This window comes from Scyliorhinus torazame, chromosome 6 (assembly GCF_047496885.1).
Source record: "Scyliorhinus torazame isolate Kashiwa2021f chromosome 6, sScyTor2.1, whole genome shotgun sequence".
In the NCBI taxonomy this organism is placed as follows: domain Eukaryota; kingdom Metazoa; phylum Chordata; class Chondrichthyes; order Carcharhiniformes; family Scyliorhinidae; genus Scyliorhinus; species Scyliorhinus torazame.
The window spans coordinates 10,732,923-10,877,101 of NC_092712.1; the positions used below are offsets into that span (position 1 = coordinate 10,732,923).

Sequence of the window (144,179 nt, forward strand, 5' to 3'; positions counted from 1 at the left end):
GTCCCCCAGACACCGTCCCCCAGACACCGTCCCCCAGGCACCGTCCCCCCGACACCGTCCCCCCGACCCGTCCCCCCGACACCGTCCCCCCGACACCGTCCCCCAGACACCGTCCCCCCGACACCGTCCCCCCAGACACCGTCCCCCCAGACACCGTCCCCCCGACACCGTCCCCCCAGACACCGTCCCCCCGACCCGTCCCCCCGACACCGTCCCCCCGACACCGTCCCCCCGACACCGTCCCCCAGACACCGTCCCCCCAGACACCGTCCCCCCGACACCGTCCCCCCGACACCGTCCCCCAGACACCGTCCCCCAGACACCGTCCCCCAGACACCGTCCCCCCCGACACCGTCCCCCCGACACCGTCCCCCCGACACCGTCCCCCCCGACACCGTCCCCCCGACACCGTCCCCCCGACACCGTCCCCCCGACACCGTCCCCCCGACACCGTCCACCCGACACCGTCCCCCCGACACCGTCCCCCCGACACCGTCCCCCCCGACACCGTCCCCCAGACACCGTCCCCCCGACACCGTCCACCCGACACCGTCCCCCCGACACCGTCCCCCAGACACCGTCCCCCCGACACCGTCCCCCAGACACCGTCCCCCCGACACCGTCCCCCCGACACCGTCCCCCCGACACCGTCCCCCAGACACCGTCCCCCAGACACCGTCCCCCCGGACACCGTCCCCCCGGACACCGTCCCCCCGACACCGTCCCCCCGACACCGCCCCCCAGACACCGTCCCCCCGACACCGTCCCCCCGACACCGCCCCCCCGACACCGTCCCCCCGACACCGTCCCCCCAGACACCGTCCCCCCAGACACCGTCCCCCCGACACCGTCCCCCCGGACACCGTCCCCCCAGACACCGTCCCCCAGACACCGTCCCCCAGACACCGTCCCCCAGACACCGTCCCCCCAGACACCGTCCCCCAGACACCGTCCCCCCAGACACCGTCCCCCCAGACACCGTCCCCCCGACAACGTCCCCCCGACACCATCCCCCCCAGACACCGTCCCCCGGACACCGTCCCCCCGACACCGTCCCCCCGACACCGTCCCCCCGACACCATCCCCCTGACACCGTCCCCCCGACACCGTCCCCCAGACACCGTCCCCCCGACACCGTCTCCCCGACACCGTCCCCCCCAGACACCGTCCCCCCGACACCGTCCCCCAGACACCATCCCCCCGACACCGTCCCCCCCGACACCGTCCCCCCCGACACCGTCCCCCCGACACCGTCCCCCCGACACCGTCCCCCAGACACCGTCCACCCGACACCGTCCCCCCCGACACCGTCCCCCCCGACACCGTCCCCCCGACACCGTCCCCCCGACACCGTCCCCCCGACACCGTCCCCCAGACACCATCCCCCCGACACCGTCCCCCCGACACCGTCCCCCAGACACCGTCCCCCCGACACCGTCTCCCCGACACCGTCCCCCCCAGACACCGTCCCCCCGACACCGTCCCCCAGACACCATCCCCCCGACACCGTCCCCCCGACACCGTCCCCCCGACACCGTCCCCCCGACACCGTCCCCCCGACACCGCCCCCCCGACACCGTCCCCCCGACACCGTCCCCCCGACACCGTCCCCCCGACACCGTCCCCCCAGACACCCTCTCCCCAGACACCGTCCCCCCGACACCGTCCCCTCGACACCGTCCCCCAGAGACCGTCCCCCCAGACACCGTCCCCCCGACACCGTCCCCCCGACACCGTCCCCCAGACACCGTCCCCCAGACACCGTCCCCCCCCGACACCGTCCCCCAGACACCGTCCCCCATCCGACATCGTCCCCCCGACACCGTCCCCCCGACATTATCCCCCCGACACCGTCCCCCCGACACCATCCCCCCGACACCGTCCCCCCCGACACCGTCCCCCCGACACCGTCCCCCCGACACCGTCCCCCCAGACACCGTCCCCCCGACACCGTCCCCCAGACACCGTCCCCCCGACACCGTCCCCCCAGACACCGTCCCCCCGACACCGTCCCCCAGACACCGTCCCCCAGACACCTTCCCCCCGACACCGTCCCCCCCAGACACCGGCCCCCCGACACCGTCCCCCCGACACCGTCCCCCCGACACCGTCCCCCAGACACCGACCCCAGACACCGTCCCCCAGACACCGTCCCCCAGACACCTTCCCCCCGACACCGTCCCCCCCAGACACCGTCCCCCCGGCACCGTCCCCCCAGACACCGTCCCCCCCAGACACCGTCCCCCCCAGACACCGTCCCCCCGACACCGTCCCCCCGACACCGTCCCCCCCAGACACCGTCCCCCCGACACCGTCCCCCCAGACACCGTCCCCCCGACACCGTCCCCCCCAGACACCGTCCCCCCCAGACACCGTCCCCCCGACACCGTCCCCCAGACACCGTCCCCCGACACCGTCCCCCCAGACACCATCCCCCCGACACCGTCCCCCCGACACCGTCCCCCCGACACCGTCCCCCCGACACCGTCCCCCCGACACCGTCCCCCCGACACCGTCCCCCAGACACCGTCTCCCAGACACCGTCCCCCAGACACCGTCCCCCCGACACCGTCCCCCAGGCACCGTCCCCCCGACACCGTCCCCCCGACACCGTCCCCCCGACACCGTCCTCCGACACGTCCCCGAGACACCGTCCCCCAGACACCGTCCCCCAGGCACCGTCCCCCCAGACACCGTCCCCCCGACACCGTCCCCCCGACACCGTCCCCCCGACACCGTCCCCCCGACACCGTCCCCCCGACACCGTCCCCCAGACACCGTCCCCCCGACACCGTCCCCCCGACACCGTCCCCCAGACACCGTCCCCCCGACACCGTCCTCCAGACACCGTCCCCCCGACACCGTCCCCCCGACACCGTCCCCCCGACACCGTCCCCCCGACACCGTCATCCGACACCGTCCCCCAGACACCGTCCCCCAGACACCGTCCCCCCGACACCGTCCCCCAGACACCGTCCCCCCCAGACACCGTCCCCCCGACACCGTCCCCCCGACACCGTCCCCCCGACACCGTCCCCCCGACACCGTCCCCCCAGACACCGTCCCCCAGACACCGTCCTCCGACACCGTCCCCCAGACACCGTCCCCCAGACACCGTCCCCCCGACACCGTCCCCCCGACACCGTCCCCCCCGACACCGTCCCCCCCGACACCTTCCCCCCCGACACCGTCCCCCCGACACCGTCCCCCAGACACCCTCTCCCCAGGCACCGTCCCCCCAGACACCGTCCCCCAGACACCGTCCTCCGACACCGTCCCCCAGACACCGTCCCCCAGACACCGTCCCCCCGACACCGTCCCCCCGACACCGTCCCCCAGACACCGTCCTCCGACACCGTCCCCCCGACACCGTCCCCCAGGCACCATCCCCCCAGACACCGTCCCCCCGACACCGTCCCCCAGACACCGTCCCCCAGACACCGTCTCCCCGACACCGTCCCCCAGACACCGTCCCCCAGACACCGTCCCCCAGACACCGTCCCCCCGACACCGTCCCCCCGACACCGTCCCCAGACACCGTCCCCCAGACACCGTCCCCCCGACACCGTCCCCAGACACCGTCCCCCAGACACCGTCCCCCAGACATCGTCCCCCCGACACCGTCCCCCCGACACCGTCCCCCCGACACCGTCCCCCCCGACACCGTCCCCCCCGACACCGTCCCCCCGACACCGTCCTCCGACACCGTCCCCCCGACACCGTCCCCCAGGCACCATCCCCCCAGACACCGTCCCCCCGACACCGTCCCCCAGACACCGTCCCCCAGACACCGTCCCCCAGACAACGTCCCCCCGACACCGTCCCCCAGACACCGTCCCCCCCCGACACCGTCCCCCCGACACCGTCCCCCCGACACAGTCCCCCAGACACCGTCCCCCAGACACCGTCCCCCAGACACCGTCCCCCCGACACAGTCCCCCAGACACCGTCCCCCAGACACCGTCCCCCAGACACCGTCCCCCCGACACCGTCCCCCCGACACCGTCCCCCAGACACCGTCCCCCAGACACCGTCCCCCCGACACAGTCCCCCCCGACACCGTCCCCCAGACACCGTCCCCCCGACACCGTCCCCCCGACACCGTCCCCCCGACACCGTCCCCCCGACACCGTCCCCCAGACACCGTCCCCCAGACACCGTCCCCCCGACACCGTCCCCCCGACACCATCCCCCCAGACACCGTCCCCCCGACACCGTCCCCCCGACACCGTCCCCCAGACACCGTCTCCCCGACACCGTCCCCCAGACACCGTCCCCCAGACACCATCCCCCAGACAACGTCCCCCCGACACCGTCCCCAGACACCGTCCCCCAGACACCGTCCCCCCGACACCGTCCCCCCGACACCGTCCCCCCGACACCGTCCCCCCGACACCGTCCCCCCGACACCGTCCCCCCGACACCGTCCCCCAGACACCGTCCCCCCGACACAGTCCCCCCCGACACCGTCCACCAGACACCGTCCCCCCGACACCGTCCCCCCGACACCGTCCCCCCGACACCGTCCCCCCGACACCGCCCCCCCGACACCGTCCCCCCGACACCGTCCCCCAGACACCGTCCCCCAGACACCGTCCCCCCGACACCGTCCCCCCGACACCGTCCCCCAGACACCGTCCCCCCGACACCGTCCCCCAGACACCGTCCCCCCGACACAGTCCCCCCCGACACCGTCCCCCCGACACCGTCCCCCAGACACCGTCCCCCCGACACCGTCCCCCCGACACCGTCCCCCAGACACCGTCCCCCCGACACCGTCCCCCCCAGACACCGTCCCCCCGACGCCGTCCCCCCAGACGCCGTCCCCCCGACATCGTCCCCCCGACACCGTCTCCCAGACAACGTCCCCCAGACACCGTCCCCCCGACACCGTCCCCCAGACACCGTCCCCCAGACACCGTCCCCCCGACACCGTCCCCCAGACACCGTCCCCCAGACACCCTCTCCCCAGACACCCTCTCCCCAGACACCGTCCCCCCGACACCGTCCCCCAGACACCGTCCCCCCCGACACCGTCCCCCCGACACCGTCCCCCAGACACCGTCCCCCCGACACCGTCCCCCCGACACCGTCCCCCCAGACACCGTCCCCCCGACACCGTCCCCCAGACACCGTCCCCCAGCCCCCGACACCGTCCCCCAGACACCGTCCCCCAGACACCGTCCCCCAGACACCGTCCCCCCGACACCGTCCCCACAGACACCGTCCCCCAGACACCGTCCCCCCCTCTCCCCCCGACACCGTCCCCCCCGACACCGTCCCCCCGACACCGTCCCCCCGACACCGTCCCCCAGGCACCGTCCCCCAGGCACCGTCCCCCCCTCTCCCCCCGACACCGTCCCCCCCGACACCGTCCCCCCGACACCGTCCCCCAGACACCGTCCCCCAGACACCGACCCCCCGACACCGTCCCCCAGGCACCGTCCCCCCAGACACCGTCCCCCCGACACCGTCCCCCAGACACCGTCCCCCCGACACCGTCCCCCAGGCACCGTCCCCCAGGCACCATCCCCCCAGACACCGTCCCCCCGACACCGTCCCCCCGACACCGTCCCCCCGACACCGTCCCCCCGACACCGTCCCCCAGACACCGTCCCCCCGACACCTTCCCCCCGACACCGTCCCCCCCGACACCGTCCCCCCAGACACCGTCCCCCCGACACCGTCCCCCCGACACCGTCCCCCCGACACCGTCCCCCCGACACCGTCCCCCCGACACCGTCCCCCCAGACACCGTCCCCCCGACACCGTCCCCCCGACACCGTCCCCCCGACACCGTCCCCCCGACACCGTCCCCCAGACACCGTCCCCCCAGACACCGTCCCCCAGACACCGTCCCCCAGACACCGTCCCCCAGACACCGTCCCCCCGACACCGTCCCCCCGACCCGTCCCCCCGACACTGTCCCCCCGACACCGTCCCCCTGGACCCCCCCCCCGACACCGTCCCCCAGACACTGCCCCCCCCGACACCGCCCCCCTGACACCGTCCCCCGACACCGTCCCCCCAACACCGTCCCCCCGACACCGTCCCCCCGGACACCGTCCCCCCGATACCGCCCCCCCGACACCGTCCCCCGACACCGTCCCCCCCGACACCGTCCCCCCCGACACCGTCCCCCCAGGCACCGTCCCCCAGACACCGTCCCCCCGACACCGTCCCCCAGACACCGTCCCCCCGACACCGTCCCCCAGACACCGTCCCCCAGACACCGTCCCCCCGACACCGTCCCCCAGACACCGTCCCCCCGACGCCGTCCCCCCGACGCCGTCCCCCCGACACCGTCCCCCCGACACCGTCCCCCCGACACCGTCCCCCCGACACCGTCCCCCCGACACCGTCCCCCCGACACCGCCCCCCCGACACCGTCCCCCCGACACCGTCCCCCCGACACCGTCCCCCCGACACCGTCCCCCAGACACCGTCCCCCCGACACCGTCCCCCCGACACCGTCCCCCCGACACCGTCCCCCCGACACCGTCCCCCCGACACCGTCCCCCAGGCACCGCCCCCCCGACACCGTCCCCCCGACACCGTCCCCCAGACACCGTCCCCCCGACACCGTCCCCCAGACACCGTCCCCCCAGACACCGTCCCCCAGACACCGTCCCCCCGACACCGTCCCCCCGACACCGTCCCCCCGACACCGTCCCCCAGACACCGTCCCCCCGACACCGCCCCCCCGACACCGTCCCCCCGACACCGTCCCCCCCGACACCGTCCCCCCCGACACCGTCCCCCCAGACACCGTCACCCCCGACACCGTCTCCCCGACACCGTCCCCCCGACACCGTCCCCCCGACACCGCCCCCCCGACACCGTCCCCCCGACACCGTCCCCCCGACACCGTCCCCCAGGCACCGTCCCCCAGACACCGTCCCCCCGACACCGTCCCCCAGACACCGTCCCCCCCAGACACCGTCCCCCAGACACCGTCCCCCAGACACCGTCCCCCCGACACCGTCCCCCCCAGACACCGTCCCCCAGACACCGTCCCCCAGACACCGTCCCCCCCAGACACCGTCCCCCAGACACCGTCCCCCCAGACACCGTCTCCCCGACACCGTCTCCCCAGACACCGTCCCCCAGACAATGTCCCCCCGACACCGTCCCCCCGACATCGTCCCCCCGACACCGTCCCCCAGACACCGTCCCCCAGACACCCTCTCCCCAGACACCGTCCCCACAGACACCGTCCCCCAGACACCGTCCCCCAGACACCCTCTCCCCAGACACCGTCCCCCCGACACCGTCCCCCCGACACCGTCCCCCCTCTCCCCCCAGACACCGTCCCCCCGACACCGTCTCACCAGACACCGTCCCCCCAGACACCGTCCCCCCGACACCGTCCCCCAGACACCGTCCCCCCGACACCGTCCCCCCGACACCGTCCCCCCGACACCGTCTCCCCCGACACCGTCTCCCCGACACCGTCTCCCCAGGCACCGTCCGCCAGACACCGTCCCCCAGACACCGTCCCCCAGACAACGTCCCCCCGACACCGTCCCCCCGACACCGTCCCCCCGACACCGTCCCCCCAGACACCGTCCCCCCAGACACCGTCCCCCCAGACACCGTCCCCCAGACACCGTCCCCCCGACACCGTCCCCCCGACACCGTCCCCCCGACACCGTCCCCCCGACACCGTCACCCCCGACACCGTCCCCCAGGCACCGTCCCCCCGACACCGTCCCCCCGACACCGTCCCCCCGACACCGTCCCCCCGACACCGTCCCCCCGACACCGTCCCCCCAGACACCGCCCCCCCGACACCGTCCCCCAGACACCGTCCCCCCGGCACCGTCCCCCAGGCACCGTCCCCCTGACACTGTCCCCCCGACACCGTCCCCCCGACCCGTCCCCCCGACACTGTCCCCCCGACACCGTCCCCCTGGACCCCCCCCCCCCGACACCGTCCCCCAGACACTGCCCCCCCCGACACCGTCCCCCCCGACACCGTCCCCCCCGACACCGTCCCCCCAGACACCGTCACCCCCGACACCGTCTCCCCGACACCGTCCCCCCGACACCGTCACCCCCGACACCGTCCCCCCGACACCGTCCCCCCGACACCGTCCCCCCGACACCGTCCCCCCGACACCGTCCCCCCAGACACCGTCCCCCCGACACCGTCCCCCCGACACCGTCCCCCCGACACCGTCCCCCAGACACCGTCCCCCAGACACCGTCCCCCAGACACCGTCCCCCAGACACCGTCCCCCAGACACCGTCCCCCCCAGACACCGTCCCCCAGACACCGTCCCCCAGACACCGTCCCCCCGACACCGTCCCCCCCAGACACCGTCCCCCCGACACCGTCCCCCCGACACCGTCCCCCCGACACCGTCCCCCCGACACCGCCCCCCAGACACCGTCCCCCCGACACCGTCCCCCAGACACCGTCCCCCCGACACCGTCCCCCAGACACCGTCCCCCAGACACCGTCCCCCAGACACCGTCCCCCAGACACCGTCCCCCCGACACCGTCCCCCCGACACCGTCCCCCCAGACACCGTCCCCCCGACACCGTCCCCCCCGACACCGTCCCACAGACACCGTCCCCCAGACACCGTCCCCCAGACACCGTCCCCCAGACACCGTCCCCCAGACACCGTCCCCCCCAGACACCGTCCCACCGACACCGTCCCCCCGACACCGTCCCCCAGACACCGTCCCCCAGACACCGTCCCCCAGACACCGTCCCCCAGACACCGTCCCCCCGACACCGTCCCCCCAGACACCGTCCCCCCGACACCGTCCCCCCCGACACCGTCCCACAGACACCGTCCCCCAGACACCGTCCCCCCCGACACCGTCCCCCAGACACCGTCCCCCAGACACCGTCCCCCAGACACCGTCCCCCCGACACCGTCCCCCCAGACACCGTCCCCCCCAGACACCGTCCCCCCGACACCGTCTCCCCGACACCGTCCCCCCCGACACCGTCCCCCAGACACCGTCCCCCAGACACCGTCCCCCCGACACCGTCCCCCAGGCACCGTCACTCCGACACCGTCCCCCCGACACCGTCCCCCCGACACCGTCCCCCCGACACCGTCCCCCCGACACCGTCCCCCAGACACCCTCTCCCCAGGCACCGTCCCCCCCGACTCCGTCCCCCCGACACCGTCCCCCCCGACACCGTCCCCCAGACACCGTCCCCCAGACACCGTCCCCCCGACACCGTCCCCCAGGCACCGTCACTCCGACACCGTCCCCCCGACACCGTCCCCCCGACACCGTCCCCCCAGACACCGTCCCCCCGACACCGTCCCCCCGACACCGTCCCCCAGACACCGTCCCCCCAGACACCGTCCCCCAGACACCGTCCCCCCGACACCGTCCCCCAGGCACCGTCACTCCGACACCGTCCCCCCGACACCGTCCCCCCGACACCATCCCCCCGACACCGTCCCCCCGACACCGTCCCCCAGACACCCTCTCCCCAGGCACCGTCCCCCCCGACACCGTCCCCCAGACACCGTCCCCCAGACACCGTCCCCCCGACACCGTCCCCCAGGCACCGTCACTCCGACACCGTCCCCCCGACACCGTCCCCCCGACACCGTCCCCCCCCAGACACCGTCCCCCCGACACCGTCCCCCCGACACCGTCCCCCCGACACCGTCCCCCCGACACCGTCCCCCCGACACCGTCCCCCAGACACCGTCCCCCAGACACCGTCCCCCCGACACCGTCACCCAGACACCGTCCCCCCAGACACCGTCCCCCCGACACCGTCCCCCCAGACACCGTCCCCCAGACACCGTCCCCCAGACACCGTCCCCCCGACACCGTCCCCCAGACACCGTCCCCCCGACACCGTCCCCCCGACACCGTCCCCCCGACCCCCAGACACCGTCCCCCAGACACTGTCCCCCAGACACCGTCCCCCAGACACCGTCCCCCAGACACCGTCCCCCAGACACCGTCCCCCCCAGACACCGTCCCCCCAACACCGTCCCCCAGACACCGTCCCCCAGACACCGTCCCCCCCTGACACCGTCCCCCCGACCCCCAGACACCGTCCCCCCGACACCGTCCCCCCGACACCGTCCCCCCGACACCGACCCCCAGACACCGTCCCCCCGACACCGTCCCCCCGACACCGTCCCCCCAGACACCGTACCCCCGACACCGTCCCCCCGACACCGTCCCCCCGACACCGTCCCCCCGACACCGTCCCCCCGACACCGTCCCCCCGACACCGTTCCCCCGACACCGTCCCCCCGACACCGTCCCCCAGACACCGTCCCCCCGACACCGTCCCCCCGACACCGTCCCCCCGACACCGTCCCCCCGACACCGTCCCCCCGACACCGACCCCCAGACACCGTCCCCCCGACACCGTCCCCCCGACACCGTCCCCCCGACACCGTCCCCCCGACACCGTCCCCCCGACACCGACCCCCAGACACCGTCCCCCCGACACCGTCCCCCCGACACCGTCCCCCCGACACCGTCCCCCCGACACCGTCCCCCCAGACACCGTCCCCCAGACACCGTCCCCCAGACACCGTCCCCCAGACACCGTCCCCCCGACACCGTCCCCCCGACACCCTCTCCCCCAGACACCGTCCCCCCGACACCGTCCCCCCGACACCGTCCCCCCGACACCGTCCCCCCGACACCGTCCCCCCGACACCGTCTCCCAGACACCGTCCCCCCGACACCGTCCCCCCGACACCGTCCCCCCGACACCGTCCCCCAGACACCGTCCCCCCAGACACCGTCCCCCCGACACCGTCCCCCCGACACCGTCCCCCCGACACCGTCCCCCCGACACCGTCTCCCCGTCCCCCCGACACCGTCCCCCAGACACCGTCCCCCCAGACACCGTCCCCCAGACACCGTCCCCCCGACACCGTCCCCCCAGACACCGTCCCCCCGACACCGTCCCCCCGACACCGTCCCCCAGACACCGTCCCCCCAGACACCGTCCCCCCGACACCGTCCCCCCGACACCGTCCCCCCGACACCGTCCCCCCAGACACCGTCCCCCCGACACCGTCCCCCCGACACCGTCCCCCAGACACCGTCCCCCCGACACCGTCCCCCCGACACCGTCCCCCCGACACCGTCCCCCCAGACACCGTCCCCCAGACACCGTCCCCCCGACACCGTCCCCCCGACACCGTCCCCCCAGACACCGTCCCCCCCGACACCGTCCCCCCGACACCGTCCCCCAGACACCGTCCCCCAGACACCGTCCCACCCTCTCCCCCCCGACACCGTCCCCCCGACACCGTCCCCCAGACACCGTCCCCCCGACACCGTCCCCCAGACACCGTCCCCCCGACACCGTCCCCCCGACACCGTCCCCCAGTCACCGTCCCCCAGACACCGTCCCACCCTCTCCCCCCCGACACCGTCCCCCAGACACCGTCCCCCCGACACCGTCTCCCCGTCCCCCCGACACCGTCCCCCAGACACCGTCCCCCCAGACACCGTCCCCCAGACACCGTCCCCCCGACACCGTCCCCCCAGACACCGTCCCCCCGACACCGTCCCCCCGACACCGTCCCCCAGACACCGTCCCCCCAGACACCGTCCCCCCGACACCGTCCCCCCGACACCGTCCCCCCGACACCGTCCCCCCAGACACCGTCCCCCCGACACCGTCCCCCCGACACCGTCCCCCAGACACCGTCCCCCCGACACCGTCCCCCCGACACCGTCCCCCCGACACCGTCCCCCCAGACACCGTCCCCCAGACACCGTCCCCCCGACACCGTCCCCCCGACACCGTCCCCCCAGACACCGTCCCCCCCGACACCGTCCCCCCGACACCGTCCCCCAGACACCGTCCCCCAGACACCGTCCCACCCTCTCCCCCCCGACACCGTCCCCCCGACACCGTCCCCCAGACACCGTCCCCCCGACACCGTCCCCCAGACACCGTCCCCCCGACACCGTCCCCCCGACACCGTCCCCCAGTCACCGTCCCCCAGACACCGTCCCACCCTCTCCCCCCCGACACCGTCCCCCAGACACCGTCCCCCGACACCGTCCCCCAGACACCGTCCCCCCAGACACCGTCCCCCAGACACCGTCCCCCCCGACACCGTCCCCCCCGACACCGTCCCCCCAGACACCGTCCCCCCCAGACACTGTCCCCCCCCAGACACTGTCCCCCCCAGACACTGTCCCCCAGACACCGTCCCCCAGACACCGTCCCCCCGACACCGTCCCCCCGACACCGTCCCCCCCTCTCCCCCCAGACACCATCCCCCTGACACCGTCCCCCCCTGACACCGTCCCCCCCAGACACCGTCCCCCCCGACACCATCCCCCAGACACCGTCCCCCCCAGACACCGTCCCCCCCGACACCGTCCCCCCGACACCGTCCCCCAGACACCGTCCCCCCAGACACCGTCCCCCCGACACCGTCCCCCCCGACACCGTCCCCCAGACACCGTCCCCCCGACACCGTCCCCCGAGACACCGTCCCCCAGACACCGTCCCCCCGACACCGTCCCCCCGACACCGTCCCCCCAGACACCGTCCCCCCGACACCGACCCCCCGACACCGTCCCCCCAGACACCGTCCCCCCAGACACCGTCCCCCCGACACCGTCCCCCCGACACCGTCCCCCCAGACACCGTCCCCCCCGACACCGACCCCCCGACACCGTCCCCCCAGACACCGTCCCCCCAGACACCGTCCCCCCGAAACCGCCCCCCCGACACCGTCCCCCCCGACACCGTCTCTCCCAGACACCCTCTCCCGCTCTCCCCCAGACACCGTCCCCCCGACACCGTCCCCCCGACACCGTCCCCCAGACACCGTCCCCCCCCGACACCGTCCCCCCGACACCGTCCCCCCGAGACCGTCCCCCCAGACACCGTCCCCCCGACACCGTCCCCCCGACACCGTCCCCCAGACACCGTCCCCCCAGACACCGTCCCCCCGACACCGCCCCCCCGACACCGTCCCCCAGACACCGTCCCCCCCAGACACCGTCCCCCAGACACCGTCCCCCCCCGACACCGTCCCCCCGACACCGCCCCCCCGACACCGCCCCCCCGACACCGCCCCCCAGACACCGTCCCCCAGACACCGTCCCCCAGACACCGTCCCCCCGACACCGTCCCCCCAGACACCGTCCCCCCAGACACCGTCCCCCCGACACCGTCCCCCCGACACCGTCCCCCCCCGACACCGTCCCCCCCGACACCGTCCCCCCGACACCGTCCCCCCGACACCGTCCCCCCGACACCGTCCCCCAGACACCGTCCCCCCGACACCGTCCCCCCCAGACACCGTCCCCCAGACACCGTCCCCCCGACACCGTCCCCCCAGACACCGTCCCCCAGACACCGTCCCCCAGACACCGTCCCCCCGACACCGTCCCCCCGACACCGTCCCCCCGACACCCTCTCCCCCAGACACCGTCCCCCCGACACCGTCCCCCCGACACCGTCCCCCCGACACCGTCCCCCAGACACCGTCCCCCCGACACCGTCCCCCCGACACCGTCCCCCCGACACCGTCCCCCCAGACACCGTCCCCCAGACACCGTCCCCCCGACACCGTCCCCCCGACACCGTCCCCCCGACACCGTCCCCCCAGACACCGTCCCCCCCGACACCGTCCCCCCGACACCGTCCCCCAGACACCGTCCCCCAGACACCGTCCCCCAGACACCGTCCCCCAGACACCGTCCCCCCGACACCGACCCCCCGACACCGTCCCCCAGACACCGTCCCCCAGACACCGTCCCACCCTCTCCCCCCCGACACCGTCCCCCAGACACCGTCCCCCGACACCGTCCCCCAGACACCGTCCCCCAGACACCGTCCCCCCGACACCGTCCCCCCAGACACCGTCCCCCCCAGACACCGTCCCCCCCAGACACCGTCCCCCCCAGACACCGTCCCCCCCAGACACCGTCCCCCCCAGACACCGTCCCCCCCAGACACCGTCCCCCCCAGACACCGTCCCCCCCAGACACCGTCCCCCCCAGACACCGTCCCCCCCAGACACCGTCCCCCAGACACCGTCCCCCCGACACCGTCCCCCAGACACCGTCCCCCCCTCTCCCCCCAGACACCATCCCCCTGACACCGTCCCCCCCTGACACCGTCCCCCCCAGACACCGTCCCCCCCGACACCATCCCCCAGACACCGTCCCCCCCAGACACCGTCCCCCCCGACACCGTCCCCCCCGACACCGTCCCCCCGACACCATCCCCCAGACACCGTCCCCCAGACACCGTCCCCCCGACACCGTCCCCCCGACACCGTCCCCCCGACACCGTCCCCCCAGACACCGTCCCCCCGACACCGACCCCCCGACACCGTCCCCCCGACACCGTCCCCCAGACACCGTCCCCCAGACACCGTCCCCCCGACACCGTCCCCCCGACACCGTCCCCCCGACACCGTCCCCCCAGACACCGTCCCCCCGACACCGACCCCCCGACACCGCCCCCCCAGACACCGTCCCCCCAGACACCGTCCCCCCCGACACCGTCTCTCCCAGACACCCTCTCCCGCTCTCCCCCAGACACCGTCCCCCCGACACCGTCCCCCCGACACCGCCCCCCCGACACCGTCCCCCAGACACCGTCCCCCCCAGACACCGTCCCCCAGACACCGTCCCCCCCCGACACCGTCCCCCCGACACCGCCCCCCCGACACCGTCCCCCCGACACCGCCCCCCCGACACCGTCCCCCAGACACCATCCCCCCAGACACCGTCCCCCCGACACCGTCCCCCAGACACCGTCCCCCCCGACACCGTCCCCCCGACACCGTCCCCCCGACACCGTCCCCCCCAGACACCGTCCCCCAGACACCATCTGCCTACGTCACTGTGTGTGTGAGTTTTCAATGCACTAATTGACCAATTTTAAGATCAGCCAACATGTGAGAAAGCTGCTGATTGGCTGGGAAGGGATTTGTGATGAAGCTGCTGATTGGCTGGGAAGGGATTTGTGATGAAGCTGCTGATTGGCTGGGAAGGGATTTGTGATGTCCGGAGAGGTGGGTTAGGAATGGGATGATGCCTCTGAATGCAGGAACGTTATCCTGGGGACCCCACAGACGGATGGAGGTCTGGGAGGGAGTCGCCCCTCCTCTCACTCGGAGATCCTGCCACGCTGAGTATTGACTCCTGGGTTACCTGTGAACTGCTGCCGGAGCTCCTGAAGGTGTTCCTCGGAGCTCTCCGAGGCTTCTCTCACTGCTTCATCCTTGCTGGCCTCCAGCTGGCTGATCTTCAGCAGCAGTTCCTCCCGCAGTTTCCCAATCTCGGTCTCGTACAGCAGGATCTGGAATAGGACCCAATCTCAGTGCAACCAGGACACCATCCCTCGTCTGACCTCACAGCTCACCTACCCTCACTCACCGGATCAGGGGCCTCTGCAATCGACAGCTTCCTCACACCCAGAGAGACACACAAGCCCTGGGTCCCCATCACCTTCCGCAACAGAGGGTCAGTACTGAGGGAGTGCCGCACTGTCAGAGGGTCAGTACTGAGGGAGTGCTGCACTGTCAGAGGGTCAGTACTGAGGGAGTGCTGCACTGTCAGAGGGTCAGTACTGAGGGAGTGCTGCACTGTCAGAGGGTCAGTACTGAGGGAGTGCCGCACTGTCAGAGGGACAGTACTGAGGGAGTGCTGCACTGTCAGAGGGTTAGTACTGAGGGAGTGCCGCACTCTCAGAGGGTCAGTACTGAGGGAGTGCTGCACTGTCAGAGAGTCAGTACTGAGGGAGTGCTGCACTGTCAGAGGGTTAGTACTGAGGGAGTGCCGCACTGTCAGAGGGTCAGTACTGAGGGAGTGCTGCACTGTCAGAGAGTCAGTACTGAGGGAGTGCTGCACTGTCAGAGGGTTAGTACTGAGGGAGTGCCGCACTGTCAGAGGGTCAGTACTGAGGGAGTGCTGCACTGTCAGAGGGTCAGTACTGAGGGAGTGCTGCACTGTCAGAGGGTCAGTACTGAGGGAGTGCTGCACTGTCAGAGGGTCAGTACTGAGGGAGTGCTGCACTGTCAGAGGGTCAGTACTGAGTGAGTGCCGCACTGTCAGAAGGTCAGTGAGGGAGTGCCGCACTGTCAGAGGGTCAGTACTGAGGGAGTGCCGCACTGTCAGAGGGTCAGTACTGAGGGAGTGCTGCACTGTCAGAGGGTCAGTACTGAGGGAGTGCTGCACTGTCAGAGGGTCAGTACTGAGGGAGTGCTGCTCTGTCAGAGGGTCAGTACTGAGGGAGTGCTGCACTGTCAGAGGGTCAGTACTGAGGGAGTGCTGCTCTGTCAGAGGGTCAGTACTGAGGGAGCGCTGCACTCTCAGAGGGTCAGTACTGAGGGAGGGCTGCACTGTCAGAGGGTCAGTACTGAGGGAGCGCTGCACTGTCAGAGGGTCAGTACTGAGGGAGTGCTGCACTGTCAGAGGGTCAGTACTGAGGGAGTGCCGCACTGTCAGAGGGTCAGTACTGAGGGAGGGCTGCACTGTCAGAGGGTCAGTACTGAGGGAGTGCTCACTGTCAGAGGGTCAGTACTGAGGGAGTGCCGCACTGTCAGAGGGTCAGTACTGAGGGAGCGCTGCACTGTCAGAGGGTCAGTACTGAGGGAGTGCTCACTGTCAGAGGGTCAGTACTGAGGGAGTGCCGCACTGTCAGAGGGTCAGTACTGAGGGAGGGCCGCACTGTCAGAGGGTCAGTACTGAGGGAGTGCCGCACTGTCAGAGGGTCAGTACTGAGGGAGTGCCGCACTGTCAGAGGGTCAGTACTGAGGGAGTGCTGCACTGTCAGAGAGTCAGTACTGAGGGAGTGCTGCACTGTCAGAGGGTCAGTGCTGAGGGAGTGCTGCACTGTCAGAGGGTCAGTACTGAGGGAGTGCCGCACTGTCAGAGGGTCAGTACTGAGGGAGTGCTGCACTGTCAGAGGGTCAGTACTGAGGGAGCGCCGCACTGTCAGAGGGTCAGTACTGAGGGAGTGCCGCACTGTCAGAGGGTCAGTACTGAGGGAGCGCCGCACTGTCAGAGGGTCAGTACTGAGGGAGTGCTGCACTGTCAGAGGGTCAGTACTGAATGCTGCACTGTTGCCAAATCATTTTCAATCTGTGCCCCCTCATTCTCAATCCTTTTCCCAGCGGGAACATTTTCTCCCCGTCTACTCTGTCCAGCCCCCTCATGATTTCGAACATCTCTATCAAATCTCCTGTCAGCCTCCTTCTCTACAAGGGACACAGTCCCGACCTCCCCAATCTATCCTCATCAGGGAAGTTTCTCATCGCTGAATCCATTCTTGTAAACCTCCCCAATACATTCCCATCCTTCCTATAGCGTGGCGTCCAGAACTGTAGCCAGTATTCCAGCTGTGGGAACTCGGGCACAATCTATGGTGGGTGACGGTGGGGTAGTGGGATTATCTCTGGATTAGGTATCCAGAGGCCCAGGCTAACGGCAGCTGGTCACATCGAATAAACCTGGAATGTGGAGCGAGTCTCGGAAACGGTGACGCTGAAACTACCACCGATTGTTGCAAAAACCCAGCTGGGTCACGAGTGCCCTCGAGGGAAGGCGAAATCTGCCGACCTTACCCGGTCTGGCCTACATCTGACTCCAGACCCACCGCAATCTGTTTGCCTGTTAAATGGCCTCTCAATTCAAGGGCAATTTAGGATGGACAATAAATATGGGGCCTGCCAGTGATACCTACATCCCAAGAACGTGTCAAAAAAACGTGTCAACTACTTCCTGGGTCACTCTCCGGGTGAGTAAATCGGAATTGTCCAAAGTCTCTGAATCTAACTCAGAGTGGGAGACATTTGACAAATGCCCCGTGTGTGATGATATGCATAAAGCAGTTATGTACAACCTCCGACCACAAGGTGGCAGTGTCAACCCACCACGCGACCCTGTGGCTGGGGAGTTGGGAGTAGGTCATGCTAGGGGAGAGATGTATTGTGCAGTCGTTCTACCATAGTTAATTAGTGTTAGTAGTTTATTTATCTTAGTTATCTTTATCATGCAGTTGTTTAATAATAAATTATTCCGGACTTCCGGTTGCGGCGATGCGGAGCTAAGCCGCACATTTCGGCGGCTCCCGCTAGAACGGACTTTTGGGCTCTCCAGAGGAGCCCCAACGGAACTTTTTTGACCGATTTCCGTGTGGGAAGGTGAGAGCAAGTTCCCCCTCTCGTCGTATATGGGTACCAGGGGCGAGATTCTCCGACCCCCCGCCGGGTTGGAGAATCGCCGGGGGCTGGCGTGAATCCCGCCCCCGCCGGTTGCCGAAGTCTCCGGCACCTGAGATTCGGCGGGGGCGGGAATCGCGCCGCGCCGGTTGGCGGGCCCCCCCCCCGCTCGATTCTCCAGCCCGGATGGGCCGAAGTCCCGCCGATAAATTGCCTGTCCCGCCGGCGTAGATTAAGCCACCTACCTTACCGGCGGGACAAGGCAGCGCGGGCGGGCTCCGGGGTCCTGGGTGGTGTGCGGGGCAATCTAGCCCCGCGGGGTGCCCCCACGGTGGCCTGGCCCGCGATTGGGGCCCACCGATCCGCGGGCGGGCCTGTGCCGTGGGGGCACTCTTTTCCTTCCGCCTCCGCCACGGCCTCCACCATGGCGGAGGCGGAAGAGACTCCCTCCAATGCGCATGCGCGGGAAACTGTCAGCGGCCGCTGACGCTCCCGCGCATGCGCCGCCCGGAGATGTCATTTCCGCGCCAGCTGGCGGGGCACCAAAGGCTTTTTCCGCCAGCTGGCGGGGCGGAAATTCGTCCGGCGCCAACCTAGCCCCTCAAGGTTGGGGCTCGGCCCCCAAAGATGCGGAGCATTCCGCACCTTTGGGGCGGCGCAATGCCCGTCTGATTTGCTCCGTTTTGGGCGCCAGTCGGCGGACATCGCGCTGTTTCCGGAGAATTTCGCCCCAGAAGTGGAGTGGGGGAAAAAGTGGCTTTGGAGCAGCGGCAGAAACGAGAGGGAAAAAACAAGATGGCGGAGGGCGAAGATCGAGCAGCGTGGGGGCCGGATCAGCAGGAGTTTCTCAGGCGCTGTGTGGAGGTGCTTAAAAAGGAGGTGCTGGCGCCAATGCTGATGGCGATCGAGGGGCTGAAGGAGACCCAGAAGGCCCAGGCGGTGGAGCTCCGAGAGGTGAGGGACAAAACCACCGCGAACGAGGACGGGATCTTGGGCCTGGCGGTGAAGGTGGAGGCGCACGAGGCGATGCACAAGAGGTGGGCCGAAAGATTCGAGGGCCTGGAGAACAGGTCGAGGAGGAAGAATCTCCGGATTCTGGGTCTCCCTGAAGGGGCGGAGGGGGCCGTTGCCGGGGCGTATGTAAGCACGATGCTCCATTCGCTGATGGGTGCGGGGGCCTCTCCGAGCCCCCTGGAGCTACAAGGGGCTCACCGGGTCCTGGCGAGGAGACCCAAGGCCGCCGAGCCGCCGAGGGCGATAGTGGCGAGGTTCCATCGTTTCGTGGACAGAGAGAGTGCCCTGAGATGGGAAAAGAAGGTGCGGAGCAGTAGATGGGAGAATACGGTGATCCAAATCTATCAGGACTGGAGTGTAGAGGTGGCAAAGAGGAGAGCTGGTTTTAATCGGGCCAAGCTGGTGCTCCATCGGAAGGGGGTGAGGTTCGGAATGCTGCAGCCAGCGCGATTGTGGGTCACATTTCAGGATCGACACCACTACTTCGAAACGCCAGAAGAGGCTTGGACCTTTATCCAAACTGAAAAGTTGGACTCAAACTGAGGGTCTGTGGTTGTGGGGGAGATGTCGAATGTATTGAGAGGTTGAGTAGACTGGGACTGTACTCGTTGGAATTTAGAAGGATGAGGGAGGATCTTATAGAAACATATAAGATTATGAAGGGAATAGATAGGATAGATGCGGGCAGGTTGTTTCCACTGGCGGGTGAAAGCAGAACTAGGGGGCATAGCCTCAAAATAAGGGGAAGTAGATTTAGGACTGAGTTTAGGAGGAACTTCTTCACCCAAAGGGTTGTGAATCTATGGAATTCCTTGCCCAGTGGAGCAGTAGAGGCTCCTTCATTAAATGTTTTTAAGATAAAGATAGATAGTTTTTTGAAGAATAAAGCGATTAAGGGTTATGGTGTTCGGGCCGGAAAGTGGAGCTGAGTCCGCAAAAGATCAGCCATGATCTCATTGAATCGTGGAGCAGGCTCGAGGGGCCAGATGGCCTACTCCTGCTCCTAGTTCTTATGTTCTTATGTATACAGGGTGGTAAATATGGGTAAAGAGTGTTTCACGGGTGGGACGATGGATGGGGATGGGGGAAGAGATTTGATGGGGAGACTGTGGGGAATGTGGGCGCCGGTGCTGGAGGGAGGGGAGGCCCCGGGATGGGGGAATTGGGATAAGGCCGCAACAGGAGCTGCGCCAGAGGGGGCGGGGCTGGCTCAGGAAAGCGCGGGCTTTTTCCCACGTTAGGGAAGGGCGGAGGGGGGTGGCGGGGGGGGGGTGGGGGGTGGGGGGAATGGAGGAGCGCAAGGAGGAGGGGGGATTTCCACACTGGGGGGGGTCAATGGGAAGGCGGGGGGAGCCGGGGTCAGCAGGAGTCAGCTGACTTACGGAAGTATTATGGGGGGAGCAAAAGAGCTAGATCTGGAGGGGGGGGGGGGGGGAAAGGGTTGCTGCTGCATTGGCCGAGGGGGAACTGAAAACGGAAGAGGTTGTCGGGGCGGGGGTTCCCTGTCTGGGGGACTGGAGGATGCGGGAGGCGCGGGCACGGGACTGGCCTAAAATAGGAGATGGCTAGTCGGCAGGGTGGGAGGTGGGAAGCCCCCCGATCCGGCTGATAACGTGGAATGGGCCGGTTAAGAGGGCCCGAGTGTTCGCGCACTTAAAGGGACTGAAGGCAGACGTGGTCATGCTTCAGGAGACACATTTGAAGGTGGCGGATCAGGTCAGGTTAAGAAAGGGATGGGTAGGACAGGTATTCCATTCGGGCCTGGATGCGAAGAATAGAGGGGTGGCAATACTGGTGGGGAAGCGGGTGTCGTTTGAGGCCAAGAACATAGTAGCGGACAGTGGAGGTCGATACGTGATGGTGAGCGGTAAGTTGCCGGGGACTTGGGTGGTATTGGTAAACGTATACGCCCCGAACTGGGACGATGCTGGATTCATGAAGCGTATGTTGGGGTGCATTCTGGACCTGGAGGTAGGGAGCTTGATAATGGCTGGGGATTTCAACACGGTGTTAGACCCAGCACTGGATCGCTCCAGATCTAGGACTGGAAAGAGGCCGACGGCGGCCAAGGTGCTTAGGGGGTTTATGGATCAGATGGGGGGAGTAGATCCGTGGAGGTTTGCCAGGCCGCAGGCCAGAGAATTTTCTTTTTGCTCCCACGTGCACAAAGCCTACTCCCAGATAGATTTTTTTGTTCTGGGCAGGGCGCTGATCCCGAAAGTGGAGGGAACGGAGTATTCAGCCATAGCCATTTCAGACCACGCCCCACACTGGGTGGAACTGGAGTTGGGAGAGGAGAGGGACCAACGCCCGCTGTGGCGTTTGGATGTGGGACTGCTGGCAGACGAGGAAGTGTGCGGGAGGGTGCGGGGGTGCATTGAAAGGTATTTGGAGGCCAATGACACGGGAAGGTGCAGGTGGGGGTAGTATGGGAGGCGCTGAAGAGAGGGGGAGAGTTAATCTCCATCAGGGCTCATAGGGTGAAGAGAGAGGGCAGGGAAGGGGAGAGGTTAGTGGGGGAGATTTTAAGGGTGGACAGGAGCTATGCAGAGGCCCCTGATGAGGGACTACTCAGGGAGCGGCGAAGTCTCCAGACGGAGTTCGACCTGTTGACCACAGGGAAGGCAGAGGCACAGTGGAGGAAAGCGCAGGGGGCGATGTACGAGTATGGGGAGAAGGCGAGCCGGATGCTGGCACATCAGCTCCGTAAGAGGATAGCAGCGAGGGAGATAGGTGGAGTCAAGGATGGAAGGGGAACTACGGTGCGGAGTGCGGTGAAAGTGAATGAGGCATTTAAGGCCTTCTATGAGGAGCTGTACAGATCCCAGCCCCCAGCGGGAGAAGAGGGGATGCGACGATTCTTGGATCAACTGAGGTTCCCGAGGGTGGAGCAGCAGGAGGTGGCTGGTTTGGGGGCACCAATTGGGTTGGAGGAGCTGATTAAAGGACTGGGGAGCATGCAGGCGGGGAAGGCCCCGGGACCGGATGGGTTCCCGGTGGAGTTCTATAGGAAGTACGTAGACCTGTTAGCCCCGTTGCTGGTGAGGACTTTCGATGAGGCTAGGGAGGGGGGGACCCTGCCCCCGACAATGCCGGAGGCAATAATTTCTTTGATCCTAAAGCGGGATAAGGACCCAATGTGGGTCGTACGGGCCGATCTCGCTCCTCAACGTGGATGCTAAGTTGCTGGCAAAAGTGCTGGCCACGAGGATCGAGGACTGTGTCCCGGGGGTGATTCACGAGGACCAGACGGGATTTGTAAAGGGTAGGCAGCTAAACACCAATGTGCGGCGGCTCCTAAACGTGATAATGATGCCTTCGGGAGAGGGAGAAGTGGAGATAGTGGCGGCTATAAATGCGGAGAAGGCCTTTGACCGAGTAGAGTGGGAGTATCTCTGGGAAGTGTTGCGGAGGTTTGGGTTTGGGGATGGGTTTATCAGTTGGGTTAAGCTCCTACATAGTACCCCGATGGCGAGTGTGGTTACGAATCGGCGGAGGTCGGAGTATTTTCGGCTGTATCGAGGGACGAGGCAGGGGTGCCCCTGTCCCCCCTGTTGTTTGCATTAGCAATTGAGCCTTTGGCTATGTCATTAAGGGAGTCCAGGAAATGGAGGGGGGTGGTCCGAGGGGGAGAGGAGCATCGAGTGTCACTGTATGCAGATGACCTGTTGCTGTATGTGGCGGATCCAGTGGAGGGGATGGTGGAGGTCATGCAGATTCGAAGGGAGTTTGGGGACTTTTCGGGCTATAAGCTCAATGTAGGGAAAAGCGAGCTCTTCGTGGTGCATCCAGGGGACCAGGGAAGAGGGATAGATGACCTACCGTTGAGGAGGGCGGAAAGGAGCTTTCAGTACTTGGGGATCCAAATAGCTAGGAGTTGGGGGGCCCTGCATAAACTTAATTTGACGAGGAGCAGATGGAGGAGGACTTTAAACGATGGGACATGCTGCCGCTTGTAGCGCACAAAGACTCCGAGAGACGAATAGAGTGAAGTCGATGAGGCTTTATTAAGCGTGACTGTTTCCCCCGCAGTTCAGTAGTAGACTGCCTGCGGGGGAGGACTCCTGGTACTTATACTCCGCCTTCAGGGCGGAGCTAGAGGTCAACGGCCAACCAGGACCCGGGATCTGTCAGCCAATGACATCACGGCTTCACAGTCCCACATGACCCCTAATGCATACTACCACATTCACCCCTTGTTAAAAATGAACCCTGCGGGGTGATGCTTCGCATGGTGGTAAGGGTTTACAAGGCTGGTCCTGGGAGGAAAACTTTTGCATGTTATTACAGTACGTACAAGGTTTTTTTTTTTTGGAACTATTTACAGTAATCGTCAGGAGAAAAAGACAAAATGTTCTCGTTAAAAGTCCACATATTGTAGTGTTAGATCGACGCCACGAGTAGGTCGGGCGGTCTGGTCGTCCGTGTCGATCGCCTCGGCCCCGGTGGTGGTGCTTGTTCCGGTGTTGTCGTCTCCGGGAGCCTTACGGTTTCAGCTTGGGCTTCACTCCTGGTCGGGCCTGGGAGGAGGACCGATCCTCCTGGGAAGGGGGCGGTCGCGGGGTGCGGCGGTGGCAGGAAGGGGGTGATTGGTGTCGGGGGGGTGTGTGTGTTGCCGGCGGGCGCCAGATCGCGCAGGGAGACCGTGTCCTGTCGGCCGTCGGGGTACTCCACGTAGGCGTACTGCGGGTTCGCGTGAAGGAGGTGAACCCTTTCGACCAACGGGTCCGACTTGTGCGCCCGCACATGTTTTCGGAGCAAGATGGGTCCTGGGGCCGCCAGCCAGGTCGGCAGCGACGTTCCAGAGGAGGACTTCCTGGGGAAGACAAGGAGGCGCTCATGAGGCGTTTGGTTAGTGCTAGTACACAGCAGCGACCGGATGGAGTGGAGAGCGTCCGGGAGGACCTCCTGCCACCGTGAAACTGGGAGGTCCCTGGACCGTAGGGCCAGTAGGACGGTCTTCCAGACCGTTCCGTTCTCCCTCTCTACTTGCCCGTTCCCTCGGGGGTTGTAGCTGGTCGTCCTGCTCGAGGCTATACCGTTGCTGAGCAGGAACTGGCGCATCTCGTCACTCATAAAGGAGGACCCCCTGTCGCTGTGGACGTATGCGGGGCAACCGAACAGTGTGAATATGGTGTTCAGGGCTTTAATGACTGTGGCCGCGGTCATGTCAGGGCAGGGGATGGCGAATGGGAAGCGGGAGTACTCGTCCACCACATTAAGGAAGTATGTGTTGCGGTCGGTGGAGGGGAGGGGCCCTTTGAAATCCAGACTAAGGCGTTCAAAGGGGCGGGAAGCCTTAATCAGGTGCGCACCATCCGGCCTGAAAAAATGCGGTTTGCACTCTGCGCAGATGTGGCAGTTCCTTGTGACTGTACGGACCTCCTCCACGGAGTAGGGGAGGTTGCGGGACTTAATAAAGTGGTAGAACCGAGTGACCCCCGGGTGGCAGAGGTCCTCGTGGAGGGTTTGGAGGCGGTTAATTTGTGCGTTGGCACATGTGCCGCGGGATAGGGCATCGGACGGCTCGTTCAGCTTTCCGGGACGATACAAGATCTCGTAGTTGAAGGTGGAGAGCTCGATCCTCCACCTTAAGATCTTGTCGTTTTTGATTTTGCCCCGCTGTGCATTATCGAACATGAAGGCTACCGACCGTTGGTCCGTGAGGAGAGTGAATCTCCTGCCGGCCAGGTAATGCCTCCAATGTCGCACAGCCTCCACTATGGCTTGGGCTTCCTTTTCCACTGAGGAGTGGCGGATTTCTGAGGCGTGGAGGGTTCGGGAGAAAAAGGCCACGGGTCTGCCCGTTTGGTTAAGGGTGGCCGCTAGAGCTACGTCGGAGGCGTCGCTCTCGACCTGGAAGGGGAGGGACTCGTCGATGGCGCGCATCGTGGCCTTTGCGATATCCGCTTTGATGCGGCTGAAATCCTGGCAAGCCTCTGTCGACAGAGGGAAGGTCGTGGTCTGTATTAGGGGGCGGGCCTTGTCTGCGTACTGGGGGACCCACTGGGCGTAATATGAAAAGAACCCCAGGCAGCGTTTTAGGGCTTTTGGGCAGTGCGGGAGGGGAAATTCCATGAGGGCGCGCATACGTTCGGGGTCGGGGCCTATTATCCCATTGCGCACTACGTAGCCCAGGATGGCTAGCCGGTTTGTGCTAAAAACGCACTTGTCCTCGTTGTACGTGAGGTTCAAGGCTTTAGCGGTCTGGAGGAATTTTTGGAGGTTGGCGTCGTGGTCCTGCTGATCGTGGCCGCAGATGGTTACATTGTCGAGATACGGGAACGTGGCCCGTAACCCGTGTTGATCAACCATTCGGTCCATCTCTCGTTGGAAGACCGAGACCCCGTTTGTGACGCCAAATGGGACCCTTAGGAAATGGTATAATCGCCCGTCTGCCTCGAAGGCTGTGTACTTGCGGTCACTTGGGTGGATGGGGAGCTGGTGGTAGGCGGACTTGAGGTCCACGGTGGAGAAGACCTTATATTGGGCAATCCGATTGACCATGTCGGATATGCGGGGGAGAGGGTACGCGTCTAGTTGTGTGTACCTGTTGATGGTCTGGCTATAGTCAATGACCATCCTTTGCTTCTCCCCTGTCTTTACTACTACCACCTGCGCTCTCCAGGGACTATTGCTGGCCTGGATTATGCCTTCCTTTAGTAGCCGCTGGACTTCGGACCGAATGAAGGTCCGGTCTTGGGCGCTGTACCGTCTGCTCCTAGTGGCGACGGGTTTGCAATCCGGGGTGAGGTTCGCAAACAAGGACGGGGGTTGCACCTTGAGGGTAGCGAGGCCGCAGATAGTGGGTGGGGGTATGGGGCCGCCGAATTTGCAGGTTAGGCTCTGTAGATTGCACTGGAAGTCTAATCCCAGTAATGTGGGGGCGCAGAGTTGAGGGAGGACGTAGAGCCTGTAGTTTTTGAACTCCCTCCCTTGCACCGTTAGGGTCACTGTGCAGAAGCCTTTGATCTGTACGGAGTGGGATCCTGCAGCTAGGGAAATCTTTTGTGCGCTGGGACGGATGGTCAAAGAACAGCGTCGTACCGTGTCGGGGTGGATAAAGCTCTCCGTGCTCCCGGAGTCGACCAGGCATGGTGCCTCGTGCCCGTTTATCTGCACCGTTGTCGTTGTCGTCTGGAGCGTCCGGGGCCGTGCTTGGTCCAGCGTCATTGAAGCCAGACGTGGTTGTAATGGTTGAGCGTCTTCTTCGAACCCCGTGGAGCCGTCGACACTGGGGTCCGTTGTTGCCGTCCAAGATGGCGTCGGGGGTGAACAAGATGGCTGCCCCCATGCATCGCACATGGCTGGGGGGTCACAAGATGGCGGCGGGGATGGACAAAATGGCCGCCCCCATGCGCCGCACAGGTCTGGGGTGGTCCAAGATGGCGGCGCCCTTCCTCCCCTCGTGGTGGCCGGGACCCAAAATGGCGGCGCCTGCGGGTCGCACATGGGGCGCTGGGGGGGTTGAGGAGCGTTAGGAACGCGCGAGGCTCCCTCTTCTCCGGGGACAGCGGTGGTCGGGACCCAAAGTGGTAGCGCCGGCGGGTCATACATGGGGCGCGGGGGGGGGGGGTTGGGGAGCGTAAACGGCGTGCAGGGCTCCCTGTTCTCCGGGGAGAGCGGTGGTCGGGACCCAGAGTGGTTGCGCCTGCGGGTCGTACATGGAGCGCTGGGGGGGGGGGGGTTGGGGAGCGTAAACGGCGTGCAGGGCTCCCTGTTCTCCTGGGACAGCGGCGACCTCCCGGGACCGGCACACAGCCGCGAAATGGCCCTTTTTCCCGCAGCTCTTACAGATCGCTGCGCGGGCCGGGCAGCGCTGCCGTGGGTGTTTCGCCTGGCCGCAGAAATAGCAGCGGGCTCCCCCGGTGCGACTTGGCGTTTGAACCGCGCAAGCCTGTGGGGTGTCCGGGGGGGGTGGGTTTGTCGCGACGGGTGCGTACGGAGCCCAACGGGCTGCCGCGCGGTCGGGGCCGTAGGCATGGGTGTTTCGCGCGGCCACGTCTAGGGAGGCTGCTAGGGCCCGTGCCTCTGAGAGTCCTAGCGACTCTTTTTCTAGAAGTCTTTGGCGGATTTGGGAGGAGTTCATACCTGCCACAAAAGCATCTCGCATTAACATGTCCGTGTGTTCGTTTGCGTTCACCGGCGGGCAGCCGCAGGCTCGTCCCAAAATTAGTAGCGCGGCGTAGAATTCATCTATCGATTCTCCGGGAGCTTGCCGTCTCGTTGCGAGTTGATAGCGAGCGTAGATCTGGTTTACTGGGCGAACATAGAGACTTTTTAGTGCTGCGAACGCCGTCTGGAAATCCTCTGCGTCTTCGATGAGGGAGAGAATCTCCGTGCTTACCCTCGAGTGCAGGACCTGTAGTTTTTGGTCTTCTATGACCCGGCCGGGGGCCGTTCTGAGGTAGGCCTCGAAACTCTGCCAGTGCTTGAAAGTTGCTGCTGCGTTCACTGCATGGGGGCTGATCCTCAGGCATTCCGGGATGATCCTGAGCTCCATAGTCCTTTAGTCGCGCTTAATAAATTGTAGCGCACAAAGACTCCGTGAGACGAATAGAGTGAAGTCGATGAGGCTTTATTAAGCGTGACTGTTCCCCCGCAGTTCAGTAGTAGACTGCCTGCGGGGGAGGACTCCTGGTACTTATACACCGCCTTCAGGGCGGAGCTAGAGGTCAACGGCCAACCAGGACCCAGGATCTGTCAGCCAATTACATCACGGCTTCACAGTCCCACATGACCCCTAATGCATACTACCACACCGCTCTCGCTAGCGGGCAGGGTACAGTCGATGAAAATGGTGGTCCTCCCGAGGTTTCTTTTTGTGTTCCAGTGCCTTCCAATTGTGATCACCAAGGCCTTTTTTAAGAGGGTAGGCAGGAGCATTATGGGTTTTGTGTGGGCGAATAAGACCCCGAGGGTAAGGAGGGGGTTTCTGGAGCGCAGTAGAGATAGAGGAGGGCTGGCATTGCCGAATCTGGGTGGCTACTACTGGGCAGCCAATGTGGCGATGATCCGTAAGTGGGTGATGGAGGGAGAGGGGGCGGCATGGAAGAGGTTGCAGATGGCGTCCTGCAAAGGATCGAGCCTGGGGGCGCTGGTGACGGCACCGCTGCCGCTCTCGCCGACAAGGTGCACCACGAGTCCGGTGGTGGCGGCAACGCTAAAGATCTGGGGGCAGTGGAGACGGCACAGGGGTGCGACGGGAGCCTCGGTGTGGTCCCCGATCAGAGACAACCATCGGTTTGTCCCGGGGAGGATGGACGGGGGATTTCAGAGCTGGCATCGGGCAGGGATTAGAAGAATGGGGGACTTGTTCATTGATGGGACGTTTGCGAGCCTAGGGGAGGAGAAGTTTGGGCTACCCCGGGAAACGCTTTCAGGTACATGCAAGTGAGGGCGTTTGTGAGGCGGCAGGTGAGGGAATTCCCGTTGCTCCCGGCACAGGGGATTCAAGACAGGGTGATTTCGGGCGTATGGGTCGGAGAGGGCAAGGTGTCGGTGATATACCAGGAGATGAAAGAAGAGCGGAGGCTTTGATAGAGGAGCTGAAGGGCAAGTGGGAGGAGGAGTTGGGAGAGGAGATTGAGGAGGGGCTGTGGGCGGATGCCCTGAGTAGGGTTAATTCCTCTTCCTTGTGTGCCAGGCTTAGCCTGATACAGTTTAAGGTTATTCACAGAGCGCATACGACAGGGGCGAGGCTGAGTAGGTTCTTTGGGGTGGAGGACAGATGTGGGAGGTGCTCAGGAAGCCCGGCGAACCATGCCCATATGTTCTGGTCGTGCCCGGCACTGGAAGGGTTCTGGAGGGGAGTTGCGAGAACAGTATCTAAGGTGGTGAAAGTCCAGGTCAAGCCAAGCTAGCACTATTTGGAGTAGCGGACGAGCCGGGAGTGCAGGAGGTGAAAGAGGCCGGCATTCTGGCCTTTGCGTCCCTAGTAGCCCGGCGAAGGATCTTGCTAATGTGGAAGGGGGCGAAACCCCCCAGCGTGGAGGCCTGGATAAACGACATGTCAGGGTTTATCAAGCTGGAGAGGATTAAGTTCGCCTTGAGAGGGTCTGCGCAGGGGTTCTACAGGCAGTGGCAACCGTTCCTGGGCTATCTCGCGGAGCGTTAGAGGAAGGTCGGTCAGCAGCAGCAGCAACCCAGGGGGGGGAAAGGGGGGGGGGATATCTCTTTCGGGGGGGGGGGAAGAAGGGTGGACGGGGAAGGGGTTTTTCCTAGGGGCACTTGAGCAAGAAAATACATAAACGCTTGGGAAAGTCGATATATGCGGGAGGAATCCAATGTACAAAGTTCTGTACTATGTTGAATTGATGTTACTGTCTTGCTATGCGACTTTTCTTTTCTTTTTGTTACGGGGGGGGGGTTGGGGGGGGTTGGTATGGTTGAAAATTTTGTTGAAAAGTTCTTAATAAACATATTTTAAAAAAAATAATGATAATAAAAAATTATTTCAACTGGGTGTTCTGTAGTTCATCATTCACTTTGGTCAGACTACAGAACGTGAAACTGGGGAGCAGGGAGTTTGCCGGTGGAAGTTCAAACCTCCGGACCATTCGGATGGAGTTCTGACGTTGGGATTTCCAAACGTACATCTCTGGTCGAAGGTCTGGCTGATGGCTGGTCGACATTCCCAAATCTCCTCAAGCCCGGGATTTCTCTCCCCTCAATCTGACTCTGATTGGTCAACAGCTCAACTATCATCGGATGATGGGAACTTGGAGTTTGGGTCTCTGTTTCTCTGAGAGCATGGTGGTGGGAGAGGGTGACTGGTCCCTGAACGAGAGAGTGGTAGAATAGAATGTTTTTCATAGAATTTCTACAGCGCAGTAGGAAGCCATTCAGCATTGAGTCTGCACCAACCCTCTGAAACAGCACCTCACCCAGGCCCACTCCCCCGCCCTGTCCTCGTAACCCCACCTAACATGCCTCTGTGAGGCAGACGTGCAGTCACTGTGACACCATGGAGGTGAATGATTGCTAGTTTGAGATTGCCTGGGTTTACCTTGTATTTGAGTTCTGAACTGGTTTCCTGAGAGCCACTCAGTTGTTGCTCCAGTTTGCTGAAATGCTCCCCTTGCCTCGAGAGCTGATCCAGGAGCTGCCGGTTTGTCTGCTCACTATCCTGGAGTGACTTCAATGTCCCGGCAGAATCTACTTCCACCTGCTGTGTGACATACTGGGGAGGGAATGGACAAAACACTGGAGCAGTTAGTCGGACTACCGGAGACTGGGCTCTCAAACACAGGCCTCACACTGGGAGAGGCATCTCTCACACTCTCTCACACACTCTCACACTCTCTGACACACTCTCACACAGTCCGACACACTCTCACACTCTCTCACACACTCTCACACTCTCTGACACACTCTCACACAGTCCGACACACTCTCACACTCTCTCACACACTCTCACACCGTCCCTTACACAGTCCCTCACACTCTCTGACACACTCTCACACTCTCTCACACACTCTCACACTCTCTCACACACTCTCACACACTCTCACACTCTCTCACACAGTCCCTCACACAGTCCCTCACACTCTCTGACACACTCTCACACTCTCTGACACACTCTCACACTCTCTGACACACTCTCACACAGTCCCTCACACAGTCCCTCACACTCTCTGACACACTCTCACACTCTCTGACACACTCTCACACTCTCTGACACACTCTCACACAGTCCCTCACACAGTCCGACACACTCTCACACTCTCTCACACAGTCCCTCACACTCTCTGACACACTCTCACACTCTCTCACACACTCTCACACTCTCTGACACACTCTCACACAGTCCCTCACACAGTCCAACACACTGACACACTCTGACACTCTCTGACACACTCTCATACAGTCCCTCACACAGTCCGACACACTCTCACACTCTCTCACACAGTCCCTCACACTCTCTGACACACTCTCACACACTCTCACACTCTCTGACACACTCTCACACAGTCCCTCACACAGTCCAACACGCTCTCACACTCTCTGACACACTCTCACACAGTCCCTCACACAGTCCCTCACACTCTCACACTCTCTGACACACTCTCACACACTCACACTCTCCCACACACTCTCTGACACTCTCTGACACACTCTCACACTCTCTCACATTGTCTGACACACTCTCACACACTTCCACACACTCTCACACTCTCTGTCACACTCTCACACTCTCTCACACTCACTCTCACACTCTCTCACACTCTCTGACACACTCTCACACTCTCTGACACACTCTCTCACACTCTCTGGCACACTCTCTCACACATGCTCACTCTCTGACACACTCACACTCTCTGGCACATTCTCACACAGTCTCTCACACTCTCTTACAATTTCACACTCTCTCACACTCTCACACAGTCTCTCACAGTCTCACACACTCTCACAGACTCACACTCTCACACTCTCACACTCTCTTACACTCTCACACTCTCTCACACTCTCACACACTTTCACAGTCTCACACACTCCCACACACACACTCTCACACACTCACAAACTCTCGCACTCTCTCACACTCTCACTCTCACACACTCTCTCACACTCACACTCTCTCACAGTCTCACACTCTCTCACAGTCTCACACAGTCACCCACACTCCCACAGACTCTCACAAAGTCTCGCACTCTCTCACAGTCTCTCACACACTCTCACAGTCCCTCACCCTCACTCACACACTCTCTCACTCACACTCTCTCACACTCACACTCTCTCACCCTCTCACGCACACTCACACAGTCTCACACTCTCTCACACTGTCACCCACACTCCCACATACTCTCACAAAGTCTCACACACTCTCTCACAGTCTCACACACTCTCACAGTCTCTCACACGCTCTCAGTCTCTCACACTCTCTCACACACTGACACTCTCTCACACACTCTCTTACACTCTCTCACACAGTCTCTCACTCTCACATACACACACTCTCACACTCTCTCTCACTCGCTCACACTCTCACACTCTCACACACTCTGATGTACTCTCACACTCTCTCACACTATCACACACTCTCTCACACACTCACACACTTTCGCACTCTCTCACACTCCCACACACTATCACATATTCTCTCACACTGTCTCACACACTCTCAGTCTCTCACACACTCACAGTCTCTCACACGCTCACACACTCTCACACACACACACTCTCTCACACACTCTGACACTCTCACACACTCTCTCACACACTCTCTTACACTCTTACACTCTCTCTTACACTCTCTCACACAGTCTCTCACTCTCACACACACACTCTCACACTCTCTCACACACTCTCTCACTTGCTCACACTGTCTCACTCTCTCACACACTCGTACACGCACTCACCCTCTCTCACACTCTCACACACACTCTCACACACTCTCTCACACTCTCTCACACGCTCTCACGCGCTCTCATACACACTCTCACACTCTCTCACACACTCTCTCACACACTCTCACACTCACACTCTCTCACACTATCACACTCTCTCACACTCTCTCACACAGACTCTCTCACACACTCTCACACAGTCTCTCACACTCCCGTTCACTCTCACACAGTCTCTCACACTCCCGTTCACTCTCACACAGTCTCTCACACACTCTCTCACACAGTCTCTCACATTCTTTCTCTCACCATCTCACACTCTCACACAGTCTCTCACGCTCTCACACAGTCTCTCACACTCTATCACACTCTCACACACTCTCACACAGTCTCTCACATTCTTTCTCTCACCATCTCACACTCTCACACAGTCTCTCACACTCCCGTTCACTCTCACACACTCTCTCACACACTCTCTCACACAGTCTCTCATATTCTTTCTCTCACCATCTCACACTCTCACACATCTCTCACGCTCTCACACAGTCTCTCACACTCTATCACACTCTCTCACACGCTCTCACGCGCTCTCATACACACTCTCACACTCTCTCACACACTCTCTCACACACTCTCACACACTCTCACACTCACACTCTCTCACACTAACACACTCTCTCACAATCTCTCACACAGACTCTCTCACACACTCTCACACACTCTCTTACACAGTCTCTCACACTCTCACACAATATCTCACACTCTCACACTCTCTCACACACTCTCTCACACACTCTCACACACTCTCACACTCACACTCTCTCACACTATCACACTCTCTCACACAGACTCTCTCACACACTCTCACACAGTCTCTCACACTCCCGTTCACTCTCACACAGTCTCTCACACTCTCTCACACACTCTCTCACACAGTCTCTCACATTCTTTCTCTCACCATCTCACACTCTCACACATCTCTCACGCTCTCACACAGTCTCTCACACTCTATCACACTCTCTCACACTCTATCACACTCTCTCACACAGACTCACAGTCACTCACACCCTCTCACACACTCTTTTGCACTCTCACACACACTCTGTCTCTCACACACTCTCACACAGTCTCTCACACACTCACACACTCAAACTCTCTCACACTCTCACATTCTCTGACACACTCTCACACAGTCGCTCACACTCTCACACACTCTCAAACTCTCTCACACACTCTCACACTCTCTCTTACACTCTCACACTTTCTCACACTCACACCCTCACACAGTCTCTCACACACTCTCATACTCTTTCAAACTCTCTCACACACTCTCACAGTCGCTCACACTCTCACACATTCTCAAACTCTCTCACACTCTCTCACACACTCTTACACTCTGACACTTTCTCACACTCTCACACACTCTCTTACACAGTCTCTCACACTCTCACACAATATCTCACACTCTCACAGTCTCTCACACACTCTCACACAGTCTCACACTCTCACACACTTACACACTCTCACATTCTCTCACACTCTCTCACACACTCGCTCACACTCTCACTCTCTCACACACTCTCACACACTCGTCCACGCACTCACCCTCTCTCACTCTCACACACACTCTCTCACACTCACACTCTCACCCTCTCACGCACTCTCACACTCTCTCACATTCTCTCACACACTTACACACTCTCACACTCTCTCACACACTCGCTCACACTCGTCCATGCACTCACCCTCTCTCACACTCTCACATACTCACTCTCTCACACTCTCACACTCTCTCTCACACTCTCTCACACACACTCTCACACACACTGATACACTCTCACACTCACACTCTCTCACACTCTCTCTCATACTCTCACACTCTCTCACACACTCTCTCACACACTCTCCCACAAACTCCCACACTCTCCCACACTCTCACACTGTCTCTCTCACAAACTCTCACTCTCATGCTCTCACACTCTCACACTCTCACTCTCTCTCACACACTCTCTCACACTCACACACACTCTCTCACACACTTTCACACAGTCTCACACTCTCACACAGTCATCCACACTCCCACAGACTCTCACAAAGTCTCGCACACTCTCTCACACTCTCACAGTCCCTCACCCTCTCTCACATACTCTCTCACACACACTCACACTCTCTCACACACTTACACACTCTCACATTCTCTCACACTCTCTCACACACTTGCTCACACTCTCACTCTCTCACACACTCTCACACACTCGTCCACGCACTCACCCTCTCTCACTCTCACACACACTCTCTCACACTCACACTCTCACCCTCTCACACACTCTCACACTCTCTCACATTCTCTCACACACTCACACACTCTCTCACACTCTCTCTCACACTCTCTCACACACACTCTCACACACACTGATACACTCTCACACTCACACTCTCTCACACTCTCTCTCATACTCTCTCACACACTCTCACACACTCTCTCACTCGCTCTCCCACAAACTCCCACACTCTCCCACACTCTCACACACTCTCACACTGTCTCTCTCACACACTCTCACACTCTCACTCTCATGCTCTCACACTCTCACACTCTCACTCTCTCTCACACACTCTCTCACACTCACACACACTCTCTCACACACTTTCACACAGTCTCACACTCTCACACAGTCATCCACACTCCCACAGACTCTCACAAAGTCTCACACACTCTCTCACACTCTCACAGTCCCTCACCCTCTCTCACATACTCTCTCACACACACTCACACTCTCTCACACACTCTCTCACACTCACCCTCTCTCACCCTCTCACGCACACTCACACTCTCACACTCTCTCACACTCACACTCTCTCACGCACTCTCACACAGTCTCTCACTCTCACACACACACTCTCACACTCTCTCGCACACTCTCTCACTTGCTCACACTGTCTCACTCTCTCACACACTCGTACACGCACTCACCCTCTCTCACACTCTCACACACACTCTCACACACTCTCTCACACTCTCTCACACGCTCTCACGTGCTCTCATACACACTCTCACACTCTCTCACACACTCTCTCACACACTCTCACACTCACACTCTCTCACACTATCACACTCTCTCACACTCACACTCTCTCACACTATCACACTCTCTCACACTCTCTCACACAGACTCTCTCACACACTCTCACACAGTCTCTCACACTCCCGTTCACTCTCACACAGTCTCTCACACTCTCTCACACACTCTCTCACACAGTCTCTCACATTCTTTCTCTCACCATCTCACACTCTCACACATCTCTCACGCTCTCACACAGTCTCTCACACTCTATCACACTCTCTCACACTCTATCACACTCTCTCACACGCTCTCACGCGCTCTCATACACACTCTCACACTCTCTCACACACTCTCTCACACACTCTAACACACTCTCACACTCACACTCTCTCACACTATCACACTCTCTCACACTCTCTCACACAGACTCTCTCACACACTCTCACACAGTCTCTCACACTCCCGTTCACTCTCACACAGTCTCTCACACTCTCTCACACACTCTCTCACACAGTCTCTCACATTCTTTCTCTCACCATCTCACACTCTCACACATCTCTCACGCTCTCACACAGTCTCTCACACTCTATCACACTCTCTCACACTCTATCACACTCTCTCACACAGACTCACAGTCAGTCACACCCTCTCACACACTCTTTTGCACTCTCACACACACTCTGTCTCTCACACACTCTCACACAGTCTCTCACACACTCACACACTCAAACTCTCTCACACTCTCACATTCTCTGACACACTCTCACACAGTCGCTCACACTCTCACACACTCTCAAACTCTCTCACACACTCTCACACTCTCTCTTACACTCTCACACTTTCTCACACTCACACCCTCACACAGTCTCTCACACACTCTCATACTCTTTCAAACTCTCTCACACACTCTCACAGTCGCTCACACTCTCACACACTCTCAAACTCTGACACTTTCTCACACTCTCACACACTCTCTTACACAGTCTCTCACACTCTCACACAATATCTCACACTCTCACAGTCTCTCACACACTCTCACACAGTCTCACACTCTCACACACTTACACACTCTCACATTCTCTCACACACTCTCACACACTTACACACTCTCACACACTCTCACACTCTCTCACACACTCGCTCACACTCGTCGATGCACTCACCCTCTCTCACACTCTCACATACTCACTCTCTCACACTCTCACACTCTCTCTCACACTCTCTCACACACACTCTCACACACACTGATACACTCTCACACTCACACTCTCTCACACTCTCTCTCATACTCTCTCACACTCTCTCACACACTCTCTCACACACTCTCCCACAAACTCCCACACTCTCCCACACTCTCACACACTCTCACACTGTCTCTCTCACACACTCTCACACTCTCACTCTCATGCTCTCACACTCTCTCTCACACTCTCACTCTCTCTCACACACTCTCTCACACTCACACACACTCTCTCACACACTTTCACACAGTCTCACACTCTCACACAGTCATCCACACTCCCACAGACTTTCACAAAGTCTCGCACACTCTCACACTCTCACAGTCCCTCACCCTCTCTCACATACTCTCTCACACACACTCACACTCTCTCACACACTCTCTCACACTCACCCTCTCTCACCCTCTCACGCACACTCACACTCTCACACTCTCTCACACTCACACTCTCTCACGCACTCTCACAGTTTCTCACACTCTCTCACACTATCACACTCTCTTACACAGACTCACAGTCACTCACACCCTCTCACACACTCTTTTGCACTCTCACACACACTCTCACAAAGTCTCGCACACTCTCACAGTCCCTCACCCTCTCTCACACACACTCTCACACTCTCTCACACACTCTCTCACACTCACACTCTCTCACCCTCTCACGCACACTCACAGTCTCACACTCTCACACTCTCTCTCACACTCTCACACAGTCTCTCACACACTCTCACACACTCTCACACACTCTCAAACTCTCTCACACACTCTCACATTCTCTGACACACTCTCACACAGTCGCTCACACTCTCAAACTCTCTCACACACTCTCACACTCTCTCACACACCATCTTACACTCTCACACTTTCTCACATTCACACTCTCACACAGTCTCTCTCACTCTCACACTGTCACACACTCTCACACAGTCTCTCACACACTCTCACACACTTTCAAACTCGCTCACACACTCTCACAGTCGCTCACACTCTCACACTCTCTCACACACTGTCTTACACTCTCACACTTTCTCACACTCTCATAGTCTCTCTCATTCTCACACACTCTCACACACTCTCTCACACTCTCTCACACACTCTCACACAGTCTCTCACACTCTCACACAGTCTCTCACGCACTCTCACACAGTTTCTCACACTCTCACACTCTCTCACACTATCACACTCTCTTACACAGACTCACAGTCACTCACACCCTCTCACACACTCTTTTGCACTCTCACACACACTCTCACAAAGTCTCGCACACTCTCACAGTCCCTCACCCTCTCTCACACACTCTCACACACACTCTCACCCTCTCTCACACACTCTATCACACTCACACTCTCTCACCCTCTCACGCACACTCACACAGTCTCACACTCTCACACTCTCTCTCACACTCTCACACAGTCTCTCACACACTCTCACACACTCTCAAACTCTCTCACACACTCTCACATTCTCTGACACACTCACACAGTCGCTCACACTCTCAAACTCTCTCACACACTCTCACACTCTCTCACACACCATCTTACACTCTCACACTTTCTCACACTCACACTCTCACACAGTCTCTCTCACTCTCACACTGTCGCACACTCTCACACAGTCTCTCACACACTCTCACACACTTTCAAACTCGCTCACACACTCTCACAGTCGCTCACACTCTCACACTCTCTCACACACTGTCTTACACTCTCACACTTTCTCACACTCTCACACAGTCTCTCTCACTCTCACACACTCTCTCACACTCTCTCACACTCTCTCACACACTCTCACACAGTCTCTCACACAGTCTCTCACACTCTCACACTCTCACAGTCTCTCACACACTCTCACACAGTCTCTCACACTCTCACACACTCTCACACACTCTCACACAGTCTCTCACACTCTCACACACTCTCACACACTCTCACACAGTCTCTCACACACTCTCACACAGTCTCTCACACTCTCACACACTCTCACACAGTCTCTCACACACTCTCACACAGTCTCTCACACTCACACACTTACAGACTCTCACATTCTCTCACACACTCTCTCACACACTCGTCCACGCACCCACCCTCTCTCACACTCTCACACACTCGTCCACGCACTCACCCTCTCTCACTCTCACACACACTCTCTCACACTCACACTCTCACCCTCTCACACACTCTCACACTCTCTCACATTCTCTCACACACTCACACACTCTCTCACACTCTCTCTCACACTCTCTCACACACACTCTCACACACACTGATACACTCTCTCACACGCTCTCACGCGCTCTCATACACACTCTCACACTCTCTCACACACTCTCTCACACACTCTAACACACTCTCACACTCACACTCTCTCACACTATCACACTCTCTCACACTCTCTCACACAGACTCTCTCACACACTCTCACACAGTCTCTCACACTCCCGTTCACTCTCACACAGTCTCTCACACTCTCTCACACACTCTCTCACACAGTCTCTCACATTCTTTCTCTCACCATCTCACACTCTCACACATCTCTCACGCTCTCACACAGTCTCTCACACTCTATCACACTCTCTCACACTCTATCACACTCTCTCACACAGACTCACAGTCAGTCACACCCTCTCACACACTCTTTTGCACTCTCACACACACTCTGTCTCTCACACACTCTCACACAGTCTCTCACACACTCACACACTCAAACTCTCTCACACTCTCACATTCTCTGACACACTCTCACACAGTCGCTCACACTCTCACACACTCTCAAACTCTCTCACACACTCTCACACTCTCTCTTACACTCTCACACTTTCTCACACTCACACCCTCACACAGTCTCTCACACACTCTCATACTCTTTCAAACTCTCTCACACACTCTCACAGTCGCTCACACTCTCACACACTCTCAAACTCTGACACTTTCTCACACTCTCACACACTCTCTTACACAGTCTCTCACACTCTCACACAATATCTCACACTCTCACAGTCTCTCACACACTCTCACACAGTCTCACACTCTCACACACTTACACACTCTCACATTCTCTCACACACTCTCACACACTTACACACTCTCACACACTCTCACACTCTCTCACACACTCGCTCACACTCGTCGATGCACTCACCCTCTCTCACACTCTCACATACTCACTCTCTCACACTCTCACACTCTCTCTCACACTCTCTCACACACACTCTCACACACACTGATACACTCTCACACTCACACTCTCTCACACTCTCTCTCATACTCTCTCACACTCTCTCACACACTCTCTCACACACTCTCCCACAAACTCCCACACTCTCCCACACTCTCACACACTCTCACACTGTCTCTCTCACACACTCTCACACTCTCACTCTCATGCTCTCACACTCTCTCTCACACTCTCACTCTCTCTCACACACTCTCTCACACTCACACACACTCTCTCACACACTTTCACACAGTCTCACACTCTCACACAGTCATCCACACTCCCACAGACTTTCACAAAGTCTCGCACACTCTCACACTCTCACAGTCCCTCACCCTCTCTCACATACTCTCTCACACACACTCACACTCTCTCACACACTCTCTCACACTCACCCTCTCTCACCCTCTCACGCACACTCACACTCTCACACTCTCTCACACTCACACTCTCTCACGCACTCTCACAGTTTCTCACACTCTCTCACACTATCACACTCTCTTACACAGACTCACAGTCACTCACACCCTCTCACACACTCTTTTGCACTCTCACACACACTCTCACAAAGTCTCGCACACTCTCACAGTCCCTCACCCTCTCTCACACACACTCTCACACTCTCTCACACACTCTCTCACACTCACACTCTCTCACCCTCTCACGCACACTCACAGTCTCACACTCTCACACTCTCTCTCACACTCTCACACAGTCTCTCACACACTCTCACACACTCTCACACACTCTCAAACTCTCTCACACACTCTCACATTCTCTGACACACTCTCACACAGTCGCTCACACTCTCAAACTCTCTCACACACTCTCACACTCTCTCACACACCATCTTACACTCTCACACTTTCTCACATTCACACTCTCACACAGTCTCTCTCACTCTCACACTGTCACACACTCTCACACAGTCTCTCACACACTCTCACACACTTTCAAACTCGCTCACACACTCTCACAGTCGCTCACACTCTCACACTCTCTCACACACTGTCTTACACTCTCACACTTTCTCACACTCTCATAGTCTCTCTCATTCTCACACACTCTCACACACTCTCTCACACTCTCTCACACACTCTCACACAGTCTCTCACACTCTCACACAGTCTCTCACGCACTCTCACACAGTTTCTCACACTCTCACACTCTCTCACACTATCACACTCTCTTACACAGACTCACAGTCACTCACACCCTCTCACACACTCTTTTGCACTCTCACACACACTCTCACAAAGTCTCGCACACTCTCACAGTCCCTCACCCTCTCTCACACACTCTCACACACACTCTCACCCTCTCTCACACACTCTATCACACTCACACTCTCTCACCCTCTCACGCACACTCACACAGTCTCACACTCTCACACTCTCTCTCACACTCTCACACAGTCTCTCACACACTCTCACACACTCTCAAACTCTCTCACACACTCTCACATTCTCTGACACACTCACACAGTCGCTCACACTCTCAAACTCTCTCACACACTCTCACACTCTCTCACACACCATCTTACACTCTCACACTTTCTCACACTCACACTCTCACACAGTCTCTCTCACTCTCACACTGTCGCACACTCTCACACAGTCTCTCACACACTCTCACACACTTTCAAACTCGCTCACACACTCTCACAGTCGCTCACACTCTCACACTCTCTCACACACTGTCTTACACTCTCACACTTTCTCACACTCTCACACAGTCTCTCTCACTCTCACACACTCTCTCACACTCTCTCACACTCTCTCACACACTCTCACACAGTCTCTCACACAGTCTCTCACACTCTCACACTCTCACAGTCTCTCACACACTCTCACACAGTCTCTCACACTCTCACACACTCTCACACACTCTCACACAGTCTCTCACACTCTCACACACTCTCACACACTCTCACACAGTCTCTCACACACTCTCACACAGTCTCTCACACTCTCACACACTCTCACACAGTCTCTCACACACTCTCACACAGTCTCTCACACTCACACACTTACAGACTCTCACATTCTCTCACACACTCTCTCACACACTCGTCCACGCACCCACCCTCTCTCACACTCTCACACACTCGTCCACGCACTCACCCTCTCTCACTCTCACACACACTCTCTCACACTCACACTCTCACCCTCTCACACACTCTCACACTCTCTCACATTCTCTCACACACTCACACACTCTCTCACACTCTCTCTCACACTCTCTCACACACACTCTCACACACACTGATACACTCTCACACTCACACTCTCTCACACTCTCTCTCATACTCTCTCACACACTCTCACACACTCTCTCACTCGCTCTCCCACAAACTCCCACACTCTCACACACTCTCACACACTCTCACACTGTCTCTCTCACACACTCTCACACTCTCACTCTCATGCTCTCACACTCTCACTCTCTCTCACACACTCTCTCACACTCACACACACTCTCTCACACACTTTCACACAGTCTCACACTCTCACACAGTCATCCACACTCCCACAGACTCTCACAAAGTCTCACACACTCTCTCACACTCTCACAGTCCCTCACCCTCTCTCACATACTCTCTCACACACACTCACACTCTCTCACACACTCTCTCACACTCACCCTCTCTCACCCTCTCACGCACACTCACACTCTCACACTCTCTCACACTCACACTCTCTCACGCACTCTCACACAGTCTCTCACTCTCACACACACACTCTCACACTCTCTCGCACACTCTCTCACTTGCTCACACTGTCTCACTCTCTCACACACTCGTACACGCACTCACCCTCTCTCACACTCTCACACACACTCTCACACACTCTCACACACTCTCTCACACTCTCTCACACGCTCTCACGTGCTCTCATACACACTCTCACACTCTCTCACACACTCTCTCACACACTCTCACACTCACACTCTCTCACACTATCACACTCTCTCACACTCACACTCTCTCACACTATCACACTCTCTCACACTCTCTCACACAGACTCTCTCACACACTCTCACACAGTCTCTCACACTCCCGTTCACTCTCACACAGTCTCTCACACTCTCTCACACACTCTCTCACACAGTCTCTCACATTCTTTCTCTCACCATCTCACACTCTCACACATCTCTCACGCTCTCACACAGTCTCTCACACTCTATCACACTCTCTCACACTCTATCACACTCTCTCACACGCTCTCACGCGCTCTCATACACACTCTCACACTCTCTCACACACTCTCTCACACACTCTAACACACTCTCACACTCACACTCTCTCACACTATCACACTCTCTCACACAGACTCTCTCACACACTCTCACACAGTCTCTCACACTCCCGTTCACTCTCACACAGTCTCTCACACTCTCTCACACACTCTCTCACACAGTCTCTCACATTCTTTCTCTCACCATCTCACACTCTCACACATCTCTCACGCTCTCACACAGTCTCTCACACTCTATCACACTCTCTCACACTCTATCACACTCTCTCACACAGACTCACAGTCAGTCACACCCTCTCACACACTCTTTTGCACTCTCACACACACTCTGTCTCTCACACACTCTCACACAGTCTCTCACACACTCACACACTCAAACTCTCTCACACTCTCACATTCTCTGACACACTCTCACACAGTCGCTCACACTCTCACACACTCTCAAACTCTCTCACACACTCTCACACTTTCTCTTACACTCTCACACTTTCTCACACTCACACCCTCACACAGTCTCTCACACACTCTCATACTCTTTCAAACTCTCTCACACACTCTCACAGTCGCTCACACTCTCACACACTCTCAAACTCTGACACTTTCTCACACTCTCACACACTCTCTTACACAGTCTCTCACACTCTCACACAATATCTCACACTCTCACAGTCTCTCACACACTCTCACACAGTCTCACACTCTCACACACTTACACACTCTCACATTCTCTCACACACTCTCACACACTTACACACTCTCACACACTCTCACACTCTCTCACACACTCGCTCACACTCGTCGATGCACTCACCCTCTCTCACACTCTCACATACTCACTCTCTCACACTCTCACACTCTCTCTCACACTCTCTCACACACACTCTCACACACACTGATACACTCTCACACTCACACTCTCTCACACTCTCTCTCATACTCTCTCACACTCTCTCACACACTCTCTCACACACTCTCCCACAAACTCCCACACTCTCCCACACTCTCACACACTCTCACACTGTCTCTCTCACACACTCTCACACTCTCACTCTCATGCTCTCACACTCTCTCTCACACTCTCACTCTCTCTCACACACTCTCTCACACTCACACACACTCTCTCACACACTTTCACACAGTCTCACACTCTCACACAGTCATCCACACTCCCACAGACTTTCACAAAGTCTCGCACACTCTCACACTCTCACAGTCCCTCACCCTCTCTCACATACTCTCTCACACACACTCACACTCTCTCACACACTCTCTCACACTCACCCTCTCTCACCCTCTCACGCACACTCACACTCTCACACTCTCTCACACTCACACTCTCTCACGCACTCTCACAGTTTCTCACACTCTCTCACACTATCACACTCTCTTACACAGACTCACAGTCACTCACACCCTCTCACACACTCTTTTGCACTCTCACACACACTCTCACAAAGTCTCGCACACTCTCACAGTCCCTCACCCTCTCTCACACACACTCTCACACTCTCTCACACACTCTCTCACACTCACACTCTCTCACCCTCTCACGCACACTCACAGTCTCACACTCTCACACTCTCTCTCACACTCTCACACAGTCTCTCACACACTCTCACACACTCTCACACACTCTCAAACTCTCTCACACACTCTCACATTCTCTGACACACTCTCACACAGTCGCTCACACTCTCAAACTCTCTCACACACTCTCACACTCTCTCACACACCATCTTACACTCTCACACTTTCTCACATTCACACTCTCACACAGTCTCTCTCACTCTCACACTGTCACACACTCTCACACAGTCTCTCACACACTCTCACACACTTTCAAACTCGCTCACACACTCTCACAGTCGCTCACACTCTCACACTCTCTCACACACTGTCTTACACTCTCACACTTTCTCACACTCTCATAGTCTCTCTCATTCTCACACACTCTCACACACTCTCTCACACTCTCTCACACACTCTCACACAGTCTCTCACACTCTCACACAGTCTCTCACGCACTCTCACACAGTTTCTCACACTCTCACACTCTCTCACACTATCACACTCTCTTACACAGACTCACAGTCACTCACACCCTCTCACACACTCTTTTGCACTCTCACACACACTCTCACAAAGTCTCGCACACTCTCACAGTCCCTCACCCTCTCTCACACACTCTCACACACACTCTCACCCTCTCTCACACACTCTCTCACACTCACACTCTCTCACCCTCTCACGCACACTCACACAGTCTCACACTCTCACACTCTCTCTCACACTCTCACACAGTCTCTCACACACTCTCACACACTCTCAAACTCTCTCACACACTCTCACATTCTCTGACACACTCACACAGTCGCTCACACTCTCAAACTCTCTCACACACTCTCACACTCTCTCACACACCATCTTACACTCTCACACTTTCTCACACTCACACTCTCACACAGTCTCTCTCACTCTCACACTGTCGCACACTCTCACACAGTCTCTCACACACTCTCACACACTTTCAAACTCGCTCACACACTCTCACAGTCGCTCACACTCTCACACTCTCTCACACACTGTCTTACACTCTCACACTTTCTCACACTCTCACACAGTCTCTCTCACTCTCACACACTCTCTCACACTCTCTCACACTCTCTCACACACTCTCACACAGTCTCTCACACAGTCTCTCACACTCTCACACACTCTCAGTCTCTCACACACTCTCACACAGTCTCTCACACTCTCACACACTCTCACACACTCTCACACAGTCTCTCACACTCTCACACACTCTCACACAGTCTCTCACACACTCTCACACAGTCTCTCACACTCACACACTTACAGACTCTCACATTCTCTCACACACTCTCTCACACACTCGTCCACGCACCCACCCTCTCTCACACTCTCACACACACTCTCTTACACTCTCACACTTTCTCACACTCACACTCTCACACACTCTCTCTCACTCTCACACTGTCACACACTCTCACAGTCTCTCACACACTTTCAAACTCGCTCACACACTCTCACAGTCGCTCACACTCTCACACTCTCTCACACACTGTCTTACACTCTCACACTTTCTCACTCTCACACAGTCTCTCTCACTCTCACACACTCTCACACAGTCTCTCACACTCTCTCACACTCTCTCACACACTCTCACACAGTCTCTCACACTCTCACACACTCTCACACAGTCTCTCACACACTCTCACACAGTCTCTCACACTCTCACACACTCTCACACAGTCTCTCACACACTCTCACACAGTCTCTCACACTCTCACACACTCTCACACAGTCTCTCACACACTCTCACACAGTCTCTCACACTCTCACACACTCTCACACAGTCTCTCACACACTCTCACACAGTCTCTCACACTCTCACACACTCTCACACAGTCTCTCACACACTCTCACACAGTCTCTCACACTCTCACACACTCTCACACAGTCTCTCACACACTCTCACACAGTCTCTCACACTCTCACACACTTACAGACTCTCACATTCTCTCACACACTCTCTCACACTCTCACACTCTCTCACACACTCGTCCACGCACCCACCCTCTCTCACACTCTCACACACACTCTAACTCTCTCATACACTCTCATACTCACACTCTCTCACACTCTCTCTCACACACACTTGTGGTGTTGCGTGCTCTGAGGTACAGATGAACCAACACGGTTGCGATTGGTACAACGCAGTTTTATTCCAACTAGTTATTTACACTTCTGTCTTGGTACTCAGCAGTGGCGACTGAGTGAGTGTCTTGTTAATGAGGTCCTGGCCTTGACCTGTCTCCAGATGGACTGGCCAGCAGGTGTCGTGTTTCTTGTCTTATACTGTGTCTGCTCTTGTCTGTGATTGGCTGACGTGTTATGTGTGCTAATTGGTCTGTTGGTCTCTCTATCATGATGTGTGTGTTGTGATGTGTGTTTGAATACCATGACATCCCCCCTTTTTTACAAGATTATGTGCCTACGTGGTTATAAATATAAATGTGTCCTGAGTGCAGCTAAAGGTGTGTGTGCGTGATATTTACAGCATGTACATGGGGCTTAACTATATACAAGGGGCGATGTCAGGTGTGACATGCTAACGAGGTTGTACCATAACAAAAGAAGAAGAACGTTGAAATTTGGAACGATCAAACGAGGCCTGGAACGATAAAACAGTGACATGTTACAATACAGTAGTTGCTAAAGTTTGACGTGTGAACAGTCTCATAAGTCCAGTCTAGTAGGTGGGCGACGAATTCGGGTTGACCGCCTCAAGGGTGGGTCGAGAACCACCGGCTGAGGTACGAGCCTGGCCACGGGCGGCGACAGAAGGGGCATGGTATATGGCAGCTCCACGAAGTCACTATCAGGAACCAGTGGAGGACACGGCGTCTGTGTAGGGTCCCGTTGCGAGCGTGGAAGTAGGCGAAGGGCTCGCCGATTGCGCCTACGCACGGATCCATCCGGCATGCGTACCAGGAACGAGCGGGGAGCCAAGCGTCGGAGAACTTCGGCAGGTGCTGACCAGCCACCGTCTGGTAGGTGGATGCGGACGTTGTCTCCAGGGGCCAGGGAGGGAAGATCAGTTGCCCGGTTGTCGTACGATCTCTTCTGGCGATCGCGCTGCAGTTGCATCCTATGCAGTACCGGAGCATGGTCTATTGTTGGTGCCAGGATGGAAGGCACAGTGGTTCTGAGGGCGCGACCCATCAGCAGCTGTGCTGGTGAGAGACCCGTGGCTAGTGGGGCCGAGCGATAGGCCAGCAGGGCGAGGTAGAAGTCCGACCCGGCAGCAGCAGCCTTGCAGAGGAGCCGCTTGGCAATGTGAACGCCCTTCTCCGCCTTTCCATTGGACTGGGGGTGCAGAGGGCTGGACGTCACGTGTGTGAAGCCATACGAAGCAGCAAAGGACGACCATTCCTGGCTGGCAAAAACAGGGCCCATTGTCCGACAGTCATCGGAATGCCGTGGCGAGCAAAGGTGTCTTTGCAGGCCCTGATGACAGCAGACGACGTCAGATCGTGCAGGCGTATGACTTCAGGGTACTTTGAGAAGTAGTCAACTATGATGACATAGTCCATGCCGACCGCGTGAAATAGGCCGGCACCCACCTTCGCCCAGGGGGACGTCACCAGCTCATGGGGCAGAAGCGTCTCAGGAGGTTGCGCCGGCTGAAACCTTTGGCAGGTTGTACAGTTGATCACCATGTTGGCGATATCATCACTGATGCCCGGCCAGTATACCGCCTCTCGGGCCCTCCGTCTGCACTTCTCGACCCCCAAGTGGCCTTCGTGTAGTTGGTCGAGAACCAGCTGGCGCATGCTGTGCGGAATCACAATCCGGTCCAGCTTCAGAAGGACACCATCAATGATGGCTAGGTCGTCTGTACATTGTAGAACTGCGGGCACTGCCCTTTGAGCCATCCTCCCGTCATGTGGCGCATCACTCGCTGTAAAAGGGGGTCGGCCGCAGTCTCTCGGCGGATGCGGGCCAGACTGGAGTCGTCAGCCGGCAGATTTGCCGCTGTCAAGGCCACCTGTGCCTCGACCTGACATACGAACCCCTCCGCATCTGGCGGCGTGCTCACTGCTCTGGATAGGGCATCCGCCACAATGAGGTCCTTCCCTGGGGTGTAGACCAGTTGGAAGCCGTACCTCCTGAGTTTAAGTAGGATGCGCTGGAGGCGAGGGGTCATCTCGTTCAGGTCCTTGTTTATTCTGCTGACCAGGGGGCGGTGGTCAGTTTCGACGTGAACCGTGGAAGACCATAGACGTAATCGTGGAACTTATCTAAACCGGTTAGCAAGCCCAGGCATTCTTTTTCGATTTGCGCGTAGCGCTGCTCTGTGGGGGTCATGGCCCGCGATGCATAGGCAACCGGGGCCCATGACGCCGTGTCATCCCTCTGCAGGAGCACTGCTCCAATACCGGATTGGCTGGCATCAGTTGAGATTTTGGTGGGACGAGACGTGTCGAAGAACGGCAACACTGGTGCCGTGGTGAGTTTGCGTTTGAGCTCCTCCCATTCCAACTGGTGTGCGGGCAGCCACTGGAACTCTGTGGACTTTCTGACGAGGTGGCGCAGAGCCGTCGTGTGGGAGGCAAGGTTGGGAATGAACTTCCCCAGGAAGTTGACCATGCCAAGGAAGCGTAGGACAGCCTTCTTGTCGGCCGGCTGCGGCATGGCTGTGATGGCGCTCACCTTGTCTGCATCCGGACGGACCCCTGACCGGGAGATATGGTCCCCCAGGAACTTCAACTCGGTCTGGCCAAAGGAGCACTTGGCTCGGTTGAGGCGCTGGCCATTTTCCCGTATGCGGGCAAAAGCGCGTTGGAGACGATGTATGTGCTCCTGCGGTGTGGTGGACCAGATGATGACGCGCACCCCTTCGATGCCTTCCATCATCTGCTCCATGATTCTGTGGAAGACCTCGGATGCCGGGATGATGCCAAATGGCATCCGGTTGTAGCAGAATCTACCGAAAGGGGTGTTGAAGGTACATAGCTTTCGACTGGACGGGTCCAGTTGGATCTGCCAAAATCCTTTAGAAGCATCCAGTTTCGTGAATATCTTCGCTTGGGCCATTTCACTGGTGATCTCCTCCCGTTTGGGTATGGGATAGTGTTCCCGCATCATGTTATTATTGAGGTCTTTGGGGTCTATACAGATGCGGAGCTCGCCAGAGGGCTTCTTGACACACACCATGGAGCTGACCCATGACATGGGCTCCGTGACCCTGGATAGGACCCCTTGGTCCTGGAGATCCTGCAGCTGCAGCTTGAGGCGGTCTTTAAGTGGCGCTGGGACCCTGCGAGGTGCGTGAACGACCGGGATGGCGTCCGGTTTGAGGCGAATTCGGTAGGTGTATGGCAGTGTTCCCATGCCTTCGAATGCCTCCTGGTTGTGGGCGAGGAGCGATTGGAGCTGTGCGTAGAACTCTGCATCCGGGGAGTCAGACGTGCCGTCTGGAGAGAGAGAGAGAATTTGTTGCACAAGGTGGAGAGCCTTACATGCCTGTGCGCCCAGCAGGGAGTCCTTCGATGAGCCAACTATCTCGAACGAGAGTGTGGCCGTGTGTGTTTTGTGTGTCACCTGGAGCTGGCAGGATCCCATGGTCGGGATAACGTTCCCGTTGTAGTCGACCATCTTGCACCGGGATGGCTGGATTGGTGGTCTGACCTTCATGGCATAGAATGCTGACCATGCTATGAGGTTGGCGGGGGCGCCAGTGTCCAGGCGGAAAGTGATCGGCGATCGGTTGACCGTCAGGGTGGCACTCCATTCATCGCCCGGATTGATGGTGTTGACCCGGATCACATCAATGACCGCAACCCGGAAGGCGTCTTGGCCATCTGTGTTGTCGGTTTGGATGTCGTGTTGTGGAGGCTGGATGGTCCGCACGTGTCTGCGAGGTTGTCGGAGATGTGGAAGATCCACAGGTTGAGCCGCTCGACAGTGGGCAGCGTAGTGGCCCATCTTGCCACAGCGTAGGCATTGTCGGGTTTTTGCAGGACATTGCCCTTTTAAATGTGCAGCTCCACAGTTGCCGCACGTCATGACGTTCGTTACGCCACTGCGCATGCGCAGTTCGGTCTTGCGTCGGGCGCGCCTGCGCAGCACGTCCCTCAGTGTTGCCGTAGGGTTTGGCGCGCACAAACGCGGGAGGCCTCAAAAAGCGCGCGAAGCGGCCGCCCTCGTCCGGGCCGCGGGCCGGGAGAAACTCGATTGCCTGGATGCGTTCGGCCTCGTGAGCGGGCTGGCTTGCCGATTCGATCGCTTGGGACCCCCTCCGTGCCGATTCGGTCGCCTGAAATTGGGCATAGCGGCTGGTCGCATTTTCATGCAGGACACAGGCTTCAACTGCAGATGCTAAGGTCAGGCCTTTAATTTTTAGAAGCTGCTGGCGTAGGCCACTGGAGGCAACGCCAAAAATGATCTGGTCCCGGATCATGGACTCTGAGGTGGTGTCGTAACCGCAGGACTGTGCGAGTATGCGGAGGTGCGTCAGCAAGGACTGAAAGAGCTCATCCTTACCTTGTAGGCGCTGCTGAAAGATATACCTCTCAAAGCTTTCATTGACCTCAACGTTGAACTGCTGGTCGAGCTTGAGGAGGACCGTGTCATACTTAGCTTTGTTCTCACCTTCCGCGAACACCAAGGAGTTGTATACATCGATGGCGTGCTGACCTGCGGCAGTGAGGAGCATGGCAACCTTTGTTTCGTCCGAGGCGCCCTGTTTTTCGTTGGCTCGCATGAACAGTTCGAATCGCTGCTTGAAGAGCTTCCAATTGGTGCCCAGGTTCCCAGCGACCTGCAACGGCTGCGGTTTGTTGCGGGTGTCCATGGCTCAGGATGGCAGATTTGCCGGTAAGTATCGATTCACTCACTGGTACCATGTGGTGTTGGGTGCTCTGAGGTACAGACGAACCAACACGGTTGCGATTGGTACAACGCAGTTTTATTCCAACTAGTTATTTACACATCTGTCTTGGTACTCAGCACGTGGTGACTGTGTGAGTGTCTTGTTAATGAGGTCCTGGCCTTGTCCTGTCTCCAGATGGACTGGCCAGCAGGTGTCGTGTTTCTTGTCTTATACTGTCTCTGTCCTTGTCTGTGATTGGCTGTCGTGTTATGTGTGCTAATTGGTCTGTTGGTCTGTCGATCATGATGTGTGTGTTTGAATATCATGACAACACTCTCAAACACTCTCACACAGTCTCTCACACAGTCTCACTCTCTCTCACACACTCTCACATTCTCTGACACACTCTCACACAGTCGCTCACACTCTCTCACACACACAAACTCTTTCACACACTCTCACATTCTCTGACACACTCTCACACAGTCGCTCACACTCTCACACACACACAAACTCTTTCACACACTCTCACACTCTCACACACTCAAACACTTTCTCACACTTTCTCACACTTTCTCATACTCACACTCTCACACAGTCTCTCTCACTCTCACACTCTCTCACACAGTCTCACACACAGTCTCACACACTCAAACTCTCTCACACACTCTCACACACTCTCTTACACTCTCACACTTTCTCACACTCTCACACAGTCTCCCTCACTCTCACACACTCTCACACACTCTCTCTCTGACACACTCTCACACTCTCACTCACACCCTCTCACACACTCTTTTGCACTCTCACACACACTCTGTCTCTCACACTCTCTCACACACTCTCACACACTCTCACTCTCTCTCGCACACACTCTCACACTCTCACACTCTCTCACACACTCGTCCACGCACCCACCCTCTCTCACACTCTCACACACACTCTCACTCTCTCACACACTCTCACACACTCTCACACGCTCTCACACTCTCTCTCTGACACACTCTCACACTCTCACTCACACCCTCTCACACACTCTTTTTCACTCTCACACACACTCTGTCTCTCACACTGTCACACACTCTCACACAGTCTCTCACACTCTCTCACACACACTCTCACACTCTCACACTCTCTCACACACTCGTCCACGCACCCACCCTCTCTCACACTCTCACACACACTCTCACTCCCTCACACACTCTCACACTCTCTCTCACACTCTTTCACACACTCTCACACTCTCTCACACACACTCATACACTCTCTCTCAAACTCACACTCTCGCACACACTCTCACGCTCTCTCTCACACTCGCTCACACTCTCTCTCACACTCTCTCACTCTCTCTCACACACTCTCATACTCTCTCACACTCTCTCACACACTCTCACACTCTCTCTCACACACTCTCACACTCTCTCACACTCTCTCACACACTCTCATACTCGCACTCTCTCTCTCACACACTCTCACTCTCTCTCTGACACACTCTCACACTCTCTCTCACACGCTCTCACACTCTCTCTCTGACACACTCTCACACTCTCACTCACACCCTCTCACACACTCTTTTGCACTCTCACACACACTCTGTCTCTCACACTTTCTCACACACTCTCACACACTCTCACTCTCTCTCGCACACACTCCCACACACTCTCACACTCTCTCACACTCTCCCTTACACACACTCATACACTCTCACACTCACACTCTCTCACACTCTCTCATACTCTCTCACACTCTCTCTCACACACTCTCACACTCTCCCACACACTCTCCCACACACTCTCACACTCTCTCACACACTCTCACACACTCTCTCTCTCATACACTCTCACACTCTCTCTCTCAAACACTCTCACACACTCTTGCGCTCTCTCACACTCTCTCACACTCTCTCTCTCTCACACTCTCACACTTTCACACTCTATCTCTCAAACTCTCTCACACACTCACACTCTCTCTCACACTCTCACACCCTCTCACTCTCACACACTCTCACTCTCTCTCGCACACACTCTCACACACTCTCACACTCTCTCACACTCTCTCACACTCTCTCTCTCACACTCTCTCACACACAATCGCACACACTGTCACGCACTCTCACACTCTCTCATATACTCTCTCACATACTCACACACACTCACACTCTCTTACACACTCTCACACTCTCTCACACTCTCACACACTCTCTCGCACACACTCTCACACTCTCACACTCTCTCTCTCACAATCGCACACACTGTCACACACTCTCACACTCTCTCATATACTCTCTCACATACTCTCACACACACTCACACTCTCTCTCTCACACACTCTCACACTCTCTCTCTCACACTCTCTCACACTCTCACACACTCTCTCACACGCTCTCACACTCTCTCTCACACTCTCACACTCTCTCTCTCACACACTCTCACACACACTCTCACACTCTGTCTCTCACACACTCTCACACTCTCTCACACACTCTCACACACTCTCACACTCTCTCTCGCACACACTCACACTCTCTCACACTCTCTCAGACTCTCTACTCTCACATACTCTCTCTCGCACACACTCTCACACTCTCTCTCTCACACACTCTCACACACTCTCACACTCTCTCTCTCACACACTCTCACACATTCTCACACGCACTCTCACATTCACACACTCTCTCTCACACACTCTCACACTCTCTCTCTCACACTCTCTCACACTCTCACACACTCTCTCACACGCACTCTCACACACTCTCTCACAATCTCACACTCTCTCAGACTCTATACTCTCACACTCTCTCAGACTCTCTCTCGCACACACTCTCACACTCTCTCTCACACACTCTCTCACACTCTCTCTCTCACACACTCTCACACATTCTCACACGCACTCTCACATTCACACAGTCTCTCTCACACACTCTCACACTCTCTCTCTCGCATGCACTCTCCCACCCTCTCACACTCTCTCTCACACGCTCTCACACTCTCACACTCACACACTCTCACACTCTCACACTCTCTCTCTCACACACTCTCTCTCACACACTCTTTCACACACTCTCACACACTCTTACACACACTCTCACACTCTCTCACACACTCTCTCACACACTGTCCCTCACACACTCTCACACTCTCTCTCTCACACACATTCTCACACGCACTCTCACATTCACTCACTCTCTCTCACACACTCTCACACTCTCTCTCTCACACTCTCTCACACTCTCACACACTCTCTCACACGCACTCTCACACACTCTCACACTCTCTCTCACACTCTCACACTCTCTCTCTCACACACTCTCACACTCTCTCAGACTCTATACTCTCACACTCTCTCAGAATCTCTCTCGCACACACTCTCACACTCTCTCTCTCACACACTCTCTCACACTCTCTCTCTCACACACTCTCACACATTCTCACACGCACTCTCACATTCACACACTCTCTCTCACACACTCTCACACTCTCTCTCTCGCATGCACTCTCCCACCCTCTCACACTCTCTCTCACACGCTCTCACACTCTCACACTCACACACTCTCACACTCTCTCTCTCACACACTCTTACACACACTCTCACACACTCTTACACACACTCTCTCACACACTCTCTCACACACTGTCCCTCACACACTCTCACACTCTCTCTCTCACACACTCTCACACATTCTCACACGCACTCTCACATTCACACACTCTCTCTCACACACTCTCACACTCTCTCTCTCATACTCTCTCACACTCTCACACACTCTCTCACACGCACTCTCACACACTCTCACACTCTCTCTCACACTCTCACACTCTCTCTCTCACATACTCTCACACACTCTCACACTCTCTCAGACTCTATACTCTCACACTCTCTCAGACTCTCTCTCGCACACACTCTCACACTCTCTCTCTCACACACTCTCTCACACTCTCTCTCTCACACACTCTCACACATTCTCACACGCACTCTCACATTCACACACTGTCTCTCACACACTCTCACACTCTCTCTCTCGCATGCACTCTCCCACCCTCTCACACTCTCTCTCACACGCTCTCACACTCTCACACTCACACACTCTCACACTCTCACACTCTCTCTCTCACACACTCTCTCTCACACACTCTTTCACACACTCTCACACACTCTTACACACACTCTCACACTCTCTCACACACTCTCTCACACACTGTCCCTCACACACTCTCACACTCTCTCTCTCACACACTCTCACACATTCTCACACGCACTCTCACATTCACACACTCTCTCTCACACACTCTCTCTCTCACACTCTCTCACACTCTCACACACTCTCTCACACGCACTCTCACACACTCTCACACTCTCTCTCACACTCTCACACTCTCTCTCTCACATACTCTCACACACTCTCACACTCTCTCAGACTCTATACTCTCACACTCTCTCAGACTCTCTCTCGCACACACTCTCACACTCTCTCTCTCGCACACACTCTCACACTCTCTCACACTCTCTCTCTCACAATCGCACACACTGTCACACACTCTCACACTCTCTCATATACTCTCTCACATACTCTCACACACACTCACACTCTCTCTCTCACACACTCTCACACTCTCTCTCTCACACTCTCTCACACTCTCACACACTCTCTCACACGCTCTCACACTCTCTCTCACACTCTCACACTCTCTCTCTCAAACACTCTCACACTCTCTCTCACACTCTCTCTCGTACACACTCTCACACACACTCTCATACTCTGTCTCTCACACACTCTCACACTCTCTCACACACTCTCACACTCTCTCTCGCACACACTCTCACACTCTCTCACACTCTCTCAGACTCTCTACTCTCACATACTCTCACACACTCTCACACTCTCTCAGACTCTATACTCTCACACTCTCTCAGACTCTCTCTCGCACACACTCTCACACTCTCTCTCTCACACACTCTCACACACTCTCACACTCTCTCTCTCACACACTCTCACACATTCTCACACGCACTCTCACATTCACACACTCTCTCTCACACACTCTCACACTCTCTCTCTCACACTCTCTCACACTCTCACACACTCTCTCACACGCACTCTCACACACTCTCACACTCTCTCACACTCTCACACTCTCTCTCTCACACACTCTCACACTCTCTCAGACTCTATACTCTCACACTCTCTCAGACTCTCTCTCGCACACACTCTCACACTCTCTCTCTCACACACTCTCTCACACTCTCTCTCTCACACACTCTCACACATTCTCACACGCACTCTCACATTCACACACTCTCTCTCACACACTCTCACACTCTCTCTCTCGCATGCACTCTCCCACCCTCTCACACTCTCTCTCACACGCTCTCACACTCTCACACTCACACACTCTCACACTCTCACACTCTCTCTCTCACACACTCTCTCTCACACACTCTTTCACACACTCTCACACACTCTTACACACACTCTCACACTCTCTCACACATTCTCTCACACACTGTCCCTCACACACTCTCACACTCTCTGTCTCACACACTCTCACACATTCTCACACCCACTCTCACATTCACACACTCTCTCTCACACACTCTCACACTCTCTCTCTCACACTCTCTCACACTCTCACACACTCTCTCACACGCACTCTCACACACTCTCACACTCTCTCTCACACTCTCACACTCTCTCTCTCACATACTCTCACACACTCTCACACTCTCTCAGACTCTATACTCTCACACTCTCTCAGACTCTCTCTCGCACACACTCTCACACTCTCTCTCTCACACACTCTCTCACACTCTCTCTCTCACACACTCTCACACATTCTCACACGCACTCTCACATTCACACACTCTCTCTCACACACTCTCACACTCTCTCTCTCGCATGCACTCTCCCACCCTCTCACACTCTCTCTCACACGCTCTCACACTCTCACACTCACACACTCTCACACTCTCACACTCTCTCTCTCACACACTCTCTCTCACACACTCTTACACACACTCTCACACACTCTTACACACACTCTCACACTCTCTCACACACTCTCTCACACACTGTCCCTCACACACTCTCACACTCTCTCTCTCACACACTCTCACACATTCTCACACGCACTCTCACATTCACACACTCTCTCTCACACACTCTCACACTCTCTCACACTCTCACACACTCTCTCGCACACACTCTCACACTCTCTCACACTATCTCTCTCACAATCGCACACACTGTCACACACTCTCACACTCTATACTCTCACACTCTCTCAGACTCTCTCTCGCACACACTCTCACACTCTCTCTCTCATACACTCTCTCACACTCTCTCTCTCACACACTCTCACACATTCTCACACGCACTCTCACATTCACACACTCTCTCTCACACACTCTCACACTCTCTCTCTCGCATGCACTCTCCCACCCTCTCACACTCTCTCTCACACGCTCTCACACTCTCACACACACACACTCTCACACTCTCACACTCTCTCTCTCACACACTCTCTCTCACACACTCTTACACACACTCTCACACACTCTTACACACACTCTCACACTCTCTCACACACTCTCTCACACACTGTCCCTCACACACTCTCACACTCTCTCTCTCACACACTCTCACACATTCTCACACGCACTCTCACATTCACACACTCTCTCTCACACACTCTCACACACTCACACACTCTCTCGCACACACTCTCACACTCTCTCACACTCTCTCTCTCACAATCGCACACACTGTCACACACTCTCACACTCTCTCATATACTCTCTCACATACTCTCACACCCACTCACACTCTCTCTCTCTCACACACTCTCACACTCTCTCTCTCACACTCTCTCACACTCTTACACACTCTCTCACACGCTCTCACACTCTCTCTCACACTCTCTCTCTCACACACTCTCACACTATCTCTCACACTCTCTCTCGTACACACTCTCACACACACTCTCATACTCTGTCTCTCACACACTCTCACACTCTCTCACACACTCTCACACTCTCTCAGACTCTCTACTCTCACATACTCTCACACACTCTCACACTCTCTCAGACTCTATACTCTCACACTCTCTCAGACTCTCTCTCGCACACACTCTCACACTCTCTCTCTCACACACTCTCACACACTCTCACACTCTCTCTCTCACACACTCTCACACATTCTCACACGCACTCTCACATTCACACACTCTCACACTCTCTCTCTCACACTCTCTCACACTCTCACACACTCTCTCACACGCACTCTCACACACTCTCACACTCTCTCTCACACTCTCACACTCTCTCTCTCACACACTCTCACACTCTCTCATACTCTATACTCTCACACTCTCTCAGACTCTCTCTCGCACACACTCTCACACTCTCTCTCTCACACACTCTCTCACACTCTCTCTCTCACACACTCTCACACATTCTCACACGCACTCTCACATTCACACACTCTCTCTCACACACTCTCACACTCTCTCTCTCGCATGCACTCTCCCACCCTCTCACACTCTCTCTCACACGCTCTCACACTCTCACACTCACACACTCTCACACTCTCACACTCTCTCTCTCACACTCTCTCTCACACACTCTTTCACACACTCTCACACACTCTTACACACACTCTCACACTCTCTCACACACTCTCTCACACACTGTCCCTCACACACTCTCACACTCTCTCTCTCACACACATTCTCACACGCACTCTCACATTCACTCACTCTCTCTCACACACTCTCACACTCTCTCTCTCACACTCTCTCACACTCTCACACACTCTCTCACACGCACTCTCACACACTCTCACACTCTGTCTCACACTCTCACACTCTCTCTCTCACACACTCTCACACTCTCTCAGACTCTATACTCTCACACTCTCTCAGAATCTCTCTCGCACACACTCTCACACTCTCTCTCTCACACACTCTCTCACACTCTCTCTCTCACACACTCTCACACATTCTCACACGCACTCTCACATTCACACACTCTCTCTCACACACTCTCACACTCTCTCTCTCGCATGCACTCTCCCACCCTCTCACACTCTCTCTCACACGCTCTCACACTCTCACACTCACACACTCTCACACTCTCTCTCTCACACACTCTTACACACACTCTCACACACTCTTACACACACTCTCACACTCTCTCACACACTCTCTCACACACTGTCCCTCACACACTCTCACACTCTCTCTCTCACACACTCTCACACATTCTCACACGCACTCTCACATTCACACACTCTCTCTCACACATTCTCACACTCTCTCTCTCATACTCTCTCACACTCTCACACACTCTCTCACACGCACTCTCACACACTCTCACACTCTCTCTCACACTCTCACACTCTCTCTCTCACATACTCTCACACACTCTCACACTCTCTCAGACTCTATACTCTCACACTCTCTCAGACTCTCTCTCGCACACACTCTCACACTCTCTCTCTCACACACTCTCTCACACTCTCTCTCTCACACACTCTCACACATTCTCACACGCACTCTCACATTCACACACTGTCTCTCACACACTCTCTCTCGCATGCACTCTCCCACCCTCTCACACTCTCTCTCACACGCTCTCACACTCTCACACTCACACACTCTCACACTCTCACACTCTCTCTCTCACACACTCTCTCTCACACACTCTTTCACACACTCTCACACACTCTTACACACACTCTCACACTCTCTCACACACTCTCTCACACACTGTCCCTCACACACTCTCACACTCTCTCTCTCACACACTCTCACACATTCTCACACGCACTCTCACATTCACACACTCTCTCTCACACACTCTCTCTCTCACACTCTCTCACACTCTCACACACTCTCTCACACGCACTCTCACACACTCTCACACTCTCTCTCACACTCTCACACTCTCTCTCTCACATACTCTCACACACTCTCACACTCTCTCAGACTCTATACTCTCACACTCTCTCAGACTCTCTCTCGCACACACTCTCACACTCTCTCTCTCGCACACACTCTCACACTCTCTCACACTCTCTCTCTCACAATCGCACACACTGTCACACACTCTCACACTCTCTCATATACTCTCTCACATACTCTCACACACACTCACACTCTCTCTCTCACACACTCTCACACTCTCTCTCTCACACTCTCTCACACTCTCACACACTCTCTCACACGCTCTCACACTCTCTCTCACACTCTCACACTCTCTCTCTCAAACACTCTCACACTCTCTCTCACACTCTCTCTCGTACACACTCTCACACACACTCTCATACTCTGTCTCTCACACACTCTCACACTCTCTCACACACTCTCACACTCTCTCTCGCACACACTCTCACACTCTCTCACACTCTCTCAGACTCTCTACTCTCACATACTCTCACACACTCTCACACTCTCTCAGACTCTATACTCTCACACTCTCTCAGACTCTCTCTCGCACACACTCTCACACTCTCTCTCTCACACACTCTCACACTCTCTCTCTCACACACTCTCACACATTCTCACACGCACTCTCACATTCACACACTCTCTCTCACACACTCTCACACTCTCTCTCTCACACTCTCTCACACTCTCACACACTCTCTCACACGCACTCTCACACACTCTCACACTCTCTCTCACACTCTCACACTCTCTCTCTCACACACTCTCACACTCTCTCAGACTCTATACTCTCACACTCTCTCAGACTCTCTCTCGCACACACTCTCACACTCTCTCTCTCACACACTCTCTCACACTCTCTCTCTCACACACTCTCACACATTCTCACACGCACTCTCACATTCACACACTCTCTCTCACACACTCTCACACTCTCTCTCTCGCATGCACTCTCCCACCCTCTCACACTCTCTCTCACACGCTCTCACACTCTCACACTCACACACTCTCACACTCTCACACTCTCTCTCTCACACACTCTCTCTCACACACTCTTTCACACACTCTCACACACTCTTACACACACTCTCACACTCTCTCACACACTCTCTCACACACTGTCCCTCACACACTCTCACACTCTCTGTCTCACACACTCTCACACATTCTCACACCCACTCTCACATTCACACACTCTCTCTCACACACTCTCACACTCTCTCTCTCACACTCTCTCGCACTCTCACACACTCTCTCACACGCACTCTCACACACTCTCACACTCTCTCTCACACTCTCACACTCTCTCTCTCACATACTCTCACACACTCTCACACTCTCTCAGACTCTATACTCTCACACTCTCTCAGACTCTCTCTCGCACACACTCTCACACTCTCTCTCTCACACACTCTCTCACACTCTCTCTCTCACACACTCTCACACATTCTCACACGCACTCTCACATTCACACACTCTCTCTCACACACTCTCACACTCTCTCTCTCGCATGCACTCTCCCACCCTCTCACACTCTCTCTCACACGCTCTCACACTCACACACTCTCACACTCTCACACTCTCTCTCTCACACACTCTCTCTCACACACTCTTACACACACTCTCACACACTCTTACACACACTCTCACACTCTCTCACACACTCTCTCACACACTGTCCCTCACACACTCTCACACTCTCTCTCTCACACACTCTCACACATTCTCACACGCACTCTCACATTCACACACTCTCTCTCACACACTCTCACACTCTCTCACACTCTCACACACTCTCTCGCACACACTCTCACACTCTCTCACACTATCTCTCTCACAATCGCACACACTGTCACACACTCTCACACTCTCTCATATACTCTCTCACATACTCTCACACACACTCACACTCTCTCTCTCACACACTCTCACACTCTCTCTCTCACACTCTCTCACACTCTCACACACTCTCTCACACGCTCTCACACTCTCTCTCACACTCTCACACTCTCTCTCTCAAACACTCTCACCCTCTCTCTCACACTCTCTCTCGTACACACTCTCACACACACTCTCATACTCTGTCTCTCACACACTCTCACACTCTCTCACACACTCTCACACTCTCTCTCGCACACACTCTCACACTCTCTCACACTCTCTCAGACTCTCTACTCTCACATACTCTCACACACTCTCACACTCTCTCAGACTCTATACTCTCACACTCTCTCAGACTCTCTCTCGCACACACTCTCACACTCTCTCTCTCACACACTCTCACACACTCTCACACTCTCTCTCTCACACATTCTCACACGCACTCTCACATTCACACACTCTCTCTCACACACTCTCACACTCTCTCTCTCACACTCTCACACTCTCTCTCTCACAATCGCACACACTGTCACACACTCTCACACTCTCTCATATACTCTCTCACATACTCTCACACACACTCACACTCTCTCTCTCACACACTCTCACACTCTCTCTCTCATACTCTCTCACACTCTCACACACTCTCTCACACGCTCTCACACTCTCTCTCACACTCTCACACTCTCTCTCTCACACACTCTCACACACACTCTCACACTCTGTCTCTCACACACTCTCACACTCTCTCACACACTCTCACACTCTCTCACGCACACACTCTCACACTCTCTCACACTCTCTACTCTCACATACTCTCTCTCGCACACACTCTCACACTCTCTCTCACACACTCTCACACACTCTCACACTCTCTCTCTCACACACTCTCACACATTCTCACACGCACTCTCACATTCACACACTCTCTCTCACACACTCTCACACTCTCTCTCTCACACTCTCTCACACTCTCACACACTCTCTCACACGCACTCTCACACACTCTCTCACACTCTCACACTCTCTCAGACTCTATACTCTCACACTCTCTCAGACTCTCTCTCGCACACACTCTCACACTCTCTCTCACACACTCTCTCACACTCTCTCTCTCACACACTCTCACACATTCTCACACGCACTCTCACATTCACACAGTCTCTCTCACACACTCTCACACTCTCTCTCTCGCATGCACTCTCCCACCCTCTCACACTCTCTCTCACACGCTCTCACACTCTCACACTCACACACTCTCACACTCTCTCTCTCACACACTCTCTCTCACACACTCTTTCACACACTCTCACACACTCTTACACACACTCTCACACTCTCTCACACACTCTCTCACACACTGTCCCTCACACACTCTCACACTCTCTGTCTCACACACTCTCACACATTCTCACACCCACTCTCACATTCACACACTCTCTCTCACACACTCTCACACTCTCTCTCTCACACTCTCTCGCACTCTCACACACTCTCTCACACGCACTCTCACACACTCTCACACTCTCTCTCACACTCTCACACTCTCTCTCTCACATACTCTCACACACTCTCACACTCTCTCAGACTCTATACTCTCACACTCTCTCAGACTCTCTCTCGCACACACTCTCACACTCTCTCTCTCACACACTCTCTCACACTCTCTCTCTCACACACTCTCACACATTCTCACACGCACTCTCACATTCACACACTCTCTCTCACACACTCTCACACTCTCTCTCTCGCATGCACTCTCCCACCCTCTCACACTCTCTCTCACACGCTCTCACACTCACACACTCTCACACTCTCACACTCTCTCTCTCACACACTCTCTCTCACACACTCTTACACACACTCTCACACACTCTTACACACACTCTCACACTCTCTCACACACTCTCTCACACACTGTCCCTCACACACTCTCACACTCTCTCTCTCACACACTCTCACACATTCTCACACGCACTCTCACATTCACACACTCTCTCTCACACACTCTCACACTCTCTCACACTCTCACACACTCTCTCGCACACACTCTCACACTCTCTCACACTATCTCTCTCACAATCGCACACACTGTCACACACTCTCACACTCTCTCATATACTCTCTCACATACTCTCACACACACTCACACTCTCTCTCTCACACACTCTCACACTCTCTCTCTCACACTCTCTCACACTCTCACACACTCTCTCACACGCTCTCACACTCTCTCTCACACTCTCACACTCTCTCTCTCAAACACTCTCACCCTCTCTCTCACACTCTCTCTCGTACACACTCTCACACACACTCTCATACTCTGTCTCTCACACACTCTCACACTCTCTCACACACTCTCACACTCTCTCTCGCACACACTCTCACACTCTCTCACACTCTCTCAGACTCTCTACTCTCACATACTCTCACACACTCTCACACTCTCTCAGACTCTATACTCTCACACTCTCTCAGACTCTCTCTCGCACACACTCTCACACTCTCTCTCTCACACACTCTCACACACTCTCACACTCTCTCTCTCACACATTCTCACACGCACTCTCACATTCACACACTCTCTCTCACACACTCTCACACTCTCTCTCTCACACTCTCACACTCTCTCTCTCACAATCGCACACACTGTCACACACTCTCACACTCTCTCATATACTCTCTCACATACTCTCACACACACTCACACTCTCTCTCTCACACACTCTCACACTCTCTCTCTCATACTCTCTCACACTCTCACACACTCTCTCACACGCTCTCACACTCTCTCTCACACTCTCACACTCTCTCTCTCACACACTCTCACACACACTCTCACACTCTGTCTCTCACACACTCTCACACTCTCTCACACACTCTCACACTCTCTCACGCACACACTCTCACACTCTCTCACACTCTCTACTCTCACATACTCTCTCTCGCACACACTCTCACACTCTCTCTCACACACTCTCACACACTCTCACACTCTCTCTCTCACACACTCTCACACATTCTCACACGCACTCTCACATTCACACACTCTCTCTCACACACTCTCACACTCTCTCTCTCACACTCTCTCACACTCTCACACACTCTCTCACACGCACTCTCACACACTCTCTCACACTCTCACACTCTCTCAGACTCTATACTCTCACACTCTCTCAGACTCTCTCTCGCACACACTCTCACACTCTCTCTCACACACTCTCTCACACTCTCTCTCTCACACACTCTCACACATTCTCACACGCACTCTCACATTCACACAGTCTCTCTCACACACTCTCACACTCTCTCTCTCGCATGCACTCTCCCACCCTCTCACACTCTCTCTCACACGCTCTCACACTCTCACACTCACACACTCTCACACTCTCACACTCTCTCTCTCACACACTCTCTCTCACACACTCTTTCACACACTCTCACACACTCTTACACACACTCTCACACTCTCTCACACACTCTCTCACACACTGTCCCTCACACACTCTCACACTCTCTCTCTCACACACTCTCACACATTCTCACACGCACTCTCACATTCACACACTCTCTCTCACACACTCTCACACTCTCTCTCTCACACTCTCTCACACTCTCACACACTCTCTCACACGCACTCTCACACACTCTCACACTCTCTCTCACACTCTCTCTCACACTCTCACACTCTCTCTCTCACATACTCTCACACACTCTCACACTCTCTCAGACTCTATACTCTCACACTCTCTCAGACTCTCTCTCGCACACACTCTCACACTCTCTCTCTCATACACTCTCTCACACTCTCTCTCTCACACACTCTCACACATTCTCACACGCACTCTCACATTCACACACTCTCTCTCACACACTCTCACACTCTCTCTCTCGCATGCACTCTCCCACCCTCTCACACTCTCTCTCACACGCTCTCACACTCTCACACACACACACTCTCACACTCTCACACTCTCTCTCTCACACACTCTCTCTCACACACTCTTACACACACTCTCACACACTCTTACACACACTCTCACACTCTCTCACACACTCTCTCACACACTGTCCCTCACACACTCTCACACTCTCTCTCTCACACACTCTCACACATTCTCACACGCACTCTCACATTCACACACTCTCTCTCACACACTCTCACACACTCACACACTCTCTCGCACACACTCTCACACTCTCTCACACTCTCTCTCTCACAATCGCACACACTGTCACACACTCTCACACTCTCTCATATACTCTCTCACATACTCTCACACACACACACACTCTCTCTCTCTCACACACTCTCACACTCTCTCACACTCTCTCACACACTCTCTCACACGCTCTCACACTCTCTCTCACACTCTCTCTCTCACACACTCTCACACTATCTCTCACACTCTCTCTCGTACACACTCTCACACACACTCTCATACTCTGTCTCTCACACACTCTCACACTCTCTCACACACTCTCACACTCTCTCTCGCACACACTCTCACACTCTCTCAGACTCTCTACTCTCACATACTCTCACACACTCTCACACTCTCTCAGACTCTATACTCTCACACTCTCTCAGACTCTCTCTCGCACACACTCTCACACTCTCTCTCTCACACACTCTCACACACTCTCACACTCTCTCTCTCACACACTCTCACACATTCTCACACGCACTCTCACATTCACACACTCTCTCTCACACACTCTCACACTCTCTCTCTCACACTCTCTCACACTCTCACACACTCTCTCACACGCACTCTCACACACTCTCACACTCTCTCTCACACTCTCACACTCTCTCTCTCACACACTCTCACACTCTCTCAGACTCTATACTCTCACACTCTCTCAGACTCTCTCTCGCACACACTCTCACACTCTCTCTCTCACACACTCTCTCACACTCTCTCTCTCACACACTCTCACACATTCTCACACGCACTCTCACATTCACACACTCTCTCTCACACACTCTCACACTCTCTCTCTCGCATGCACTCTCCCACCCTCTCACACTCTCTCTCACACGCTCTCACACTCTCACACTCACACACTCTCACACTCTCACACTCTCTCTCTCACACTCTCTCTCACACACTCTCTCTCACACACTCTCACACACTCTTACACACACTCTCACACTCTCTCACACACTCTCTCACACACTGTCCCTCACACACTCTCACACTCTCTCTCTCACACACATTCTCACACGCACTCTCACATTCACTCACTCTCTCTCACACACTCTCACACTCTCTCTCTCACACTCTCTCACACTCTCACACACTCTCTCACACGCACTCTCACACACTCTCACACTCTCTCTCACACTCTCACACTCTCTCTCTCACACACTCTCACACTCTCTCAGACTCTATACTCTCACACTCTCTCAGACTCTCTCTCGCACACACTCTCACACTCTCTCTCTCTCACACACTCTCTCACACTCTCTCTCTCACACACTCTCACACATTCTCACACGCACTCTCACATTCACACACTCTCTCTCACACACTCTCACACTCTCTCTCTCGCATGCACTCTCCCACCCTCTCACACTCTCTCTCACACGCTCTCACACTCTCACACACACACACTCTCACACTCTCACACTCTCTCTCTCACACACTCTCTCTCACACACTCTTACACACACTCTCACACACTCTTACACACACTCTCACACTCTCTCACACACTCTCTCACACACTGTCCCTCACACACTCTCACACTCTCTCTCTCACACACTCTCACACATTCTCACACGCACTCTCACATTCACACACTCTCTCTCACACACTCTCACACACTCACACACTCTCTCGCACACACTCTCACACTCTCTCACACTCTCTCTCTCACAATCGCACACACTGTCACACACTCTCACACTCTCATATACTCTCTCACATACTCTCACACACACTCACACTCTCTCTCTCTCACACACTCTCACACTCTCTCTCTCACACTCTCTCACACTCTCACACACTCTCTCACACGCTCTCACACTCTCTCTCACACTCTCTCTCTCACACACTCTCACACTATCTCTCACACTCTCTCTCGTACACACTCTCACACACACTCTCATACTCTGTCTCTCACACACTCTCACACTCTCTCACACACTCTCACACTCTCTCTCGCACACACTCTCACACTCTCTCACACTCTCTCAGACTCTCTACTCTCACATACTCTCACACACTCTCACACTCTCTCAGACTCTATACTCTCACACTCTCTCAGACTCTCTCTCGCACACACTCTCACACTCTCTCTCTCACACACTCTCACACTCTCTCTCTCACACACTCTCACACATTCTCACACGCACTCTCACATTCACACACTCTCTCTCACACACTCTCACACTCTCTCTCTCACACTCTCTCACACTCTCACACACTCTCTCACACGCACTCTCACACACTCTCACACTCTCTCTCACACTCTCACACTCTCTCTCTCACACACTCTCACACTCTCTCAGACTCTATACTCTCACACTCTCTCAGACTCTCTCTCGCACACACTCTCACACTCTCTCTCTCACACACTCTCTCACACTCTCTCTCTCACACACTCTCACACATTCTCACACGCACTCTCACATTCACACACTCTCTCTCACACACTCTCACACTCTCTCTCTCGCATGCACTCTCCCACCCTCTCACACTCTCTCTCACACGCTCTCACACTCTCACACTCACACACTCTCACACTCTCACACTCTCTCTCTCACACTCTCTCTCACACACTCTTTCACACACTCTCACACACTCTTACACACACTCTCACACTCTCTCACACACTCTCTCACACACTGTCCCTCACACACTCTCACACTCTCTCTCTCACACACATTCTCACACGCACTCTCACATTCACTCACTCTCTCTCACACACTCTCACACTCTCTCTCTCACACTCTCTCACACTCTCACACACTCTCTCACACGCACTCTCACACACTCTCACACTCTCTCTCACACTCTCACACTCTCTCTCTCACACACTCTCACACTCTCTCAGACTCTATACTCTCACACTCTCTCAGCCTCTCTCTCGCACACACTCTCACACTCTCTCTCTCACACACTCTCTCACACTCTCTCTCTCACACACTCTCACACATTCTCACACGCACTCTCACATTCACACACTCTCTCTCACACACTCTCACACTCTCTCTCTCGCATGCACTCTCCCACCCTCTCACACTCTCTCTCACACGCTCTCACACTCTCACACTCACACACTCTCACACTCTCACACTCTCTCTCTCACACACTCTTACACACACTCTCACACACTCTTACACACACTCTCACACTCTCTCACACACTCTCTCACACACTGTCCCTCACACACTCTCACACTCTCTCTCTCACACACTCTCACACATTCTCACACGCACTCTCACATTCACACACTCTCTCTCACACACTCTCACACTCTCTCTCTCATACTCTCTCACACTCTCACACACTCTCTCACACGCACTCTCACACACTCTCACACTCTCTCTCACACTCTCACACTCTCTCTCTCACATACTCTCACACACTCTCACACTCTCTCAGACTCTATACTCTCACACTCTCTCAGACTCTCTCTCGCACACACTCTCACACTCTCTCTCTCACACACTCTCTCACACTCTCTCTCTCACACACTCTCACACATTCTCACACGCACTCTCACATTCACACACTGTCTCTCACACACTCTCACACTCTCTCTCTCGCATGCACTCTCCCACCCTCTCACACTCTCTCTCACACGCTCTCACACTCTCACACTCACACACTCTCACACTCTCACACTCTCTCTCTCACACACTCTCTCTCACACACTCTTTCACACACTCTCACACACTCTTACACACACTCTCACACTCTCTCACACACTCTCTCACACACTGTCCCTCACACACTCTCACACTCTCTCTCTCACACACTCTCACACATTCTCACACGCACTCTCACATTCACACACTCTCTCTCACACACTCTCACACTCTCTCTCTCACACTCTCTCACACTCTCACACACTCTCTCACACGCACTCTCACACACTCTCACACTCTCTCTCACACTCTCACACTCTCTCTCTCACATACTCTCACACACTCTCACACTCTCTCAGACTCTATACTCTCACACTCTCTCAGACTCTCTCTCGCACACACTCTCACACTCTCTCTCTCGCACACACTCTCACACTCTCTCACACTCTCTCTCTCACAATCGCACACACTGTCACACACTCTCACACTCTCTCATATACTCTCTCACATACTCTCACACACACTCACACTCTCTCTCTCACACACTCTCACACTCTCTCTCTCACACTCTCTCACACTCTCACACACTCTCTCACACGCTCTCACACTCTCTCTCACACTCTCACACTCTCTCTCTCAAACACTCTCACACTCTCTCTCACACTCTCTCTCGTACACACTCTCACACACACTCTCATACTCTGTCTCTCACACACTCTCACACTCTCTCACACACTCTCACACTCTCTCTCGCACACACTCTCACACTCTCTCACACTCTCTCAGACTCTCTACTCTCACATACTCTCACGCACTCTCACACTCTCTCAGACTCTATACTCTCACACTCTCTCAGACTCTCTCTCGCACACACTCTCACACTCTCTCTCTCACACACTCTCACACACTCTCACACTCTCTCTCTCACACACTCTCACACATTCTCACACGCACTCTCACATTCACACACTCTCTCTCACACACTCTCACACTCTCTCTCTCTCACACTCTCTCACACTCTCACACACTCTCTCACACGCACTCTCACACACTCTCACACTCTCTCTCACACTCTCACACTCTCTCTCTCACACACTCTCACACTCTCTCAGACTCTATACTCTCACACTCTCTCAGACTCTCTCTCGCACACACTCTCACACTCTCTCTCTCACACACTCTCTCTCTCACACACTCTCACACATTCTCACACGCACTCTCACATTCACACACTCTCTCTCACACACTCTCACACTCTCTCTCTCGCATGCACTCTCCCACCCTCTCACACTCTCTCTCACACGCTCTCACACTCTCACACTCACACACTCTCACACTCTCACACTCTCTCTCTCACACACTCTCTCTCACACACTCTTTCACACACTCTCACACACTCTTACACACACTCTCACACTCTCTCACACACTCTCTCACACACTGTCCCTCACACACTCTCACACTCTCTGTCTCACACACTCTCACACATTCTCACACCCACTCTCACATTCACACACTCTCTCTCACACACTCTCACACTCTCTCTCTCACACTCTCTCACACTCTCACACACTCTCTCACACGCACTCTCACACACTCTCACACTCTCTCTCACACTCTCACACTCTCTCTCTCACATACTCTCACACACTCTCACACTCTCTCAGACTCTATACTCTCACACTCTCTCAGACTCTCTCTCGCACACACTCTCACACTCTCTCTCTCACACACTCTCTCACACTCTCTCTCTCACACACTCTCACACATTCTCACACATTCTCACACGCACTCTCACATTCACACACTCTCTCTCACACACTCTCACACTCTCTCTCTCACACTCTCTCACACTCTCACACACTCTCACACGCACTCTCACACACTCTCACACTCTCTCTCACACTCTCACACTCTCTCTCTCACATACTCTCACACACTCTCACACTCTCTCAGACTCTATACTCTCACACTCTCTCAGACTCTCTCTCGCACACACTCTCACACTCTCTCTCTCACACACTCTCTCACACTCTCTCTCTCACACACTCTCACACATTCTCACACATTCTCACACGCACTCTCACATTCACACACTCTCTCTCACACACTCTCACACTCTCTCTCTCACACTCTCTCACACTCTCACACACTCTCTCACACGCACTCTCACACACTCTCACACTCTCTCTCACACTCTCACACTCTCTCTCTCACACACTCTCACACTCTCTCAGACTCTATACTCTCACACTCTCTCAGACTCTCTCTCGCACACACTCTCACACTCTCTCTCTCACACACTCTCTCACACTCTCTCTCTCACACACTCTCACACATTCTCACACGCACTCTCACATTCACACACTCTCTCTCACACACTCTCACACTCTCTCTCTCGCATGCACTCTCCCACCCTCTCACACTCTCTCTCACACGCTCTCACACTCTCACACTCACACACTCTCACACTCTCACACTCTCTCTCTCACACACTCTCTCTCACACTCTTTCACACACTCTCACACACTCTTACACACACTCTCACACTCTCTCACACACTCTCTCACACACTGTCCCTCACACACTCTCACACTCTCTGTCTCACACACTCTCACACATTCTCACACCCACTCTCACATTCACACACTCTCTCTCACACACTCTCACACTCTCTCTCTCACACTCTCTCACACTCTCACACACTCTCTCACACGCACTCTCACACACTCTCACACTCTCTCTCACACTCTCACACTCTCTCTCTCACATACTCTCACACACTCTCACACACTCTCACACTCTCTCAGACTCTATACTCTCACACTCTCTCAGACTCTCTCTCGCACACACTCTCACACTCTCTCTCACACACACTCTCTCACACTCTCTCTCTCACACACTCTCACACATTCTCACACGCACTCTCACATTCACACACTCTCTCTCACACACTCTCACACTCTCTCTCTCGCATGCACTCTCCCACCCTCTCACACTCTCTCTCACACGCTCTCACACTCTCACACTCACACACTCTCACACTCTCACACTCTCTCTCTCACACACTCTCTCTCACACACTCTTACACACACTCTCACACACTCTTACACACACTCTCACACTCTCTCACACACTCTCTCACACACTGTCCCTCACACACTCTCACACTCTCTCTCTCACACACTCTCACACATTCTCACACGCACTCTCACATTCACACACTCTCTCTCACACACTCTCACACTCTCTCTCTCATACTCTCTCACACTCTCACACACTCTCTCACACGCACTCTCACACACTCTCACACTCTCTCTCACACTCTCACACTCTCTCTCTCACATACTCTCACACACTCTCACACTCTCTCAGACTCTATACTCTCACACTCTCTCAGACTCTCTCTCGCACACACACTCACACTCTCTCTCTCACACACTCTCTCACACTCTCTCTCTCACACACTCTCACACATTCTCACACGCACTCTCACATTCACACACTCTCTCTCACACACTCTCACACTCTCTCTCTCGCATGCACTCTCCCACCCTCTCACACTCTCTCTCACACGCTCTCACACTCACACACTCTCACACTCTCACACTCTCACACTCTCTCTCTCACACACTCTCTCTCACACACTCTTACACACACTCTCACACACTCTTACACACACTCTCACACTCTCTCACACACTCTCTCACACACTGTCCCTCACACACTCTCACACTCTCTCTCTCACACACTCTCTCTCACACGCTCTCACCCTCTCACACTCACACACTCTCACACTCTCACACTCTCTCTCTCACACACTCTCTCTCACACACTCTTACACACACTCTCACACTCTCTCACACACTCTCTCACACACTGTCCCTCACACACTCTCACACTCTCACACTCTCTCTCTCGCCCATTCAGTACCTGTATCTGCGCTGGGCGGTCCCGATATTGTTCAAACTCTAGTTGTAGTCCTCGCATCCTGTCCATCAGCTGCCTCAGTTCACCCTCATTCCTCCACTGCATGTTGCTCATCTGTGTCTCTAGCCCCAGCAACTGCTCCAATTTGTGCTGGAGGCTCCCCTCCAGGTCTTGTACCTTCGACCTCAGGTCCTGGTTTTCCTAAAACAGGAGTTAAAAGCTGCAATGTCAGTGCAAAAATTCCCTTTGCACCTCCCTAACTTTCCCATCAACACAACCTGCATTTATATCATTTACATCATCAGTATAGTGATGGGCAGAGTCAGCAACACTGTTGGCAAACGGCACTTACTCAGCAATCACCTGCTCACTGACACCCAGTTTGGGTTCGGTCAGGGTCACTCAGCTCCTGATTGCATTGAAGATGTGGTAGCGCAGTGGTAGTGTGGCTGGCTTTGTAATCCAGAGACCCAGGGTAATGATCTAAGGTCCAGAGTTCGAATCCCACCACAGCAGGTGATAAAATTTAAACTCAATAAAATATCTGGAATTAAAGGTCTAATGGTGAGCAGGAAACCAGTGTAAAGTGTTGTAAAAACCCAGCTGGGTCACTACAGTGCTTCAGGGAAGGAAATCTGCCGTCTTTACCCCGGTCTGGCCTCCATGTGACTCCAGACCCACAGCAATGCGGGAGACTCTGAAAATGCCCAGCAATTGTATCAAACCGCTACGAAAACACGGAAAAGGGATGAAATCGGACACACCTCTGCCCCTCGGTCATGTCCCTCTGCCCCTCGGTCATGCCTCTGCCCCTCGGTCATGTCCCTCTGTCCCTCGGTCATGTATCTGCCCCTCGGTCATGTCTCTCTGCCCCTCGGTCATGTCCCTCTGCCCCTCGGTCATGTCCCTCTGCCCCTCGGTCTCTGCACCTCGGTCATGTCCCTCTGTCCCTCGGTCATGTCTCTCTGCCCCTCGGTCATGTCTCTCTGCCCCTCGGTCATGTCTCTCTGCCCCTCGGTCATGTCACTCTGTCCCTCGGTCATGTCTCTCTGTCCCTCGGTCATGTCTCTCTGTCCCTCAGTCATGTCCCTCTGCCCCTCGGTCATGTCTCTCTGTCCCTCGGTCATGTGTCTCTGTGCCTCGGTCATGTCTCTCTGTCCCTCAGTCATGTCCCTCTGCCCCTCGGTCATGTCTCTGCCCCTCGGTCATGTCTCTGCCCCTCGGTCATGTCTCTCTGTCCCTCAGTCATGTCCCTCTGCCCCTCGGTCATGTCTCTCTGTCCCTCGGTCATGTCTCTGCCCCTCGGTCATGTCTCTCTGTCCCTCGGTCATGTCTCTCTGTCCCTCGGTCATGTCTCTCTGTCCCTCAGTCATGTCCCTCTGCCCCTCGGTCATGTCTCTCTGCCCCTCGGTCATGTCTCTCTGTCCCTCGGTCATGTCTCTCTGTCCCTCAGTCATGTCTCTCTGTCCCTCGGTCATGTCTCTCTGCCCCTCGGTCATGTCTCTCTGCACCTCGGTCATGTCTCTCTGTCCCTCAGTCATGTCCCTCTGCCCCTCGGTCATGTCTCTCTGTCCCTCGGTCATGTCTCTCTGTCCCTCGGTCATGTCTCTCTGTCCCTCAGTCATGTCCCTCTGCCCCTCGGTCATGTCTCTCTGCCCCTCGGTCATGTCTCTCTGTCCCTCGGTCATGTCTCTCTGTCCCTCGGTCATGTCTCTCTGTCCCTCGGTCATGTCCCTCTGCCCCTCGGTCATGTCTCTCTGCCCCTCGGTCATGTCCCTCTGTCCCTCGGTCATGTCTCTCTGCACCTCGGTCATGTCTCTCTGCCCCTCGGTCATGTCTCTCTGCCCCTCGGTCATATCTCTGCCCCTCGGTCATGTCTCTCTGCCCCTCGGTCATGTCCCTCTGCCCCTCGGTCATGTCTCTCTGCCCCTCGGTCATGTCTCTCTGTCCCTCGGTCATGTCTCTCTGCACCTCGGTCAGTTCCCTCTGCCCCTCGGTCATGTCTCTCTGCCCCTCAGTCATGTCCCTCTGCCCCTCGGTCATGTCACTCTGTCCCTCGGTCATGTCTCTCTGTCCCTCGGTCATGTCTCTCTGTCCCTCAGTCATGTCCCTCTGCCCCTCGGTCATGTCTCTCTGTCCCTCGGTCATGTCTCTCTGTCCCTCGGTCATGTCTCTCTGTCCCTCAGTCATGTCCCTCTGCCCCTCGGTCATGTCTCTGCCCCTCGGTCATGTCTCTGCCCCTCGGTCATGTCTCTCTGTCCCTCAGTCATGTCCCTCTGCCCCTCGGTCATGTCTCTCTGTCCCTCGGTCATGTCTCTGCCCCTCGGTCATGTCTCTCTGTCCCTCGGTCATGTCTCTCTGTCCCTCGGTCATGTCTCTCTGTCCCTCAGTCATGTCCCTCTGCCCCTCGGTCATGTCTCTCTGCCCCTCGGTCATGTCTCTCTGTCCCTCGGTCATGTCTCTCTGCCCCTCGGTCATGTCTCTCTGTCCCTCGGTCATGTCTCTCTGCACCTCGGTCAGTTCCCTCTGCCCCTCGGTCATGTCTCTCTGCCCCTCGGTCATGTCTCTCTGTCCCTCGGTCATGTCCCTCTGTCCCTCGGTCATGTCTCTCTGTCCCTCGGTCATGTCTCTCTGTCCCTCGGTCATGTCCCTCTGCCCCTCGGTCATGTCTCTCTGCCTCTCGGTCATGTCTCTCTGCCCCTCGGTCATGTCCCTCTGCACCTCGGTCATGTCTCTCTGTCCCTCGGTCATGTCTCTCTGTCCCTCGGTCATGTCCCTCTGCCCCTCGGTCATGTCTCTCTGCCTCTCGGTCATGTCTCTCTGCCCCTCGGTCATGTCCCTCTGCACCTCGGTCATGTCTCTCTGTCCCTCGGTCATGTCTCTCTGTCCCTCGGTCATGTCCCTCTGCCCCTCGGTCAGTTCCCTCTGCACCTCGGTCATGTCCCTCTGCCTCTCGGTCATGTCCCTCTGTCCCTCGGTCATGTCCCTCTGCCCCTCGGTCATGTCTCTCTGCCCCTCGGTCATGTCTCTCTCTCCCTCGGTCATGTCCCTCTGTCCCTCGGTCATGTCTCTCTGCCTCTCGGTCATGTCTCTCTGCCCCTCGGTCATGTCCCTCTGCACCTCGGTCATGTCTCTCTGTCCCTCGGTCATGTCTCTCTGTCCCTCGGTCATGTCCCTCTGCCCCTCGGTCAGTTCCCTCTGCACCTCGGTCATGTCCCTCTGTCCCTCGGTCATGTCCCTCTGCCCCTCGGTCATGTCTCTCTGCCCCTCGGTCATGTCCCTCTGCCCCTCGGTCATGTCCCTCTGCCCCTCGGTCATGTCTCTCTGCCCCTCGGTCATGTCCCTCTGCCCCTCGGTCATGTCCCTCTGCCCCTCGGTCATGTCCCTCTGCCCCTCGGTCATGTCCCTCTGCCCCTCGGTCATGTCTCTCTGCCCCTCGGTCATGTCCCTCTGTCCCTCGGTCATGTCTCTCTGCACCTCGGTCATGTCTCTCTGCCCCTCGGTCATGTCTCTCTGCCCCTCGGTCATGTCCCTCTGCCCCTCGGTCATGTCTCTCTGCCCCTCGGTCATGTCTCTCTGCCCCTCGGTCATGTCCCTCTGCCCCTCGGTCATGTCCCTCTGTCCCTCGGTCATGTCTCTCTGTCCCTCGGTCATGTCTCTCTGCCCCTCGGTCATGTCTCTCTGTCCCTCGGTCATGTCTCTCTGCCCCTCGGTCATGTCTCTCTGTCCCTCGGTCATGTCTCTCTGCCCCTCGGTCATGTCTCTCTGTCCCTCGGTCATGTCACTCTGCCCCTCGGTCATGTCCCTCTGTCCCTCGGTCATGTCTCTCTGTCCCTCGGTCATGTCTCTCTGTCCCTCGGTCATGTCCCTCTGCCCCTCGGTCAGTTCCCTCTGCACCTCGGTCATGTCCCTCTGCACCTCGGTCATGTCCCTCTGTCCCTCGGTCATGTCCCTCTGCCCCTCGGTCATGTCCCTCTACCCCTCGGTCATGTCCCTCTGCCCCTCGGTCATGTCCCTCTGCCCCTCGGTCATGTCCCTCTGCCCCTCGGTCATGTCCCTCTGCCCCTCGGTCATGTCTCTCTGCCCCTCGGTCATGTCCCTCTGTCCCTCGGTCATGTCTCTCTGCACCTCGGTCATGTCCCTCTGCCCCTCGGTCATGTCTCTCTGCCCCTCGGTCATGTCCCTCTGTCCCTCGGTCATGTCTCTCTGCACCTCGGTCATGTCTCTCTGCCCCTCGGTCATGTCTCTCTGCCCCTCGGTCATGTCTCTCTGCCCCTCGGTCATGTCCCTCTGCCCCTCGGTCATGTCCCTCTGTCCCTCGGTCATGTCTCTCTGTCCCTCGGTCATGTCTCTCTGCCCCTCGGTCATGTCTCTCTGTCCCTCGGTCATGTCTCTCTGCCCCTCGGTCATGTCTCTCTGTCCCTCGGTCATGTCTCTCTGCCCCTCGGTCATGTCTCTCTGTCCCTCGGTCATGTCACTCTGTCCCTCGGTCATGTCCCTCTGCCCCTCGGTCATGTCTCTCTGCCCCTCGGTCATATCTCTGTCCCTCGGTCATGTCCCTCTGCCCCTCGGTCATGTCTCTCTGTCCCTCGGTCATATCTCTCTGCCCCTCGGTCATGTCTCTGCCCCTCGGTCATGTCTCTCTGCCCCTCGGTCATGTCTCTCTGTCCCTCGGTCATGTCTCTCTGCCCCTCGGTCATGTCTCTGCCCCTCGGTCATGTCTCTCTGTCCCTCGGTCAGTTCCCTCTGCCCCTCGGTCATGTCTCTCTGCCCCTCGGTCATGTCTCTCTGCCCCTCGGTCATGTCCCTCTGTCCCTCGGTCATGTCCCTCTGCCCCTCGGTCATGTCTCTCTGCCCCTCGGTCATGTCCCTCTGTCCCTCGGTCATGTCCCTCTGCCTCTCGGTCATGTCTCTCTGCCCCTCGGTCATGTCCCTCTGTCCCTCGGTCATGTCCCTCTGCCCCTCGGTCATGTCCCTCTGCCCCTCGGTCATGTCCCTCTGTCCCTCGGTCATGTCCCTCTGCCTCTCGGTCATGTCCCTCTGCCCCTCGGTCATGTCCTTCTGCCCCTCGGTCATGTCCCTCTGTCCCTCGGTCATGTCCCTCTGTCCCTCGGTCATGTCTCTCTGCCCCTCGGTCATGTCTCTCTGCCCCTCGGTCCTGTCCCTCTGTCCCTCGGTCATGTCTCTCTGCCCCTCGGTCATGTCTCTCTGCCCCTCGGTCATGTCCCTCTGCCCCTCGTTCATGTCTCTCTGTCCCTCGGTCATGTCCCTCTGTCCCTCGGTCATGTCTCTCTGCCCCTCGGTCATGTCTCTCTGTCCCTCGGTCATGTCCCTCTACCCCTCGGTCATGTCTCTCTGCCCCTCGGTCAGTTCCCTCTGCCCCTCGGTCATGTCCCTCTGTCCCTCGGTCATGTCCCTCTGTCCCTCGGTCATGTCCCTCTGCCCCTCGGTCATGTCTCTCTGCCCCTCGGTCCTGTCTCTCTGCCCCTCGGTCATGTCTCTCTGCCCCTCGGTCATGTCTCTCTGCCCCTCGGTCATGTCCCTCTGTCCCTCGGTCATGTCCCTCTGCCCCTCGGTCATGTCTCTCTGCCCCTCGGTCATGTCTCTCTGCCCCTCGGTCCTGTCTCTCTGCCCCTCGGTCATGTCTCTCTGTCCCTCGGTCATGTCCCTCTGCCCCTCGGTCATGTCTCTCTGTCCCTCGGTCAGTTCCCTCTGTCCCTCGGTCATGTCTCTCTGCCCCTCGGTCAGTTCCCTCTGCCCCTCGGTCATGTCCCTCTGTCCCTCGGTCATGTCTCTCTGCCCCTCGGTCATGTCTCTCTGCCGCTCGGTCATGTCCCTCTGCCCCTCGGTCATGTCCCTCTGTCCCTCGGTCATGTCCCTCTGTCCCTCGGTCATGTCCCTCTGTCCCTCGGTCATGTCTCTCTGTCCCTCGGTCATGTCTCTCTGCCCCTCGGTCATGTCACTCTGTCCCTCGGTCATGTCCCTCTGTCCCTCGGTCATGTCTCTCTGCCCCTCGGTCATGTCTCTCTGCCCCTCGGTCATGTCCCTCTGTCCCTCGGTCATGTCCCTCTGCACCTCGGTCATGTCTCTGCCCCTCGGTCATGTCTCTCTGCCCCTCGGTCATGTCCCTCTGTCCCTCGGTCATGTCTCTCTGCCCCTCGGTCATGTCCCTCTGCCCCTCGGTCATGTCCCTCTGTCCCTCGGTCATGTCCCTCTGCACCTCGGTCATGTCTCTGCCCCTCGGTCATGTCTCTCTGTCCCTCGGTCATGTCTCTGCCCCTCGGTCATGTCTCTGCCCCTCGGTCATGTCTCTCTGTCCCTCGGTCATGTCTCTCTGCACCTCGGTCATGTCCCTCTGCCCCTCGGTCATGTCCCTCTGCACCTCGGTCATGTCTCTGCCCCTCGGTCATGTCTCTCTGTCCCTCGGTCATGTCTCTGCCCCTCGGTCATGTCTCTGCCCCTCGGTCATGTCTCTCTGTCCCTCGGTCATGTCTCTCTGCCCCTCGGTCATGTCCCTCTGTCCCTCGGTCATGTCCCTCTGCCCCTCGGTCATGTCTCTCTGCACCTCGGTCATGTCCCTCTGCCCCTCGGTCATGTCTCTGCCCCTCGGTCATGTCCCTCTGCACCTCGGTCATGTCTCTGCCCCTCGGTCATGTCTCTCTGCCCCTCGGTCATGTCTCTCTGCCCCTCGGTCTCTGCCCCTCGGTCATGTCTCTCTGCCCCTCGGTCATGTCTCTCTGTCCCTCGGTCATGTCTCTCTGCCCCTCGGTCATGTCCCTCTGTCCCTCGGTCATGTCCCTCTGCCCCTCGGTCATGTCCCTCTGCCCCTCGGTCATGTCTCTCTGCCCCTCGGTCATGTCCCTCTGCCCCTCGGTCATGTCCCTCTGTCCCTCGGTCCTGTCCCTCTGCCCCTCGGTCATGTCTCTCTGTCCCTCGGTCATGTCCCTCTGTCCCTCGGTCATGTCTCTGTCCCTCGGTCATGTCTCTCTGCCCCTCGGTCAGTTCCCTCTGTCCCTCGGTCATGTCTCTCTGCCCCTCGGTCATGTCTCTCTGCCCCTCGGTCATGTCCCTCTGCACCTCGGTCATGTCTCTCTGTCCCTCGGTCATGTCTCTCTGCCCCTCGGTCATGTCCCTCTGCCCCTCGGTCTCTGCCCCTCGGTCATGTCCCTCTGTCCCTCGGTCATGTCTCTCTGCCCCTCGGTCATGTCCCTCTGCCCCTCGGTCATGTCCCTCTGCCCCTCGGTCATGTCCCTCTGTCCCTCGGTCATGTCCCTCTGCCCCTCGGTCTCTGCCCCTCGGTCATGTCCCTCTGTCCCTCGGTCATGTCTCTCTGCCCCTCGGTCCTGTCCCTCGGTCATGTCTCTCTGCCCCTCGGTCATGTCCCTCTGTCCCTCGGTCATGTCTCTCTGCCCCTCGGTCATGTCCCTCTGCCCCTCGGTCATGTCTCTCTGTCCCTCGGTCATGTCTCTGTCCCTCGGTCATGTCTCTCTGCCCCTCGGTCAGTTCCCTCTGTCCCTCGGTCATGTCTCTGTCCCTCGGTCATGTCTCTCTGCCCCTCGGTCAGTTCTCTCTGCCCCTCGGTCATGTCTCTCTGCCCCTCGGTCATGTCCCTCTGTCCCTCGGTCATGTCTCTCTGCCCCTCGGTCATGTCCCTCTGCCCCTCGGTCATGTCTCTCTGCCCCTCGGTCATGTCCCTCTGCCCCTCGGTCATGTCTCTGCCCCTCGGTCATGTCTCTCTGCCCCTCGGTCATGTCTCTCTGCCCCTCGGTCATGTCTCTCTGCCCCTCGGTCATGTCTCTCTGTCCCTCGGTCATGTCTCTCTGCCCCTCGGTCATGTCCCTCTGTCCCTCGGTCATGTCTCTCTGCCCCTCGGTCATGTCCCTCTGCCCCTCGGTCATGTCTCTCTGTCCCTCGGTCATGTCTCTGTCCCTCGGTCATGTCTCTCTGCCCCTCGGTCAGTTCCCTCTGTCCCTCGGTCATGTCTCTGTCCCTCGGTCATGTCTCTCTGCCCCTCGGTCAGTTCTCTCTGCCCCTCGGTCATGTCTCTCTGCCCCTCGGTCATGTCCCTCTGTCCCTCGGTCATGTCTCTCTGCCCCTCGGTCATGTCCCTCTGCCCCTCGGTCATGTCTCTCTGCCCCTCGGTCATGTCCCTCTGCCCCTCGGTCATGTCTCTCTGCCCCTCGGTCATGACTCTCTGCCCCTCGGTCATGTCCCTCTGCCCCTCGGTCATGTCTCTGCACCTCGGTCAGTTCCCTCTGTCCCTCGGTCATGTCCCTCTGTCCCTCGGTCATGTCTCTCTGTCCCTCGGTCATGTCTCTCTGCCCCTCGGTCATGTCTCTCTGTCCCTCGGTCATGTCCCTCTGCCCCTCGGTCATGTCTCTCTGCACCTCGGTCATGTCTCTCTGCCCCTCGGTCATGTCTCTCTGCCCCTCGGTCATGTCCCTCTGCCCCTCGGTCATGTCTCTCTGCCCCTCGGTCATGTCTCTCTGTCCCTCGGTCATGTCCCTCTGCCCCTCGGTCATGTCTCTCTGCCCCTCGGTCATGTCTCTCTGCCCCTCGGTCATGTCCCTCTGCCCCTCGGTCATGTCTCTCTGCCCCTCGGTCATGTCTCTCTGCCCCTCGGTCATGTCTCTCTGTCCCTCGGTCATGTCTCTCTGTCCCTCGGTCATGTCTCTCTGCCCCTCGGTCATGTCCCTCTGCCCCTCGGTCATGTCTCTCTGTCCCTCGGTCAGTTCCCTCTGTCCCTCGGTCATGTCCCTCTGCCCCTCGGTCAGTTCCCTCTGTCCCTCGGTCAAGTCTCTCTGCCCCTCGGTCATGTCCCTCTGCCCCTCGGTCAGTTCCCTCTGTCCCTCGGTCATGTCCCTCTGCCCCTCGGTCATGTCCCTCTGCCCCTCGGTCAGTTCCCTCTGTCCCTCGGTCATGTCCCTCTGCACCTCCCTCATGTCCCTCTGCACCTCGGTCAGTTCCCTCTGTCCCTCGGTCATGTCCCTCTGCACCTCGGTCATGTCCCTCTGCCCCTCGGTCATGTCTCTCTGCCCCTCGGTCATGTCTCTCTGCCCCTCGGTCATGTCCCTCTGCCCCTCGGTCATGTCTCTCTGCCCCTCGGTCATGTCTCTCTGCCCCTCGGTCATGTCCCTCTGCCCCTCGGTCATGTCTCTGCACCTCGGTCAGTTCCCTCTGTCCCTCGGTCATGTCCCTCTGTCCCTCGGTCATGTCTCTCTGCACCTCGGTCATGTCCCTCTGCCCCTCGGTCATGTCTCTCTGCCCCTCGGTCATGTCTCTCTGCCCATCGGTCATGTCCCTCTGCCCCTCGGTCATGTCTCTCTGCCCCTCGGTCATGTCTCTCTGCCCCTCGGTCATGTCCCTCTGCCCCTCGGTCATGTCTCTGCACCTCGGTCAGTTCCCTCTGTCCCTCGGTCATGTCCCTCTGTCCCTCGGTCATGTCTCTCTGTCCCTCGGTCATGTCTCTCTGTCCCTCGGTCATGTCCCTCTGCCCCTCGGTCATGTCTCTCTGTCCCTCGGTCATGTCCCTCTGCCTCTCGGTCATGTCTCTCTGCCCCTCGGTCATGTCTCTCTGCCCCTCGGTCATGTCCCTCTGCCCCTCGGTCATGTCTCTCTGCCCCTCGGTCATGTCTCTCTGCCCCTCGGTCATGTCTCTCTGTCCCTCGGTCATGTCTCTCTGTCCCTCGGTCATGTCTCTCTGCCCCTCGGTCATGTCCCTCTGCCCCTCGGTCATGTCCCTCTGCCCCTCGGTCAGTTCCCTCTGTCCCTCGGTCATGTCTCTCTGCCCCTCGGTCATGTCCCTCTGCCCCTCGGTCAGTTCCCTCTGTCCCTCGGTCATGTCCCTCTGCCCCTCGGTCATGTCCCTCTGCCCCTCGGTCAGTTCCCTCTGTCCCTCGGTCATGTCCCTCTGCACCTCCCTCATGTCCCTCTGCACCTCGGTCAGTTCCCTCTGTCCCTCGGTCATGTCTCTCTGCACCTCGGTCATGTCCCTCTGTCCCTCGGTCATGTCCCTCTGTCCCTCGGTCATGTCCCTCTGTCCCTCGGTCATGTCTCTCTGTCCCTCGGTCATGTCTCTCTGCCCCTCGGTCATGTCCCTCTGTCCCTCGGTCATGTCCCTCTGTCCCTCGGTCATGTCCCTCTGTCCCTCGGTCATGTCCCTCTGTCCCTCGGTCATGTCCCTCTGTCCCTCGGTCATGTCCCTCTGTCCCTCGGTCATGTCTCTCTGCCCCTCGGTCATGTCTCTCTGCACCTCGGTCATGTCTCTCTGTCCCTCGGTCATGTCCCTCTGTCCCTCGGTCATGTCCCTCTGCCCCTCGGTCATGTCCCTCTGTCCCTCGGTCATGTCCCTCTGCCCCTCGGTCATGTCCCTCTGCCCCTCGGTCATGTCCCTCTGTCCCTCGGTCATGTCCCTCTGTCCCTCGGTCATGTCCCTCTGCACCTCGGTCATGTCCCTCTGTCCCTCGGTCATGTCCCTCTGCCCCTCGGTCATGTCCCTCTGTCCCTCGGTCATGTCCCTCTGTCCCTCGGTCATGTCCCTCTGCACCTCGGTCATGTCCCTCTGCCCCTCGGTCATGTCCCTCTGCCCCTCGGTCATGTCCCTCTGTCCCTCGGTCATGTCCCTCTGTCCCTCGGTCATGTCCCTCTGCACCTCCCTCATGTCCCTCTGCCCCTCGGTCAGTTCCCTCTGTCCCTCGGTCATGTCCCTCTGCTCCTCGGTCATGTCTCTCTGTCCCTCGGTCATGTCTCTCTGTCCCTCGGTCATGTCCCTCTGCCCCTCGGTCAGTTCCCTCTGTCCCTCGGTCATGTCCCTCTGCACCTCCCTCATGTCCCTCTGCACCTCGGTCAGTTCCCTCTGTCCCTCGGTCATGTCCCTCTGTCCCTCGGTCATGTCTCTCTGCCCCTCGGTCATGTCTCTCTGTCCCTCGGTCATGTCTCTCTGCCCCTCGGTCATGTCCCTCTGCCCCTCGGTCATGTCTCTCTGTCCCTCGGTCATGTCTCTCTGCCCCTCGGTCATGTCTCTCTGTCCCTCGGTCATGTCTCTCTGCCCCTCGGTCATGTCCCTCTGCCCCTCGGTCATGTCTCTCTGCCCCTCGGTCATGTCTCTCTGCCCCTCGGTCATGTCTCTCTGTCCCTCGGTCATGTCCCTCTGCCCCTCGGTCTCTGCACCTCGGTCATGTCCCTCTGTCCCTCGGTCATGTCCCTCTGCCCCTCGGTCATGTCCCTCTGCCCCTCGGTCATGTCTCTCTGTCCCTTGGTCATGTCTCTCTGCCCCTCGGTCATGTCCCTCTGCCCCTCGGTCATGTCTCTCTGTCCCTCGGTCATGTCTCTCTGCCCCACGGTCATGTCTCTCTGTCCCTCGGTCATGTCTCTCTGTCCCTCGGTCATGTCTCTCTGCCCCTCGGTCATGTCCCTCTGCCCCTCGGTCATGTCTCTCTGTCCCTCGGTCATGTCTCTCTGCCCCTCGGTCATGTCCCTCTGCCCCTCGGTCATGTCCCTCTGTCCCTCGGTCTCTGCCCCTCGGTCATGTCCCTCTGCCCCTCGGTCATGTCTCTGCCCCTCGGTCATGTCTCTCTGCCCCTCGGTCATGTCCCTCTGCCCCTCGGTCATGTCTCTCTGCACCTCGGTCATGTCTCTCTGTCCCTCGGTCATGTCTCTCTGCCCCTCGGTCATGTCCCTCTGCCCCTCGGTCATGTCCCTCTGTCCCTCGGTCATGTCTCTCTGCCCCTCGGTCATGTCTCTCTGCCCCTCGGTCATGTCTCTCTGCCCCTCGGTCATGTCCCTCTGTCCCTCGGTCATGTCTCTCTGTCCCTCGGTCATGTCTCTCTGTCCCTCGGTCATGTCTCTCTGTCCCTCGGTCATGTCTCTCTGTCCCTCGTTCATGTCCCTCTGCCCCTCGGTCATGTCTCTCTGCCCCTTGGTCATGTCTCTCTGCCCCTCGGTCATGTCCCTCTGCCCCTCGGTCATGTCTCTCTGCACCTCGGTCATGTCTCTCTGTCCCTCGGTCATGTCTCTCTGCCCCTCGGTCATGTCCCTCTGCCCCTCGGTCATGTCTCTCTGCCCCTCGGTCATGTCTCTCTGTCCCTCGGTCAGTTCTCTCTGCACCTCGGTCATGTCCCTCTGCCCCTCGGTCATGTCCCTCTGTCCCTCGGTCATGTCTCTCTGCCCCTCGGTCATGTCTCTCTGCCCCTCGGTCATGTCCCTCTGCACCTCGGTCATGTCCCTCTGTCCCTCGGTCATGTCCCTCTGCCCCTCGGTCATGTCTCTCTGCCCCTCGGTCATGTCCCTCTGCCCCTCGGTCATGTCTCTCTGCCCCTCGGTCATGTCCCTCTGCCCCTCGGTCATGTCCCTCTGTCCCTCGGTCATGTCTCTCTGCCCCTCGGTCATGTCTCTCTGCCCCTCGGTCATGTCCCTCTGCACCTCGGTCATGTCCCTCTGTCCCTCGGTCATGTCCCTCTGCCCCTCGGTCATGTCCCTCTGCCCCTCGGTCATGTCCCTCTGTCCCTCGGTCATGTCCCTCTGCCCCTCGGTCATGTCTCTCTGCCCCTCGGTCATGTCCCTCTGTCCCTCGGTCATGTCCCTCTGCCCCTCGGTCATGTCCCTCTGCCCCTCGGTCATGTCTCTCTGTCCCTCGGTCATGTCCCTCTGTCCCTCGGTCATGTCCCTCTGCCCCTCGGTCATGTCCCTCTGCCCCTCGGTCTCTGCACCTCGGTCATGTCCCTCTGCACCTCCCTCATGTCTCTCTGCCCCTCGGTCATGTCCCTCTGTCCCTCGGTCATGTCCCTCTGCACCTCCCTCATGTCTCTCTGCCCCTCGGTCATGTCCCTCTGCCCCTCGGTCATGTCTCTCTGCCCCTCGGTCATGTCCCTCTGTCCCTCGGTCATGTCCCTCTGCCCCTCGGTCATGTCCCTCTGTCCCTCGGTCAGTTCTCTCTGTCCCTCGGTCATGTCCCTCTGTCCCTCGGTCATGTCCCTCTGCCCCTCGATCATGTCTCTCTGCCCCTCGGTCATGTCCCTCTGCACCTCGGTCATGTCCCTCTGCCCCTCGGTCATGTCTCTCTGCCCCTCGGTCATGTCTCTCTGTCCCTCGGTCATGTCCCTCTGCCCCTCGGTCATGTCCCTCTGTCCCTCGGTCATGTCTCTCTGTCCCTCGGTCATGTCTCTCTGCCCCTCGGTCATGTCCCTCTGTCCCTCGGTCATGTCCCTCTGCCCCTCGGTCTCTGCACCTCGGTCATGTCCCTCTGTCCCTCGGTCATGTCCCTCTGCACCTCCCTCATGTCTCTCTGCCCCTCGGTCATGTCTCTCTGCCCCTCGGTCATGTCCCTCTGTCCCTCGGTCATGTCTCTGCACCTCGGTCATGTCTCTCTGTCCCTCGGTCATGTCTCTCTGTCCCTCGGTCATGTCTCTGCACCTCGGTCATGTCCCTCTGTCCCTCGGTCATGTCTCTCTGTCCCTCGGTCATGTCTCTCTGTCCCTCGGTCATGTCTCTCTGCCCCTCGGTCATGTCTCTCTGCCCCTCGGTCATGTCTCTCTGTCCCTCGGTCATGTCTCTCTGTCCCTCGGTCATGTCCCTCTGCCCCTCGGTCAGTTCCCTCTGCCCCTCGGTCATGTACCTCTGCCCCTCGGTCATGTCTCTCTGCCCCTCGGTCATGTCCCTCTGTCCCTCGGTCATGTCTCTCTGCCCCTCGGTCATGTCTCTCTGCCCCTCGGTCATGTCTCTCTGCACCTCGGTCATGTCCCTCTGCCCCTCGGTCATGTCCCTCTGCCCCTCGGTCATGTCCCTCTGCCCCTCGGTCATGTCCCTCTGCCCCTCGGTCATGTCCCTCTGCCCCTCGGTCAGTTCCCTCTGCCCCTCGGTCATGTCTCTCTGCCCCTCGGTCATGTCTCTCTGCACCTCGGTCATGTCCCTCTGCCCCTCGATCATGTCTCTCTGCCCCTCGGTCATGTCTCTCTGCACCTCGGTCATGTCCCTCTGCCCCTCGGTCATGTCCCTCTGCCCCTCGGTCATGTCCCTCTGCCCCTCGGTCATGTCCCTCTGCCCCTCGGTCTTGTCCCTCTGTCCCTCGGTCATGTCCCTCTGCCCCTCGGTCATGTCCCTCTGTGACTGGCCCAGGACTGTAAGCTCTCGGCCAATGCTCTGGACGCCCTCAGCCATGATCCTTTGTGGGTGGGGCGGGGTACCCCCGACGGTGTGGCCTGGTCTGATGCTGGACAAAGGGCAGGCCACGTGGTGGTACCTTGGGAAGGGGTGGCCTGGGGGAAGAGGACTGTCCCACTTGCTATAGAGTCAGCATTTTAAATTAGCATTCACTTGGTTCCTACATCCTGATCTCCGCAGAACGAAAGGTTTCAATCCCGTTCCCCAGCTTTCTCTACATAATTAATGAAAATGTATCCTCTTCAAGTCCAATTCCCCTTTTCCAGTTCCTGGACAATCTGATTTCAGATCAGAACTGCCCCAGTTAGAAATTCCTGCTCATTTCCTCTCTCGTTCTTTTGCCAATTCTTTTCCCCGCCATTTACCAGAGGCAACCATTTCTTGCCCAGTCACAAATGACGGAGGCACAGAACGGGCGCCGCACGGTATGTGGAATTCAGCCCATCGTGGGTGGACTAGCTCTCTGAAGCAGCAATTCACCCCCTGACATTCTCACACCTTCCCCCAGTAACCCGAGACTCCCCCTCCCCCCAGCCTCGAGCAGACTCACCTTGAGGAGTTGGGGGGAGGGTTGGAGGGGAAGGCTGGATAGCTGCTGGAGGAGGCCCTGGGTCACACTCAGGTTTTGCTTCAGGCTCTCGTTCTCCAGGGAGAGATGCTGGATCCGCTTCTCCGAGTCTGTAACACCCTGCAACAGAAACCACAACTTAATTCACTCGCAGCTCATTCAGGGAAGAGGGATGTGTTTGTTACCCTGGCACTAGTGGCAGATGAGGTTAGTTACTATTGCGTGATTTGGTTAGTCACCCCTTTACAAGTGGAAGATTAGGTTAGTTACCTCTTTACCAGTGGGAGATGAGGTTAGTTACCTCTTCACTAGTGTGGGATTTGGTTAGTCACCCCTTTACAAGTGGAAGATTAGGTTAGTCACCTCTTTGTTAGTGGGAGATTGGGTGAGTTACCACTTTACTAGTGGGAGATTAGGTTAGTTACCTCTTTACCAGTGGGAGATTAGGTTAGGTACCACTTTACTAGTGGGGATCAGGTTAGTTGACACTTTATTAGTGGATAATTCAATTAGTTATCACTTCACCAGTGGGTGATTGGGTTAGTTATCCTTTACTAGTGGGAGATTAGGTTAGTTACCCCTTTATTAGTGTGAGATCGTGAAGATGTAGGACTTAAGTTTACATTTTTCCTTGTGTTTAAGAACGGTTTAACTGATAATTGTAAAGTTATTTCTTTGATGTTAACGTGGTTAATTCTGTGTTTAAAATGTGTTTTAACATAAAAGATACGTATTGGTCAGAGTCACCACCCCGGGGGTGAAGTGTCCTTCCCTCACAGTTTACAAATTGAGAATTGTTTGAGGTTCTCATCCGGCATCCTAACAAATGTTGGGGGTCTGGTTTGGGATCTTCTCACAAATGTGGTTAGTTACTAGTGGGGTTTGGGTTAGTTACTAGTGGGGTTTGGGTTAGGTACTAGTGGGGTTTGGGTTAGCTACTAGTGGGGGTTTGGGTTAGGTACTAGTGGGGTTTGGGTTAGTTACTAGTGGGGGTTTGGGTAGTTACTAGTGGGGGTTTGGTTTAGTTACTAGTGGGGTTTGGGTTAGTTACTAGTGGGGTTTGGGTTAGGTACTAGTGGGGTTTGGGTTAGCTACTAGTGGGGGTTTGGGTTAGGTACTAGTGGGGTTTGGGTTAGTTACTAGTGGGGGTTTGGGTAGTTACTAGTGGGGGTTTGGTTTAGTTACTAGTGGGGTTTGGGTTAGGTACTAGTGGGGTTTGGGTTAGTTACTAGTGGGGGTTTGGGTAGTTACTAGTGGGGGTTTGGTTTAGTTACTAGTGGGGTTTGGGTTAATTACTAGTGGGGTTTGGGTTAGCTACTAGTGGGGGTTTGGGTTGTTACTAGTGGGGGTTTGGTTTAGTTACTAGTGGGGTTTGGGTTAATTACTAGTGGGGGTTTGGGTTAGTTACTAGTGGTGTTTGGGTTGGTTACTAGTGTGGTGCTGGGTTAGTCACTAGTGGGAGAATTAATTAGTTACTAGGTGGGATTTGGTTTAGTTACTAGTTGGGGAAATAGCTAGTTACTAGTGGGGATTGGGTTAGGTACTAGTGGGGTTTGGGTTAGTTACTAGTGGGGGTTTGGGTAGTTACTAGTGGGGGTTTGGTTTAGTTACTAGTGGGGTTTGGGTTAATTACTAGTGGGGTTTGGGTTAGCTACTAGTGGGGGTTTGGGTAGTTACTAGTGGGGGTTTGGTTTCGTTACTAGTGGGGTTTGGGTTAATTACTAGTGGGGGTTTGGGTTAGTTACTAGTGGTGTTTGGGTTGGTTACTAGTGTGGTGCTGGGTTAGTCACTAGTGGGAGAATTAATTAGTTACTAGGTGGGATTTGGTTTAGTTACTAGTTGGGGAAATAGCTAGTTACTAGTGGGGTTTGGGTTAGTTACTAGTGGGGGTTTGTGTTAGTTACTAGTGGGGGAATGGATTAGTTACTAATGGGGGTTTGGATTAGTTACTAGGGGGTTTTGATTAATTGCCGGGGGGGGGTTGTGGTTAGTTACTTGTGGGGGTTTGGGTTAGTTACTAATGGGGGTTTGGATTAGTTACTAGGGGGTTTTGATTAATTGCCGGGGGGGGTTGTGGTTAGTTACTTGTGGGGGTTTGGGTTAGTTACTAGGGGGTTTTGATTAGTTGCTGGGGGGTTGTTGTTAGTTACTTGTGGGGGTTTGGGTTAGTTACTAGGGGGTTTTGATTAGTTGCTGGGGGGGTTGTGGTTAGTTACTTGTGGGGGTTTGGGTTAGTTACTAGGGGGTTTTGATTAGTTGCTGCGGGGGGTTGTGGTTAGTTACTTGTGGGGGTTTGGGTTAGTTACTAGGAGGGGTTGGATTAGTTACTGGGGGGGGGTTGGTTACTTACTGGTGGGGGTTTAGAGTACTTGTTAACCAAGTGAACTTACAGTTTCCATTCTCAGCTGGTTTAGCTCCTCTTCTCTCTCTTCAATCCGTTCTTTCAGTTTCTGGATCTAGGACGGGAATGAATTTAGACACAGATAATCCGTTCTCACTGCGGAAGCTTTCAGAGGAACTTAGACAGGAACATTCCCGAGTTACGGACCAGACTGAGAGCTGAGGATCTCACTCAGGATCGTTCCAGGGCTAAGGATCAGACTGAGAGCTGAGGATCTCACTCAGGATCGTTCCAGGGCTAAGGATCAGACTGAGAGCTGAGGATCTCACTCAGGAACGTTCCGGGGATAAGGATCAGACTGAGAGCTGAGGATCTCACTCAGGATCGTTCCAGGGCTAAGGATCAGACTGAGAGCTGAGGATCTCACTCAGGATCGTTCCAGGGCTAAGGATCAGACTGAGAGCTGAGGATCTCACTCAGGAACGTTCCGGGGATAAGGATCAGACTGAGAGCTGAGGATCTCACTCAGGAACGTTCCTGGGATAAGGATCAGACTGTGAGCTGAGAATCTCACTCAGGACCGTTCCTGGGATAAGGATCAGACTGAGAGCTGAGAATCTCACTCAGGAACGTTCCTGGGATAAGGATCAGACTGAGAGCTGAGGATCTCACTCAGGATCGTTCCGGGGATAAGGATCAGACTGAGAGCTGAGGATCTCACTCAGGAACGTTCCTGGGATAAGGATCAGACTGTGAGCTGAGAATCTCACTCAGGAACGTTCCTGGGATAAGGATCAGACTGAGAGCTGAGGATCTCACTCAGGATCGTTCCGGGGATAAGGATCAGACTGAGAGCTGAGGATCTCACTCTGGAACATTCCGGAGTTAAGGAGCAGACTGAGAGCTGAGAATCTCACTCAGGAACGTTCCGGAGTTAAGGATAAGACTGAGAGCTGAGGCTCTCACACTGCAATGTTCCGGAGTTAAGGACCAGACTGAGAGCTGAGGATCTCACTCAGGAACGTTCCGGAGTTAAGGACCAGACTGAGAGCTGAGGATCTCACTCAGGAACGTTCCAGAGATAAGGACCAGACCGAGAGCTGAGGATCTCACCCAGGAACATTCCAGAGTTAAGGACCAGACTGGGAGCTGAGGATCTCACTCAGGAACTTTCCGGAGATAAGGACCAGACTGAGATGTGAGGAACTCTCTCGGGAATGTTCCGGAGTTAAGGACCAGACTGGGAGCTGAGGATCTCACCCAGGAATGTTCCGGAGTTAAGGACCAGACTGAGATGTGAGGAAATCTCTCGGGAATGTTCCGGAGTTAAGGACCAGACTGAGAGCTGAGCCTCATCTCAGGCTCGCCTCAGCATCATGGCTGTGATCAGGATTTATTCCTGGTTTTTGATTGGTTGACACTGCAATGACTCACTGTGAGCTGGGATAGGTGTTCACCTGGAAATGCAGAAATTTCACAAAATAAGAATTTCAGAAGGGACCATTTGACTGGGGTTGGCCTTTCAGCTGCGCTGTCATTTACAGATCAGGAAGAGGCCATTCGGCCCTTTAACACTGTACTGGTGTTTATTCTCCACACATCCTCCTTCCATCTCATCAACATATCCGTCAATCCCTCCCCCCTCATGTGCTTACGGAGTTTATCCCTTAAATATATCAATGCTATTCAACTCAACCGCTCCCTGTGGGAGCGAAACCCACATCCCCCCCCTCCCTATGGGAGCGAGTTCCACATTCTCCCCACTCCCTGTGGGAGCGAGTCCCACATTCTCCCCACTCCCCGTGGGAGCGAGTCCCACATTCTCCCCACTCCCTGTGGGAGCGAGTCCCACATTCTCCCCACTCCCTGTGGGAGCGAGTCCCACATTCTCCCCACTTCCTGTGGGAACGAGCCCCACATTCTCCCCACTCCCTGTGGGAGCGAGTCCCACATTCTCCCCACTCCCTGTGGGAGCGAGTCCCACATTCTCCCCACTCCCTGTGGGAGCGAGTCCCACATTCTCCCCACTCCCTGTGGGAGCGAGTCCCACATTCTCCCCACTCCCTGTGGGAGCGAGTCCCACATTCTCCCCACTCCCTGTGGGAGCGAGTCCCACATTCTCCCCACTCCCTGTGGGAGCGAGTCCCACATTCTCCCCACTCCCCTGTGGGAGCGAGGTCCACATTCTCCCCACTCCCTGTGGGAGCGAGTCCAACGTTCTCCCCACTCCCTGTGGGAGCGAGTCCCACATTCTCCCCACTCCCTGTGGGAGCGAGTCCCACATTCTCCCCACTCCCTGTGGGAGCGAGGTCCACATTCTCCCCACACCCTGTGGGAACGAGTCCCACATTCTCCCCACTCCCTGTGGGAGCGAGGTCCACATTCTCCCCACTCCCTGTGGGAGCGAGTCCCACATTCTCCCCACTCCCTGTGGGAGCGAGTCCCACATTCTCCCCACTCCCTGTGGGAGCGAGCCCCTCTCGCTGAGTAAAAGCATTTCTCCTGAATTTCCCCCAGGATTTATGGGAGACTGCCTGATATTGATGGCCCTGGTCTCCCACAGGTGAAAACATCTTCTCTACATTCTATTCAATCTGCCATAGGTCATCCCATGGTCTTCCCTTTGCCAATGAAAAAAGCTCAGTCTCTTCAATCTTTCCTGATGGATATGCTTTGATTGGGAATGATAGGCGGAAGCTCAAGGAGATTATCAACACCGGCATGGACTAATCGACCAATAGATTTCTGAGCTCTCAGCCAAGTCTTGTTGAGCATTCATGGCCGAGAGATCACAGACATCCATTAGAGTACTGAGACACCTGAGCCCAGGAAAAATATTGCTTGTTTGACAGCTCCATGATCTATTCTGTCAATTGAACAATGTTTATTTACACAATATAAGGAGGTTTCAAGTGCTTGCAGTTTCAGCTATTCATAATTTAACGCGTTTGGTTGATCGACACTTTTATTGGCCCGTGGTCAAAAAGTGTTGTTTTAAGAAAGTGGAAAGCTATCGATCAGTGACTGTCTTTCCTCTCCACACATTGTCCTGTCACGATAGCATTCATTGGTTCCCTACATGGTGAGTGAATGGGTATGGAGCTTGGCGTGAACGGCACGGAGAGCCATGGGGGGGGGGGGGGGGCTGGCTGGGGCATACCTTGGCATGTGGGCATGGGGAATAAGGGGGATGGGGCACATTTTTGAATGCGGCATGAGGGGCCATAGGGACTGCTTGGGGATTCATGGGGGTGGCATGGATTGGCCACGGGGAGTGTTTGGAGGAGGGATGAAGGCTGGAGGACATTTTTGTTTTCACACTTTCTTAAAACATTTCCCTTTTTACAATCAAAGTGTCAATCATCCAGACCCTTTAAAGTACCATTAGCTGCCTACGGCGCTGAGGACCCGGGTCTGATCCCTGGACCACTGTCTGTGTGGAGTTTGTCCATTTTCCCTGTGTCTGCTTGGGTTTCATCCCCACAGATATGCAGGTTAGGTGTATTCGCCATGCTAAGTTGCCCCTTCATTGGAAATAATTGGGTACTCTAAATTTATTTTTTAAAAGTATCATTGGCTGAAACCGCAAGCACTTGAAATAAATAAACAAAGTGCAATTGACAGCATAGATCAGAAAGCACTGAGGCAAGCCTTTAAAACATCAAGGGCGGGATTCTCTGCTCTGCCGCACTGTTTTCTGCCGCGGCAGCCTCCCCCTCCCCCCCCCCCCCGGTGACAGCAGGATCCCCCGTCCCGGCAGCCGGCCAATGTGGTTTGCCAATGTGCACCCCCCCCCCCCCCGCGCCGTTGGGAAATCGGTGGGCGTAAGTGCGCTGCTGGCGAAACCAGCCCCAAGACTCTGCACCCGAACTCCCCGTGGCTTCCGCTGACCTCTGACCCAGGTTGACTGCAGTCTGCACCTGTGCCCCCCTAGAATGAAAGGCGGGCGGGTCAAGACGGGAATTTCTCCCACACTTGCACACTTGCTATCCACCTCACGGATGAAAGTCCAGCCCAATATCTCCATCCTGGGGTGCAGTGTCCAAAACAGTCAACCCAGATGCATTGTAAACATGTCCGATATGGTTCTGCACTGGACGAGGTCATTTTAGTGATCTCTCTACACAGACCGCAAAATCTCTTTCCCCACAAACATCCCCCACCCTCCCACACCAAAGAATCCCTACAGTGCGGAAGGAAGCCATTCGTCCCAACAAGACCCGAACATCTTTGGACTGTGGGAGGACACCCGAGCACCCGGAGGAAACCCACGCGGAAATCCTCAGACATCTTCGTTGCTTCGAAAAGGAATGCCCCATGTTTACATTGCACAGTGGGGGGGGGGGGGGGGGTGTAGGAAGCGGGTGGTATGCAGGGGGTTACACAGTATATGAGGAAGGCTGGATGGAGTTGCTGGACAGAAGACGTTACCTGAATCTGGAAGTTTGCGGACAGTTGCTTCTTCTCGGTCTCTCCGTGTTCCATATCCACCTTGGTGGCTTCCACCTCGCTCGCCAGTTTAGACCTTTCCGTTTGGAGTGTGCTGATGGACTCTACCAGCCTCCGCACTCCAGAAAATGGAGTGGAACTGCAGCGAGCTGAGCTATCCAGACGCAGCGAACCACTGGGGAATGGAGAATCTTCGGAATATGGAGAACGACCTGGAGAGGGGGCGTCTTCGGAATACGGAGAAAGATCGGGATATGGAGAATCTTCGGAATGGGGAGAACCTTTGGGATATGGAGAAAGATCAGGATATGGAGAGTTCTCAGCTGTGAGTTTACAATCCACAGCACATGTGTACCTTCCCCAATAAACATTGACAAGGAGACACCAAGTTTAAGCACACAACACGCTTCATAAACAAACCACTTAACAGACTACACAGACACATTCACTTCACCCTCAGTACTGACCCTCTGACAGTGCGGCACTCCCTCAGTACTGACCCTCTGACAGTGCGGCACTCCCTCAGTACTGACCCTCTGACAGTGCGGCACTCCCTCAGTACTGACCCTCTGACAGTGCAGCACTCCCTCAGTACTGACCCTCTGACAGTGCAGCACTCACTCAGTACCGACCCTCTGACAGTGCGGCACTCCCTCAGTACTGACCTTCTGACAGTGCAGCGCTCCCTCAGTACTGACCTTCTGACGGTGCAGCACTCCCTCAGTACTGACCCTCTGACAGTGCGGCACTCCCTCAGTACTGACCCTCTGACATTGCAGCACTCCCTCAGTACCGACCCTCTGACAGTGCGGCACTCCCTCAGTACTGACCCTCTGACAGTGCGGCACTCCCTCAGTACTGACCCTCTGACAGTGCGGCACTCCCTCAGTACTGACCCTCTGACAGTGCGGCACTCCCTCAGTACTGACCCTCTGACAGTGCAGCACTCCCTCAGTACTGACCCTCTGACAGTGCAGCACTCACTCAGTACCGACCCTCTGACAGTGCGGCACTCCCTCAGTACTGACCTTCTGACAGTGCAGCGCTCCCTCAGTACTGACCTTCTGACGGTGCAGCACTCCCTCAGTACTGACCTTCTGACAGTGCAGCGCTCCCTCAGTACTGACCCTCTGACAGTGCAGCACTCCCTCAGTACTGAACCTCTGACAGTGCGGCACTCCCTCAGTACTGACCCTCTGACAGTGCGGCACTCCCTCAGCACAGTCCCTCTGACAGTGCAGCACTCCCTCAGTACTGACCCTCTGACAGTGCGGCACTCCCTCAGTACTGACCCTCTGACAGTGCGGCACTCCCTCAGTACTGACCCTCTGACAGTGCAGCACTCCCTCAGTACTGACCCTCTGACAGTGCGGCACTCCCTCAGTACTGACCCTCTGACAGCGCAGCACTCCCTCAGTACTGACCCACTGACAGTGCAGCACTCCCTCAGTACTGACCCTCTGACAGTGCAGCACTCCCTCAGTACTGACCCTCTGACAGTGCGGCACTCCCTCAGTACTGACCCTCTGACAGTGCAGCACTCCCTCAGTACTGACCCTCTGACAGTGCGGCACTCCCTCAGTACTGACCCTCTGACAGCGCAGCACTCCCTCAGTACTGACCCACTGACAGTGCAGCACTCCCTCAGTACTGACCCTCTGACAGTGCAGCACTCCCTCAGTACTGACCCTCTGACAGTGCGGCACTCCCTCAGTACTGACCCCCTGACAGTGCAGCACTCCCTCAGTACTGACCCTCTGACAGTGCAGCACTCCCTCAGTACTGACCCTCTGACAGTGCGGCACTCCCTCAGTCCTGACCCTCTGACAGTGCAGCACTCCCTCAGTACTGACCCTCTGACAGTGCAGCACTCCCTCAGTACTGACCCTCTGACAGTGCGGCACTCCCTCAGTACTGATCATCTGTCAGTGCAGCACTCCCTCAGCACTGTCCCTCTGACAGTGCAGCACTCCCTCAGTACTGACCCTCTGACAGTGCAGCACTCCCTCAGTACTGACCCTCTGACAGTGCAGCACTCCCTCAGTACCGACCCTCTGACAGTGCAGCACTCCCTCAGTACTGACCCTCTGACAGTGCAGCACTCCCTCAGTACTGACCTTCTGACAGTGCGGCTCTCCCTCAGTACTGACCTTCTGACAGTGCGGCTCTCCCTCAGTACTGACCCTCTGACAGTGCGGCACTCCCTCAGTACTGACCCTCTGACAGTGCGGCTCTCCCTCAGTACTGACCCTCTGACAGTGCGGCACTCCCTCAGTACTGACCCTCTGACAGTGCAGCACTCCCTCAGTACTGACCTTCTGACAGTGCGGCTCTCCCTCAGTACTGACCTTCTGACAGTGCGGCTCTCCCTCAGTACTGACCCTCTGACAGTGCGGCACTCCCTCAGTACTGTCCCTCTGACAGTGCAGCGCTCCCTCAGTACTGACCTTCTGACAGTGCGGCTCTCCCTCAGTACTGACCCTCTGACAGTGCAGCACTCCCTCAGTACTGACCCTCTGACAGTGCGGCACTCCCTCAGTACTGATCATCTGTCAGTGCAGCACTCCCGCAGCACTGTCCCTCTGACAGTGCAGCACTCCCTCAGTACTGACCCTCTGACAGTGCGGCACTCCCTCAGCACTGTCCCTCTGACAGTGCAGCACTCCCTCAGTACTGACCCTCTGACAGTGCAGCATTCCCTCAGTACTGACCCTCTGACAGTGCAACACTCCCTCAGTACTGACCCTCTGAGAGTGCAGCACTCCCTCAGTACTGACCATCTGACAGTGCAGCACTCCCTCAGTACTGACCCTCTGACAGTGCAGCACTCCCTCAGCACTGTCCCTCTGACAGTGCAGCACTCCCTCAGTACTGACCCTCTGACAGTGCGGCACTCCCTCAGTACTGATCATCTGTCAGTGCAGCACTCCCTCAGCACTGTCCCTCTGACAGTGCAGCACTCCCTCAGTACTGACCCTCTGACAGTGCAGCATTCCCTCAGTACTGACCCTCTGACAGTGCAACACTCCCTCAGTACTGACCCTCTGAGAGTGCAGCACTCCCTCAGTACTGACCATCTGACAGTGCAGCACTCCCTCAGTCCTGACCCTCTGACAGTGCAGCACTCCCTCAGTACTGACCCTCTGACAGTGCAGCATTCCCTCAGTACTGACCCTCTGACAGTGCAACACTCCCTCAGTACTGACCCTCTGACAGTGCAGCACTCCCTCAATACGGACCCTCTGACAGTGCAGCATCCCTCAGTACTGACCCTCTGACAAACTTGAAGGAATATAGATTTCAATCCCTCCTCCTAATCTCACCCTTTGAGCCCCGGTATCTTTCCAGTGACCCGGAGCTGACTCCCATTGAGGCCATTCTTCCCGGAACGAACACTGATAGGGTCTGAGCAGAACTTTATGCTGCTTGAAGAGGCAGCTGTGCAAGCTCCCTGAATATCGAGCAGGTAGAATTACTGACCTCCCGGTTGCAGCTTCCGGACAAGAGCTTCCTGTTCATTGATGATATCCTGGAGGTTCTCAATCAGCTTCATCTTATCCCTCAGCTCCTGCTTGCAAACTCTTCTCAGACCTCTCCGCTGCTTCTTGCCCTTGGCTTCTTCCCTGCGGAGACGGTCCCTGTACTCTTGGGCCTTGTCCTGCAGACGCTGCATGTGGGAGTAATGCTCGAGGAAGGACAGCAAATGGGTCATCACCGACAGCAGAGGGGAGTGATGGACCTGTTGGGAGTGACCGACACCAGCCAAGGTCACCCGGCCACAGAGGACCAGCAAGAGGGGTCCAGCACGCCAGCCCCCAACCCAATTATCGGTTGCCAGGCGAGAGATGGATGGTCCATGCGAGGTGTGGGTCCCCAGTGATGGTGAGAAGGCGGCGTGCATCGCCAACATTGATGATCCATTGGGCATGAGTGTCAGCAATGGTGTATCCCCACAGTGAGGCACATTAAAGCGGTGGGGTGCGGGGGGGGGGACAGGGTGGTGGGGGGGGGGGGGGGCGTTGCAATGACAGAGGAAGGAAGTATGGTGGTTTCGGACGAAAGAAATCAAGAACAGGAGAAAGAAATAGAAATAGTTTAAGAGTGAGGGCGTGAAAATGTCCCGGGTCAGCAAATAACAGAACAGAACCGACTAAACATCAACTAGACGCGGGAAGCTCTGCATTTCAAAACTGCCGAAAAGGGAGAGGTGTCGTCAAAGTTTGTCTTCTGGCATTCAGCAGGACAAACACAAGAATACCAAATTTCAAACAATCACAACATTTCGGCCACAGGAGGGTGCTGATTGGTTCACTGGTTCAATGACAGGGACCCATTCTCTGCAAAAAAGGAGAAATATATTCGAGCCTTGCACCTTTCATTGAATTACGTGGGAGCTTGGGAAGCCTAAAGTTGTCCGTTATTGCTTTCTGCACGGCAACACCTCGGCCAATCAGAGTCGACTTGGCAACTAATCAGCCCCTTTACTCCTGCCGTATAAATTTGGACAGTTTGAAATTTGACATTCTTGCATTTGTCCTGATGAGTACAAGATGAAAAACTTCAGCAGGATTCACATTCTGCGCTATTCGCACCTCGCAATTATTTGTAAATGTCTCTGTTGTTTGAGTCTTTAGAGGAGAAATTCGTCTGATGTGGGCGTCGCCGGCTGGGCCAGCGTGTGTCGCCCATTGCTAATTGCCCCTTGAGGTGGCGAGCCGCCTACTCGACCCGCTGCTGGTCGCGGTTTGGATCCGTTAAGTGACCGGCTTGGCCACTCCAGCTGGCGGCTCACAGTCGACCGTCTGTTGAGGAAGAATTGGACCAAGGTGTGGAGTGCGCTTTAGCCGCCATATTAGTCCGACTCTGAGCTACCTTCCCATTGAGACGCTCCTGGTCCGCCTGCGAGAAAGTTCCCCCGGCGGCTTCCTGCTTCAACGAAAGGAATTCTGTGAGTGGAGACAGGGCATCTGTAAGAAGCCAATCGTCATCGCTCCCGCTGGTCTCCTCGTTCTCAGACGGGCCCTAGGGGTCAAACAGAGAGGGGAGAACTCACCTTTCAAATAGTCACACCCAGTTAGTTACCTGCTAGTTACTGCCCCGTAGACAACACACAGTTAGGTTCCTGCTAGTTACTGCCCCATAGACCACACCCAGTTAATTACCTGCTAGTTACTGTTGTATAAACCACACACAGTCTCCTGCTAGTTCCTGTCGTATAGACCGCACCCAGTTAGATTCCCGCTAGTTACTGTCCCTTAGGACCACAACCAGCTGGTTACCTGCTAGTTACCATCATATAGACCACACCCAGTTAGTTTCCTGCTAGTTACTGCCCCAAAGACCAAACCCAGTTAGTTTCCTGCTAGTTACTGTCCTAAAGACCACACCCTATAGTTTACCTGCTAGTTACTGCCCCAAAGACCACACCCAGTTAGTTACCTGCAAGTTACTGCCCCATAGACCACACCCAGTGAGTTTCCTGCTAGTTACTGCCCCATAGGACCACACCCAGTTAGTCTCCTGCTAGTTACTGCACTATAGACCACACCCAGTTATTTACCTGCTAGTTACTGCCCCAAAGACAAAACCCAGTTTAGTTTCCTGCTAGTTACTGCCCTAAAAGACCACACCCTATAGTTACCTGCTAGTTACTGCCCCAAAGACCACACCCAGTTAGATACCTGCTAGTTTACTGCCCCATAGACCACACCCAGTTTAGTTACCTGCGAGTTACTGCCCCAAAGACCACACCCAGTTAGTTACCTGCAAGTTACTGTCATATAGACCACACCCAATTAGTTTCCTCCTAGTTTCCCCCCCATTGACCACACTCAGTTAGTTACCTGCTAGTTACTGCCTCATAGACCACACCCAGTTCGGTTCCTTCTAGTTACTGCCCCATAGACCACACCCAGTTAGTTACCTGCTAGTTACTGCCCCATAGACCACACGCAGTTAGTTAACTGCAAGATACTGTCATATAGACCACACCCAGTTAGTTACCTGCTAGTTACTGCCCCAGAGACAACACCCAGTTAGTTACCTGCTAGTTACTGCCCCATAAACCACACCCAGTTAGTTTCCTGTTAGTTACTGCCTATAGACCACACCCAGTTAGTTTCCTGCTAGTTACTGCCCCAAAGACCAAACCCAGTTAGTTTCCTGCTAGTTACTGCCCCATAGACCACACCCAGTTAGTCTCCTGCTAGTTACTGCACTATAGACCACACCCAGTTATTTACCTGCTAGTTACTGCCCCAAAGACCAAACCCAGTTAGTTTCCTGCTAGTTACTGCCCTAAAGACCACACCCTATAGTTACCTGCTAGTTACTGCCCCAAATACCACACCCAGTTAGTTTACCTGCTAGTTACTGCCCTATAGACCACACCCAGTTAATCTCCTGCTAGTTACTGCCCCATAAACCACACCCAGTTAGTTTCCTGTTAGTTACTGCCTCATAGACCACACCCAGTTCGGTTTCCTGCTAGTTACTGCCCCATAGGACCACACCCAGTTAGTTACCTGCTAGTTACTGCCCCATAGACCACACGCAGTTAGTTAACTGCAAGATACTGTCATATAGACCACACCCAGTTAGTTACCTGCTAGTTACTGCCCCAGAGACAACACACAGTTAGTTACCTGCTAGTTACTGCCCCATAAACCACACCCAGTTAGATTCCTGTTAGTTACTGCCCGATAGACCACACCCAGTTAGTTTCCTGCTAGTTACTGCCCCAAAGACCAAACCCAGTTAGTTTTCCTGCTAGTTACTGCCCCATAGACCACACCCAGTTAGTCTCCTGCTAGTTACTGCACTATAGACCACACCCAGTTATTTACCTGCTAGTTACTGCCCCAAAGACCAAACCCAGTTAGTTTTCCTGCTAGTTACTACCCTAAAGACCACACCCTATGGTTACCTGCTAGTTGCTGCCCCATATAACCACACCCAGTTAGTTACCTGCTAGTTAGTGCCCTATAGACCACACCCAGTTAATCTCCTGTTAGTTTACTGCCCAATAAACCACACCCAGTTAGTTTCCTGTTAGTTACTGCCCTATAGAACACACCCAGTTAGTTACCTGCTAGTTACTGCCCCATAGACCACACCCAGTTAGTTACCTGCTAGTTACTGCCCCAAAGACCACACCCGGTTAGTTACCTGCAAGTTACTGTCATATAGACCACACCAATTAGTTTCCTCCTAGTTACCCCCATTGACCACACCCAGTTAGTTACCTGCTAGTTACTGCCTCATAGACCACATCCAGTTCGTTTCCTGCTAGTTACTGCCCCATAGACCACACCCAGTTAGTTACCTTCTAGTTACTGCCCCATAGACCACACCCAGTTTAGTTAACTGCTAGTTACTGCCCCATAGACCACACCAGTTAGTTACCTGCTAGTTATTACCCTACAGACCACACCAGTTAGTCTCCTGCTAGTTATTGCCCCATAGACCACAACCAGTTAGTTACCTGCTAGTTATTGCCCTAAAGAACACACCCAGTTAGTTACCTGCTAGTTACTGCCCCAAAGACCACACCCAGTTAGTTAACTGCAAGTTGCTGTCATATAGACCACACCCAGTTAGTTACCTGCTAGCTACTGCCCCAGAGACAACACCTAGTTAGTTACCTGCTAGTTACTGCCCCATAGTCCACACCCAGTTAGTTACCTGCTAGTTATTACCCTACAGACCACACCCGTTAGTCTCCTGCTAGTTACTGCCCCATAGATGACACCCAGTTAGTTTACCTGCTAGTTATTACCCTACAGACCACACCCATTAGTCTCCTGCTAGTTACTGCCCTATAGACAACGCCCAGTTAGTTACCTGCTAGTTACTGCCCTATAGACCACACCCAGTTTAGTCTCCTGCTAGTTACTGCCCTATAGACAAACACCCAGTTAGTTACCTGCTAGTTACTGCCCTACAGACCACACCAGTTAGTTACCTGCTAGTTACTGCCCTATAGACCACACCCAGTTAGTCTCCTGCTAGTTACTGCCCTATAGACCACAGCCAGTTAGTTACCTGCTAGTTACTGCCCTATAGACCACACCCGTTAGTCTCCTGCTAGCTATTGCCCTATAGACAACACCCAGTTTAGTTACTAGCTAGTTACTGCCCTATAGACCACATCCAGTTAGTCTCCTGCTAGTTACTGCCCTATATACCGCACCCAGTTAGTTACCTGCAAGTTTACTGCCCTATAGACTACACCCAGTTAGTCTCCTGCTAGTTACTGCCCTATAGACAACACCCAGTTAGTTACCTGCTAGTTACTGCCCTATAGAGCACACCCAATTAGTCTCCTGCTAGTTACTGCCCTACAGACAACACCCAGTTAGTTACCTGCTAGTTACTGCCCATAGACAAACACCCAGTTATTTACCTGCTAGTTACTGCCCTATAGACCACACCCAGTTAGTCTCCTGCTAGTTACTGCCCTATAGACCACATCCAGTTAGTCTCCTGCTAGTTACTGCCCTATAGACCACATCCAGTTAGTCTCCTGCTAGTTACTGCCCTATAGACAATGCCCAGTTAGTTACCTGCTAGTTACTGCCCCGTAGACCACACCCAGTTAGTTAACTGCAAGTTGCTGTCATGTAGACCACACCCAGTTAGTTACCTGCTAGTTACTGCCCCAGAGACAATACCCAGTTAGTTACCTGCTAGTTACTGCCCCATAGACCACACCCGGTTAGTTCCCTGCTAGTTTTTACCCTACAGACCACACCCATTAGTCTCCTGCTAGTTACTGCCCTATAGACAACACCCAGTTAGTTACCTGCTAGTTACTGCCCTATAGACCACACCCAGTTAGTCTCCTGCTAGTTACTGCCCTATAGACAAAACCCCGTCCGTTAGTTACCTGCTAGTTACTGCCCTATAGACCACACCCAGTTAGTCTCCTGCTAGTTACTGCCCTATAGACCACACCCAGTTAGTTACCTGCTAGTTACTGCCCTATAGGACCACACCCAGTTAGTCACCTGCTAGTTACTGCCCTATAAACAACACCCAGTTAGTTACCTGCTAGTTACTGCCCTATAGACCACACCCAGTTAGTCTCCTACTAGTTACTGCCCTATAGACAACACCCAGTTAGTTACCTGCTAGTTACTGCCCTACAGACCCACAACCAGTTTAGTTACCTGCTAGTTTCTGCCCTACAGACCACACCCAGTTAGTCTCCTGCTAGTTATTATCCTACAGGCCACACCCGTTAGTCTCCTGCTAGTTACTGCCCTATAGACAACACCCAGTGAGTTACCTGCTAGTTACTGCCCTATAGACCACACCCAGTTAGTCTCCTGCTAGTTACTGCCCTATAGACCAACACCCAGTTAGTTACCTGCTAGTTACTGCCCTATAGACCACACCCAGTTAGTCTCCTGCTAGTTACTGCCCTATAGACAACACCCAGTTAGTTACCTGCTAGTTACTGCCCTATAGAGCACACCCAGTTAGTCTCCTGCTAGTTACTGCCCTATAGACAACACCCAGTTAGTTACCTGCTAGTTACTGCCCCATAGACGACACCCAGTTAGTTACCTGCTAGTTACTGCCCTATAGACCACACCCAGTTAGTCTGCTGCTAGTTACTGCCCTATAGACCACATCCAGTTAGTCTCCTGCTAGTTACTGCCCTATAGACCACACCCAGTTAGTCTCCTGCTAGTTACTGCCCTATAGACAGCACCCAGTTAGTTACCTGCTAGTTACTGCCCTATAGTCAACACCTAGTTAGATATCTGCTAGTTACTGCCCTATAGACCACACCCAGTTAGTCTCCTGCTAGTTACTGCCCTATAGACAACACCCAGTTAGTTACCTGCTAGTTACTGCCCTACAGACCACACCCAGTTTAGTTACCTGCTAGTTACATCCCCATAGACCACACCCAGTTAGTTACCTGCTAGTTACTGTCCCACAGACCACACCCAGTTAGTCTCCTGCTAGTTACGGCCCTATAGACAACACCCAGTTAGTTACCTGCTAGTTACATCCCCATAGACCACACCCAGTTAGTTACCTGCTAGTTACTGCCCCATAGACCACACCCAGTTAGTTACCTGCTAGTTACTGCCCCACAGACCACACCCAGTTAGTTACCTGCTAATTACTGCCCCACAGACCACACCCAGTTAGTTACCTGCTAGTTACTGCCCCACAGACCACACCCAGTTAGTTACCTGCTAATTACTGCCCCACAGACCACACCCAGTTAGTTACCTGCTAGTTACTGCCCCACAGACCACACCCAGTTAGTTACCTGCTAATTACTGCCCCACAGACCACACCAGTTAGTTACTGGTAGTTACTGCCCCACAGACCACACCCAGTTAGTTACCTGCTAGTTACTGCCCCACAGACCCTACCTGTGCCTCCTCATTCATTAACCACACAGATGTTTCCTTTCCCGCCTCCCGCAACATCCCCTCTCTCTAGCTCTGTGATACTCTCAGTATCGCCACTCCCCTTTCCCACCTTTCCTGAACACCTTGGGCGAGATCTCCACTCCCGCGCCGGTTGGGGGAATCGCCTGGGCCGCCAAAATTTCCCGCGATGCCGGTCCGATGCCCTCCCGCGATTCTCCCAAGCGGCGGGAACGGCCCCGGTCGAGTTCCGCGGGGCCGCAGGCCGGAGAATCGCCGGAGACACCCAAAATGGCGATTCTCCGGCACCCTCGCTATTCTCAGGCCCGGATGGGCCGAGCGGCCAGGCCGAAACGGCGGGTTCCCCCCGGTGCCGTCCCACACCTGGTCGGTTGCCGTCGTGAACGGTGCGTGAACGCTGGGGGGGGCGGCCTGCGAGGGGGGGTCCTGCACCGGGGGGGTACCTCAAATGGGGTCTAGCCCGCGATCGGTGCTCACCGATCGTCGGGCCATCCTCTCTGAAGGAGGACCTCCTTCCTTCCGCTGCCCCGCAAGATCCGGTCCGCCATCTTCTTGCGGGGGCGGACTCGGGCAGGACGGCAACCACGCATGCGCGGATGACGCCAGTTATCTATGCGGCGCTGCCGTTTACGCGGGCGACAAGGCCTGGCGCGTGTAGGTGACGCAGCCCCGCTCCTCGCCCATTATCGGGCCCTGAATCGGTCGGGATCGGGGCGGTTTCGCGCCGTCGTGAACCTCGAGGCCGTTCACGACGGCGAGGGCATTTCAGCGCGGGAGTGGAGAATCCTGCCCCTTATATCTGGGAACAAAATTGGAACAGAATCGCGTGCCGAGTGCGTTTTCGCCGGCTGTGTCTCGCCACTCGCATCGCTGGGAAAACACCACGCTATCCATCAGGATTCGATTTCAATTTCCGGGCCACAGTGGGAAATAACGATCCACTTCTGGGATTCTACCTGGCTCGAGGCAGCTCACGGGATTTAATGTGATCTCACCAGATGTCGGAATCTGAATCCTCGCATTGTGGGTGGGCTCGGTATTTTGCCAATCTGCAGTAAGACTGAGACCTGGTCTCACTGTGATATTCTCAGCCAGCATCTGCTCGAGGCATTGGCATCGGGTCCCCCTCGCTTCGACGTGCGGTGCTGGTCCCCACAAACCGGGACCGGACGGAACGGCGTTCGGGGGGGGGACGGGGGGGATCTCCCACAGGATCCGCCCTCTGGGGCAGGGCAGAACCTGCTGGTGCCACTCTGGCACTGCCAGCTGGGGGTGCCAGGCTGGCATCGTTCCCATGGTGGGGATTGGGCCCGGGGATGCCCTGCACTGGGTGAGGTGGGGTGCGGGGTGGGGGGGGAGGGGGGTGAGGTGGGGGCTTTGGGCGTTTTGGGAGTTACGTTCGGGGCGGCGGGTGGAGTTCCTCAGCACCTCGGTGCGACGTTCCCGCTGAGGCCCCGGATCGAAATAGAATCCCGATGGATAGATTTCCATCATCCTCAGGAAGGGGGGGGGAGGGGGAGGGGGGGGACCACGGTGGGGTAAAGTTAAACCTCAGATCAGTCCTGATCTATTGAGCGGCGGGACAATTCCGAGGGACTGATTGGCCCACTTCCTCTCCCTGCGTTCCTCTGTATCTGCTCGCTGATTGGTCACAATCAATGTTGATTTATTCATTCCGGGGACGGGAAACCTGGAATTTATTGTCCGTTCCAGCCCTCCCCGGTGGTTATTCCGTCTTTGCCTTGAAGCACTGGCCTGTGTTTGAGCTCACTGGAAGGCGTTGGCCGGCTGTTCCACAGGGGCCCCGCTACGCCATCCAGCACAGCCCGGGCTCCGGGCTGGGAGATGCGGAGGCGGATTCAGCTGACCGGCGGCCTGAGTGGACAGTGTCCTGACTCAGTCCCCCCCCCCCCCCCCCCCCCCACCCCCAGTCAGCCAAATCCCTCACCTTCCAGGCCCTCCCTCCCCTCGCGCAACGCGACATCTTTATTCAGCGTGGATAATTAACAATTTCACATACTTTCCTGGGCCATCAGCTCTGTCCACAGGTCATCCCCGGCAGAGGATGGGCGTTCCGGCGGCCTGGCCCCCGTCTTGGTCTCCACGGAAACGGACCCCTCGCACTGGCAGGAGTAAGAAAAACCGAGAGTGAGTTCCTGGAGTTTGAGGGAAAGGGCTTGGAGCACCCCGAGGATTGGGACACCCCCCCTTTCGAGCAAAACAATACGAGAGTTAACATTTACGGTGCTTATGCTGTTTTGGAAATTAAACTGGGAGATATTTCTGTTGTGATTAGCTGCACTCGATTATTCAGACGTCCAGGGGAGGTTTTATGTGGTATCAACTCTGACCTGCGCCTGCAATCACTGCGATGACCCACGCGTTCAAACAGGTTCCTCAGACGCGCCCGGATCCACACAGGTCCCCGAGACTGGGGGATTAAACAGGCCCCCACCGCTCTGGGGAGTGCACCAGGGGAGATGCGGAATGGCAGCAACTCCTAACCGAGGGGAAACCAGAACTGGCCATTAAGCCCCTTGAGTCCATCTTACCCGCCTTGGCGCTGGATACCCGGGTCCTGACCAATCAGAAACCCGGCCACCCCAGTCTCGAAGGTGTCATTTGACCCCCCCCCCCCGGGGCATCTACAGCCTTTTGAGGGAGGGGGTTTATAGATTTCATAGAATTTACAGTGCAGAAGGAGGCCATTCAGCCCATCGAGTCTGCACGGCTCTTGGAAAGAGCACCCTACCCAAGCCCACACCTCCACCCTATCCCCATAACCCAGTAACCCCACCCAACACTAAGGGCAATTTTGGACACTAAGGGCAATTTATCATGGCCAATCCACCTGACCTGCACACCTTTGGACTGTGGGAGGAAACCGGAGCACCCGGAGGAAACCCACGCACACACGGGGGAGAACGTGCAGACTCCGCACAGACAGTGACCCAAGCCGGGAATCGAAACCTGGGACCCTGGAGCTGTGAAGCAATTGCGCAAACCACTATGCTATCGTTCTCGAGGGGTCACAGGTCGAGACCCTTCAACAACCTGTCCTCATGGTTGAAGCCTTTTTGACCCCAAAGTCATTCTGGTGAATCTGTGCTCCACCCCCTGATAGGCCCTGTCTCCTTCCTGAAGGAACGGGACAATTACCCCAGAGAGGCCTCCGAGCAGAGTTTAGACAATTCCTCGCCTTGCGTTCCAGCTCCCTCCAGGTAAAGGTACAACATCCCATTAGAATTCACCCTAATTTTTCTTGTCTACTAGACGGTCAGTGGTTTGTGTTAATGGGCTTTACTCTCTCTGCTCCTCCAGTAATGTCTCACCATTTAGAAAATACTTTAACCTATCTTTAACGAGCCCAGTGGGATGACCTGACACTCCCTCACATTGCGCTCTGTGAGGCTGGGACGGTGTCCTCTCCGTCACTGAGAAGAGAGGGAGGGATCAGTGCCTGGAGGCCTGATAGCATCAGACAGGCCGTGGTTCAGAGGTCAGCACCACTGGGCTGAGACTTTAATTTAGGTCAACGCAGCTGGTTTCCATAGCTACAGCCCTCCCGGGAGCTCTGGCCCGTGAATCCAGACAGTCCTGAGTAAGCAGTTTGCTGAGGATTGAGGATGTGGACACCGAGAGAGATGCAGACACACGTCACAGCCTGATTAACACATGGGGCCTGTTCCCGAGGGCCTGTTCCCAGGGGCCTGTTCCCGAGGGCCTGTTTCCCAGGGGCCTGTTCCCAGGGGCCTTTTCCCAATGGACCTGTTCCCAATGAGCCTGTTCCCAATGGGCCTGTTCCCAATGGGCCTGTTCCCAGGGGCCTTTTCCCAATGGGCCTGTTCCCAATGGTCCTGTTCCCCATATTCTGTTCCCAATGGGTCTGTTCCCAATGGTCCTGTTCCCCATATTCTGTTCCCAATGGGCCTGTTCCCAATGGTCCTGTTCCCCATATTCTGTTCCCAATGGGTCTGTTCCCAGGGGGCCTTTTCCCAATGGGCCTGTTCCCAATGGACCTGTTCCCCATATTCTGTTCCCAATGGGTCTGTTCCCAGGGGCCTTTTCCCCAATGGGCCTGTTTCCCAATGGGCCAGTTCCCAATGGCCTGTTCCCAATGGGCCTGTTCCCAATGGCCTGTTTCCCAATGGGCCTGTTCCAAATGGGCCTGTTTCCCAATGGGCCTGTTCCTAATGGGCCTGTTCCCAGGGGCCTTTTCCCAATGGACCTGTTTCCCAATGAGCCTGTTTCCCAATGGGCCTGTTCCCAATGGGGCCTGTTCCCAGGGACCTTTTCCCAATGGGCCTGTTCCCAATGGGCCAGTTCCCAATGGCCTGTTCCCAATGGGCCTGTTCCCCAATGGCCTATTCCCAATGGGCCTGTTTCCCAATGGCCTGTTCCCAATGGGCCTTTTCCCAATGGGCCTGTTTCCTAATGGGCCTGTTCCCAGGGGCCTTTTCCCAATGGGCCTGTTCCCAATGGTCCTGTTCCCCATATTCTGTTCCCAATGGGCCTGTTCCCAATGGTCCTGTTCCCCATATTCTGTTCCCAATGGGCCTGTTCCCAATGGACCTGTTCCCCATATTCTGTTCCCAATGGGTCTGTTCCCAGGGGCCTTTTCCCAATGGGCCTGTTCCCAATGGGCCAGTTCCCAATGGCCTGTTCCAATGGGCCTGTTCCCAATGGGCCTGTTCCAAATGGGCCTGTTCCCAATGGGCCTGTTCCTAATGGGCCCTGTTCCCAGGGGCCTTTTCCCAATGGACCTGTTCCCAATGAGCCTGTTCCCAATGGGCCTGTTCCCAGGGGCCTGTTCCCAATGGGCCTGTTCCCAGGGGCCTGTTCCCAATGGGCCTGTTCCCAGGGGCCTGTTCCCAATGGCCTGTTCCCAATTGGCCTGTTCCCAGGGCCTGTTCCCAATGGGCCTGTTACCAATGGCCTGTTCCCAGGGTCTGTTCCCAATGGGCCTCTTCCCAATAGGGAGCGGAACGAGCTGTTGGTGTAGCCGTACCTGGGTGTGGAGCTGGCAAAGAGGAGGGCCGGGTTTAACCGGGTTAAGGCTGCTCTCTTTAAAAAGGGGGTGAAGTTCAGGTTATTGTAACCGGCTCACCCGTGCGTGACTTACCTGAAGCGAGATATTATTTTGAGGCGATGGAATTTATGAGGGATGAGGAACTGGGAGCAGGGTGAGGATATTTAACTTTGGAGGAGTTTTGTGTGATCGTTAAAGTGTTTGGTGGGGGGGGGGGGGGTCTTCGGGGGCAGGTTTTTGCTGGAGGAGCAACGATGGTGAGTGTGCCTCTTGTCACTCTCCAGGGAGGTTTGGTCGAGTTGGTTGGGGGGGGGGGGGGGGGGGGAGGGGAACTGGAGGGAGGTGGGATGGTTGGAGGCCTTGGGCAGGGGTCACCATGCTAGCTGAACGGGCGAGTTAATGGGCGTGAAGTGGTTGATTTTTTGTTTGAGGGTGGGGGGGAGTTGGGTTTTTGTTTGAGGGTGGGGGGGAGTTGGGTTTTTGTTTGAGGGTGGGGGGGAGTTGTGATTTTTGTTTGAGGGTGGGGGCGAGTTGGGTTTTTGTTTGAGGGTGGGGGGGGAGTTGGGTTTTTGTTTGAGGGGGGAGTTGGGTTTTTGTTTGAGGGTGGGGGAAGAGTTGAGTTTTTGTTTGAGGGTGGGGGAGAGTTGGGGTTTTGTTTGAAGGTGGGGGAGTTGGGTTTTTGTTTCAGGGTAGGGGGGAGTTGGGTTTTTGTTTGAGGGTGGGGGAGAGTTGGGTTTTTGTTTGAGGGTGGGGGGGAGTTGTGATTTTTGTTTGAGGGTGGGGGCGAGTTGGGTTTTTGTTTGAGGGTGGGGGGGGAGTTGGGTTTTTGTTTGAGGGGGGAGTTGGGTTTTTGTTTGAGGGTGGGGGAAGAGTTGAGTTTTTGTTTGAGGGTGGGGGAGAGTTGGGGTTTTGTTTGAGGGTGGGGGAGAGTTGGGATTTTGTTTGAGGGTGGGGAGGGAGTTGTGATTTTTGTTTGAGGGTGGGGGCGAGTTGGGTTTTTGTTTGAGGGTGGGGGAGGGATTTGGGTTTTTGTTTGAGGGGGGAGTTGGGTTTTTGTTTGAGGGTGGGGAAGAGTTGAGTTTTTGTTTGAGGGTGGGGGAGAGTTGGGTTTTTGTTTGAGGGTGGGGGAGAGTTGGGATTTTGTTTGAGGGTGGGGAGGGAGTTGTGATTTTTGTTTGAGGGTGGGGGCGAGTTGGGTTTTTGTTTGAGGGTGGGGGAGGGATTTGGGTTTTTGTTTGAGGATGGGGGGGTTGGGTTTTTGTTTGAGGGTGGGGGGAGTTGGGTTTTTGTTTGAAGGTGGGGGAGTTGGGTTTTTGTTTGAGGGTGGGGGGGAGTTGGGTTTTTGTTTGAGTGTGGGGGGGAGTTGGGTTTTTGTTTGAGGGTGGGGGGGAGTTGTGATTTTTGTTTGAGGGTGGGGGCAAGTTTGGCTTTTGTTTGAGGGTGGGGGAGATGGATTTTTGTTTGAGGGTGGGGGGGGAGTTGGGTTTATGTTTGAGGGGGGAGTTGGCTTTTTGTTTGAGGGTGGGGGAGGGGTTGGGTTTTTGTTTGGGGGTGGGGGAGAGTTGGATTATTGTTTGAGGGTGGGGGAGTTGCGTTTTTGTTTGAGGGTGGGTGGTGTAAGGTTTTCGGGCAATTCGGCCCTTTTGGAGAAACTCAGAGACTGTAAACTGACTTTCCAGCCAAGGGAACAGAACCAGTTTTCCCAGCAGGCTTGGCCCGCTGAGCTGAGTTGGGACATAGAGAGAGAATATTCACAAACACCCCCCCTAGGAGCTACAAGGAAGAAGGAGCCAGACAACAAGATAACATCAAGACACAGACAAAGGGGCACGGGAATACACAGGAGGCTTGCATGCAAGCAGGACAATGGGATGGTCATAGCCCCATGCAAATGTAAATGACCTGGCCTCCACCAGAGCAGAATCCAATCAACACCCCATCAACATAGCAGCATCTCCGGAGCAGATGGAAGTCTTTGAAAATCTTCAAGGGAGCTCAACCTCGTTATCTCAAAAAACAGACTGGAGGCGGACCTAGGGGAGGTACTCCCATCTCGACAGCTCTGACCGGCTCAAAGGGGGCGGGACCAGCGGGAACTTTAAAACTTACCTTTTCAATGCAAAAGGGGCTGGCTGATCACAGAACAAAGCCAGGTAAAGCAATATAAAAGGGGCTGTGTTTTCAATTGGGGGTCTCTTGGTTCCTGGCTCGACCTCTGCACCCCTGACTTTTTGTTTGAGGGGGAGGGGGAGTTGGGTTTTTGTTTGAGGGGGAGGGGGAGTTGTGTTTTAGTTTGAGGATGGGAGGGAGTTGGGTTTTTGTTTGAGGGTCGGGGGGAGTTGGGTTTTTGTTTGAGGGTGGGGGCTTGGGTTCTTGTTTGGGGGGGGAGTTGGTGTTTTGTTTGAGGGTGGAGTGAGTTGGGTTTTTGTTTGAGGCTGGGGGAGTTGGGTTTTTGTTTGAGGGTGGGGGCTTGGGTTTTTGTTTGAGGGTGGGGGAGGGAGCTGGGTTTTTGTTTGAGGGGGAGGAGTTGGGTTTTTGTTTGAGGTTCGGGGGTAGTTGGGTTTTTGTTTGACGGGGCGGAGTTGGGATTTTGTTTGAGGGTGGGGGGCAGTTGGGTTTTTTATTTGAGGTTGGGGGGAGTTGGGTTTTTGTTTGAGGGTGGGGGGAGTTGGGATTTTGTTTGAGGGTGGTGGGGAGTTGGGTTTTTGTTTGAGGGGGAGGGGGAGTTGTGTTTTAGTTTGAGGGTGGGAGGGAGTTGGCTTTTTGTTTGAGGGTCGGGGGGAGTTGGGGTTTTGGTTGAGGGTGGGGGGAGGGAGTTGGGCTTTTGTTTGAGGGTGGGGGGGAGTTGGGTTTTTGTTTGAGGGTCGGGGGAGATGGGTTTTTGTTTGGGGGGAGTTGGGTTTTTGTTTGAGGGTGGGGGAGGAGTTGGGTTTTTGTTTGAGGGTGGGGGGAGTTGGTTTTTTGTTTGATGGTGGGGGGGGGAATTGGGGTTTTGTTTGAGGGGGAGGGGGAGATGTGTTTTTGTTTGAGGGTGGGGGAGGAATTGGTTTTTTTTTAGGCTGGGGGTGGAGTTGGGTTTTTGTTTGAGGGTGGGGGGAGTTGGGTTTTTGTTTGAGAGTCGGGGGGAGTTGGGTTTTTGTTTGAGGGTGGGGGGAGTTGGGTTTTTGTTTGAGAGTCGGGGCGGGTTGGGTTCTTGTTTGAGGGTGTGGTGGGAGTTGGTTTTTTGTTTGAGGTTGGAGGAGGAGTTGGGTTTTTGTTTGAGGGTTGGGGAGGGTTTGGGTTTTTGTTTGAGGGTGGGGGGAGTTGGGTATTAGTTTGAGGGTGGGGGAGGAGTTGGGTTTTTGTTTGAGTGGAGGAGTTGGGTTTTTGTTTGAGGGTGGGGGAGGAGTTGTGTTTTTGTTTGAGGGTGGTGTTGTGTTTTTGTTTGAGGGTGCGGGGAGGGAGTTGGGTTTTTGTTTGAGGGTGGGGGGGAGATGGGTATTAGTTTGAGGGTGGGGGAGGAGTTGGGTTTTTGTTTGAGGGGGGAGTTGGGTTTTTGTTTGAGGGAGGGGGAGGAGTTGGGTTTTTGTTTGAGGGGGGAGTTGGGTTTTTGTTTGAGGTTGGGGGTAGGGAGTTGGGTTTTTGTTTGAGGGAGGAGGAGGAGTTGGGTTTTTGTTTGAGGGTGGGTGGAGTTGGGTTTTTGTTTGAGGGTGGGGGGAGTTGGGTTTTTGTTTGAGGGTGGGGGGAGTTGGGTTTTTGTTTGAGGGTGGGGGGAGTTGGGTATTTGTTTGAGGGTGGGAGGGAGTTGGGTTTTTGTTTGAGGGTGGGGGGGAGTTGGGTTTTTGTTTGAGGGTGGGGGGGAGATGGGTTTTGGTTTGAGGGTGGGAGGGGAGCTGGGTTTTTGTTTGTGGGTGGGGGAGGAGTTGGGTTTTTGTTTGAGGGTTGGGGGGAGATGGGTTTATGTTTGGGGGGGAGTTGTGTTTTTGTTTGAGGGTGGGGGAGGAGTTGTGTTTTTGTTTGAGGGTGGGGGGGAGTTGGGTATTAGTTTGAGGGTGGGGGAGGAGTTGGGTTTTTGTTTGAGGAGGGGAGTTGGGTTTTTGTTGAGGGTGGGGGTGGAGGAGTGTTTTTGTTTGAGTGGGGAGCTGTGTTTTTGTTTGAGGGTGGGGGGAGGGAGTTGGGATTTTGTTTGAGGGTGGAGGAGGAGTTGGGTTTTTGTGTGAGGGTGGGGGGGAGTTGGGTTTTTGTTTGAGCGTGGGGGGAGTTGGGTTTTTGTTTGAGGGTGGGGAGGAGTTGGCGTTTGTTTGAGGGTGGGGGGGAGTTGGGTTTTTGTTTGAGGGTGGGGGGGAGTTGGGTTTTTGTTGGAGGGTGGGGGGGAGTTAGGTTTTTGTTTGAGGGTGGGGGGAGTTGGGTTTTTGTTTAGGGGGGGAGTTGGTGTTTTGTTTGAGGGTGGGGTGAGTTGGGTTTTTGTTTGAGGGTGGGGGGGAGTTGGAGTTTTGGTTGAGGGTGGGGGGAAGGAGTTGGGTTTTTGTTTGAGGTTGGGGTGAAGTTGGGTTTTTGTTTGAGCGTGGGGGGGAGTTGAGTTTTTGTTTGAGGGTGGGGGAGGAGTTGGGTTTTTGTTTGAGGGTGGGGGAGGAGTTGGGTTTTTGTTTGAGGGTGGGGGGAGTTGGGTTTTTATTTGGGGTGGGGGGGTGTTGGGTTTTAGTTTGAGTGGGAGGGTGTTGGGTTTTTGTTTGAGGGTGGGGGGGTCTTGGGTTTTTGTTTGAGGGAGTAGATTTGGGTTTTTGTTTGAGGGTGGGGGGAGTTGGTGTTTTGCTTAAGGGGGAGGGGGTTGTTTTTGTTTTCAGGGTGGGGGGAGTTGTGTTTTTGTTTGGGGGGGAGTTGGGTTTTTGTTTGATGGTGGGGGGGAGTTGGGTGTTTTTGTTTGAGGGGGAGGGGGAGTTGTGTTTTTGTTTGAGGGTGGGGAGGAATTGGGTTTTTGGTTGAGGCTGGGGGAGGAGTTGGGTTTTTGTTTGAGGGGGAGGGGGAGTTGGGTTTTTGTTTGAGGGGGAGTTGTGTTTTAGTTTGAGGGTGGGAGGGAGTTGGGTTTTTGTTTGAGGTTCGGGGGAAGTTGGGTTTTTGTTTGAGGGTGGGGGGGTTGGGTTTTTGTTAGAGGGTGGGGTGGGAGTTGGTTTTTTGTTTGAGGGTGGAGGAGGTGTTGGGTTTTTGTTTGAGGGTGGGGGAGGGTTTGGGTTTTTGTTTGAGGGTGGGGGGAGTTGGGTATTAGTTTGAGGGTGGGGGAGGAGTTGGGTTTTTGTTTAAGGGGGGAGTCGGGTTTTTGTTTGAGGGTGGGGGGAGGGAGTTGGGTTTTTGTTTGAGGGTGGAGGAGGAGTTCGGTTTTTGTTTGAGGGTGGGGGGAGTTGGGTTTTTGTTTGAGGGTGGGGGGAGTTGGGTTTTTGTTTGAGGGTGGGGAGGAGTTGGCGTTTGTTTGAGGGTGGGGGGGATTTGGGTTTTTCTTTGAGGGTGGGGGGGAGTTGTGTTTTTGTTGGAGGGTGGGGGGGAGTTAGGTTTTTGTTTGAGGGTGGGGGGAGTTGGGTTTTTGTTTAGGGGGGGAGTTGGTGTTTTGTTTGAGGGTGGGGTGAGTTGGGTTTTTGTTTGAGGGTGGGGGGGAGTTGGGGTTTTGGTTGAGGGTGGGGGGAGGGATTTGGGTTTTTGTTTGAGGTTCGGGTGAAGTTGGGTTTTTGTTTGAGCGTGGGGGGGGAGTTGGGTTTTTGTTTGAGGGTGGGGGAGGAGTTGGGTTTTTGTTTGAGGGTGGGGGAGGAGTTGGGTTTTTGTTTGAGGGGGAGGGGGAGTTGTGTTTTAGTTTGAGGGTGGGAGGGAGTTGGGTTTTTGTTTGGGGTGGGGGGGAGTTGGGGTTTTGTTTGAGGGGGAGGGGGAGTTGTGTTTTTGTTTGAGGGTGGGGGAGGAATTGGGTTTTTGTTTGAGGCTGGGGGAGGAGTTGTGTTTTTGTTTGAGGGGGAGGGGGAGTTGGGTTTTTGTTTGAGGGGGAGGGGGAGTTGTGTTTTAGTTTGAGGATGGGAGGGAGTTGGGTTTTTGTTTGAGGGTCGGGGGAGTTGGGTTTTTGTTTGAGGGTGGGGGCTTGGGTTCTTGTTTGGGGGGGGAGTTGGTGTTTTGTTTGAGGGTGGAGTGAGTTGGGTTTTTGTTTGAGGCTGGGGGAGTTGGGTTTTTGTTTGAGGGTGGGGGCTTGGGTTCTTGTTTGGGGGGGGAGTTGGTGTTTTGTTTGAGGGTGGAGTGAGTTGGGTTTTTGTTTGAGGGTGGGGGAGGGAGCTGGGTTTTTGTTTGAGGGGGAGGAGTTGGGTTTTTGTTTGAGGTTCGGGGGTAGTTGGGTTTTTGTTTGACGGGGCGGAGTTGGGATTTTGTTTGAGGGTGGGGGGCAGTTGGGTTTTTTATTTGAGGTTGGGGGGAGTTGGGTTTTTGTTTGAGGGTGGGGGGAGTTGGGATTTTGTTTGAGGGTGGTGGGGAGTTGGGTTTTTGTTTGAGGGGGAGGGGGAGTTGTGTTTTAGTTTGAGGGTGGGAGGGAGTTGGCTTTTTGTTTGAGGGTCGGGGGGAGTTGGGGTTTTGGTTGAGGGTGGGGGGAGGGAGTTGGGCTTTTGTTTGAGGGTGGGGGGGAGTTGGGTTTTTGTTTGAGGGTCGGGGGAGATGGGTTTTTGTTTGGGGGGAGTTGGGTTTTTGTTTGAGGGTGGGGGAGGAGTTGGGTTTTTGTTTGAGGGTGGGGGGAGTTGGTTTTTTGTTTGATGGTGGGGGGGGGAATTGGGGTTTTGTTTGAGGGGGAGGGGGAGATGTGTTTTTGTTTGAGGGTGGGGGAGGAATTGGTTTTTTTTTTTAGGCTGGGGGTGGAGTTGGGTTTTTGTTTGAGGGTGGGGGGAGTTGGGTTTTTGTTTGAGAGTCGGGGGGAGTTGGGTTTTTGTTTGAGGGTGGGGGGAGTTGGGTTTTTGTTTGAGAGTCGGGGCGGGTTGGGTTCTTGTTTGAGGGTGTGGTCGGAGTTGGTTTTTTGTTTGAGGTTGGAGGAGGAGTTGGGTTTTTGTTTGAGGGTTGGGGAGGGTTTGGGTTTTTGTTTGAGGGTGGGGGGAGTTGGGTATTAGTTTGAGGGTGGGGGAGGAGTTGGGTTTTTGTTTGAGGGGAGGAGTTGGGTTTTTGTTTGAGGGTGGGGGAGGAGTTGTGTTTTTGTTTGAGGGTGGTGTTGTGTTTTTGTTTGAGGGTGCGGGGAGGGAGTTGGGTTTTTGTTTGAGGGTGGGGGGGAGATGGGTATTAGTTTGAGGGTGGGGGAGGAGTTGGGTTTTTGTTTGAGGGGGGAGTTGGGTTTTTGTTTGAGGGAGGGGGAGGAGTTGGGTTTTTGTTTGAGGGGGGAGTTGGGTTTTTGTTTGAGGTTGGGGGTAGGGAGTTGGGTTTTTGTTTGAGGGAGGAGGAGGAGTTGGGTTTTTGTTTGAGGGTGGGTGGAGTTGGGTTTTTGTTTGAGGGTGGGGGGAGTTGGGTTTTTGTTTGAGGGTGGGGGGAGTTGGGTTTTTGTTTGAGGGTGGGGGGAGTTGGGTATTTGTTTGAGGGTGGGAGGGAGTTGGGTTTTTGTTTGAGGGTGGGGGGGAGTTGGGTTTTTGTTTGAGGGTGGGGGGGAGATGGGTTTTGGTTTGAGGGTGGGAGGGGAGCTGGGTTTTTGTTTGTGGGTGGGGGAGGAGTTGGGTTTTTGTTTGAGGGTTGGGGGGAGATGGGTTTATGTTTGGGGGGGAGTTGTGTTTTTGTTTGAGGGTGGGGGAGGAGTTGTGTTTTTGTTTGAGGGTGGGGGGGAGTTGGGTATTAGTTTGAGGGTGGGGGAGGAGTTGGGTTTTTGTTTGAGGAGGGGAGTTGGGTTTTTGTTGAGGGTGGGGGTGGAGGAGTGTTTTTGTTTGAGTGGGGAGCTGTGTTTTTGTTTGAGGGTGGGGGGAGGGAGTTGGGATTTTGTTTGAGGGTGGAGGAGGAGTTGGGTTTTTGTGTGAGGGTGGGGGGGAGTTGGGTTTTTGTTTGAGCGTGGGGGGAGTTGGGTTTTTGTTTGAGGGTGGGGAGGAGTTGGCGTTTGTTTGAGGGTGGGGGGGAGTTGGGTTTTTGTTTGAGGGTGGGGGGGAGTTGGGTTTTTGTTGGAGGGTGGGGGGGAGTTAGGTTTTTGTTTGAGGGTGGGGGGAGTTGGGTTTTTGTTTAGGGGGGGAGTTGGTGTTTTGTTTGAGGGTGGGGTGAGTTGGGTTTTTGTTTGAGGGTGGGGGGGAGTTGGAGTTTTGGTTGAGGGTGGGGGGAAGGAGTTGGGTTTTTGTTTGAGGTTGGGGTGAAGTTGGGTTTTTGTTTGAGCGTGGGGGGGAGTTGAGTTTTTGTTTGAGGGTGGGGGAGGAGTTGGGTTTTTGTTTGAGGGTGGGGGAGGAGTTGGGTTTTTGTTTGAGGGTGGGGGGAGTTGGGTTTTTATTTGGGGTGGGGGGGTGTTGGGTTTTAGTTTGAGTGGGAGGGTGTTGGGTTTTTGTTTGAGGGTGGGGGGGTCTTGGGTTTTTGTTTGAGGGAGTAGATTTGGGTTTTTGTTTGAGGGTGGGGGGAGTTGGTGTTTTGCTTAAGGGGGAGGGGGTTGTTTTTGTTTTCAGGGTGGGGGGAGTTGTGTTTTTGTTTGGGGGGGAGTTGGGTTTTTGTTTGATGGTGGGGGGGAGTTGGGTGTTTTTGTTTGAGGGGGAGGGGGAGTTGTGTTTTTGTTTGAGGGTGGGGAGGAATTGGGTTTTTGGTTGAGGCTGGGGGAGGAGTTGGGTTTTTGTTTGAGGGGGAGGGGGAGTTGGGTTTTTGTTTGAGGGGGAGTTGTGTTTTAGTTTGAGGGTGGGAGGGAGTTGGGTTTTTGTTTGAGGGTCGGGGGAAGTTGGGTTTTTGTTTGAGGGTGGGGGGGTTGGGTTTTTGTTAGAGGGTGGGGTGGGAGTTGGTTTTTTGTTTGAGGGTGGAGGAGGTGTTGGGTTTTTGTTTGAGGGTGGGGGAGGGTTTGGGTTTTTGTTTGAGGGTGGGGGGAGTTGGGTATTAGTTTGAGGGTGGGGGAGGAGTTGGGTTTTTGTTTAAGGGGGGAGTCGGGTTTTTGTTTGAGGGTGGGGGGAGGGAGTTGGGTTTTTGTTTGAGGGTGGAGGAGGAGTTCGGTTTTTGTTTGAGGGTGGGGGGAGTTGGGTTTTTGTTTGAGGGTGGGGGGAGTTGGGTTTTTGTTTGAGGGTGGGGGGGGAGTTGGGTTTTTGTTTGAGGGTGGAGGAGGAGTTCGGTTTTTGTTTGAGGGTGAGGAGGAGTTGGGTTTTTGTTTGAGGGTGGGGGGGGAGTTGGGTTTTTGTTTGAGGGTGGTAGGGAGTTAGGTTTTTGTTTGAGGTTGGGGGGGAGTTGGGTTTTTGTTTGAGGGTGGGGGGAGTTGGGTTTTTGTTTGAGGGTGGGGGGGAGTTGGGTTTTTGTTTGAGGGTGGGAGGTAGTTGGATTATTGTTTGAGGGTGGGGGGGAGTTGGGTTATTGTTTGAGGGTGGGGGGAGATGGGTTTTTGTTTGAGTGTGGGGGGGATTGGGTTTTTGTTTGACGGTGAGGGAGGAGTTGGGTTTTTGTTTGAGGGTCGGGGTGGAGATGGGTTTTTGTTTGGGGGGAGTTGGGTTTTTGTTTGAGGGTCGGGGAGGAGTTGGGTTTTTGTTTGAGGGTGGGGGGGAGTTGGGTTTTTGTTTGAGGGTGGGGGGGAGTTGGGTTTTAGTTTGAGGGGGAGGGTGTTGGGTTTTTGTTTAAGGGTGGGGGGTGTTAGGTTTTTGATTGAGGGGGGAGAGTTGCGTTTTTGTTTGAGGGTGGGGGGAGTTGATGATTTGTTTGAGGGGGAGGGGGGCTGTGTTTTTGTTTTCAGGGTGGGGGGAGTTGGGTTTTTGTTTGAGGGTGGGGGGGAGTTGGGGTTTTGTTTGAGGGGGAGGGGGAGTTGTGTTTTTGTTTCAGGGTGGGGAGGAATTGGGTTTTTGTTTGAGGGTGGGGGAGGAGTTGGGTTGTTGTTTGAGGCGGAGGGGTAGTTGGGTTTTTGTTTGAGGGGGAGGGGGAGTTGTGTTTTAGTTTGAGGGTGGGAGGGAGTTGCATTTTTGTTTGAGGGTGGGGGAAGTTGGGTTTTAGTTTGAGGGTGGGGGATTGGGTTTTTGTTTGAGGGTGGGGGGGAGTTGGGTTTTTGTTTGAGGATGGTAGGGAGTTGGGTTTTTGTTTGAGGGTGGGGGGGAGTTGGGTTTTTGTTTGAGGGTGGGGGGAGCTGGGTTTTTGTTTGAGGGTGGGGGGGGGAGTTGGGTTTTTGTTTGAGGATGAGGAGGAGTTGGGTTTTTGTTTTCAGGGTGGGTGGAGTTGGGTTGTTGTTTGAGGCGGAGGGGTAGTTGGGTTTTTGTTTGAGGGGGAGGGGGAGTTGTGTTTTAGTTTGAGGGTGGGAGGGAGTTGCATTTTTGTTTGAGGGTGGGGGAAGTTGGGTTTTAGTTTGAGGGTGGGGGATTGGGTTTTTGTTTGAGGGTGGGGAGGAGTTGGGTTTTTGTTTGAGGGGGGAGAGTTGGGTTTATGTTTGAGGGTGTGGGAGGAGTTGGGCTTTTGTTTGAGGGTCTGGGGGAGATGGGTTTTTGTTTGGGGGGGAGTTGGGTTTTTGTTTGAGGGTGGGGGAGGAGTTGGGTTTTTGTTTGAGGGGGGAGTTGGGTTTTTGTTTGAGGGGGAGTGTGTTGGGTTTTTGTTTGAGGGTGGGGGGGAGTTGGGTTTTTGTTTGTGGGGGGGAGAGTTGGGTTTTTGTTTGAGGGTGGGGGGAGTTGGTGTTTTGTTTGAGGGGGAGGGGGGTTGTGTTTTTGTTTGAGGGTGGGGGAGTTGGGTTTTTGTTTGTGGGGGAGGGTGTTGGGTTTTTGTTTGAGGGTGGGGGGGAGTTGGGTTTTTGTTTGTGGGGGAGTGAGTTGGGTTTTTGTTTGAGGGGGGAGTTGGGTTTTTGTTTGAGGGTGGGGGAGGCGTTGTGTTTTTGTTTGAGGGGGGAGTTGGGTTTTTGTTTGAGGGTGGGGTGAGGGAGTCGGTTTTTGTTTGAGGGTGGAGGAGGAGTTGGGTTTTTGTTTGAGGGTGGAAGGGAGTTGGGTTTTTGTTTGAGGATGGGGGGGAGTTGGGTTTTTGTTTGAGGGTGGGGGGGAGTTGGGGTTTTGGTTGAGGGTGGGGGGAGGGAGTTGGGTTTTTGTTTGAGGTTGGGGGGAAGTTGGGTTGTTGTTTGAGAGTGGGGGGGAGTTGTGTTTTTGTTTGAGGGTGGGGGGAGTTGGGTTTTTGTTTGATGGGGGAGAGTTGGGTTTTTGTTTGGGGGTGGGGGGAGTTGGTGTTTTGTTTGAGGGGGAGGGGGTTGTTTTTGTTTTCAGGGTGGAGGGAGTTGTGTTTTTGTTTGGGGGGAGTTGGTTTTTTGTTTGATGGTGGGGGGGAGTTGGGTGTTTTTGTTTGAGGGGGAGGGGGAGTTGTGTTTTTGTTTGAGGGTGGGGAGGAATTGGGTTTTTGGTTGAGGCTGGGGGAGGAGTTGGGTTTTTGTTTGAGGGGGAGGGGGAGTTGGGTTTTTGTTTGAGGGGGAGTTGTGTTTTAGTTTGAGGGTGGGAGGGAGTTGGGTTTTTGTTTGAGGGTGGGGGGGAGTTGGGTTTTTGTTTGAGGGTGGGAGGTAGTTGGATTATTGTTTGAGGGTGGGGGGGAGTTGGGTTATTGTTTGAGGGTGGGGGGAGATGGGTTTTTGTTTGAGTGTGGGGGGGATTGGGTTTTTGTTTGACGGTGAGGGAGGAGTTGGGTTTTTGTTTGAGGGTCGGGGTGGAGATGGGTTTTTGTTTGGGGGGAGTTGGGTTTTTGTTTGAGGGTCGGGGAGGAGTTGGGTTTTTGTTTGAGGGTGGGGGGGAGTTGGGTTTTTGTTTGAGGGTGGGGGGGAGTTGGGTTTTAGTTTGAGGGGGAGGGTGTTGGGTTTTTGTTTAAGGGTGGGGGGTGTTAGGTTTTTGATTGAGGGGGGAGAGTTGCGTTTTTGTTTGAGGGTGGGGGGAGTTGATGATTTGTTTGAGGGGGAGGGGGCTGTGTTTTTGTTTTCAGGGTGGGGGGAGTTGGGTTTTTGTTTGAGGGTGGGGGGGAGTTGGGGTTTTGTTTGAGGGGGAGGGGGAGTTGTGTTTTTGTTTCAGGGTGGGGAGGAATTGGGTTTTTGTTTGAGGGTGGGGGAGGAGTTGGGTTGTTGTTTGAGGCGGAGGGGTAGTTGGGTTTTTGTTTGAGGGGGAGGGGGAGTTGTGTTTTAGTTTGAGGGTGGGAGGGAGTTGCATTTTTGTTTGAGGGTGGGGGAAGTTGGGTTTTAGTTTGAGGGTGGGGGATTGGGTTTTTGTTTGAGGGTGGGGGGGAGTTGGGTTTTTGTTTGAGGATGGTAGGGAGTTGGGTTTTTGTTTGAGGGTGGGGGGGAGTTGGGTTTTTGTTTGAGGGTGGGGGGAGCTGGGTTTTTGTTTGAGGGTGGGGGGGGGAGTTGGGTTTTTGTTTGAGGATGAGGAGGAGTTGGGTTTTTGTTTTCAGGGTGGGTGGAGTTGGGTTGTTGTTTGAGGCGGAGGGGTAGTTGGGTTTTTGTTTGAGGGGGAGGGGGAGTTGTGTTTTAGTTTGAGGGTGGGAGGGAGTTGCATTTTTGTTTGAGGGTGGGGGAAGTTGGGTTTTAGTTTGAGGGTGGGGGATTGGGTTTTTGTTTGAGGGTGGGGAGGAGTTGGGTTTTTGTTTGAGGGGGGAGAGTTGGGTTTATGTTTGAGGGTGTGGGAGGAGTTGGGCTTTTGTTTGAGGGTCTGGGGGAGATGGGTTTTTGTTTGGGGGGGAGTTGGGTTTTTGTTTGAGGGTGGGGGAGGAGTTGGGTTTTTGTTTGAGGGGGGAGTTGGGTTTTTGTTTGAGGGGGAGTGTGTTGGGTTTTTGTTTGAGGGTGGGGGGGAGTTGGGTTTTTGTTTGTGGGGGGGAGAGTTGGGTTTTTGTTTGAGGGTGGGGGGAGTTGGTGTTTTGTTTGAGGGGGAGGGGGGTTGTGTTTTTGTTTGAGGGTGGGGGAGTTGGGTTTTTGTTTGTGGGGGAGGGTGTTGGGTTTTTGTTTGAGGGTGGGGGGGAGTTGGGTTTTTGTTTGTGGGGGAGTGAGTTGGGTTTTTGTTTGAGGGGGGAGTTGGGTTTTTGTTTGAGGGTGGGGGAGGCGTTGTGTTTTTGTTTGAGGGGGGAGTTGGGTTTTTGTTTGAGGGTGGGGTGAGGGAGTCGGTTTTTGTTTGAGGGTGGAGGAGGAGTTGGGTTTTTGTTTGAGGGTGGAAGGGAGTTGGGTTTTTGTTTGAGGATGGGGGGGAGTTGGGTTTTTGTTTGAGGGTGGGGGGGAGTTGGGGTTTTGGTTGAGGGTGGGGGGAGGGAGTTGGGTTTTTGTTTGAGGTTGGGGGGAAGTTGGGTTGTTGTTTGAGAGTGGGGGGGAGTTGTGTTTTTGTTTGAGGGTGGGGGGAGTTGGGTTTTTGTTTGATGGGGGAGAGTTGGGTTTTTGTTTGGGGGTGGGGGGAGTTGGTGTTTTGTTTGAGGGGGAGGGGGTTGTTTTTGTTTTCAGGGTGGAGGGAGTTGTGTTTTTGTTTGGGGGGAGTTGGGTTTTTGTTTGATGGTGGGGGGGAGTTGGGTGTTTTTGTTTGAGGGGGAGGGGGAGTTGTGTTTTTGTTTGAGGGTGGGGAGGAATTGGGTTTTTGGTTGAGGCTGGGGGAGGAGTTGGGTTTTTGTTTGAGGGGGAGGGGGAGTTGGGTTTTTGTTTGAGGGGGAGTTGTGTTTTAGTTTGAGGGTGGGAGGGAGTTGGGTTTTTGTTTGAGGGTCGGGGGAAGTTGGGTTTTTGTTTGAGGGTCGGGGGAAGTTGGGTTTTTGTTTGAGGGTGGGGGGGTTGGGTTTTTGTTAGAGGGTGGGGTGGGAGTTGGTTTTTTGTTTGAGGGTGGAGGAGGTGTTGGGTTTTTGTTTGAGGGTGGGGGAGGGTTTGGGTTTTTGTTTGAGGGTGGGGGGAGTTGGGTATTAGTTTGAGGGTGGGGGAGGAGTTGGGTTTTTGTTTAAGGGGGGAGTCGGGTTTTTGTTTGAGGGTGGGGGGAGGGAGTTGGGTTTTTGTTTGAGGGTGGAGGAGGAGTTCGGTTTTTGTTTGAGGGTGGGGGGAGTTGGGTTTTTGTTTGAGGGTGGGGGGAGTTGGGTTTTTGTTTGAGGGTGGGGGGGAGTTGGGTTTTTGTTTGAGGGTGGTAGGGAGTTAGGTTTTTGTTTGAGGTTGGGGGGGAGTTGGGTTTTTGTTTGAGGGTGGGGGGAGTTGGGTTTTTGTTTGAGGGTGGGGGGGAGTTGGGTTTTTGTTTGAGGGTGGGAGGTAGTTGGATTATTGTTTGAGGGTGGGGGGGAGTTGGGTTATTGTTTGAGGGTGGGGGGAGATGGGTTTTTGTTTGAGTGTGGGGGGGATTGGGTTTTTGTTTGACGGTGGGGGAGGAGTTGGGTTTTTGTTTGAGGGTCGGGGTGGAGATGGGTTTTTATTTGGGGGGAGTTGGGTTTTTGTTTGAGGGTCGGGGAGGAGTTGGGTTTTTGTTTGAGGGTGGGGGGGAGTTGGGTTTTTGTTTGAGGGTGGGGGGGAGTTGGGTTTTAGTTTGAGGGGGAGGGTGTTGGGTTTTTGTTTGAGGGTGGGGGGTGTTAGGTTTTTGTTTGAGGGGGGAGAGTTGCGTTTTTGTTTGAGGGTGGGGGGAGTTGATGATTTGTTTGAGGGGGAGGGGGGCTGTGTTTTTGTTTTCAGGGTGGGGGGAGTTGGGTTTTTGTTTGAGGGTGGGGGGGGAGTTGGGGTTTTGTTTGAGGGGGAGGGGGAGTTGGGTTGTTGTTTGAGGCGGAGGGGTAGTTGGGTTTTTGTTTGAGGGTGAGGGGGAGTTGTGTTTTAGTTTGAGGGTGGGAGGGAGTTGCATTTTTGTTTGAGGGTGGGGGAAGTTGGGTTTTAGTTTGAGGGTGGGGGATTGGGTTTTTGTTTGAGGGTGGGGGGGAGTTGGGTTTTTGTTTGAGGATGGTAGGGAGTTGGGTTTTTGTTTGAGGGTGGGGGGAGTTGGGTTTTTGTTTGAGGGTGGGGGGGGAGTTGGGTTTTTGTTTGCAGGCTGGGTGGAGTTGGGTTGTTGTTTGAGGCGGTGGGGTAGTTGGGTTTTTGTTTGAGGGGGAGGGGGAGTTGTGTTTTAGTTTGAGGGTGGGAGGGAGTTGCATTTTTGTTTGAGGGTGGGGGAAGTTGGGTTTTAGTTTGAGGGTGGGGGATTGTGTTTTTGTTTGAGGGTGGGGAGGAGTTGGGTTTTTGTTTGAGGGTGTGGGAGGAGTTGGGCTTTTGTTTGAGGGTCTGGGGGAGATGGGTTTTTGTTTGGGGGGGGAGTTGGGTTTTTGTTTGAGGGTGGGGGAGGAGTTGGGTTTTTGTTTGAGGGGGGGGAGTTGGGTTTTTGTTTGAGGGGGAGTGTGTTGGGTTTTTGTTTGAGGGTGGGGGGGAGTTGGGTTTTTGTTTGTGGGGGGGAGAGTTGGGTTTTTGTTTGAGGGTGGGGGGAGTTGGTGTTTTGTTTGAGGGGGAGGGGGGTTGTGTTTTTGTTTGAGGGTGGGGGAGTTGGGTTTTTGTTTGTGGGGGAGGGTGTTGGGTTTTTGTTTGAGGGTGGGGGGGAGTTGGGTTTTTGTTTGTGGGGGAGTGAGTTGGGTTTTTGTTTGAGGGGGGAGTTGGGTTTTTGTTTGAGGGTGGGGGAGGCGTTGTGTTTTTGTTTGAGGGGGGAGTTGGGTTTTTGTTTGAGGGTGGGGTGAGGGAGTCGGTTTTTGTTTGAGGGTGGAGGAGGAGTTGGGTTTTTGTTTGAGGGTGGAAGGGAGTTGGGTTTTTGTTTGAGGATGGGGGGGAGTTGGGTTTTTGTTTGAGGGTGGGGGGGAGTTGGGGTTTTGGTTGAGGGTGGGGGGAGGGAGTTGGGTTTTTGTTTGAGGTTGGGGGGAAGTTGGGTTTTTGTTTGGGGGTGGGGGGAGTTGGTGTTTTGTTTGAGGGGGAGGGGGGTTGTGTTTTTGTTTTCAGGGTGGGGGGAGTTGGGTTTTTGTTTGAGGGTGGGGGTGAGTTGGGGATTTTGTTTGAGGGGGAGGGGAGTTGGGTTTTTGTTTGAGGGTGGGGGAGGAATTGGGTTTTTGTTTGAGGGTGGGGAGGAGTTGGGTTTTTGTTTGAGGCGGAGGGGAGTTGGGTTTTTGTTTGAGGGGGAGGGGGAGTTCTGTTTTAATTTGAGTGTGGGAGGGAGTTGGGTTTTTGTTTGAGGGTGGGGGGGAGTTAGGTTTTTGTTTGAAGGTGGGGGGGTTGGGTTTTTGTTTGAGGGTGGGGTTGGAGTTGGTTTTTTGTTCGAGGGTGGAGGAGGAGTTGGGTTTTTGTTTGAGGGTGGGGGAGGGTTTGGGTTTTTGTTTGAGGGGGGAGTTGGGTTTTTGTTTGAGGGTGGGGGAGGAGTTGTGTTTTTGTTTGAGGGGGGAGTTGGTTTTTTGTTTGAGGGTGGCGTGAGGGAGTTGGTTTTTTGTTTGAGGGTGGAGGAGGAGTTGGGTTTTTGTTTGAGGGTGGGGGGGAGTTGGGTTTTTGTTTGAGGGTGGGGTGAGTTGGGTTTTTGTTTGAGGGTGGGGGGAGTTGGGTTTTTGTTTGAGGGTGGGGAGGAGTTGCGTTTTTGTTTGAGGGTGGGAGGGAGTTGGGATTTTGTTTGAGGGTGGGGGGGAGTTGGGTTTTTGTTTGAGGGTGGGGGGGAGATGGGTTTTTGTTTGAGGGTGGGGGGAGTTGGGTTTTTGTTTGAGGGTGGGAGAAGAGTTGGGTTTTTGTTTGAGGGTCGGGGGGGGAGATGGGTTTTTGTTTGGGGGGGAGTTAGGTTTTTGTTTGAGGGTGGGGAGTAGTTGGGTTTATGTTTGAGGGTGGGGGGGTTAGGATTTTGTTTGAGCGTGGGGCGAAGTTGGGTTTTAGTTTGAGGGGGAGGGTGTTGGATTTTTGTTTGAGGGTGGGGGCGAGTTGTGTTTTGTTTGTGGTGGGGAGAGTTGGGTTTTTGTTTGAGGGTGGGGGGAGTTGGTGTTTTGTTTGAGGGTGAGGCGGGTTGTGTTTTTGTCTGAGGCTGGGGGGGAGTTGGGTTTTTGTTTGTGCGGGAGGGTGTTGGGTTTTTGTTTGAGGGTGGGGAGGAGTTGGGTTTTTGTTTGTGGGGTAGTGTGTTGGGTTTTTGTTTGAGGGGGGGAGAGTTGGGTTTTTGTTTGAGGGTGGGGGGAGTTGTTGTTTTGTTTGAGGGGGAGGGGGGTTGTGTTTTTGTTTTCAGGGTGGGGGGAGTTGGGTTTTTGTTTGGGGGCAGGAGTTGGGTTTTTGTTTGAGGGTGGGTGGAGTTGGGGTTTTGTTTGAGGGGGAGGGGGAGATGTGTTTTTTTTGAGGGTGGGGGAGGAATTGGGTTTTTGTTTGAGGGTGGGGGAGGAGTTGGGTTTTTGTTTGAGGGGGAGTTGGGTTTTTGTTTGGGGGGAGGGGGAGTTGGGTTTTTGTTTGAGGGTGGGGGGGAGTTGGGTTTTTGTTTGAGGGTGGGAGGGAGTTGGGATTTTGTTTGAGGGTGGGGGAGGAGTTGGGTTTTTGTTTGAGGGTGGGGGGGAGATGGGTTTTTGTTCGATGGTGGGGGGAGTTGGGTTTTTGTTTGAGGGTGGGAGAGGAGTTGGGTTTTTGTTTGAGGGTCGGGGGGAGATGGGTTTTTGTTTGGGGGGGAGTTGGGTTTTTGTTTGAGGGTGGGGAGTAGTTGGGTTTTTGTTTGAGGGTGGGGGGGAGTTGGGTTTTTGTTTGAGCGTGGGGCGAAGTTGGGTTTTAGTTTGAGGGGGAGGGTGTTGGATTTTTGTTTGAGGGTGGGGGCGAGTTGTGTTTTTGTTTGTGGGGGGGAGAGTTGGGTTTTTGTTTGAGGGTGGGGGGAGTTGGTGTTTTGTTTGAGGGTGAGGGGGGTTGTGTTTTTGTCTGAGGGTGGGGGGGAGTTGGGTTTTTGTTTGTGCGGGAGGGTGTTGGTTTTTTGTTTGAGGGTGGGGGGGAGTTGGGTTTTTGTTTGTGGGGTAGTGTGTTGGGTTTTTGTTTGAGGGGGGAGAGTTGGGTTTTTGTTTGAGGGTGGGGGGAGTTGGTGTTTTGTTTGAGGGGGAGGGGGGTTGTGTTTTTGTCTTCAGGGTGGGGGGAGTTGGGTTTTTGTTTGGGGGCAGGAGTTGGGTTTTTGTTTGAGGGTGGGTGGAGTTGGGGTTTTGTTTGAGGGGGAGGGGGAGATGTGTTTTTGTTTGAGGGTGGGGGAGGAATTGGGTTTTTGTTTGAGGGTGGGGGAGGAGTTGGGTTTTTGTTTGAGGGGGAGTTGGGTTTTTGTTTGAGGGGGAGGGGGAGTTGGGCTTTTGTTTGAGGGTGGGGGGGAGTTGTGTTTTTGTTTGAGGGTGGGAGGGAGTTGGGATTTTGTTTGAGGGTGGGGGGGGAGTTGGGTTTTTGTTTGAGGGTGGGGGGGAGATGGGTTTTTGTTTGAGGGTGGGGGGAGTTGGGTTTTTGTTTGAGGGTGGGAGAGGAGTTGGGTTTTTGTTTGAGGGTCGGGGGGGAGATGGGTTTTTGTTTGGGGGGGAGTTGGGTTTTTGTTTGAGGGTGGGGAGTAGTTGGGTTTTTGTTTGAGGGTGGGGGGGAGTTGGGTTTTTGTTTGAGCTTGGGGCGAAGTTGGGTTTTAGTTTGAGGGGGAGGGTGTTGGATTTTTGTTTGAGGGTGGGGGCGAGTTGTGTTTTTGTTTGTGGGGGGGAGAGTTGGGTTTTTGTTTGAGGGTGAGGGGAGTTGGTGTTTTGTTTGAGGGTGAGGGGGGTTGTGTTTTTGTCTGAGGGTGGGGGGGAGTTGGGTTTTTGTTTGTGCGGGAGGGTGTTGGGTTTTTGTTTGAGGGTGGGGGGGAGTTGGGTTTTTGTTTGTGGGGTAGTGTGTTGGGTTTTTGTTTGAGGGGGGGAGAGTTGGGTTTTTGTTTGAGGGTGGGGGGAGTTGGTGTTTTGTTTGACGGGGAGGGGGGTTGTGTTTTTGTTTTCAGGATGGGGGGAGTTGGGTTTTTGTTTGGGGGCAGGAGTTGGGTTTTTGTTTGAGGGTGGGTGAAGTTGGGGTTTTGTTTGAGGGGGAGGGGGAGATGTGTTTTTGTTTGAGGGTGGGGGAGGAATTGGGTTTTTGTTTGAGGGTGGGGGAGGAGTTGGGTTTTTGTTTGAGGGGGAGGGGGAGTTGGGTTTTTGTTTGAGGGGGAGGGGGAGTTGTGTTTTAGTTTGAGGGTGGGAGGGAGTTGGGTTTTTGTTTGAGGGTGGGGGGGAGATGGGTTTTTGTTTGAGGGTGGGGGAGGGAGTTGGGTTTTTGTTTGAAGGTGGAGGGAGTTGGGTTTTTGTTTGAGGGTGGGGGGAGGGAGTTGGGTTTTTGTTTGAGGGTGGAGGAGGAGTTGGGTTTTTGTTTGAGGGTGGGGGGGAGTTGGGTTTTTGTTTGAGGGTGGGGGGAGTTGGATATTAGTTTGTGGTTGGGGAGGAGTTGTGTTTTTGTTTGAGGGGGGAGTTAGGTTTTTGTTTGAGGGTGGGGGAGGAGTTGGGTTTTTGTTTGAGGGTGGGGGGAAGTTGGGGTTTTGTTTGAGGGTGGGGGGGAGTTGGGTTTTTGTTTGAGGGTGGGGGGAGTTGGGTTTTTGTTTGAGGGTGGGGGAGGAGTTGGGTTTTTGTTTGAGGGGGGAGTTAGGTTTTTGTTTGAGGGTGGCGGGAAGGAGTTGGGTTTTTGTTTGAGGGTGGGGGGGGAGTTGGGTTTTTGTTTGAGGGTGGGGGGAGTTGGGTTTTTGTTTGAGGGGGGAGTTGGGTTTTTGTTTGAGGTTGGGGGGAGGGAGTTGCGTTTTTGTTTGAGGGTGGGGGGGAGTTGGGTTTTTGTTTGAGGGTGGGGGAGGAGTTGTGTTTTTGTTTGAGGGGGGAGTTAGGTTTTTGTTTGAGGGTGGGGGGAGGGAGTTGGGTTTTTGTTTGAGGTTGGGGGGAAGTTGGGTTGTTGTTTGAGGGTGGGGGGGGAGTTGGGTTTTTGTTTGAGGGTGGGGGAGGAGTTCGGTTTTTGTTTGAGGGTCAGGGGGAGATGGGTTTTTGTTTTGGGGGGGAGTTGGGATTTTGTTTGAGGGTGGGGGAGGAGTTGGTTTTTTGTTTGAGGGTGGGGGGGAGTTGGGTTTTTGTTTGAGGGTGGCGGGAGTTGGGTTTTAGTTTGAGGGGGAGGGTGTTGGGTTTTTGTTTGAGGGTGGGGGGAGTTGGGTTTTTGTTTGAGGGGGGAGAGTTGGGTTTTTGTTTGAGGGTGGGGGGAGTTGGTGTTTTGTTTGAGGTGGAGGGGGGTTGTGTTTTTGTTTTCAGGGTGGGGGGAGTTGGGTTTTTGTTTGGGGGGGGAGTTGGGTTTTTGTTTGAGGGTGGGGGTAGTTGGGTATTTTGTTTGATGGGGAGGAGTGTTGGGTTTTTGTTTGAGGGTGGGGGAGGAATTGGGTTTTTGTTTGAGGGTGGGGAGGAGTTGGGTTTTTGTTTGAGGGGGAGGGGAGTTGGGTTTTTGTTTGAGGGGGTGGGGGAGTTCTGTTTTAGTTTGAGGGTGGGAGGGAGTTGGGTTTTTGTTTGAGGGTGGGGGGGAGTTGGGTTTTTGTTTGAGGGTGGGGGGTTGGGTTTTTGTTTGAGGGTGGGGTGGGAGTTCGTTTTTTGTTTGAGGGTGGAGGAGGAGTTGGGTTTTTGTTTGGGGGCAGGAGTTGGGTTTTTGTTTGAGGGTGGGTGAAGTTGGGGTTTTGTTTGAGGGGGAGGGGGAGATGTGTTTTTGTTTGAGGGTGGGGGAGGAATTGGGTTTTTGTTTGAGGGTGGGGGAGGAGTTGGGTTTTTGTTTGAGGGGGAGGGGGAGTTGGGTTTTTGTTTGAGGGGGAGGGGGAGTTGTGTTTTAGTTTGAGGGTGGGAGGGAGTTGGGTTTTTGTTTGAGGGTGGGGGGGAGATGGGTTTTTGTTTGAGGGTGGGGGGAGTTGGGTTTTTGTTTGAGGGTGGGGGAGGGAGTTGGATTTTTGTTTGAAGGTGGAGGGAGTTGGGTTTTTGTTTGAGGGTGGGGGGGAGTTGGGGTTTTGTTTGAGGGTGGGGGGAGTTGGGTTTTCGTTTGAGTATGGGTGGAGTTGGGTTTTTGTTTGAGTGTGGGGGGAGTTGGGGATTTTGTTTGAGGGTGGAAGGAGTTGTGTTTTTGTTTGAGGGTGGGGGAGGAGTTGGGTTTTTGTTTGAGGGTGGGGGGAAGTTGGGGTTTTGTTTGAGGGTGTGGGGGAGTTGGGGTTTTGTTTGAGGGTGGGGGGGAGTTGGGTTTTTGTTTGAGGGTGGGGAGGAGTTTTGTATTAGTTTGAGGGTGGGGGGAGGAGTTGGGTTTTTGTTTGAGGGGGGAGTTAGGTTTTTGTTTGAGGGTGGGGGGAGGGAGTTGGGTTTTTGTTTGAGGGTGGAGGAGGAGTTGGGTTTTTGTTTGAGGGTGGGGGGGAGTTGGGTTTTTGTTTGAGGGTGGGGGAGTTGGATATTAGTTTGTGGTTGGGGGAGGAGTTGTGTTTTTGTTTGAGGGGGGAGTTAGGTTTTTGTTTGAGGGTGGGGGGAGGGAGTTGGGTTTTTGTTTGAGGGTGGAGGAGGAGTTGGGTTTTTGTTTGAGGGTGGGGGGGGAGTTGGGTTTTTGTTTGAGGGTGGGGGGAGTTGGGTTTTTGTTTGAGGGTGGGGGAGGAGTTGGGTTTTTGTTTGAGGGGGGAGTTAGGATTTTGTTTGAGGGTGGCGGGAGGGAGTTGGGTTTTTGTTTGAGGGTGGGGGGGAGTTGGGTTTTTGTTTGAGGGTGGGGGGAGTTGGGTTTTTGTTTGAGGGGGGAGTTGGGTTTTTGTTTGAGGGTGGGGGTAGGGAGTTGCGTTTTTGTTTGAGGGTGGGGGGGAGTTGGGTATTAGTTTGAGGTTGGGGGAGGAGTTGTGTTTTTGTTTGAGGGGGGAGTTAGGTTTTTGTTTGAGGGTGGGGGGAGGGAGTTGGGTTTTTGTTTGAGGGTGGAGGAGGAGTTGGGTTTTTGTTTGAGGGTGAGGGGAAGTTGGGTTTTTGTTTGAGGGTGGGGGGAGTTGGGTTTTTGTTTGAGGGTGGGGGAGGAGTTGTGTTTTTGTTTGAGGGGGGAGTTAGGTTTTTGTTTGAGGGTGGGGGGAGGGAGTTGGGTTTTTGTTTGAGGTTGGGGGGAAGTTGGGTTGTTGTTTGAGGGTGGGGGAGGAGTTGGTTTTTTATTTGAGGGTGGGGGGAGTTGGGTTTTTGTTTGAGGGTGGCGGGAGTTGGGTTTTAGTTTGAGGGGGAGGGTGTTGGGTTTTTGTTTGAGGGTGGGGGGAGTTGGGTTTTTGTTTGAGGGGAGAGAGTTGGGTTTTTGTTTGAGGGTGGGGGGAGTTGGTGTTTTGTTTGAGGTGGAGGTGGGTTGTGTTTTTGTTTTCAGGGTGGGGGGAGTTGGTTTTTTGTTTGGGGGGGAGTTGGGTTTTTGTTTGAGGGTGGGGGGTAGTTGGGGATTTTGTTTGAGGGTGGGGGGAGTTGGGTTTTTGTATGAGGGTGGGGGAGGAATTGGGTTTTTGTTTGAGGGTGGGGAGGAGTTGGGTTTTTGTTTGAGGCGGAGGGGAGTTGGGTTTTTGTTTGAGGGGGTGGGGGAGTTTTGTTTTAGTTTGAGGGTGGGAGGGAGTTGGGTTTTTGTTTGAGGGTGGGGGGGAGTTGGGTTTTTGTTTGAGGGTGGGGTGGGAGTTCGTTTTTTGTTTGAGGGTGGAGGAGGAGTTGGGTTTTTGTTTGAGGGTGGGCGAGGGTTTGGGTTTTTGTTTGAGGGTGGGGAGGAGTTGGATATTAGTTTGAGGGTAGGGGAGGAGTTGGGTTTTTGTTTGAGGGTGGGGGGAGGGAGTTGGTTTTTTGTTTGAGGGTGGGGAGGAGTTGGGTTTTTGTTTGAGGGTGGGGGGGAGTTGGGTTTTTGTTTGAGCGTCGGGGGAAGTTGGGTTTTAGTTTGAGGGGGAGGGTGTTGGGTTTTTGTTTGAGGGTGGGGGGGAGTGGGTTTTTTTTTGTGGGGGGAGAGGTGGGTTTTTGTTTCAGGGTGGGGGGAGTTGGTGTTTTGTTTGAGGGGAGGGGGTTGTGTTTTTGTTTGAGGGTGGGGGGGAGTTGGGTTTTTGTTTGTGGGGGAGGGTGTTGGGTTTTTGTTTGAGGGTGGGGGGGAGTTCGGTTTTTGTTTGTGGGGGAGGGTGTTGGGTTTTTGTTTGAGGGGGGAGAGGTGGGTTTTTGTTTGAGGGTGGGGGGAGTTGGTGTTTTGTTTGAGGGGGAGGGGGTTGTGCTTTTGTTTTCAGGGGGGGGGAGTTGGGTTTTTGTTTGAGGGTGGGGGGAGTTGGGGTTTTGTTTGAGGGGGAGGGGGAGTTGTGTTTTAGTTTGAGGGTGGGAGGGAGTTGGGGTTTTGTTTGAGGGTGGGGGGGAGTTGGGTTTTTGTTTGTGGGGGAGGGGGAGTTGGGTTTTTGTTTGAGGGGGAGGGGGAGTTGTGTTTTAGTTTGAGGGTGGGAGGGAGTTGGGGTTTTGTTTGAGGGTGGGGGGGAGTTGGGTTTTTGTTTGAGTGTGGGTGGAGTTGGGTTTTTGTTTGAGTGTGGGGGGAGTTGGGGATTTTGTTTGAGGGTGGGGGGAGTTGTGTTTTTGTTTGTGGGTGGGGGAGGAGTTGGGTTTTTGTTTGAGGGTGGGGGGGAGTTGGGTTTTTGTTTGAGGGTGGGGGGGAGTTGGGGTTTTGTTTGAGGGTGGGGGGAGTTGGGTTTTTGTTTGAGGGTGGGGAGGAGTTGGGTTTTTGTTTGAGGGTGGGGGGGAGTTGGGTATTAGTTTGAGGGTGGGGGGAGGAGTTGTGTTTTTGTTTGAGGGGGGGAGTTGGGTTTTTGCTTGAGGGTGGGGGAGGAGTTGTGTTTTTCTTTGAGGGGGTAGTTGGGTTTTTGTTTGAGGGTGGGGGGAGGGAGTTGGGTTTTTGTTTGAGGGTGGCGGGTGTTGGGTTTTTGTTTGAGGGGGGAGTTAGATTTTTGTTTGAGGGTGGGGGAGGAGTTGTGTTTTTGTTTGAGGGGGGAGTTAGGTTTTTGTTTGAGGGTGGGGGGAGGGAGTTGGGTTTTTGTTTGAGGTTGGGGGGAAGTTGGGTTGTTGTTTGAGGGTGGGGGGGGAGTTGGGTTTTTGTTTGAGGGTGGGGGAGGGAGTTGGGTTTTTGTTTGAGGGTGGGGGGAGTTGGGTTTTTGTTTGAGGGGGGAGTTAAGTTTTTGTTTGAGGGTGGGGGGAGGGAGTTGGGTTTTTGTTTGAGGGTGGGGGGAGTTGGGTTTTTGTTTGAGGGTGGGGGAGGAGTTGTGTTTTTGTTTGAGGGGGGAGTTAGGTTTTTGTTTGAGGGTGGGGGGAGGGAGTTGGGTTTTTGTTTGAGGTTGGGGGGAAGTTGGGTTGTTGTTTGAGGGTGGGGGGGGAGTTGGGTTTTTGTTTGAGGGTGGGGGAGGAGTTCGGTTTTTGTTTGAGGGTCAGGGGGAGATGGGTTTTTGTTTTGGGGGGGAGTTGGGTTTTTGTTTGAGGGTGGGGGAGGAGTTGGTTTTTTGTTTGAGGGTGGGGGGAGTTGGGTTTTTGTTTGAGGGTGGCGGGAGTTGGGTTTTAGTTTGAGGGGGAGGGTGTTGGGTTTTTGTTTGAGGGTGGGGGGAGTTGGGTTTTTGTTTGAGGGGGGAGAGTTGGGTTTTTGTTTGAGGGTGGGGGGAGTTGGTGTTTTGTTTGAGGTGGAGGGGGGTTGTGTTTTTGTTTTCAGGGTGGGGGGAGTTGGGTTTTTGTTTGGGGGGGGAGTTGGGTTTTTGTTTGAGGGTGGGGGTAGTTGGGGATTCTGTTTGATGGGGAGGAGTGTTGGGTTTTTGTTTGAGGGTGGGGGAGGAATTGGGTTTTTGTTTGAGGGTGGGGAGGAGTTGGGTTTTTGTTTGAGGCGGAGGGGAGTTGGGTTTTTGTTTGAGGGGGTGGGGGAGTTCTGTTTTAGTTTGAGGGTGGGAGGGAGTTGGGTTTTTGTTTGAGGGTGGGGGGGAGTTGGGTTTTTGTTTGAGGGTGGGGGGTTGGGTTTTTGTTTGAGGGTGGGGTGGGAGTTCGTTTTTTGTTTGAGGGTGGAGGAGGAGTTGGGTTTTTGTTTGAGGGTGGGCGAGGGTTTGGGTTTTTGTTTGAGGGTGGGGGGAGTTGGATATTAGTTTGAGGGTAGGGGAGGAGTTGGGTTTTTGTTTGAGGGTGGGGGGAGGGAGTTGGTTTTTTGTTTGAGGGTGGGGAGGAGTTGGGTTTTTGTTTGAGGGTGGGGGGGAGTTGGGTTTTTGTTTGAGCGTGGGGGGAAGTTAGGTTTTAGTTTGAGGGGGAGGGTGTTGGGTTTTTGTTTGAGGGTGGGGGGGAGTTGGGTTTTTGTTTGTGGGGGGAGAGGTGGGTTTTTGTTTCAGGGTGGGGGGAGTTGGTGTTTTGTTTGAGGGGAGGGGGTTGTGTTTTTGTTTGAGGGTGGGGGGGAGTTGGGTTTTTGTTTGTGGGGGAGGGTGTTGGGTTTTTGTTTGAGGGTGGGGGGGAGTTCGGTTTTTGTTTGTGGGGGAGGGTGTTGGGTTTTTGTTTGAGGGGGGGAGAGTTGGGTTTTTGTTTGAGGGTGGGGGGAGTTGGTGTTTTGTTTGAGGGGGAGGGGGTTGTGCTTTTGTTTTCGGGGGGGGAGTTGGGTTTTTGTTTGGGGGGGAGTTGGGTTTTTGTTTGAGGGTGGGGGGAGTTGTGTTTTTGTTTGTGGGGAGGGGGAGTTGGGTTTTTGTTTGTGGGGGAGGGGGAGTTGTGTTTTAGTTTGAGGGTGGGAGGGAGTTGGGGTTTTGTTTGAGGGTGGGGGGGAGTTGGGTTTTTGTTTGAGTGTGGGTGGAGTTGGGTTTTTGTTTGAGTGTGGGGGGAGTTGGGGATTTTGTTTGAGGGTGGGGGGGAGTTGTGTTTTTGTTTGAGGGTGGGGGAGGAGTTGGGTTTTTGTTTGAGGGTGGGGGGGAGTTGGGTTTTTGTTTGAGGGTGGGGGGGAGTTGGGGTTTTGTTTGAGGGTGGGGGGAGTTGGGTTTTTGTTTGAGGGTGGGGAGGAGTTGGGTTTTTGTTTGAGGGTGGGGGGTGAGTTGGGTATTAGTTTGAGGGTGGGGGGAGGAGTTGTGTTTTTGTTTGAGGGGGGAGTTGGGTTTTTGTTTGAGGGTGGGGGAGGAGTAGTGTTTTTCTTTGAGGGGGTAGTTGGGTTTTTGTTTGAGGGTGGGGGGAGGGAGTTGGGTTTTTGTTTGAGGGTGGCGGGTGTTGGGTATTAGTTTGAGGTTGATGGAGGAGTTGTGTTTTTGTTTGAGGGGGGAGTTAGGTTTTTGTTTGAGGATGGGGGAGGAGTTGGGTTTTTGTTTGAGGGTGGGGGGAAGTCGGGTTTTTGTTTGAGGGTGGGGGGAGTTGGGGTTTTGTTTAAGGGTGGGGGGGAGTTGGGTTTTTGTTTGAGGGTGGGGAGGAGTTGGGTTTTTGTTTGAGGGTGGGGGGGAGTTGGGTATTAGTTTGACGGTGGGGGAGGAGTTGTGTTTTTGTTTGAGGGGGGAGTTGGGTTTTTTTTTCAGGGTGGGGGGAGGGAGTTGTGTTTTTGTTTGAGGGTGGGGGGAGTTGGGTATTAGTTTGTGGTTGGGGGAGGAGTTGTGTTTTTGTTTGAGGGGGAGTTAGGTTTTTGTTGGAGGGTGGGGGGAGGGAGTTGGGTTTTTGTTTGAGGGTGGAGGAGGTGTTGGGTTTTTGTTTGAGGGTGGGGGGAGTTGGGTTTTTGTTTGAGGGTGGGGGGAGTTGGGTTTTTGTTTGAGGGTGGGGGAGGAGTTGGGTTTTTGTTTGAGGGGGGAGTTAGGTTTTTGTTTGAGGGTGGCGGGAGGGAGTTGGGTTTTCTTTTGAGGGTGGGGGGGAGTTGGGTTTTTGTTTGAGGGTGGGGGGAGTTGGGTTTTTGTTTGAGGGGGGAGTTGGGTTTTTGTTTGAGGGTGGGGGGAGGGAGTTGCGTTTTTGTTTGAGGGTGTGGGGGAGTTGGGTATTAGTTTGAGGTTGGGGGAGGAGTTGTGTTTTTGTTTGAGAGGGGAGTTAGGTTTTTGTATGAGGGTGGGGGGAGGGAGTTGGGTTTTTGTTTGAGGGTGGAGGAGGAGTTGGGTTTTTGTTTGAGGGTGGGGGGAAGTTGGTTTTTGTTTGAGGGTGGGGGGAGTTGGGTTTTTGTTTGAGGGTGGGGGAGGAGTTGGGTTTTTGTTTGAGGGGGGAGTTAGGTTTTTGTTTGAGGGTGGGGGGAGGGAGTTGGGTTTTTGTTTGAGGTTGGGGGGAAGTTGGGTTGTTGTTTGAGGGTGGGGGGGGAGTTGGGTTTTTGTTTGAGGGTGGGGGAGGAGTTCGGTTTTTGTTTGAGGGTCAGGGGGAGATGGGTTTTTGTTTTGGGGGGGAGTTGGGTTTTTGTTTGAGGGTGGGGGAGGAGTTGGTTTTTTGTTTGAGGGTGGGGGGGAGTTGGGTTTTTGTTTGAGGGTGGCGGGAGTTGGGTTTTAGTTTGAGGGGGAGGGTGTTGGGTTTTTGTTTGAGGGTGGGGGGAGTTGGGTTTTTGTTTGAGGGGGGAGAGTTGGGTTTTTGTTTGAGGGTGGGGGGAGTTGGTGTTTTGTTTGAGGTGGAGGGGGGTTGTGTTTTTGTTTTCAGGGTGGGGGGAGTTGGGTTTTTGTTTGGGGGGGGGAGTTGGGTTTTTGTTTGAGGGTGGGGGGTAGTTGGGGATTTTGTTTGATGGGGAGGAGAGTTGGGTTTTTGTTTGAGGGTGGGGGAGGAATTGGGTTTTTGTTTGAGGGTGGGGAGGAGTTGGGTTTTTGTTTGAGGGGGAGGGGAGTTGGGGTTTTGTTTAAGGGTGGGGGGGAGTTGGGTTTTTGTTTGAGGGTGGGGAGGAGTTGGGTTTTTGTTTGAGGGTGGGGGGGAGTTGGGTATTAGTTTGACGGTGGGGGAGGAGTTGTGTTTTTGTTTGAGGGGGGAGTTGGGTTTTTTTTTCAGGGTGGGGGGAGGGAGTTGTGTTTTTGTTTGAGGGTGGGGGGAGTTGGGTATTAGTTTGTGGTTGGGGGAGGAGTTGTGTTTTTGTTTGAGGGGGAGTTAGGTTTTTGTTGGAGGGTGGGGGGAGGGAGTTGGGTTTTTGTTTGAGGGTGGAGGAGGTGTTGGGTTTTTGTTTGAGGGTGGGGGGAGTTGGGTTTTTGTTTGAGGGTGGGGGGAGTTGGGTTTTTGTTTGAGGGTGGGGGAGGAGTTGGGTTTTTGTTTGAGGGGGGAGTTAGGTTTTTGTTTGAGGGTGGCGGGAGGGAGTTGGGTTTTCTTTTGAGGGTGGGGGGGAGTTGGGTTTTTGTTTGAGGGTGGGGGGAGTTGGGTTTTTGTTTGAGGGGGGAGTTGGGTTTTTGTTTGAGGGTGGGGGGAGGGAGTTGCGTTTTTGTTTGAGGGTGTGGGGGAGTTGGGTATTAGTTTGAGGTTGGGGGAGGAGTTGTGTTTTTGTTTGAGAGGGGAGTTAGGTTTTTGTATGAGGGTGGGGGGAGGGAGTTGGGTTTTTGTTTGAGGGTGGAGGAGGAGTTGGGTTTTTGTTTGAGGGTGGGGGGAAGTTGGTTTTTGTTTGAGGGTGGGGGGAGTTGGGTTTTTGTTTGAGGGTGGGGGAGGAGTTGGGTTTTTGTTTGAGGGGGGAGTTAGGTTTTTGTTTGAGGGTGGGGGGAGGGAGTTGGGTTTTTGTTTGAGGTTGGGGGGAAGTTGGGTTGTTGTTTGAGGGTGGGGGGGGAGTTGGGTTTTTGTTTGAGGGTGGGGGAGGAGTTCGGTTTTTGTTTGAGGGTCAGGGGGAGATGGGTTTTTGTTTTGGGGGGGAGTTGGGTTTTTGTTTGAGGGTGGGGGAGGAGTTGGTTTTTTGTTTGAGGGTGGGGGGGAGTTGGGTTTTTGTTTGAGGGTGGGGTGGGAGTTCGTTTTTTGTTTGAGGGTGGAGGAGGAGTTGGGTTTTTGTTTGAGGGTGGGCGAGGGTTTGGGTTTTTGTTTGAGGGTGGGGGGAGTTGGGTTTTTGTTTGAGGGTGGGGTGGGAGTTCGTATTTTGTTTGAGGGTGGAGGAGGAGTTGGGTTTTTGTTTGAGGGTGGGCGAGGGTTTGGGTTTTTGTTTGAGGGTGGGGGGGAGTTGGATATTAGTTTGAGGGTGGAGGAGGAGTTGGGTTTTTGTTTGAGGGTGGGGGGGAGTTGGGTTTTTGTTTGAGCGTGGGGGGAAGTTGGGTTTTAGTTTGAGGGGGAGGGTGTTGGGTTTTTGTTTGAGGGTGGGGGGAGTTGGGTTTTTGTTTGTGGGTGGGAGAGGTGGGTTTTTGTTTCAGGGTGGGGGGAGTTGGTGTTTTGTTTGAGGGGAGGGGGGTTGTGTTTTTGTTTGAGGGTGGGGGGGAGTTGGGTTTTTGTTTGTGGGGGAGGGTGTTGGGTTTTTGTTTGAGGGTGGGGGGAGTTGGGTTTTTGTTTGTGGGGGAGGGTGTTGGGTTTTTGTTTGAGGGGGGGAGAGTTGGGTTTTTGTTTGAGGGTGGGGGGAGTTGGTGTTTTGTTTGAGGGGGAGGGGGGTTGTGCTTTTGTTTTCAGGGTGGGGGGAGTTGGGTTTTTGTTAGGGGGGAGTTGGGTTTTTGTTTGAGGGTGGGGGGAGTTGGGGTTTTGTTTGAGGGGGAGGGGGAGTTGTATTTTTGTTTGAGGGGGAGGGGGAGTTGGGTTTTTGTTTGAGGGGGAGGGGGAGTTGTGTTTTAGTTTGAGGGTGGGAGGGAGTTGGGTTTTTGTTTGAGTGTGGGGGGAGTTGGGGATTTTGTTTGAGGGTGGGGGGGAGTTGTGTTTTTGTTTGAGGGTGGGGGAGGAGTTGGGTTTTTGTTTGAGGGTGGGGGGAGGGAGTTGGGTTTTTGTTTGAGGGTGGAGGAGGAGTTGGGTTTTTGTTTGAGGGTGGGGGGAAGTTGGTTTTTGTTTGAGGGTGGGGGGAGTTGGGTTTTTGTTTGAGGGTGGGGGAGGAGTTGTGTTTTTGTTTGAGGGGGGAGTTAGGTTTTTGTTTGAGGGTGGGGGGAGGGAGTTGGGTTTTTGTTTGAGGGTGGGGGAGGAGTTGTGTTTTTGTTTGAGGGGGGAGTTAGGTTTTTGTTTGAGGGTGGGGGGAGGGAGTTGGTGTTTTGTTTGAGGGGGAGGGGTTTTGTGCTTTTGTTTTCAGGGTGGGGGGAGTTGGGTTTTTGTTAGGGGGGAGTTGGGTTTTTGTTTGAGGGTGGGGGGAGGGAGTTGCGTTTTTGTTTGAGGGTGTGGGGGAGTTGGGTATTAGTTTGAGGTTGGGGGAGGAGTTGTGTTTTTGTTTGAGGGGGCAGTTAGGTTTTTGTATGAGGGTGGGGGGAGGGAGTTGGGTTTTTGTTTGAGGGTGGAGGAGGAGTTGGGTTTTTGTTTGAGGGTGGGGGGAAGTTGGTTTTTGTTTGAGGGTGGGGGGAGTTGGGTTTTTGTTTGAGGGTGGGGGAGGAGTTGTGTTTTTGTTTGAGGGGGGAGTTAGGTTTTTGTTTGAGGGTGGGGGGAGGGAGTTGGGTTTTTGTTTGAGGTTGGGGGGAAGTTGGGTTGTTGTTTGAGGGTGGGGGGGGAGTTGGGTTTTTGTTTGAGGGTCGGGGAGGAGTTCGGTTTTTGTTTGAGGGTCAGGGGGAGATGGGTTTTTGTTTTGGGGGGGAGTTGGGTTTTTGTTTGAGGGTGGGGGAGGAGTTGGTTTTTTGTTTGAGGGTGGGGGGGAGTTGGGGTTTTGTTTGAGGGTGGCGGGAGTTGGGTTTTAGTTTGAGGGGGAGGGTGTTGGGTTTTTGTTTGAGGGTGGGGGGAGTTGGGTTTTTGTTTGAGGGGGGAGAGTTGGGTTTTTGTTTGAGGGTGGGGGGAGTTGGTGTTTTGTTTGAGGTGGAGGGGGGTTGTGTTTTTGTTTTCAGGGTGGGGGGAGTTGGGTTTTTGTTTGGGGGGGGAGTTGGGTTTTTGTTTGAGGGTGGGGGGTAGTTGGGGATTTTGTTTGATGGGGAGGAGAGTTGGGTTTTTGTTTGAGGGTGGGGGAGGAATTGGGTTTTTGTTTGAGGGTGGGGAGGAGTTGGGTTTTTGTTTGAGGGGGAGGGGAGTTGGGTTTTTGTTTGAGGGGGAGGGGGAGTTCTGTTTTAGTTTGAGGGTGGGAGGGAGTTGGGTTTTTGTTTGAGGGTGGGGGGGAGTTGGGTTTTTGTTTGAGGGTGGGGGGGTTGGGTTTTTGTTTGAGGGTGGGGTGGGAGTTCGTTTTTTGTTTGAGGGTGGAGGAGGAGTTGGGTTTTTGTTTGAGGGTGGGCGAGGGTTTGGGTTTTTGTTTGAGGGTGGGGGGGAGTTGGATATTAGTTTGAGGGTGGAGGAGGAGTTGGGTTTTTGTTTGAGGGTGGGGGGGAGTTGGGTTTTTGTTTGAGCGTGGGGGGAAGTTGGGTTTTAGTTTGAGGGGGTGGGTGTTGGGTTTTTGTTTGAGGGTGGGGGGAGTTGGGTTTTTGTTTGTGGGTGGGAGAGGTGGGTTTTTGTTTCAGGGTGGGGGGAGTTGGTGTTTTGTTTGAGGGGAGGGGGGTTGTGTTTTTGTTTGAGGGTGGGGGGGAGTTGGGTTTTTGTTTGTGGGGGAGGGTGTTGGGTTTTTGTTTGAGGGTGGGGGGGAGTTGGGTTTTTGTTTGTGGGGGAGGGTGTTGGGTTTTTGTTTGAGGGGGGGAGAGTTGGGTTTTTGTTTGAGGGTGGGGGGAGTTGGTGTTTTGTTTGAGGGGGAGGGGGGTTGTGCTTTTGTTTTCAGGGTGGGGGGAGTTGGGTTTTTGTTAGGGGGGAGTTGGGTTTTTGTTTGAGGGTGGGGGGAGTTGGGGTTTTGTTTGAGGGGGAGGGGGAGTTGTATTTTTGTTTGAGGGGGAGGGGGAGTTGGGTTTTTGTTTGAGGGGGAGGGGGAGTTGTGTTTTAGTTTGAGGGTGGGAGGGAGTTGGGTTTTTGTTTGAGTGTGGGGGGAGTTGGGGATTTTGTTTGAGGGTGGGGGGGAGTTGTGTTTTTGTTTGAGGGTGGGGGAGGAGTTGGGTTTTTGTTTGAGGGTGGGGGGAGTTGGGTTTTTGTTTGAGGGTGGGGGGAGTTGGGGTTTTGTTTGAGGGTGGGGGGAGTTGGGTTTTTGTTTGAGAGTGGGGAGGAGTTGGGTTTTTGTTTGAGGGTGGGGGGGGGTTGGGTATTAGTTTGAGGATGGGGGGAGGAGTTGGGTTTTTGTTTGAGGGGGGAGTTGGGTTTTTGTTTGAGGGTGGGGGAGGAGTTGTGTTTTTGTTTGAGGGGGTAGTTGGGTTTTTGTTTGAGGGTGGGGGGAGGGAGTTCGGTTTTTGTTTGAGGGTGGGGGGTGTTGGGTATTAGTTTGAGGTTGATGGAGGAGTTGTGTTTTTGTTTGAGGGGGGGAGTTAGGTTTTTGTTTGAGGGTGGGGGGAGGGAGTTGGGTTTTTGTTTGAGGGTGGAGGAGGAGTTGGGTTTTTGTTTGAGGGTGGGGGGGAGTTGGGTTTTTGTTTGAGGGTGGGGGCGTTGGGTTTTTGTTTGAGGGTGGGGGAGGAGTAGTGTTTTTGTTTGAGGGGGGAGTTAGGTTTTTGTTTGAGGGTGGGGGGAGGGAGTTGGGTTTTTGTTTGAGGGTGGGGGGGAGTTGGGTTTTTGTTTGAGGGTGGGGGGGAGTTGGGTTTCTGTTTGAGGGGGGAGTTCGGTTTTTGTTTGAGGGTGGGGGGAGGGAGTTGGGTTTTTGTTTGAGGGTGGGGGGGAGTTGGGAATTAGTTTGAGGTTGGGGGAGGAGTTGTGTTTTTGTTTGAGGGGGGAGTTCGGTTTTTGTTTGAGGGTGGGGGGAGGGAGTTGGCTTTTTGTTTGAGGGTAGGGGGGGAGTTGGATTTTTGTTTGAGGGTGAGGGGGAGTTAGGTTTTTGTTTGAGGGTGGAGGAGGAGTTGGGTTTTTGGTTGAGGGTGGGAGGGAGTTGGGTTATTGTTTGAGGGTGGGGGGAGTTGGGTTTT

At 55.5% G+C, this 144,179-nt stretch overlaps 1 protein-coding gene across 1 annotated transcript; it reads right to left on the reverse strand.

The window, feature by feature from the left end:
* Positions 1-15,106: 15,106 nt before the first annotated feature.
* LOC140425667 (uncharacterized) lies at positions 15,107-100,796 on the reverse strand. The gene is made up of 8 exons (XM_072510163.1): positions 100,654-100,796; positions 99,262-99,520; positions 95,764-96,062; positions 91,382-91,447; positions 88,974-89,111; positions 74,270-74,467; positions 30,184-30,357; positions 15,107-15,298 (listed from the first exon to the last, which is right to left on the reverse strand). Exons 2-8 carry the CDS (start codon positions 99,491-99,493, stop codon positions 15,107-15,109), a joined length of 1,299 nt encoding a protein of 432 aa, XP_072366264.1. The 5' UTR covers positions 99,494-99,520; positions 100,654-100,796.
* Positions 100,797-144,179: the final 43,383 nt, after the last annotated feature.

Excerpts from the sequence above, each read along its gene's own strand:
- LOC140425667 (XM_072510163.1), bottom strand. The coding sequence starts at position 99,493 with ATGACCCATTTGCTGTCCTTCCTCGAGCATTACTCCCACATGCAGCGT. Across the intron at positions 91,448-95,763 it reads CCGCAAACTTCCAGATTCAG|ATCCAGAAACTGAAAGAACG; the intron begins GTAACGTCTTCT and ends TTCCCGTCCTAG. Across the intron at positions 89,112-91,381 it reads ACCAGCTGAGAATGGAAACT|GGTGTTACAGACTCGGAGAA; the intron begins GTAAGTTCACTT and ends TTTCTGTTGCAG.